At 36.3% G+C, this 144179-nt stretch overlaps 1 protein-coding gene across 1 annotated transcript; it reads right to left on the bottom strand.

Moving 5' to 3' along the window:
• Positions 1-13037: 13037 nt before the first annotated feature.
• Positions 13038-109340, bottom strand: LOC309819842 (solute carrier organic anion transporter family member 6A1-like; the record flags this gene model as incomplete). The annotated part of the gene is made up of 11 exons (XM_082650310.1): positions 13038-13183; positions 15456-15520; positions 30432-30619; positions 36804-36957; positions 50949-51144; positions 65117-65261; positions 71223-71372; positions 83506-83618; positions 93105-93290; positions 97530-97790; positions 109220-109340. 11 exons carry the CDS (start codon positions 109338-109340, stop codon positions 13038-13040), a joined length of 1725 nt encoding a protein of 574 aa, XP_082506436.1.
• Between the last annotated feature and the right edge of the window lie 34839 nt (positions 109341-144179).

Genomic DNA, 144179 nt, shown 5'->3' on the forward strand with positions numbered 1-144179 from the left:
CATGACAACCCTGAATAGGATCCTGAGTGGAAAAATTGTTGAAATCTGAATAAAGTTGTAGATTAGGTTTTTTTTTTTTTAAGTGATGAGCTGTCAATTCCGAGACTACGCTATAGACCACTGCAACTTCCATCTGGCTTGCACTTACTCTTGGGCTCTTCCTGCTTGCGGCTCTGATGAAGTGAGTTTCATGATATGAGCCACATGGAGAGGCCCACATGCCAAAAAACTTCTGTTCAAAAAGCTGGTGGAGTCACTGAGGCCCTTGGTCCAACATACCTTGAGAAGCTGAATCCTACCAACAACAGTATGATTATCATATGACTGAACTTGGAAGAAGGTTCTTCTCTATGTAAGACTTGAGATGACTGCAGCCACAGCTGACACATTGACCCAGCCCTGTGAAACCCTGAGCCACAGATCCCAGGTGAACTGCCCCCAGATTCCTGACCCACAGAAACTGGATGATAAATGTTTTAAGCCATTAAATTTTAGATTAACTTATTACACAGTAATAGATAACTAAAACCCATGGTTCTATACAATTATTATTCCTGTTTTTGCAAAAAGAAAAGTTGCTTAAAGAAGTTAGGTAACGCCCAAATTTACACAATTAAGCGACAAAACTGGAATTCAAACCCTGCTCTATCAGAGATGAAGACTATGATCTTAATCACTACATTATAATGTGCTCACAAGGTCCCTTACAGTAGCAGTTATATTTCTGTTAATGAAATTGGTCCAAAACAAAATAAAGTTTTAAAAATCATCTGAGCCTATTGCCAAATAAATTTAAGAAAAAAATAGGCTTTAACATCTAACAACGTCAAAGTAAAACAATGAGTTTTTGAGAGTGATTACTCACCATAATACAAATGGATAATATTAAGTAATCCGGGGCTTCCCTGGTGGCACAGTGGTTGAGAGTCCGCCTGCCGATGCAGGGGACACGGGTTCGTGCCCCGGTCCGGGAGGATCCCACATGCCGCAGAGCGGCTGCGTCCGTGGGCCACGGCCGCTGAGTCTGCGTCGTCCGGAGCTTGTGCTCCGCAACGGGAGAGGCCACAACGGTGAGAGGCCTGCGTAGTGCAAAAAAAAAAAAAAAAAAAATTAAGTAATCCCATTTAATTAGTGAATTCTCACAGCTACTTGGAGGTACTTTTGGCAATTAACATTTAGTGAGCCCAGCAATGATAGACAAAATCAGACATTCTGTAAGATTCTGCAGTGAGTTTGAGGGATTTCAGGGCTGAACAAGGGAAAAGATATGACCATGAAGTGGCTGTTGTACATATGAGCATTATTTCAGCAACACTTTGACAGGTTTGCATGTGGGGGAAGTCCCTCATGGCATGATAGTATTTGGAGCCTAAAGCACTATCTAGAAGGGGATGGAGGGACAAGTGAACTCCCAGGGGAGAGGGGGCTTACATGTTTAGGGGATGTCATTCAGGAGACCAGTAGGGAATCTGGTTCAGAGAGTTCCAAAGGGCAGCAGCAGCTCTGCTTTTGTAGCTATAGGGTTTATTTTATCCATGGCCAGCAGATGTTGGGCATAGCTTCACAAGATACACAAAGCAATCAGACTCAAAATGACTAAATTCTGTTTATTTGGGCTATGTTGAAAACAAAGTGTAAAAATTTTACTTTGGCACCAGTGACCTTTTGAGCTAACAGGACACAGTCTGCTGTGACGAAATAAACAGCCTAGGGGACATCTTTGGTTCATTTATAAAACAGATTTACACTAAAGTTCTTCTGTAATTAACTAGGTCAAATAGGAACAACTTGCCTTTAAAAATCTCTCAGCTAAAGTAAAACCATAACTTTTAGTTCTCAGGTAACTCTGCACTGCCACAGAAGTATTATTCAGGCGTATGAGAGGCTCAAAATTCTTTGAGAAAAATCCTGGCTCCTCTCCAGGCATTACTGTAGACTCTTGTCCCAGGCACCTCCATGAGGAGGTGGGATTACGGATTACCTCTGAGCAAAAATAAAACAACTTCTTTAATTTGTATAACTGCATCTTATTCTGCTATTGACCATAATCCGTAAGGAACATATGACTCTTTTCAATAAGGTACACAGTCTTCATTCCAGTCACTGGCCAGAGAGCACAACTTAGAATTGGAAATCTTGTGTGCTAAAAGTATAGATGAGATGTTACAGTCTAAGGGCAATGTTAGCCATGAAGTCTTCTAAATTCTGCAAGTTCTGTCTTTAAGACAGAACTCTAGAAATTAGAGAAACTTAGTTCCTGACAGAAATATTTTTACTAAGTTATATTTAGTATCTGTATTTTTTTTTTAGGATAAACCATGTCAAACAGCAGTAACAAATTACCATTCCAACTGTGGTGGCTTAAAGTAATAAAAAAAAATTTATTTCTAGCTCCACTACATGTTCAAAGAGGATTTGAGAGTGTTTCCTGCACTTTACATAGGCTTTCAGGGGCCCAGCTTGACTGAGGAGGTGCCATCTTGTAGTTGTACCATCTAAACCATATGGACATGGCAGTAGAAAAGAATCTGATCTGAAAGTGACCCATTTCACTTCTGCTTACATTTCACTGGCCAGAACAACTAACATCTAACTTTAAGGGGACTGGAAAATGTAAGTGAGGGTAGGGAATAGAATATTTGATGAATATTATCTCTGTGACAGTATCATTCCTATACATTTGTGAGGACAAGTATGATAGATACACTTGTTTGCTATAGGTGTTTTAACAAATTACCACAAACTAGTGACTTAAAACAATGAAAATGTATTACCTTAGTCTTTGAAGGTCAGAAATCCAAATGGGTCTCACTGGACTACAATCAAAGTGCTGGCATTCCTTGGCTCATGGTCCCCTTCCTTCTTCTATCTTCGAAGCAAGAAATGGACAGTTGTATTTTTCTCACATCACACCATTCTGACACTGACTCTTTTGCTTCCCTCTTCCACATTTCAGGGTTCTCATGATCACATTTAACCTGGATAATCCAGGATAATCTCTCTATTTTAAGGTCAGCTGATTAGAACTTTAATTCCATCTGCAACCTTCTCCTTTGCCACATACTCTAACATACTGACAGGCCCCAGAGACAAGACATGGACATTTTTGAGGGGCTGTCATTCTGCCTATCAAAGTAGGATATGAAAAACATATGTGCAGCTTTGGCATGCTGCTTATTATGTTAAGCAATGACTTTTATATAAAATTTACATTTAAGGCACTACCCTGGCAGTCCAGTGGTTAAGACTCCGAGCTTTCACTGCATGGGGCATGAGTTCTATCCCTGGTCGGGGAACTAGAATACTGCATGCCAGGTGGCGTGGCCAAAAAAAAAAACAATTTACATTTAAAAAACTGTAAAAACTCCCTTTCATCAATTCATAGGAACAAAGTAAAACAACATGTTTTCCTTTTAGTCTTAGAGACAAGAAGAAAAATGAATTCAGTAATATATTGCTATATGCATTTCAGTATCACTTTCTGAAGCAAGTGAATCCTGTTTTCCTAGGTAGTCTTATAATTTATTTCTCCTTAAAATAAGTGCTCCCTGTTGCTTCCAATGATTTTAGAACAAAAAGTTTTATGTACATTAATCAAAAATAGAATAATAATGTCAGTATTGCTGAATGAAAGAAAAATTATAGAATATTGGATGCAAAGTGAAAGGAAAAATACATTTTGAACATTTTCTACAGAATGAACTTGTTCTTATATTTTATTTTCAGCCATATAGAGAGCAAGGTATGCATGTACTCAGAAGAGAGAATATTCCAAAGAATGAAGAAAAATCCCTTCCCTCAAGGGGCATAACATTTATTTGGAGTGATAAAATCATACACCTAAAGGGATAACTAGTTACACCTAGCATGAAATAAGCAGAAAAGTGTCTTTAGTTAAATGCTATGAGAGTTATATTAGAAGGAAAAGAAGGAAAAATGGGTAATTATCTGGAAAAAAAGTCTGATGGGACAAGAGTAAGTTTTCTTTATCTTATAATAGACTTTATTTTTTACAGCTGTGTTTTAGGTTTATAGCAAAATACATAAATAAATAAATAACAGGATGTACAGAGATTTCCCATATAAACTCTGTCCTCTGTCCTCCACATGCAGAGGCTCCTCTGTTATCAACATTCCCCATCAGAGTTGTAGATTTGGGGTTTTGGGTTTGTTTTTGTAGGTCCTTTTCTTCTCGTGTTTCCCACTTAGAGAAGTTCCTTTAGCATTTGTTGTAGAGCTGGTTTGGTGGTGCTGAATTCTCTTAGCTTAGTCTATCCTAAGATAGATTACTTGCTAGGCTACAAAACAAGTCTCAACAAATTTAAGAGAACGGAAATATATCAAGCATTTTTTCCAACCACAATGGTATGAAACTAGAAATAAGTTACAGGAAGAAAAATGGAAACACAAACATGTGGAGGCTAAAGAGCATGCTACTATAAAGGAATAGGTCGATGAAGAAATCAAAGAGGAAATTAGAAAATACTTTGAGAAAAATAAAAATGGAAACACAGCTTTCCAAAATCTATGGTATACAGCAAAAGCAGTTCTAAGAGGGACGTTTATAGCGATACAGTCCTACCTCAAGAAACAAGAAAAATTTCAAATAAATAACCTAACCTATCATCTAAAGGAATTATAAAAAGAAGAGCAAACAAAGCCCAAAGTCAGCAGAAAGAAGGACTTAATAAAGATCAGAAAGAAAATAAGTAAAATTGAGAATAAACAATAGAAAAGATCGGTGAAACCAAGAGCCAGTTTTTGAAAAGATAAACAAAATGGATAGCCTTTCAGCTAGGTTCATTAAGAAAAAAAGAAACTGGGTCCAAATAAACAAAATAAGAAATGAAGGAAGAGAATTAACAACCAATATCACAGAGATTCAAAAAATCACAAGAGAATACTACTAGAAGTTACATGCAAATACATTGGACAACCTAGAAGACATGGAAACATTTCTAGAAATATACAAACTTCCAAGACCAAATCATGAAGAAATAGACAACCTGAACTGACCAAACATAAGTAGTGAAATTGAATTTTTAATTAAAAAAACTCCCAGTAAGCAATAGTCCAGGACTGGATGGCTTTACAGGGACATTCTACCAGACATATAAAGAAGAGCTAATATCCATCCTTCTCAAACTATTCCAAAAAATTGAAGAGGAGGGAATACTCCCAAATTCATTCTACAAGGCCATCATTACCCTGATACCAAAACCAGACAAAGACACTGGAAAAAAAAAAGAAGAAGAAGAAAATTAAAGGCCAATATCTCTGATGAATACAGATGCAAAAATCCTCAACAAAATATTAGCAAATTGGATTCAACAATATATAAACAGGATAATACACCATGATCAAGTGTGATTCATTCCAGGGATGCTAGGATAGTTCAATATCTGCAAATCAAAATTAAATAAAGGATGAAATCACATGATCATATCAATAGACACAAGATAAGCATTTGACAAAATTCAACATCCATTCATGATATAAACTCTCATAAAAGTTGGTATAGAGGGAACATATCTCAACATTATAAAGGCCATTTATGACAAACCCACTACTAACATCAGACTTACTGGAGAAAAGCAGAAAAGGAGGAAGTTTTCCTCTAAAATCAGGAATAAGACAAGGAAGCTCATTCTCACCACCTCTATTTAACATCATACTGGAAATCCTAGTCACAGCAATCAGACAAGAAAAAGAAATAAAAGGCATCCAAATTGGAAGGGAAAAAGTAAAACTGTCACTATTTGCATATGACATGATGTTATATATAGAAAACCCTAAAGTCTGCATGAGGAAACTATTAGAACTAATAAATGTATTCAGTAAAGTTGCAGGATACAAGATTAATATACAGAAATCTGTTGCTTTACTATACACTAATTATGAACTATCAGAAAGAGAAAGCAAGAAAACAATCCCACTTAAAATGGCATCAAAAAGACTAAAATGCCTAGGAATAAACTTAACCAAAGAGGTGGAAGACCCATACTCTGAAAACTATAAAACACTGATAAGGTAAATTGAAGATAATACAAAGAAATAGAAAAATATCCTGTGTTTCTGGATTGGGAGAATTAATACTGTTAAAATGCCCATACTACCCAAAGCAATCTACAAATTTAATGCAATCCCTAACAAAATATTCATCACAACTTTCACAGAACTAGAACAAATTATCCTAAAATTTATGTGGAACCACGATAGATACAGAATAGCCAAAACAATTTTGAAAAAAAATAACAAAGCTGGAGGTATCATGCTCCCTGACTTCAGGTTAAACCACAGAGATACAGTAGCCAAAACCCCATGGTACTGGTACAAAACAGACACACAGAACAATGGAACAGAATACAGAGCCCAGAAATAAACCCAAACACTTATGATCAATTAATCTATTACAAAGGAGGCATGTATATACAATGGATAAAAGATAGTCTCTTCAATAGATGGTGCTGGGAAAACTTGACAGCTACACATAAAACAATGAAATTAGAACATTTTCTCACACCATATACAAAAGTAAATTCAAATGGGTTAAAGACCTAAAAGTAAGCCTTAAAATCTTAAAACTCCTAGAAGAAAACAGGCAGAACACTCTTTGACATAAATCGTAGCAATATTTTTTTGGATCTGTCTCCTGCGACAAAATAAACAAAAGTAAATAATAAGCTATTCGGTCTTCCCTGGTGGCGCTGTGGTTAAGAATCCACCTGCCAGTGCAGGGGACACGGGTTCTACCCCTGGTCCAGGAAGATCCCACATGCCGTGGAGCAACTAAGCCCGTGTGCCACAACTACTGAAGCCCACACGCTCTAGGGCCTTTGTGCAGCAACTACAGAAGCCTGCGTGCCTAGAGCCTATGTTCCGCAACAAGAGAAGCCACCACAATGAAAAGCCTGTGCACCACAACGAAGAGCAGCCCCCGCTCGCCACAACTAGAGAAAGCCCACGCAGCAAAGAAGACCCAATGTAGCCAAAATAAAAAATAAAAGAGATAAGCTATTCAGACCTAATTAAACATAAAAGGTTTTACACAGCAAAGAAAACCACTGACAACTTACTGAATGGGAAGAAATATTTGCAAATGATATGGCTAATAAGGGGTTAATATCCAAAATATATAATCAGTTCATACAACGCAATATCAAAAAACCAAACAACCTGATTAAAAATTGGGCAGAAGACCTGAATATACATTTTTTCTACAGAAGACATACAGATGGCCAACAGGCACATGAAAAGATGCTCAATATCACTAATCACCAGAGAAATGCAAATCAAAACCACAATGAACTATCACCTCACACCTGTCAGAATGGCTATCATCAAAAAGTCTACAAATAACAAGTATTGGTGAGGATGTGAATAAATGGGAAAACAGTATGGAGGTTTCTCAAAAAAAACTAAAAATAGAACTACCATATAATCCAGTAATTCCACTTCTTGGTATATATCCAAAGAAAACAAAAACATCTTAATAAATCTTAGCACAACTAAATCTCCATAGCATTTTCACCCAGCATCACAGTCACTCAGTCCTTTGTAGGTTTAAATGCTGGGGGGCTCACCTCCCTCCTTTGAGATGTAGTTCCTTGAGGGCATGAATTCTCAATAGAGAACAGTTTCATCAAAAATTTAAAATCTGATACTTAAAAGTGTCTTTGCAGATTCTTCATCTGCACTTGCAGCTTCACTAGATACATTAACGTAGAAAGTGTAATGATCCTTGTTAGCATTAAAACATTCAAAACTGACTCCAAAGGAAGGTATTTCAATAGGATTTTTAGCTGTTGTTTTTTTTTTTTTAAGACTTCTTAAGGTCTTCTCATTAGTAGTGAGAAAGCTTCCTCTGATTGTTTCAAAAGCTGCTAAATTGGTGTTAACCAGTGACTTTGGGTTGTATTTTCTCTATTTATCAATCCTCTATGAACTATAATAGTTTGTGACATAGAAACACATGGTCTATTGTAGCAGAAAGTTATACGCAAATTTAAGTCTTAACACTACTCTCCAAATTATTATAATCTTTATTATACCTTTGCTGGTTTGTTTTCCAAAAAAAACCAAAAAGAAGTATGTAGATATTTACACATACACAGAAATATATTATAAGCACCTTCAAATTGGATCTGAATATTATTGTTTTATCTTATTTCCTAGTTGCATAAATTTTCAAATATTTTTAGACAATAGAATATTAAGGAAGAATATAAATAACCTAAAATTATTAATCTTTAATTCTAGATAAACCTGTATTGTACATTGATGTTTAAAATCCTACATACATTAAAAACATATGAGAAATGCTTTATAAGAATGTATTTTATTATGAAAATACAAATCACCACAGATACATTTCTACTACTTTGGTAAACGTCACATGTGATTCCCCTTTTCTGAAAGTAGGACACAGCAACAGATCTTGTAGAATCTTTAAAGATTCTGTTTTCACACTCTGATCCTCAGATATTCTGCCATCCTGCTGGTTCAAACAGAGAAGAGTCAAACTGTCAAGTAGAGTTTCACATAAAGACTGGTTTATAGATTTTCATAAATGCATGTTAAAGTTAGGTAAGAAAAACATATAGTAAGATATGAATATTCCCTGCTTCTCACTTCCCTCTGCCAGCCAAGATGAATAGGGCAATGTCTGCCCTTATACATAGGGTCATTGACTAATGTGAATAACAAAGAAGAAATTTTGTCAGTTATGCATTCTCCCAAGAGAACAAAAGAAACACTGCAGAGAAGTTTTTGTTTCAGAACAATTTGATTTTAATTTCAATATTTGGAAGATTGCTATATAATTTGGATAGATGTAGAATCATGTATGAAATAATTATATCAAAATTGTTCTATAGAAACACATTTAAGCTTAAGAAAAATTCCACAAATGGTTGACACATTTTCTGCATTCGAATTTGAACATTTCTTTAAGTGAAATAATTACGATTAATCATGAAATTAAATACAAAAACACAAAAATGGATATCAACTTAGGTACCAGTAGTCTTTATCAATAAAATTCAAGTCAAGGTAAAAATAGAGAGGTATATGATCAAATTGAATTTTATGTCTACAAAAATTAAAGAAGCATGAAAATATGTATTGCAAACTGGCCAATTGACCAGAGAAATTTTCTGAGGAAACCTCTCCATTAACAGAGATAAATGTTAATTTTAAAATGTCTCCTTTTGGAGAATAAATATGACCTTCATATAAATTTTTATTATATGAACTAGACTGGCACATCTAATATTACTTTGAAAAATTATTGAGAAATAAATACCCACAGCCCAAATGAAAAGTAATAAGAATAAACTATATGAAACCTAAGTAAGCCTACATAACCAAAGACCAATAACTAATATATACAATATCATTGCAGTCAGAATTAACTTATGTGTATTTTCCCATTTCCACTTCATGCTTTTCTTTCAAAGTATTACCTTTCTATTGAAAGTATTAAATATGTATCTTATAATATCCTTTAAAAGTGCAAAACACAGAGACTATATTATTATATTTATACTCAAAATATAATAAAGCTTATAAGATCACACGAATCACATTCACTTATTAAACATATAGTTATATTAAATCATTTTAAATTTTATTAATAATATCCCATTGATAGATTGACAATGTGTAATTCTTACATAATGATGATCCAGTTCTTTCCTTTTTTTTAACTTTTAGATTCTTCACAACTGTAGGCCGGATGTCACTGTTTTCCTGTGGTAAATATTTATATAGGCCAAATGCAATAGCAGTGAAGAAGATAGTAACTACTTTGCAAATAAAACCTGAATTCGAAAAAAATACAGCCATCAGATGTGTCAATTTATTTAGAGCAAAAATGTTTGTGGAAAGAGCCATCTACCAAAGAAAAGGTAAGTATATTTCATCTATAAATGTACCAATTTTCAAATTGTAGAATGCAATTAATGTCATAAACTTATGTCAAATTACTTAAAGGAAATTTAAAAAATATGTTTACAAAATCTTTTAGCCGTCTTAAACAAATAGCCCAAGACAAATGCAAAGTGTGTTACTATTTCACAGAATGTATTAATTCTAAAACATAAAAATATATTTCTACTTTCAGAACTTAATTATCAGCAGAAACTGGAACCTTTTTAAACAACTTCATGCAGCTTTACTCCTTGAAATATTCATCATTTTCCAAAGGCCATCAGAAATATTTCAGAAAAATTAATTGACTATGTAAGTTTTTAAATTCATTTTCATTTTTCAAGTTTTGGAAAGTTAATATATTACAGGAATTATATAAAAGTACTTGAACTTTGGGTGCAAATAACCCTGGTCATTAAAGTAAAAAATATTTTACAGCAACAATATCAGTTATCTGACACTATCAATTACAGTGGTTTCAAAGATAAAATAGGAAACATTAATGAGCTATTTGTAATGATACAATACTTCAAACATTTATTTATAACAGCTGAACACTGCAAACAACCCAAATGTCCATTAATAAGAGCATGAATAAGCTATAGCATATTCATAAAGTGAAACAATACTCAGAAATTTTTTAAAAGCACAAACTACTGCTATAGAATAGCATGGATGAATCTCCCAAAAGCATAACATTAAGCAAGACAGGTGAAAAACCCCACCAGCATGTATTATATTCCATTTGCATAATTTGTAGAACAGGCAAAACCAACATATTTTAATAGAAACATGAAAGGGGTTTATCTGTGGGGGAGGGAAATTGACTAGCCAGGGGCATAGGAGAAATTTCTATAGCTTCTTTTGAGTGCTGGTTCCACAGGTGATTGATAGACTGATAAATTTTTTATTAACTTTTTTGAGTTGATAAAACTTTTGAGAATCTGGTGAATGTCACAGCCTTCCTTTATAGAAGACATACAATTGTACAAACAGAATTTTAGGATTCCAAAAGTACACTAAAATTTAATGTGGGCTCCTAGGGCTCATGCATCCCTCTTGAATAAGCCTTGCTCTAGAGTAGTGGTATGCATAGAACTTTCTGTGACAATGGCAGTGTTCTACATCTGCACTGTCCCATAGAATAGTCAAATGTGACCATTAAGCAAGTGAAATTTGGCTGTTGATACTGAAGAACTGAATGTTTAATTGCATTAAATTAAATTTAAATAGATATGTGCAGGTAATGTCTACCATATTGGACACTGCAGCTCCAGGATCTCTCACATAGCTGTCTTCAAAGTTTACTGTGATAAAAATCACCTGAGGTGCTTTATTAAAAATATACATTCCTACCACTAATTCTTGGTATTCTAAATAAAGACCTCAGAACTTACATTTTAGCAAACACTCCAAGTGATTCTGATTCAAGTGACTCATGGAATAAAATTTAAATACTGGTTTACACTAAATTGCTGCAAATGTATATTCCTATTTCAGTTTCCTGTATTTGCCCTTTCTGACTGTAATTCCCTATGTTCTGTATTATCATTATCCCTTTTAGTAGCTCCCTAGTAGGATTTCTAATAGTTCATCTATTTTCTCAATTATATGCCACGTTTGAAAATAGCTAAGCACATTACAGTTATATCTAAAATGAAAACTAAAAGGTTCAGCAGACTTTCTTAAGAATAATGCCTAGTTTTGTTGAATTACCTCTGAGAAATTAATTTTGACTTCTTAAATGCCATTTTTGACTTTTTAAAATTTTTAAAAATTTATTTAGTGTTCAGTATTGACTAATAAGCTCACTGGACAATTGACTTCTGATTTAGAAGGCATTGCTGAATACTGTTTATCAAACAGATATTTGTTACTGTTAAATATTAGAGTCTATCATTATGTGGTTCTTTGAATTACTGAACCCACTCAGTAAAATCACAAAACATATAAACACTTTTAAATGTTTAGCACACCAGAAGTATCTATACAATAAAACCACTGAAAGTTAATGCTGATTAAGGCTTCAGAAATTATGTAGTTCAACATCTTCATTTCACAAGAAGATCTAGTGAATTTCCCGAAGTAATACAAGCATATCGAGGCTTTCCCCAACAATTTGACCATATCACTATAGCATCCCAATTTTCTATATCTCTTATTTATTCAACAATACTGAATGTTTGCTATATGTCGGCCCTGTTTTATCACTGAGCAAAAGAGACGATGTGAAATTTACATTGAAGTGGGATAAGAGTATTTTGATACTTTTCAGTGGTGTAAAATTTCTTTTTTATATTATCCAATCTCTTTTACTGCGGAAATGGAAAGGGCCATAAGGTCAAGCAACTTAGTTGTATATGTATACAGGCAAAATTTTTTCCCAAATTGAAATTCTTCTAATCATCACCCTTTATTCAGGAATAACATAAAACAATTGTGTAGTTAATGCAATGTCTCAAATATTTACATCAGTTCTATAGTAATTAGTTTCTAAAATATTTTGTATATAATAATATATGCTTCTTTAATAATCAAAGTATCCATTTGTTCTTAGTTTATTATGACTATAACTTACTCTAAACCATACGTTTTTAAAAACAATTTGTACCTAGAGTCTGTCATACAGAGTGAAGTACGTCAGAAAGAGAAAAACAAACACCATATGCTAACACATATATATGGAATCTAAAATAAAAGGGTATGAAGAACCTAGGGGCAGGACTGGAATAAAGATGCAGACCTACCAGAGAATGGACTTGAGGACGGGGGAGGGGGAAGGGTAAGCTGGGACAAAGTGAGAGGGTGGCATGGACATAGATAGATACACTACCAAATGTAAAACTGATAGCTAGTGGGAAGCAGCCACACAGCACAGGGAGATCAGCTCCGTGCTTTGTGACCATCTAGAGGTGTGGGATAGGGAGGGTGGGAGGGAGGGAGACGCAAGAGGGAAGAGATATCGGGATATATGTATATGTATAGCTGATTCACTTTGTTATAAAGCAGAAACTAACGAACCATTGTAAAGCAATTATACTCCAATAAAGATGTTAAAAAAATTTTAAATAAAAACAATTTTACTTCTCAATATTCTTCAATAGATATCACTTACATACTCCTGTCAACAGGTAGGCCATTTTTGTCTTGTTATAGATCCAACAACTTCCAATGCTTCCACAGCGCTCAGTATCCCGAAGGATGCAAGAAGTTTCTCCTACTATTTTAAAAATTACTGGTCCAGGTATAGTCCCTATGAAAAAAGCAATGATTGTAAATTCACCATGAAAACACTGTAGGTTGGGATCAGAATGATTTTAATCCTAAATGTAAACTTATATATTTAGTCATCATCACTGTAAACATATCATTTAAAGTTATCTAAGAAGTTGCTTATCAATAGGATTGTTAAAAACTGAAAACGTAATTGAGTGTTTTCAAAAATCCCTATCCCTGTAGATATAAAAAAAGCTAGCAGATTTTCATCTTCTTAGAATGATATGCATGTTGTTATTTAGTTGACATCTCAACATTTTGTTAATTTCTAAATGAAAAACTTAGGAGAAAGTATTTAAAACAGAGATACTAAATATTGATTTTGTGAACTCCATATATCTCCTAAGATTTCAAATTGTGAAATTTTCAATGACTGAAATTTTAGTTTTGAAATGCAGTGTATGCCTGTTATGTATCAAGATATTGCGAAAATAACTGAAAATGTAAATGCTTTGGCATGTTTGTAGCAGCCCTAGCTTCAGAAGACCTCATATGCAGAGGAATAGTTGTGTGCTGCCTGAGGGAAATCTCTATATACTCACAGAGACACTTCCTCAGCAACAGTATTGCTTTCAGGTAAAAGTGAATGCAGTCTTAAAAATATAAATAACTAAATAAATGCCACTCCAAAGGCATTAGAACTGGGTTTTCAGAACTAACATATCTAACGATTGACCATCTTCCTTAAGAAATTATCGGAGTGCTCATGCCTCATGACTTTTTGATTCCTGTCAAAGACCACTGCCCATCACCAGATTTCCCAGTCTCAGTGAGTGCTGGTACTCTGTTTATAATTGTTCAAAGTGAAAAACCTAGGCCTACTACTCATCTTTTTCTATTTCCCACCATATTTTTTCTAATCCATGATAAACCAGTGTAACACTAACTCCAAATACACCTTGGATAAGTTGATTTCTCTTTTTCATTACAACCCCCAGAATCCAATTTAATATAACTCTGACTTAGACTTCAGCAAAAGCCTCCTTTTTCTTTTCCTCCACATTTATCTTTGATAAACATTTCTCACTCCAGCAGCAGAGTTATCTTTTAAATGTAAATCAGATAATATCTACCCTCTGCTTAAATTCTCTGATGGCAAAACCCTGAAAGATGTAGAGACAGTTGTATCTAAAATATCATCACCTTATTCCACCCTCTCCCATTCAAAACTGCCTCAGCCTCACTGGCTTCCTTTCTGAGGTAAGAAACTGTGCACTTGCTGTTTCTTATGCTCCCTCCTCCACTAAGAATCCATCCTTATCCACTGGATCACTTTTGACCGTAAAAATATGCTCTAATTTTTCTCAGTTAAAAAAGCTAATTTAAACCCTGCATATTGATCTAGCTATAGAACAATTTCTCTGATCCCCATTAGAGCCACACTTAAATTTTTCTACTTTCTTGACTCCATTTATCATATGGCTTTCAGTCTTCAATCAGTCTAATCTTGTTTCCTTACCCCACCAATAATTTTAATCAACTTCTTGAATCAGAGCTCCTAATATAGTCATAATGTGGATTTGAAAGCTATTTTTTGCATAAGAAAGCCTGAAGTACACAGTGCATCACCCTCAGCAAAACCAATTTGTTCTTTGGATATAAATCTTTTAAAACATCAGATTCAGTGTCTTTGGTAATGAGAAATTTTTAAAGCACTAGTCTAGGTTAATGACTTCTCAAACATGCAAGCAATGGAAAATATAGTTTCTATGCTTATATGTGCTTTGTTTCAGCTTACCAAACCACTTGTGCAAGCTTGAAGAATATACTTCTGATCAAAAAGATTCTCTTCTAACTGAATATAATATTAATGCATATTTTATATGACAGGATAGGCTTTACAGTATTATCTTTTTTTTTTTTTTTTTTGTGGTACGCGGGCCTGTCACTGTTGTGGCCTCGCCCGTTGCGGAGCACAGGCTCCGGACGCGCAGGCTCAGCGGCCATGGCTTACGGGCTTAGCCGCTCCGCGGCATGTGGGATCTTCCCAGACCGGGGCACGAACCCGTGTCCCCTGCATCGGCAGGCGGACTCTCAACCACTGTGCCACCAGGGAAGCCCCAAGTATTATCTTTTTTACACTAAGTATTGTCTCCTAAATTCTGTAAAGCAGCTCCCCCATTCACTTGTTTTGTGTCAGTTTATCATAATTATTCATTTGAAATTCTAAATATACATGTTGACACATGTATAAATCAAAAAAGAAACCATTCAATTCAATGTAATAATAGATTGCCAAAAGTCCATACCAAATATTCTCAAAATCACAAAGGTCACACCCATGGCCAGAGAACGTTGTTTGTCAGATACAATCCTGCAAGCAAATAGCAATGATATCATGAAAAATCATTATTATTAGCTGTAAAGAATGTTTGCTAGGCTCAGGGGTAATTTTTTTCCCTGTGCATCCATTAGACTAAGGATCTTTGGCCAGTTGACAGAGTTCAATCTGGGTGAATTAACTGCAACTCTTCCCATGTTTCCATATTCTGCCCACTGCCAACCAATTCTAAAGCTACTTGTGCTTCACTAGGAGCAAGCATTTATGGCCCAAACTCTCTGCCCCAGCCTTGGCTGAAAAAAATTTAGCACTACCTTTCATACTTCTCATTCTTCATTCTGTGGTGCACATCCATTGTTTCAGATTTCTTCCTTTTGTCCCTGTGAAACTTACTCTCTACCTTTCTCTACCTTGCTCTCCATTTAGGTAATGCACTACATCAATGGGGTTCTCTTGCCTCTGGCTACTGATTGGGTTATGCCAATAGGGTGCTCCAGAGTGAGAAAGGAAGGTGAAGTTCAGGTCTTCATTCCCAGGCTCCCTCTCTGCAGTTACCCAAGTTGACTGGGTCACTAGGCAAAGCAGTACCCTCTACAGGTCTCTCTTCTTCCTACCCTTGTTTCCCTTTGGGTGTTGGGTGGTAACAGACCTGAAGTACTGCACTATACTTTGGGATTCCTTATACCCTGCCCGCATTTTAAATAGCCACATCATTCAACCTTACTTGAATTGTCCTAATTTGAGGGTGCCATCTCTTTTCGGTTGGACCTCTGACTTTTACCCTCACTATTCAAAAGTTAAAATAAATAAGAAATAACTTTCTCAAATATGAAGAATGAAGATCTCTGTATTTTGTATTCGTCAAGTATTTGTTTTAAAAAGAAAAATAATGTATAAAAATCACATATTAGTATTTTGGAAAATAAACTAAAATACAACAAAAAATAATCAACCCTTGAACATTTTAAAAAGTAAAGAAATAAAAGCTACATTTTAAATGGATATTTTAAATAAATCCTGTGCTTACCCTTTATTTCCTTGTTCTGGAACTTGAATAATAAACAAGTATGACCAATATTGTCATCCAAAATGACTCAATTTATTAAAATGTAGCATATTCAGTACTTTATGACTATTTTGTAAAAAGTGAGATAATTCCACCTGTATCAACCTGGTAAAAATATATGTTCTTTCCTCAAATATTTACTACATATTTACCAATTCTTAAAAGATAGTGATGTTTCTAAATGAAACATAATTTAACTTTTATTATGAGCAGATTCATTAAAGACATATAAAGGAAGTAAAGTGTCACATTTTAGAACCACACTTTAGGATAAAGTTTTTGGTATAAAATAGAAATGTGGGTCATATGCCTAACTAAAATTTAGTATTCTGCTTCATTTAGCATAAGCAGTTTTTTTATATGTAGTATAATAATGGTGTTCTCTGAAGTATATAAAGAGCTAACAATAACTCATAATTATTAACAAATATTTATGTATCTTCAGTTTGATTATAACTTTATTTCTGATATACAAAAAAAGATGAAAAGATGAATGATTTCCCTAATTTTCCAAAATCAGTTAAATGAACAGCAAAACAAGAAATAATATTCATAAAACACAATTTTTTAGTGAAAAACATTACTATGTTTTAAGAATAAAGTGATTTTTTTTGGTATTTTGTCTAAGGAGTAAGGCTATGATGGTATGGTTTAAGAATTTCATGGAATAAACAAACTATTTGTTAGTACTCTTCCAAGATGTAAAAGACAGCTTCCAATTATCTCTTATGACTTCTAAATATATATTTTCAGTCCATATCTTTCTTGAGTTCTAGACTTAAGTTCCTGTCACACACAAAAGTTGCTCTTCCCCTGGTGCTTCCTGTCACAAGAAATGGAATCATCACCCATGCAGTTTTCAAGCCCAAAACCTGGAAAGAGGCATGCTTGAAGGAGTATTCTTTTCCTCATTCACCACAGACAATCAATAATAAAATACTGTGATTTTTATAAATAACTTCTTTTATATCTCTCTCTGATTTTCTTCATCTCTAATTCTACTGGCCTATTCCAAGCGTGTATTTTCTGCCTGAAGAAAATAAAACAATTTCCTAACTTATCTTCCAACAACCATTTTTATCCCTGCAGTCCACTCTCCACATAGAGCCACAAGTGATTTTTTTAAGGTAAAATTCTGATTATTTCACTAACCCACTAGGAACCTTCAATGGCTCATCAGTCTCATTGCATGCCACCTCACAACTTTTGCCTTTACCACCTTCTTTGTTTACGACATTCTGTCATACAACACTCTTATATAGCTATTTCTTGCACTCAGAGTCAGAGTCTTTGCATACATTGTTCCCACTGTGTGAAATTCTCATCCCCCATCTTTTAGGGCTTAGCTTAAATATGATTTCCTTAAGGACACCCTCTCTGAATCCCCAGAGAGGAGATTTAGTTTAGATTGTCCCATAATTCTCTCTTGGCATTCTTCTACATTTTTTTTGCAGTACGTTTTAATATTACAATTGAAAACTTATTAGTGAAACTACTTTTTTTTTTTTTTCTATTGTGCCACCCTCCAAAGTCCATCAGAGAAGCAGGAATCTGGTCACTTCTGTTCCTCTTTTATTTCACCTTTTTCCCTTAAAGTGCTCATCCACCTTCTTGTTTAAATCCATGGTAACTATCACAGGTGAGAATACATACACATATTAAAATAATGATGGATGGGGACTTCCCTGGTGGCGCAGTGGTTAAGAATCTGCCTGCCAATGCAGGGGGCACTGTTTGATCCCTGGTCCGGGAGAATCCCACATGCTGCAGAGCGGCTGGGCCTGTGCGCCACAACTACTGAGCCTGCACTCTAGAGCCCATGTGCCACAAGAAATAAAATAATAATAATAATAATAATTAATTAATTAAATAATGAGGGATGGAAGGGAAAGAAATGAAGAACTAATTTTTCTTAATGATCACCTTGATGGGGTGAGAACTGACAAATCATGATATTGATACTTTTCTGTTTAGACTTAAGCCTCACACAGCTTCGGATTTCATCATAATTCTCCAGAGGAAAAAGAATGGTGTCATTCCTGGCCCCATTTGGTCACCAGAAACTATGTCAGTTTGCTTGCCCCCTAGTGCGACACTCTACCTAGACCTAGTCCATGTTGTCAGCATCTACCCCTCATCAAGAATTGACAAGAATGTCAGGGACAGCTTTAGATCCCTATTTCATCTCTAAAAGCTTCTGCTCTCTCTGGAATTTTAATCCCTCTAGTCCTCTGCCACTTTGTGCCTTTAAATATATGATTGTTAATTTAACCCAGCTTTTCTAGTTATCCTTTGTAGGAGCATTGGCCTGCAATGCTATTCCATCCCACACCACTTCCATGACATTAGCACTTGATAATGATTTTACAATTGATGTATTTGGTTTTGATTTTTATTGTACTTTTTAAAAAATTAAACTCTGTTGAATTTGAAGTTTGCTTATATTTTGGAAAGCTATACAAACAGCACATGCTGGAGAGACATGCTTACTTATACCCCTGCTCTCATCTACTCTCATTTCTATCCCATCCCTTTAGGTTATCATTTTCATCACTTTCTTGTTTATACCTTCACAGTATTTCTTTATGAAAATACAAATGATTATAAATGCATACCTCTATACTCTCATTTCTTCAGAGGAAGTAGCAAACTATTGGGTTGGCCAGAAAGTTTGTTCAGGTTTTCTGTAACATCTCATGGAAAAACCTGAATGAACTTTTTGGTGAACCCCATATATTGACTGTTCTGTACCTGATTTTTTCATGTTACAATACATTCTTAAGATCTCCTCCTATATGAACATAGAGCCCCTCCCTATTTGTTTTCACTTTCATTATATTACATTGTGCAAAAATGAAATCATCTACTCAACCTGTCTGTTGCTCTTTCACACTTAGTTTTTTTCCAGTGTTTGTTGTTTCATGTATATAGTACATACACAATATGTGGTTCTATGTAATATAGATAGCCTTATGGATGTAAATCTATTTTTTTGCAGGATATCTGCAAAAAGGATTTCAAGTACAAGTGCTAGCATAAAGGGTAAACATATCTGCAATTTTTTGAAGTATTAAAGATACTCTTTTCATCAGAGTTGCACCATTTTGTGCTCTTTCAAGCAATATATGAAAGTACTTTTTTCTATACAGCCACATAAACAGATCTATTATCAATGTTTTATTCCTGTCAACTAGGTACATAAGAAATACTATCACATAAAATTTTTAAATTCTATGACCTTTACTGTAGATATGGCTGAACATTCTTTCATATTTGTATTTGTATTTTGTTTTCTTTGATGCTTTTCCACTTTTCTATTGGGATGTTAATCTTAGGAGAGCTTTACTTATTAGAGGAATTAATCTTTTATAGAATATGAGTTGCATAAATTCATTGTTCCTTGGCTTTTGACTTTGCTTATTATTTTTAATTTTATGGACTAAAATTTATCAGTCTTTCCCTTATGACTTCCAGATTTTTAGTCATAGTAACAAATACCTTCACCTTTTAAAAATAATAATGAGGGCTTCCCTGGTGGTGCAGTAGTTGAGAATCTGCCTGCTAATGCAGGGGACATGGGTTCGAGCCCTGGTCTGGGAGGATCCCACATGCCACGGAGCAACTAGGCCCATGAGCCACAACTACTGAGCCTGCACATCTGGAGCCTGTGTTCCGCAACAAGAGAGGCCGCAATAGTCAGAGGCCCATGCACCACGATGAAGAGTGGCCCCTGCTTGCCACAACTAGAGAAAACCCTCGCACAGAAACGAAGACCCAACACAGCAAAAATAAATAAATAAATTACTAAACTCCTACCCCCAACATCTAAAATAATAATAATAATGAAATTAGCTGATTTTTTTACCACTTGTATTATTTAATTTTTTTTACATTTAAATCTTTGTCCCATTTGAGTTTTTCTTGTTGTATCATATGGGCTCTGGATATAATTTTTTCCCCAAAGTCTATCCCCATTATACCCAAACCACTTTCTTAAAAGTCCATTTTTGATGCACTTATTTAGAATTTTACTTTCATTATATTAAATTCCTATATGAGTTGAGATCTATTTCTAGACTTAATGTCAGTCTATTCATAAGTCAATATTATATTGCTTCAGTGTTGAGACTTTATGGTGCATTTTAGCTTATGAGGCTAAGCCTCTGTTACTGTGCTTCTTTGTTTCAGATTCCCAAGCTACTCTTGCTTATTTTTCCATAAAAACTTTAGAATCAGGTTTTATAGTTCAATAATTCCACTAGTATTTTCATTATCACATTAAAATTATGAATTAACTTAAGGAGAACTGATCCATTGGTGGTGTTAGGTCTTCCTATTCAATAATATGAGATATATCTTTTCAAATTGTTCAAGTCAGTTTTTGTGACATTCAAGTGTGTTTCATTTTATTTTGAAACTATTTTTATTTTGAAATTATTATTTATTTTGAAACTCACAGGTAGTTGTAGAAATAGTACAAAGCATCATGGGTACCCTCACCCAGCATCCCTAAATGGTGAAATCTTATAGAACTGTAATATAATATTAAAACAAGGAAACTGACATTGGCTTGCTGCTGTTAACCAGACTACAGACCTTATTTTGTTTTCATTTTTCAGTTAATATACGTTAAATTTTTTTAACTGAATTTGTTTGTGTGTGAGTGTGTGTGTGTATAGCTCAATATATCTGCTATTTTTTATATGCTGTTACCTTACCAAATAGTTAGCTAAATGTACTGGCTATTAGTTCTTTTTTTATAAATTTATTTATTTTTGGCTGCATTTGGTCTTCGTTGCTGTGTGTGGGCTTTCTCTAGCTGCAGAGAGTGGGGGCTACTCTTTGTTGCAGTGCACGGGCTTCTCATTGTGGTGGCTTCTCTTGTTGCGAAACACGGGTTCTAGGCATATGGGCTTCAGTAGTTGTGGCACGGGGCCTCAGTAGTTGTGGCTCATGGGCTTAGTTGCTCTGCGGCATGCGGGATCTTCCCAGATCAGGGCTCAAACCCGTGTCCCCTGCATTGGCAGGCGGACTCTTAACCACTCCACCACCAGGGAAGTCCTATTATTTCTAATGCAATGTAAAAAGAACTGATAATATTGCTCTAGGAAGTTTTACTGTGACTGGGTAGACAAATACTGGAGTTCAAATGTCACCAAAAGTGAAGGATCCTATGTTCAACATACCTTTCAATCAGGACCTCTTGAAAGATGATACTCTAGGATAAAGGACAATCTGAAAATTGATAAGGTCTTTAAAAAACTTAAACCTATCCTTAAATCAGCTAAATTCCTGCTTGGTTTACAGAGAACTGTTCCTATTCTACTTTCCTTAATAAAGCTATTGTAAAATATTTTTGGAGTTATTAATGTTCAGAGTCTCTATTATTTTTGGTACACAAAATCTCACATGATTAAAAATAATTATAGGAGTTATAAGAGACAGAGTCAAGAGAAAAAAATGAAATTTAAATAGTACTACAGAATATTCAGATACTAGATATCTGACAGACATTTTAAATTTAGAGGATTAATATGTCCAAGAAAACAGATGACAAGAAAGAGAATATTATCAGAGAACTAGAATCTATTAAAAAGAAATAAAATTCTATAACAGAAAAGTAGACTAATTATAATGAACTCATAGGTGAATTTAACAACTAATTAGACACAGGGGATGGTAGAATTAGTAAACTAGAGTACAGATAACTGGAAAAGCAGGTGGAAATATTATTAATACATTAGAGATCAGTGAAAAAACTTTAGTCTGAAGCACAGAGCATAAAAACAAATGAAAACAGAAAGTAAAAAAGAATAAAAGATACATGGATATAGTGAAAGGTTTACAATATGTGTAACTGATATCCAAAAGGTGAGTAGATAAGGAATAGAGCAGAAGCAATATTTGAAGAAAGAATAGTTAAATATTTTCCAAAACCAATGAAAGATACTGTGATAGATAATCACTCAACATGGCTATCATTGATTCCTCTTTTCCCCCAATACATGCTTGTTGCTCCTGACATCAAGAGATGGAATCTAATCACCCTCTTTTGAAACATGACTTTTTTGACAAATAGAATGCAGAAGAGTGACATTCTTGGACTTTCAGCCTAGGTCTAATGAAGCCTTGCAGTTTATGCCTTGTACCTTATGCCTGGGTCTCTTAGAACACTAAAACCTGGGATGTTCCCTTTTGGAATTCTTGCACTTTGTTAGCAGACGTTTAAGTTACACAAAGAAGCCTCTATGACCAATCAACAGCTCCACCTAAGCTCCTAGGAAAATTTAGCCTAAATTGTCAGCCATCTAGGAAATCTAACCCAGTCATGCTATCAGGTAACTCAAATGTTATGTGCCATCTGACCACAAGCTCAAGAGAAACCTTAAGCAAGAACTACCGTGTTGAGCCCAGTCAACTCGCAGAACCATGAAAGATAAGGATAAATTGTTGTTGTTAAGTGATTAAACCTGGGATGGTTTGTTACTGTTATGGACTGATTTCTGTTCCCTCCAAAATTAATATGCCAAAAATCCTAACTCCCAGTACTTTGGAATGCCATCATATTGGATACAGGGTTTTACAGAGGTAATTAAGTTAAAATGAGGTCAGTTGGGTAGGCCCTAATCCAATATAACTGGTGTCATTATAAGAAGAGAAAATATGGACATAGACATTCACAGAGTGAAGATAATGTGAAGACTCAGGAAAAGATAGCCATCTACAAGCCATGGATATCTGGAACAGACCCTGCCTTCATAGCCATCAGAAGGAACCAACCTTGCACCAACTGTACACTTCTAAATAACACATGGTTTAAATGAAAAATACATTGAAAGGCATATTTGAATTGAAAGTATGAGTAAAAATATATATCAAGACTTCTGGGATGCAGCTAAATTTATACTTGGATAGAAAAGGCATATATACCAATAGACAGAAGATATAGGTGAATAAAATAAAAATACTAAAAACATAGAAGTAAAATGATAGAAATTATAAAGATAAAAAGCAGAAAGATTTGTTAGTCACACACACACACACACACACACAGACATTCAATTTTTAATTTAAAACATTCTCACAAAGAAATTCTAGGCCAGGTACATGACAACTGAGTTCTTCCAAAGATTTAATTAAAAAATAATACCAGGGCTTCCCTGGTGGCACAGTGGCTGAGGGTCCGCCTGCCGATGCAGGGGACGTGGGTTCGTGCCCTGGTCCGGGAAGATCCCACATGCCGCGGAGCGGCTAGGCCCGTGAGCCATGGCCACTGAGCCTGTGCGTCTGGAGCCTGTACTCCACAACGGGAGAGGCCACAACAGTGAGAGGCCCGCGTACTGCAAAAAAAAAAGAGAACATATTGCTAAGAGAGCTCTTTAAAATGGAGTTGGAAGGCCATTAAGGAAGCAGGGCTTACGCACATCCTCACCAGCTGGAACCATGAACTTTTGAATTGGGCCAAACCACAAATATTCCAAGGACTCTACAAGAAAACCTGCAACCTGTCACAGTAATGAACTTTTCCCTCCCTCTAGTGGTAGCCTTTTGCTACCAATCACATAAAGATAAGAATAGCTTTGGCTTGCCAGTACCAATTATAATTCTTTTGAAACAACTTTTGCAACCTTGTTGGGTTTTTTGCCTTTATAAACCCCTGTCTTTTATCTCCTCCTTGGAACACATTTTCAACTCTTGCTCAGATCAGTGTCTCCTGAATTGGAATTCTCAGACGCCAAATAAAGCCTTTATTTCTTTGCAGCTTTGATGTGGTGAATTTTGTTCATTATTACATAGAAAATCTGAAGTAATCTACCAACTAACTATTAGAAATTAATATGAACACAGTCACAAAATACAAGGTCAAAGCAATAAGAATGAATTGCATTTCCTTCATACCAGTAATAAACAACTATTTTATACTATGCTATACTAAATATCAAAAACATCAGTTACCTAGGAATGAATCTAATGAAGGAGGTTTAAGACCTCAACTCTGAAAAAGAAAATTATGAAACGTTATTGGAGAAATAAATGAAGATTTAAATAACTGAAGGAATCATACTTCATTGATTGATCAAGAGACTCAGTGTGGTAAGTATAGCAATGCTCCCAAATTGATTCAAAGACATTCCAATCCAAATCTCAGCATGTTTTTTATGGACATTAACTAGGTGATTTTAATCACCTAGAAATACAAAGCGCCGAGAATTGCCAAGATAATCTCAAAGATGGACTTACAACAAAGACTGATGTAAATATTCACAAAAAATACACAGCAATTAAGACAGTGTAATGTTGGTACCGGGATGCTCAAATACACCAATGGAACAGAACAGAGTGCAGAAATAGAACCACATATATAGAGTCTGCTGGTGCATGTCTGTGGGGAAAAGACAGCCTTTGAATAAACGGTGGTGAGTCAATTAGTATCCATCCAAAAATGATGAACCTGGGTCCCAACTTTATACAAAAAATATCATTCCCAGTTGAATTACTGATTTTATAATCTCTTATTAAAATAACATAAGAAATGTCCACATGACTTTGATCAGGCAAAGATTTCTTAAACAGGACATTAAAATTAAAAATTTATTTCACTCAAAAGATGCCATTATCAGAGTGAAAAGGCAAGTCATAGAGTTGAAGATATTTGTCATGAATATATATGTCAAATGACTCCCACATTTGGAGTATATAAAGAAATTCTGCAAATCAATAATAAAAAAGACAGACAACCCAATGTAAAAATAGACAAAAGAACAGAAAAGACATTTGACAAAATTGCACATTCCTATGGCTAATGAATAAAGGAAAACATGCTCAATAATATTAATCCTCTGAATAGGGAAATTAAAATTACAATGAAATATCAACACTTATACACCTATCAAAATTGCTTGAGTTTAAGAACAATTAACAATAGACTGCTAGAAGAATGAACTAGTGCAAATACTTTAAAAATTTATTAAAAAGCTTAACATACATATGACTCAGCAATTCTGCTGTTTATATGTGTACTCAATAGAAATATATTCATATGTTTTCCAAAAAACAAGTAAAAGAATGTTCATAGAAACAGCATATTAGCCCTAAAGTGTAAACAACATTAACTACAGAATGAATATATTTTAGTATATTCACACAATGGACTACTATAAAACTATGTTGTACAATATGGTTAACTATTACCCATGTGTGCTTACTTAAATTTATGTCAATTAAAATTAAATAAAATTAAGAGTTCAGTGCCTCATTCCACTGACCACATTTCAAATGCACAATAGGCACATGTGGCTAGAGGCTATATTGGATATCAGAGATACAGAACATTTCCATCATTTTACAAAATCTGATTGGATAGTACTGCTATAGAGCAATGAAAATGAATTTCTGTTATATACAACCATATGAATGACTCTTAAAAGCACGTTGTTGAGTAACGAAATGCAGACACAAATGACTATGTGCTGTATTCTCCTGTGTATGCATAAAGTTCAAACACAGAACAAATTAGCCTATTCACTGCAGAAGTCAGGAGAGTGGTAATCTTTAGGCATTAAGGGTTTAGACAAGAAGGGAGGTGGAGGAGGGGCTTTTGGAATACTTGTATTATCCGTTTCTTGGGCTGGACTCTGGTTACATAGGTGTCTTTGCTGTGTTAAAATCCATCAATTTACATTTGCAATTTGTGCACTCTTCTGAAAACATATTATGCTTCAATAAAATGTCTATAAAAATAATATCCCTTGACTCTCCATTTATTATCTATTAGGCAGCCATCAAGCTTATCCTTCTTTTGATCTCTACCCTGTTTACTTCTCCCATTTTTCTTAGTTGTACAATTTCTACTTTATCAAAGCATATTACATTTCATTCTATTTTGCCACCCTTATGCTTAGCTTAGTATTTGCCTCAGTTCTAGCATAAATTAATTGCACTTAGTTAAATATATTAGCTAAATATAGGTAGTTAAATCTAAGTAGTTTAACATACTTGATGCTTGCCACCCGACCTTCTTTTTTGAAAATATTTAGTTATTTATTTATTTGGCTGCGTTGGGTCTTCGTTGCAGCACGCGGGGTCTTAGTTGCAGCACACGGGATCTTCGTTGAGGCACACAGGATCTTTTGTTGTGGCTTGTGGGCTCTTCGTTGCGGTGTGCAGGCTTCTCTCTATGTGGCGCACAGGCTCGGTAGTTGCGGCACGTGGGATTAGTTGCTCCATGGCATGTGGGATCTTAGTTCCCCAACCAGGGATCAAACCCACGTCCCCTGCATTGCAAGGCAGATTCTTAACCACTGTACCACCAGGGAAGTCCCTCGCCAGACCTTTTATCAAAATTTCCCCAGTCATATCTTGGTTGGTTACAACTTGCCTTGTTGTCAGTTCTTAAGGAGTATCTGATATCAACATATCCCGGGTACTTCCATATCCAAACTGTTTATAACTGTAGGGCAGTTTGTTGATGACGAAATAATGAGCTCATGTTTTCCTTCCTTGAGGATCTTTTAAGTGTTTCTCCAGTCTTCTGGAGGTGAATGCTGCTGTTTAGAAACCTGATGCCAAACTTTTGTTTTTCCTTTTTTCTTTTAGATGACAAAAGGATTATTTCTGCATCTTTACATCCAATAATTTTACCACAGTACATCTCAGTGTTGATTGCTCTGGATCAATTTCCCTAGACACTTGATGTGCCATTACAATATGTAGGTTCAAATATTATTTTATTTAATTATTCATTATTTATCATTATTTATTATTTCAGTAAACTTTACCTACAGATTTAAATATTTATTTTTTTGGTTTTCTTCTTTGGGGACTGCAGTTATGTGCATTTTGGATCTCCTTTTCCTATCTTCTATATTTGCCTATTTTCTCTAATACTTTTTCTTACTTTTATTTTATATTCTCCATTCTCCCTCTTCTATGCCACATACATGCTTTCTATGTTGTCTTTTCTTCCTTGTGTGCTTTATAATTTAGTCTTCATCTATAAATTTTTTCCCATTTCTTTCTTTCCTGAGTTCTGTCAGTTTTCATTCCATAGCCTCCTCCATCTAGCTATTTTTCTCTTGTTTTGTGGCCAAGATTGTTTAATTTTTTTAACTTAAACTTACATATAGTTACATTTATATTTTTATCTGATTCATGGTAACATTGTTCTAGTGAGTTTTCACTGTCCTTTGTAAAGTAATGCTTAATAATTGTCATTTCTCTCACTATAATTATTTGGTATGTAGGCAGAAGCTTTTCCTTTTCTACTTAATCATTTTGAATGAGATGGGTTTTCTTAAACTAGAGGCAGAAAGTTATGGGAATCGAATATGCACCAGCTTTCCAAGCTTCAAAACTGAAGAGTTATCTTCTCTGTTTATATAGAGGAGTTAAATATAGTCCCTATGTGTGGTTATACCTTCTCTGCTTCTGCAAACCTGGCCTGCTTCAAAAGAACTTGTACTGCCAGATCTGGGCTTTCGAGATCTCTTCATATTTATTGTTTTCCAAAGTTATGTATTCACTTGTAGATGGTATTTTGCTGGCACTTTTTTAGATCTGCTATGTCTGGACCCCCTTGGCATTTTGCAAAACTTTTTTCCCATTCTTTCCAAAAATACTCTGCTTTGACTTATCTACCTCGGTCCTACTCCCAGAACTTCCATCTTAAGGTACCATCCTCTCTTCCTGAGCAGAAATATATGCTGGAGATATTTGAGATCTGTCAATCCTGAGACCCTCTCCACATTCCCTGTTATTCTTTGTAACATCTTTATGAATCTACAAGCTGGTTCCTTGTTCTACTTCAATTTTGGCAATATTTATATGCAATTACAACTCTGTCATTTTTTGTTGATCTCATAATTGTACTGAAACAGTATATGTGTGCATGTGTGTTTATGTGTGTGTGCATGCATGTTATATTTTATTCTACTTATTGCTCTCTACAGTTACCAGGAGACATGAGAAGATTCAGAACTAGACTTCTGGAGTATTACTATCATCTTTCTCATCTCACTGCTGAGAATATTTGCTCAGAAGTTTCATACAATGTTAAGGCATGCTCAACATTGTACTGATTATGTTCAATCTGAGCTTTCTCTTCTCTTTGAATTTATCTCAGTTAATACATTATAATTCATTTAGTTCCCCAGACTGGACAACTGGACATAATTCTAGATTTTTCCACATTTTATACCAGGAGCATCAAATTAATAACCTTGCCCTTTTATCCAAACTAAATATTTCTCTATTATGTTCTATTCACTCTATCTCTAAATAGAGATAAATTCTAAACTGGTCTCCTAAGTACCTTCCTTTGTTTCTTGTTTTCTTCTATCAGCTTCATCATCCACACTATCTTCAAACTAATCTATCTAAAACACATATTTGATAACTTTTACTTCTGAGGTTTACTCTTTTCAATGGCTTCTAGATGCATATAGGATAACATCATTCACGTTAACATGGCAAAGAAAGCCTCCCATGACCAGGCCCTTACCAAGCTCAAATCTTCCTGTCCAATTTACAATCATGCTACTCTTGTCATAACAAACTCCTTGCCAAGATATTTCACACATTTTTGCCTCTACTTTTCCTACTAATTTTTCCTGTTAAGAACTTGCCCCCAGTTTGCTTGCATTGTGAGAAATCACTTATCTTCACAACTCAAGTTCAAGTGCCACACTGTCTATAAGCATTTCCAAATCATCCTAGATAAAAATGACCATTTTCTCCACTTTGTTCCCAGGTCAATCTGTACAAGTCTTAATCATGGCATTTCTAAGAACTCCCTGCACTCTTTTTTTTTTTTTTTTACGCTGGCCTCTCACTGTTGTGGCCTCTCCCGTTGCGGAGCACAGGCTCCGGACGCGCAGGCTCAGTGGCCATGGCTCACGGGCCTAGCCGCTCCACGGCATGTGGGATTTTCCCGGACCGGGGCACGAACCCGTGTCCCCTGCATCGGCAGGCGGACTCTCCAACCACTGCGCCACAAGGGAAGCCCTCCCTGCACTCCTTTTTATGTGTTTTTCTCCCCCTAGTAAACTCTAAGCAGCTTAGGCAAGGTCCATATTTTATTAGTTTTTGTAGTTTCAGTGCCAGATCTAGGTGAATAAGTAAAAACCTGCTTCACTGTATTGATATGTTAAAGTTTTGTCTCCCATCTAAACTGCAAGTTCATTGAAGTCAGAGACCATGTGTGCCCAACTCAGATTTCTTTTGCATATATTTATTCATGTTTTTTAGTCTGTTTTCCTAGGGTACAACAAATTGCTCCTCATGACCTAAAGGTTTATGTTAGTCTTTTGAAAAAAATAATCTGAAAATAATGACCAATTATTCTGCTACTATGGTAAAAACAAATATTAAATATATTTCATATATTCAGGAAGAACAAATGAATAACAAATGTTGGTTTAATTTAGAATAATAATAAACTTATGTATTGAAATTCCAAAATTCTAGAAGTTATTATGTTCCTTTGTTGATGACACATGTCTTCTCATAGTCAAACTGGCTAATATAGAAGTAAATAGTCAATAAATATCTATAACCAATGAATCAACATTGTAATCACATGTGTTATAATTAAGATTTTTCCTATATTTATGAATTTTCCAGGTATGTTAAATTAAGTAAATAAATTTAGTTTTAAGTTAAACTAAATGTGTTATCTATATACATACTTTATGCAAATAAATTAGTTAAAATAGAGAATTAAGCATATACATGAATTTTGAAAATATAACAATTTTCCCCTCTAGCAGTTGCTACCTTGAAACAAAAGCATAAATCATTTACTACAATATTCTAAAACCTTCCTAAACTTGTCTTTCATATGTATTAAATGAATAATGATTATGAATAACATATACACACCGAAGGATGGTCAGGATGTTTGGTACACCAGCAAAAGCAGAAAATACAATTGTAGAAAAGATAAAAGCAATGAACAAAGGTAATTTATAGCACTTTGGATCACATGTCCCATGTCTAGCGTCAATAAAGTCACCTTGATTATCTGAGGTTGTTAATCCTTCTTTAATGCAAGAACAATTGTAATATGTCTATGAAAATGAAGACAGGAAACAATCTTTTAGAAATATAGTCACAAGACAAAAACTCTTATAATTGTAAAATAAAAATTAAATCAATAACTACAGGGAGACTAGGCAGTTTTATTAGTAAATATCCTTATATTAAATCTGCCATTCATAACTTACAAATGAACCACTAATGATAAATAAGATCAAGGTATTTTACCTAACAAAGAATTGTGTACATGTATATATAATTATAGTTACTTAGGAAAAATTCTATTAATTTAAGAAATTTCACTAAAAATATTTACATTTAATTGTACAAATAATTGTTGGAGAGAGATATAGATTAAGGACAAATAAGGAAAATGTAATGAATAAAGTGGAATTTTAGCTGGAATTTGAAATATGGAGAGTTACCCAATCGTAGACAGTTTTAGAACTATGCTGCAAAGGCAAGACTTTATTTTGTATGTGATGATGACAGGGCTGTTATCTATTAGGCAGAGTAGGCACAGTGTACCTAGGACCCACAATACTTTCAGAACCAAAAAAAAAAGGTTTTAATTTTAGTGTCTTTTAAAATCAGAGAAAAAATAAATATCATAATAATGAATATATTATAATGCATCCAGCCTGGATCATATTTGTCTTTATGCCAAAGTAGTTGTACATTAAATCTCTCTCTCTCTCTCTCTCTCTTTCTTTCTTTTTTTAAGTGAAGGAAGGGGTTTAAAAAGGCAAAAGTGCCTAAAGCCAACATAAGTCATAATGTAGTCCCTAATGGGAACGAAGGAAAACTTGGGGCTGTTATATTATTATTGATAACTCAAGGAAGATGAATAGGTGGTATTTTCTAAGAAGAGATAAACAGAGTTGGAGATACAGAGACCAGTTAGCAATTTGTTAATCTGTTGAAAAGATTCTAAATTAAATAATAATAATAATTTTTAAAATTCAGTAGAAATATTAAACTAAGTTACCAGTGAAGGAATAAGAGGAAATAAAGATGGCTTGAACCTGTGTGATTCAGAAAATGATGGTACAAAAACCATGTCCGTTGTTTAGAGAAGCTGCTAAGTGGTTACTGGATATATTAAAGAAAAATAGAAATATCTAAATAGCAAATCATTCATTCTACCATATTTTTTTTATAATGCCTATGTGCCAAACATCATTCTAGGTATTGTGAAAACATAGTAAACAATACAATAGAAATCCCTGCCCTCATGTAGGAAATTTTTTACTAGCATGAGATAGGCAATTTTTAAAAAAAAAGAACCTTTAATGGAGCACATGGTGACGAATACTATGGAGGAAAAAATAAAGTAAGGAAAAAAAACAGGGATTATAGGGGTGAGTTTAACATGAACAGGTAATGCTACAATGATACAGTGATATTTGAGCAGAGATTTGAAGAAGGTAAGGGAGTGAGCCATGTGGTTACCTGAAAGAAGTATATTCCAGGTGGGAAAAACAAAACAGAAATTGAAAAGCCTTGGGACTGGAGCTTGCTTGAAAAATTCAAAGAAAAGCAAGGAGAAAAATTTGTTTGAATCAGAGTGAACATGAGGGAAACTAAGAGAAAATGAAATTGGAGTAATGAGGGAAGGATTTATATAGAAACTGGTAGGTAATTGCAAGAGCAATTTAAGAACTTCAGTCTTTATTCTTAGTAATGTGAAACCATTAGAGGGATAGATGTATAAATGACATTTTTTAAAAGATCACTCTAGCTGATATATTGAGGCTACTGAACTGTGAAAGCAAGGGTAAAAGCAGAGAAAACAGTTAAAAAGCTCTTAAAGTAAGATGCAAGTCATTGGTGACTGGGGCCCGGGTATCAGAGAAAATGATGAAGATAGTCAGATCTAGCATGTATTTTGAAAGTAGATTTGAAGGGTCCTAGGGTAAGAATGGTTACCAGAAAGAGAAGGTCATATGGAGAAGGCCTCCCTGAAAGAAGTTAAGACTTGCAGGCAAGGGAGGCAGTCAGTCCATGGCTCAGAGAGGGAACCAAGAAAATAAACACAACGACTTCACTTTTCCCCCCCATCTTTCTGACTTTCTATCAAGACTCCTTATTATCATAGTCTATATGATAATAGATTATATATGATAATAGAACTCTCATCCTATAGTTTGGTCTCTTGGAACAGTGAGAGGGTAGAGAAGGTGAAAAGTGGATCTGGAGGTCAGAAAAAAGATATCTAGTACAACAAATAATTGCAGACCATAGAACCTAAGATGACTAAGGGGAAAAGTGAAAATGTGAAGAAACTTTAGTGAACAGATGGTAGAATCAAAAGATATTAGGCTCTGGAAGGGCTGAAGAGCTGTAGAGTTATATCCAAAGAGATATAACCAAAATAGGAAAAATTATATTAAAATGAAATAGTAAAATATATTCAATTCAAATAATAAAAGAAGAAGATAGATCTAAGTCTACCATATCAATAATTATAATAAATGTCAGTTGTCTAAAAACTCCAATTGAAAGACAGACATTAACAGAATTGAGGAAAAAGCAAAAGCATATTATACCTTGGCTACAGGAGACATTTTAAACATAAAGACATGAACAGCTGGAAAATAAAATGATAGAAGTAAGATAAACCATGAAAACAGCAAGTAAGCTTACAGTGACTGTTTAATATATAAAACAAACTTCAAGACAAAGAGTATTACCCGAGATAGAAAGGGACATTTTGTAAAGATAAAAGGATCAAGAAGCTGTGACAATTATTAATGTGTATGCACACAATTAGAGGGTCTAAAATACATGAAGTCAAAATAAAGAGAGAAATAGACAACTGTATAATTATATTAAGATACATTTTTCATATATAATGTTCAGAATTTCATATATTATTACAAGGTATGCAAAATGACAAGAATAATTGGCTTAAAATTAGGACAAATATAAGTAGACTACTACAGATAGTAGACTAAATAGCAAGAACTTTAAATAGTTATGATTAATATTTTCCAGAAAATAGAGGGTAAATGGATAAAATATCTTAAATGATGTGGAATTTCACCAGGGACTTGGATTCTACAGAAACATAAATGTTAGAATGGAACAGATAAAAGGAGATGGAAAATAGAGAAAAGAGCAAAAGAGTATGGGATACAGTAGAAAGGTCTATTTGTAGTCTGCTGTTAGGCAGAATACTAAGATGGCACCTAAGATTCCCATCCTGTTATTTTATAAACCTGCATAATCCCTAGATTGATGTGAATTGGTGGATTTTAATCCCTTTACTAAGTTATGTTACATGGCATAGCTTACTTTAAGAGACAGAGGTAAACTTCACCTAATTAGATAATATATAAAAGGAACTGAGCTTTTCCTGAAGTCAGAGATTCAAAACATGTGTCACAAGGGAGATTCTGTTGCTGGCTTTGAAAATGGAAGGAGTCATGTGGCAAAGAATGGGGGTGGCCTCTAAGAGCTAAAATTGGCCCTCAGCAGACAGCTACCAAGGAAATAGGGACTTCATTTTTTACAGCCCAATGGAACTGAATTTGGCCCAAAATCTGAATGACCTTGGAAGTAGATTTTTTCCCAGAGCCTCCAGAAAGTAATGTATTTCAGCCAACACCCTGATTTCAGTTTGTGAGACTCTGAGCAGAGGAACCAGCAATGCCATATCTGGACTTATGACCTGTGAGATAATAAATGGGTATTATTTAAAGACACTAAGGCTGTAGTAATTTGTTATGCAGCAATATTAAATTAATATATGGTGCCTCCTCCACAACCAATAAAAGAGGAGAAAGTGAGGGAGAAATAATAGCTGAGAATTTTCCAACTGATAGACATAAATCCACGGACTAAAGATATTCTGTGAAACCCTAGCAAAATAAATATAATGAAAACCACATCCAGGCATATCAAAGTAAAATTGCTAAAAGTCAAAAACAAAGAGAAAATCTTAAAAGCAGCTAAGCAGCCAGAGACATAAAGACAATATAATGACATCTTTCAAACGCCGGGCCACAGTCAGGGGGTGGGGTGGCAGGTGGGCATCACTGCCAATACAGAATTCCATACCAAGTGAAGACAGTTTTTCTTTTCAGAAATGGGAGTGAAATATGGTTCTTAAGGAAAAAAAAAAAATCTCATATGAAAACATGGAAATGCAAGGAAGTGGGTAAATATAAGTGCATACTGACTGTACAAAAAAATAACAGTATGTGTCCTTTAAAATATATGGAGAAATAAAATATATGACAAAAATAGCACAAAGGTGGGAAATCAGTAAATGAAGTTAAAATATTCTAGGGATGTTTCAACTGGAAGAGATCCTGAAGACTGGCTTCTTGTAATCCTTAATGCTTTGGACGAGACTGACTTCCCTTCTCTATAGATATGTAGAATGAGGCTCCTGTTGGACTACAGCAGTCTCTGGAAGAAGATCCCTGATACTGCTATTTTATACTGAAAGCCATAACAGCTGCTGAAAAGAGCTAGTCCCAGTGAGAAGATCAGGAAGGAAATCCCAAGATTTCTTTCGTATCTATATAAGGAAATTTGAAGATCTTGATAGCATGGATAAGAATATGTGGGTCTCAATGAGGCAAAACACTTGGAATATTATCAACATGAAGAGCAGATATCTATTTTCAGTTTTGGTAAAGCTGTGATTTTCTATAGAAACTTAGAAATCTTCAAAGGTGTAGTATTTCCTACCACTCCTCTTGTAAACTTTTGCATAAGTGTAATTGAAGAGCACTCAATTCTAATACATTTGACCCTTATATTTTGAATACGAACATTTAATCAGAATTATTTCAAAGTTGACATAGTTTCACTGAAAAAAATTTTCCAGAGGGAATTCCATTAACACAATTTAGACACAATAATTTTTTGTATATGGTATTTCTCTAATTTTCATTTTGTTAAAATTATTTTTACTGGCATCAGTTCTTTCCCATTTGAAATTAATGTATATTTTATCTGTTAATTGGTTTCATCTGTATCAAATTGTACTAATCATAACTTCTGCTATTGTGAGTTTTCCTTCAGAGCCATTATTTCTTTCAAGGCTAATTGTCCTGGGTAATTCGTAACAGATCTAATTTTTCTTAAATATATTTTATTCTTTCAATTTTTATTCAGCATCAAATGTTATCACACAGTTTGAGTCACTATTTTGTGAATTATTTCATTATTCATTATTAATTATTCCTTAGAGAAATGAAAGGAAATTATAAAGATTTTTATGAAATAGAAACAAATCCCTAAAAGGGATTCCCCAGTAAAAGAAAGATGGGTGGAAGCTATATAGTGGCTGGCATTTTTAGCTCTTGAATATCCCACGGATCAAAACACCAAGGTCAAGCAGTTCTGCTTTATTCTGTGGTGACAACATGAGATTTAAAAAATCATTTACTTGTCAAAATAAAATGGAGGAGAGGAAGTAAACAGGAGTGTAAATTAAGATTTTCCATAAGTTAATAAATTGTTGAGGATGGGTAACTAACATATGGGAGTTCATTTTGGTTTTCTATTACATTTAAAGCTTCCCACAGTAATATATTTTAAAGATTTTAAATATCATTTTAAATATATTTTAAAATATATAAATCATTTAAAACGTAATAGTTTTTAAAATACATAATACATATAAATAACCATTTTAAATTTAAAAATTTTAAAGACTCATTTTAAACATTTAAGAAGAAAGAATTTTTAAAGGGTATATAATCTTTTTAATATTCAATTAAAAACTGAAGATATATTGTTAAATAGTAGGCCAGTGAAAATATGACAACGAGGAACTAAAGTTGGTCAGGCATGCTAATATACTGTGATAAAATGATCTGTGTAACAGGAAAAAGAATATTGTTATGTACATATTAATAAATAAAGTACTAATAAAGTACTTTATTGCCTGCTAAGGAAGATGATATAATGCCCATGGGTCAGGAAATATCCTCTTTGTTGCTCTCTTCCCGTCACACAGACTAGACAAAGAGAGGGGAGAGAGAAACGCAGAATTTTTAAAACCTGGGTCCCTACTTCACTCCCAATTCTCACAAGTCCTATGTATTGTTATCACATGAAGCCATAATTTAAGAAAAATTTAAGAAACGGAAAATAAGAGGGGGAAAGGATTTTATAGACAGCAGGAGTAAAATATAAACATCATCTATAAGTTGCACTTCTTAATGGAGAGGACGAAGCAGAGAAAAAGATAATTACCTTGTGATTCTTTAATGTTTTAGAATATGTACAACCTGCAAAGCAAGGAGAAAAATATCGAATATCATTTCTTCCACATGTAGCAGAATAAAATGAAGATGAGCATTTACAATGAGAATTGCAAGGAGCTGTCAGGTTTCCCAACTGCCCTGTTCTGTAAAAGAAGAGATTGAATGTAATTATAATACAACTATTATCCTTATTAATGTATACACAAAGATATCAATGAGATCAATGAAATATGATTATTTAAATAATTTTAACAGATTTAGGTACAACAGATATACAATAAACTGTACATTTTTAAAGCATACAATCTGCATACACTTGTGAAACCATCACTGCAATCATGTTAACAAACATAATCATCACCCCCAATAGTTCCCTCATGCTCCTTCGTAATTCCTCCACCCCCTGGCATCTGCTGATCTACTTTCTGAAACTGTTCATTAGTTGGAATTTCATAGTGCACTAGGTGCACTTTCTTTGTCTGGCTTCTTTCATGCAGCTGGTCTTTACATGGTCTTTGTATGGTCATATGCTTCCATGTCTCTTGGATAAATATTAAGGAGTAGAATGTTTGGATCATATGGTAGGTGTTCATTTAACTTTTTAAGAAACTGTCAAACAGTTTTCCAAAGTGATTGTGCTATTTTGCATTCTCACAAGCAGTGTGTAAGATTTCAATTGCTTCCTATATTCCTTGTCAACACTGGGAATAGTCAGTCTTTTTAATTTTAGACATTCTAACAAGGATACAGTAACTTCATATTGTGGTTTTTAATACGTATTTCCCTAATGACTGATGCTGGACATCTTTCCATGTGCTTATTTTCCATCTGTTTCTATTATTTGGTTAAGTATCTGTTTAAATCTTTTGCCCATTTTTGTGGATATTACTAAGCATTCAAAGTTCTTTATATGTTCTAGAAACCAAGTTCTTTGTTAGAGATATGATTTTCAAATATCTTCTCAGTCTATGGCTTGTTTCTGCATTACCTTAATTGGATCTTTCAAAGAGCAGATGCTTTTTATTTTAATGAAGACCAATTTATCAATATATTTCTTTATGTATCACATATTTGGTGTCATAACCAAGAAATCTTTGCTGAACCCAAGTTCACATAAATTTTCCTCATATTCCTGGAATTTTATATTTCACAATTACATCTACAATCCATTTTGAATTAATTATTTACATGGTATAAGATATGGATCAAAGTTTGTTTAAATACAGATATCTAATTGTTCCAGCATCATTTGTTAAAATGACTGTATGTTCTCTGCTAAATTGCATATGCACCCTAACAAAAATTAATTATCTATATATGTGTGTGCTTACTTTTGGACTCTCCATTCTGTTCCACTGACTTATTGGTCTATATTTACACCAGTACTACTTTCTTGATTATTGTAGCTTTATAATAAGTCTTGAAATCAAATAGCATTAGTCCTCCACCTTTGTTCTTTAGAATTGTTTGTGGTTTTTCTACATCCTTTGCATAACTATATGAATTTAAAAGTCATTTTTCCAATATCTAAAAAAGAAAGCTTGCTGGGATTTTGATTGTGATTACATCAAATACATACATCAATTTGGGGAGGATTAACATTCTAAAGATCCTGAGTTTTGTAACCCACAAATATGGGATATCTCTTCATTTAAAAATGTAGGTTTTAATTACTGTCAGCAATGTTTTACAGTAATCAGTGCAAAGGGATTTTACATCTTTATCATATTTACCCTTAAGAATTTTTTTTCTTGATACTATTGTTAATAGTATTGTTGTTTAATATCAATTTCAACTTGTTTGTAGGTAGTATATAAAATGCCATAGAATCTTATATATTAATCTTTTCTTCTACAGTATTTCTTTTTGTTTGATAGTATTGTTAACATTATTTTTTAAAGTTTTTTCCAGAATTTATTGAGATATAATTGACACAGCACTGTATAAGTTTAAGATGTACAGTATAATTATTAGACTTACATACATCATGAAATGATTATCACAATAAGTTTAGTGAACATCCATCATCTCACATCAATACAAAACTAAAGAGAAAAAAATTTTCCCTTGTAATGAAACTCTTAGAGTTTACCCTCTTAACAACTTTCATATATGACATACAGCAGTATTAATTATATTTGTCATGTTGTGCATCACTTCCCTAGTACTTATTTACTTTATAACTGGTAGTTTGTGCATTTCAACTGCCTTCATTTAATTCCCGATCCCTTAACCCTTTGCCTTTGTTAACCATAAATCTGATCTCTTTCTCTATGAGTTAGTTAGTTGGTTGGTTGGTTGGTTTTAACATCTTTACTGGTGTATAATTGCTTTACAATGGTGTGTTAGTTTCTGCTTTATAACAAAGTCAACCAGCTATACATATACATATAACCCCATATCTCCTCACTTTTGTGTCTCCCTCCCAACCTCCCTATCCCACCCCTCTTGGTGGTCACAAAGCACTGAGATAATCTCCCTGTGCTATGTGCCTGCTTCCCATTAGCTATCTGTTTTACATTTGGTAGTGTATATATGTCCATGCCACTCTCTCACTTCATCCCAGTTTACCCTTCTCCCTCCCCATGTCCTAAAGTCCACTCTCTACGTCTGTGTCTTTATTCCTGTCCTTCCCCTAGGTTTGTCAGAACCATTTTTATTTTTTAGACTCCATATATATGTGTTAGCATACAGTATTTGTTTTTCTCTTTCTGACTTACTTCACTGTGCATGACAGATTCTAGGTCCATCCACGTCACGACAAATAACTCAGTTTCATTTCTTTTTATGGCTGAGTAATAATCCATTGCTTATATGTGCCACATCTTCTTTATCCATTCATCTGTCAATGGACACTTAGGTTGCTTCCATGTCCTGGCTATTGTAAATAGTGCTGCAGTGAACATTGCGGTGCATAACTTTTTGAATTATGGATTTCTCAGGGTATATGTCCGAAGTGGGATTGCTGGGTCGTATGGTAGTTCTGTATTTAGTTTTTTAAGGAACCTCCATACTGTTCTCCATAGTGGCTGAACCAATTCACATTCCCACCAGCAGTGCAAGAGTGTTCCCTTTTCTCCACACCCTCTCCAGCATTTATTGTTTGTAGATTTTTTGATGATGGCCATTCTGACTGGTGTGAGATGATATCTCATTGTAGTTTTGATTTGCATTTCTCTAATGATTAGTGATGTTGAGCATCCTTTCATGTGTTTGTTGGCGATCTGTATGTCTTCTTTGGAGAAATGTCTATTTAGGTCTTTTGCCCATTTTTGGATTGGGTTGTTTGCTTTTCTGATATTGAGCTTCATGAGCTGCTTGTAAATTTTGGAGATTAATCCTTTGTCAGTTGCTTCATTTGCATATATTTACTCCCATTCTGAGGGTTGTCTTTTTGTCTTGTTTATGATTTCCTTTGCTGTGCAAAAGCTTTTAAGTTTCATTATGTCCCATTTGTTTTTGTTTTTATTTCCATTTCTCTAGGAGGTGGATCAAAAAGGATCTTGCTGTGATTTATGTCATAGAGTGTTCTGCCTATGTTTTCCTCTAAGAGTTTGATAGTTTCCGGACTTACCTTTAGGTCTTTAATCTATTTTGATTTTATTTTTGTGTATGGTGTTAGGGAGTGTTCTAATTTCATTCTTTTACATGTAGTATCCAGTTTTCCCAGAATTACTTACTGAAGAGGCTGTCTTTCCTCCATTGTATATTCTCGCCTCCTTCATCAAAGATAAGGTGACCATACGTGTGTGGGTTTAACTCTGGGCTTTCTATCCTATTCCATTGATCTATATTTCTGTTTTTGTGCCAGTACCATACTGTCTTGATTACTGTAGCTTTGTAGTATAGTCTGAAGTCAGGGAACCTGATTCCTCCACCTCTGTTTTTCCTTCTCAAGATTGCTTTGGCTATTCGGGGTCTTTTGTGTTTCTATACAAATTGTGAAATGTTTTGTTCTCGTTCTGTGAAAAATGCCAGTGGTAGCTTGATAGGGATTGCATTGAATCTGTAGATTGCTTTGGGTAGTAGAGTCATTTTCACAATGTTGATTCTTCCAATCCAAGAACATGGTATATCTCTCCATCTATTTGTATCACCTTTAATTTCTTTCATCAGAGTCTTATAATTTTCTGCATACAGGTCTATTGTCTCCTTAGGTAGGTTAACCCCTAGATATTTTATTCTATTAATTGCAATGGTAAATGCGAGAGTTTTTTTTATTTCACTTTCAAATTTTTCATCATTAGTGTATAGGAATGCCAGAGATTTCTGTGCATTAATTTTGTACCCTGCAACTTTACCAAATTCACTTGATTAGCTCGAGTAGTTCTCTGGTAGCATCTTTAGGATTCTCTATGTACAGGATCATGTCATCTGCAAACAGTGACAGCTTTACTTCTTCTTTTCCGATTTGGATTCCTTTTATTTCCTTTTTTTCTCCAATTGCTGTGGCTAAAACTTCCAAAACTATGTTGAATAAGAGTGGTGAGAGTGGGCAACCTTGTCTTGTTCCAGATCTTAGTGGAAATGCTTTCAGTTTTTCACCATTGAGGACGATGTTGGCTGTGGGTTTGTCATATATGGCCTTTATTATGTTGAGGAAAGTTCCCTCTATGCCTACTTTCTGGAGGGTTTTTTATCATAAACGGCTGTTGAATTTTGTCGAAAGATTTCTCTGCACCTATTGAGATGATCATATGGGTTTTCTCCTTTAATTTGTTAATATGGTGTATCACGTTGATTGATTTCCGTATATTGAAGAATCCTTGCATTCCTGGAATAAACCCCACTTGATCATGGTGTATGATCCTTTTAATGTGCTGTTGGATTCTGTTTGCTAGTATTTTGTTGAGGATTTTTGCATCTATGTTCATCAGTGATATTGGCCTGTAGTTTTCTTTCTTTGTGACATCCTTGTCTGGTTTTGGTATCAGGGTGATGGTGGCCTCATAGAATGAGTTTGGGAGTGTTCCTCCCTGTGCTGTATTTTGGAAGAGTTTGAGAAGGATAGGTGTTAGCTCTTCTCTAAATGTTTGATAGAATTCGCCTGTGAAGCCATTTGGTGCTGAGCTTTTGTTTGTTGGAAGATTTTAAATCACAGTTTCAATATCAGTGCTTGTGATTGGTCTGTTCATATTTTCTATTTCTTCCTGATTCAGTCTTGCCAGGTTTTGCATTTCTAAGAATTTGTCCATTTCTTCTAGGTTGTCCAATTATTGGCATAGAGTTCCTTGTAGTAATCTCTCATGATCTTTTTTATGTCTGCAGTATCAGTTGTTACTTCTCCTTTTTCTTTTCTAATTCTATTGAGTCTTCTCCCTTTTTTTCTTGATGAGTCTGGCTAATGGTTTATCAATTTTGTTTATCTTTTCAAAGAACCAGCTTTTAGTTTTATTGATCTTTGCCATCGTTTCCTTCATTTCTTTTTCATTTATTTCTGATCTGATTTTTATGATTTCTTTCCTTCTGCTAACTTTGGGGTTTCTTTGTTCTTCTTTCTCTAATTGCTTTAGGTGCAAGGTTAGGTTGTTTATTCGAGATGTTTCCTGTTTCTTAAGGTAGGATTGTATTGCTATAAACTTCCCTCTTAGAACTGCTTTTGCTGCATCACATGGGTTTTCAGTCATCGTCTTTTCATTGTCATTTGTTTCTAGGTATTTTTTGATTTCCTCTTTGATTTCTTCAGTGGTCTCTTGGTTATTAATAGTGTATTGTTTAGCCTCCAGGTGTTCGTATTTTTTTACAGATTTTTTTCCTGTAATTTATATCTAGTCTCACAGCGCTGTGGTCAGAAAAGACACTTGATACAATTTCAATTTTCTTAAATTTACCAAGGCTTGATTTGTGACCCAAGTATTGATCTCTCCTGGAGAATGTTCCATGAGCACTTGAGAAGAAAGTGTATTCTGTTGTTTTTGGATAGAATGTCCTATAAATATCACTTCAGTCCATTTTATTTAATGTATCATTTAAAGCTTGTGTTTCCTTATTCATTTTCATTTTGGATGATCTGTCCATTGGTGAAAGTGGGGTGTTAAAGTCCCCTATGATTGTGTTACTGTCGATTTCTCCTTTCATGGCTGTTAGAATCTGCCTTATGTATTGAGGTGCTCCTATGTTGGGTGCATAAATGTTTACAGTTGCTCTATCTTCTTCTTGGATTGATCCCTTGATCATTATGTAGTGTCCTTCTTTGTCTCTTGTAATAGTCTTTGTTTTAAACTCCATTTTGTGTGACATGAGAATTGCTACTCCAGCTTTCTTTTGATTTCCATTTGTATGGAATATCTTTTTTCATCCCCTCACTTTCAGTCTGTATGTGTCCCTAGGTCTGAAGTGAGTCTCTTGTAGACAGCATATATACGGGTCTTGTTTTTGTATCCATTCAGCCAGTCTATGTCTTTTGCTTGGAGCATTTCATCCATTTACATTTAAGGTAATTATCGATATGTATGTTCCTATTACCATTTTCTTAATTGTTTTGGGTTTGTTATTGTAGGTCTTTTCCTTCTCTTGTGTTTCCTACCTAGAGTAGTTCCTTTACATGTGTTGTAAAGCTGGTGTGGTTGTGCTGAATTCCCTTAGTCTTGTTTGTCTGTAAAAGTTTTAACTTCTCCATTGAATCTTAATGAGATCCCTGCTGGGTAATGTTGGTTGTAGATTTTTCTCCTTCACCACTTTAAATATGTCCTGCCACTCCCTTCTGGCTTGCAGAGTTTCTGCTGAAAGATCAGCTGTTAACCTTATGGGGATTCCCTTGTATGTTATTCGTTGTTTTTCCCTTGCTGCTTTTAATATTTTCTCTTTGTATTTAACTTCTGATAGCTTGATTAGTATGTGTCTTGGTGTGTTTCTCCTTGGATTTATCCTGTATGGGACTCTCTGTGATTCCTGAACTTAACTATTTCCTTTCCCATATTAGGGAAGTTTTCAACTATAATCTCTTCAAATATTTTCACAGTCCCTTTCTTTTTCTCTTCCTCTGGGACCCCTATAATTCGAATGTTGGTGCATTTAATATTGTCCCCAAGGTCTCTGAGACTGTCCTCAATTCTTTTCATTCTTTTTTCTTTATTCTGCTCTGCAGTATTTATTTCCACTATTTTATCTTCCATGTCACTTATGCATTCTTTTGCCTCAGTTATTCTGCTGTTGATTCCTTCTAGAGAATTTTTAATATAATTTATTGTGTTGTTCATGATTGTTTGCTCTTTAGTTCTTCTAAGTCCTTGTTAAACGTTTCTTGTGTTTTCTCTATTCTATTTCCAGAATTGTGAATCATCTTTACTATCATTATTCTGAATCCATTGTTTTTTGTGGCTTTCCCCAGTGGCTAAGGTTGGTTCAGTGGGTTGTGTAGGCTTCCTCGTTGACAGGACTAGTGTGTGTGTTCTGGTGGATGAGGCTAGATCTTGTCTTTCTTGTGGGTAGGTCCACGTTTGGTGGTGTGTTTTGGGGTATCTGTGACCTTATTATGATTTCAGGCAGCCTCTGTGCTAATGGATGGGGTTGTGTTCCTCTCTTGCTAGTTGTTTGACATAGGGTGTCCAGCAGTGAAGCTTGCTGGTCATTGATTAGAGCTGGGCCTTGGCGTTGAGATGGAGATATCTTGGAGATTTTCGCCGTTTGATATTATGTGGAGCTGGGAGGTCTCAGGTCAACCAATGTTTGAACTTGGGTCTCCCACCTCAGAGGCAAAGCCCTGACACCTGGCTGGAGCACCAAGAGTGTGTCATCCACACAGCTCAGAATAAAAAGGAGAAGAAAAAGAAAGGAAGAAGATTAAAAAAAATTTTTAAGTTATTAAAATAGAAAACAAAAAATAATTATTAAAAAATTTTTAAGTAAAGTTAAAAAAAGGAAAGAAAGAACATCCAAACCAAAACACAAATCCACCAATGATAACAAGCACTGAAAGCTATACTAAAAAAAATAAAATAAAAGGACAGACAGAACCCTAGGACAAATGGTAAAAGCAAAGCTATACAGGCAAAATCTCACACAGAAGCATATGCATACACCCTCACGAAAAGAGAACAAGGGAAAAAAATCTATCTATCTATCTATCTATCTATATATCGTTGCTCCCAAAGTCCGCCTCCTCAATTTGGGATGATTCGTTGTCTATTCAGGTATTCCACAGATGCAGGGTAAATCAAGTTGACTGTGGAGATTTAATCCGCTGCTCCCGAGGCTGCTGGGAGAGATTTCCCTTTCTCTTCTTTGTTCGCATAGCTCCTAGGATTCAGCTTTGGGTTTGGCCCTGCCTCTGCGTGTAGGTCGCCTGAAGGTATCTGTTCTTTGCTCAGACAGGACAGGGTTAAAGGAGAAGCTGATTAGGGGACTCTGGCTCACTCAGGCTGGGGTGAGGGATGTGTAGGGAATGCAGGGCGAGCCTGCGGTGGCAGAGGCCAGCATGACCTTGCACCAGCCTGAGGCGCGCCGTCTGTTCACCCGGGGAAGTTGTCCCTGGAGCACAGGACCCTGGCAGTGGCAGGCTGCACAGACTCCCAGGATGGGAGGTGTGGATAGTGACCTGTGCTTGCACACAGGCTTCTTGGTGGCTGCAGCAGCAGCCTTAGTGTCTCATGCCCGTCTCTGGGGTCCGTGCTGATACCCACAGCTCACGCCCGTCTCTGGAGCTCCTTTTATCAGCACTCTTAATGTCCTCTCCTCACACACCAGGAAACAAAGAGGCAAGAAAAAGTCTCTTGCCTCTTCGCCAGTTCCAGACCTTTTCCTGGACTCCCTCCCGGGTAGCTGGGGTGCACTAGCCCCCTTCAGGCCGTGCTCACGCAGCCAACCCCAATCCTCTCCCTGCGATCCGACTGAAGCCCGAGCCTCAGCTCCCAGTCCCGGCCCGCACCAGCGGGTGAGCAGACAAACCTCTCAGGCTGGTGAATGCTGGTTGGCACTGATCCTCTGTGCTGGAATCTCTCTGCTTTGCCCTCTGCACCCCTGCTGCTGCTCTCTCCTCTGCGGCTCTGAAGCTTCCCCCCTCCACCAACCGCAGTCTCCGCCCGTGAAGGGGCTTCCTAGTGTGTGGAAACCTTTCCTCCTTCACAGCTCCCTTCCACTGGTGCAGGTCCCGTCCGTATTCTTTTGTCTCTGTTTTTTCTTTTTTCTTTTGTCCTACCCAGGTACATGGGGAGTTTCTTGCCTTTTGGGAGGTCTGAGATCTTCTCCCAGCATTCAGTAGGTGTTCTGTAGGAGTTGTTCCACATGTAGATGTATTTCTGATGTTTTTGTGGGGAGGAAGGTGATCTCCACGTCTTCTTCTTCTGCCATCTTGAAGCTCCTCCCTGGGGGTTGTTTTTATAGGTGTTTTCTTTTTCCTTTCTCTTCCTTTGTTCTCTTCCCTTATGATTTGATGACTATCTTTAATGTTATGTCTCGATTCCTTTTTTTACTCAGTGTGTAACAGATTTTTTATTTGTAGTTACCGTGATGTAGGTACACACACACACACACACATCATTTTAAGTTAGTTATCTAAGTTCAAACACATTTTAACAATCCTGCATTTTTGCTCCACCCACGTCTCCTGTTTTTGACCTAGTTTACATCTTTTTGTGTGTCCTTTAACTACTTATTGTAGATAGATATAATTTTACTACTTCTGTCTTTTAGTCCTCATACTAACTTTATATGTGGTTGATTTACTGTCTTTCCTTCATATTGCTGTTACCAATGAGCTTTTTCCTTCTATAATTTTCATGTTTGTAGTAATGGCCTTTTCTTTTTCAGTCAGAGAAGTCCTTTTAATATTTCTTGTAAAGCTGGTTTGGTTGTGCTGAAGAATTTTAGCTTTTGCTTATCTTTTTTTGCGGTATGCGGGCCTCTCACTGTTGTGGCCTCTCTCGTTGCAGAGCACAGGCTCCGGACGTGCAGGTTCAGCAGCCATGGCTCACGGGCCCAGCCACTCCGCGGCATGTGGGATCTTTCCCGGACTGGGGCACGAACCCGCGTCCCCTGCATTGGCAGGCGGACTCTCAACCACTGCGCCACCAGGGAAGCCCTTATCTAACTTTTTATCTCTCCATCAAATCTGAATAAAAGGCTTGCTTGGTAGAGTATTCTTGTTTATAAGTTTTTTCCCTTTCATCACTTTAAATACATTATGACACTCCCTTCTGGACTACAGAGTTTCTGCTGAAAAGTCAGTTGATAGCCTTATGGGAATTAACAATATTATTTTTAATATTGATTTCTGCATTTGTAGTTAGCATATAGAAATACCATAGATTATTGTAGGTTGATTTGATCTTACAAACTTGCTAAACTCATTTTATTAGTTAGAGTGTTTTTTGGATTTTCTATATAGACAATGGTGTTTACTTCAAATAAACACAGTTTTGCTTCTACTTTTGCTATTGTAATGTCTTTTGTTTATTTTTCTTACATTATTGGATGGCTAGAACCTTTAGAACAATGTTAATATAGAAATATTAAAAACAGATATCCTTGTATTCCTGGTTAGTCAATGTTTCATCGTCTTAGTCTGCTCAAGCCACTATAATAAAATATCATAGATTGTGTGGCTTAAACAACAGACATTTATCTCTCACTGTTCTGGAAGCTATGTCCAGGTCAAGGTGCAGGCAGCTTTGGTGTCTGGTGTGGGCTGTCTTCCTGGATTGCAGAACATCACCTTCCTCATTGTTATCCTCACACAGTCAATAGAGGGAAAGCTTTGGCCTCTTCCTCTTCTTAGAAGGACATTAATCCCATCATGGGGTGTCCACCCTCATGATCTTACCTAACCCTAATTATCTCTTAAAGGTTCCATCTCATAATACTATCATATTGGGGATTAGGGCTTCAACATATGAATCTGGAAGGAGGGGGAAACACAAACATTCAGTCTATAATCATCACTAAGTATGATGTTAGCTGTACATTTTCATAGAATCCCTTCCATTATTAGTTTTGTACTTGATCAGGAATAGATGTTGCACTTTATCAAGCATTTTTGACATCTATTGAGATTATAAATTTTTTTCATTTTTAGTTTATTTATATGGTAGATTATGTATCAATTGATTTTTAAACTATTAAACTATCCTTGCATCTCTATATGAATCTTGTTTGATCATAATTTAGTTTCCTTTTAATATACTATTTGATTCCATTTATTAAAGTTCTGTTAAGAATTTTTGCATCTATACTCATGAGTGATATAGGTCTATAGTTTTCCTTTCTTACAATGTCTTGGTCTGGTTTTGAGATCAGGACAATGCAGGTCTCACAGAATGAGTTAGGGAGTATCCATTCCTTTTCAATTTTCTAGAAGAATTTGTATAAGAACAGATTTTTAAATGTTTGGTAGAATTCCCCAATGAAAACATTTGGGCCTGGAGTTTTCTTTGTGGGAAAGTGTTTAACTACAAATTTGATTTATTTGCTAGATACAAAAATTAGCTATTTCTTCTTAAGTGAGTTTTTGTCTTTCAAAGGTTTTACCCATTTCATGGTAGTTGTTAAATTTATGGGCATAAAAGTTGTTCATAATATTAACCTATTACCTTTTTATATGAGTAGAACCTATACTAAAAACAGATCTCTAACTTCTGATTTTGGTAATTTTCTCTCTGTAGTGGTTTAGCAATTTCATCAATTTTCTCAAAATAACACCTGCGATTTTACTGATTTTCTCCATTGTTTTTCTCATTTCTACTCCACTGATTTCTGTTCTGATCTCAACTGCATGCTTTGTTCTACTTAATTTACAATCAGTCTGCTTTGATGTTTATAGTTTTTTAAGGTAGAAACAAATGTCACTGGTTTGAGACGTTTTTCTTTTCTAATACAGACTTTTAATGCTATACATTTTGCCCTACATACTGCTTTAACAGCCTCCCACAAATTTTTTAATGTGTGTTTACATTTTCGTTCACTTGAAAATATTTTACAATTTCCCTTTAGGAGAAATTATTTGACCCAAAGTTTATATAGAAGGTTTTTTCAGTTTCCAGATATCTGGGGCTTTTTCAGAAATCTTTTTTTATTATTTCTAATTTAATCCCATCATGGTCAGAAATTGTACTTCCATTTTATTATTTGATCCTTTAAATTTACTGAGTTTTGTTTCATAGAATATGGTCTATTTTGGTAAGTATTTTATGCATTCTTTTTTTTGTTTGTCTCTTTGCCGTACACAGGCCTCCCACTGTTGTGGTCTCTCCTGTTGCGGAGCACAGGCTCTGGACACACAGGCTCAGCGGCCATGACTCACGGGCCCAGCCGCTCTGTGGCATGTGGGATCTTCCCGGACTGGGGCACGAACCCGTGTCCCCTGCATTGGCAGGCGGACTCTCAACCACTGCGCCACCAGGGAAGCCCCTATTTTAGGCACTCTTGAAAAGAAAGCATATTTTGCTTTGTTACATGACATGTTCTACAAATGTCAATTAGGTCAAGTTGGTTGACAGTGTTATTCAAATCTTTTTTATCATCACTGTTTTTTTTTTTTCCCTACTTCTACTAAGAGAGGAATACTGAAATAGCTGACTACACTTGTGAATTTCTACATTTCTCCTTGCAGTGTATAAGTTTTTGCTCCACATATTTTAAAGCTCTTTCATTAGGTTCAGAATCATTTAGGATTGTTATTAATTTTTGATGAATTGGCCAATTTATAGTACATAATGACATTATTTTTTCCTGCTAATATTGTTTGCTCTCAAATCTGCTTGGTCACTGATATGAGCTTTCTTTTGACTACTGTTAACATGTTATATCTTTTCCCATCCTTTTACACATAATCTACTTGTGTCTGTATTTGAAGTGTATTTCTTTCATGCAGCATATAGTCTTGCTTTTTTGAAATTAAACTGAAGATTATCTTCCTTTTAACTGAGATACTACAACCATTTGCATTTAATGTGATTACTAATGTGGTCAGGTTTGAATATATCCTCTTTCTATTTGTTTTCTATTTATTCTATCTCTTCTTTGTTCTCTTTTTCTACTTTTCTGCCTACTTTGAGATCAAACAGTTTTGGAAAATTCTATTTTAACTCCTGTGTTGGCTTATTAGCTATATTTATTGTTTTTTAGTGGTTGCTTCAGGGTTTACACTATACATTTTGACTTAATACAGGCTACCAACATATGACAGCACTTCATGTAAACCCATATTGCATGTTAATCTGTTTTAAACAATTGTTTTTAAAGAGATTTAAATAAGAAAAAATGATTTACCTAGTTACAATTTCCTTTGCTCTTCTTTGTGTAGTTTATATTTTCATCTGGTATTCTTTTTAATGTCCTAATTTTTGTCTCTTTAGGCTCAAAGGTCAGTCAAAAATCTGTGCCAGTTTTTTTGTCATCTTATTAGATGCGTTTTGCCCACTTTGCTGGAAGTGCCAGCTTCTTGCCAATGTCCAGAAATAGTAAATATACTCAGGGTAAAATGCAACTGCAGAAGATTGCTTCTCCTCACAAGGTTTGCCTTTCTCCAGGATTTTGGTCTTTAAATTCCTAGTTGCCTAAACAACTGTCTGATGCCTTTAAACACATTTTTAAAATGTTATTCAGCTTTTCTAGGTGTTTTCAGTGGGAGCATTTGTCTGCCATAAGCCACTTCATTGTAGCTCAAGTGTAAGTCTTGTTTTCTATACTTATTTTACTTGCTTAGTCCTTTGGTTTCCAATTCCAGTTCCGTTTCTCTTCTTTAACATCAATCTCTGCCCAGTTCTTTGAATTTTTGCATGTTTAACCTAAAGGAGACATTACTCATGCATACTTTCAGATGTCTTCAGTTCCATTCTTTGATAAGAAGGCAGACACACCAATTCAAAAACAAAGGTAAGACTGGCTTTGTACAGACAGTATGGTCTCCTAGTTGCTACTCACTTTAATACAGATTTCTACTTCTGGGTGCTGATTAATTTCAATATGTTTTTTTTTCTTTAGAATGAATGCATAAGCAGTCATACTACAAGCTATCATTATGATATTTCTGCCTTTAAAGTGAAAGGTGAAACTATGCCTTATGTTTCTTTTACATGTTCAATAATGCCAAGAATGATATGAGCATATTAGGCTTACTGGATAAATAATTATTAATCGACAAACAAATATATTGTTGGGATTAGATGTAAAAATCTCATATACATAAAATTATATTTACCCGCCATAATCTTCAGTGATCCCAGCAAATGGTATTGAATCACAGTGTACAAAAATTACAAATGCAAGGAGTACAAGTGTTACAGCAGATGTAACCATTACAAATCTCATAAGGCCTTTACAAGACATTTGTAACTTGGAAATAATGATACCTCCCAGAATCTGGCCAAGAGCACTTCCTGGAATTAAAACAAGTCCTAAAAGAAAGGAGGAAGAGAAAACACAGTTAAAAATAGCTAAAGATAGTACAGAAATTCATACTTTGAGGTAATCCCCTCTGCTCTAAACATAGAGCAAACATAGATTTAACTAAGAGACCGAGACAAAACTTAAAGGCATGATATTAATAAATACCTGAACAAACCCTGATCCCTAAGAGAAATACAAATTTGTGAGTGGGGCTGAAGCTATAGGCCTAAAGGACCTAGAATAAGAGGCTCCACAAAATGTTTTACAGCAGTTGTGAGAAGAAATACAATAAAAGGCATACCAGAGGAACAACATTTGAAAATTTGTAGCTAAGAATGAGAAATTTCAATAATTAAAGAAATATGGGCTTCCCTGGTGGCGCAGTGGTTGAGAGTCTGCCTGCCGATGCAGCGGACACGGGTTCGTGCCCCGGTCTGGGAAGATCCCACATGCCACGGAGCGGCTGGGCCCGTGAGCCATGGCTGCTGGGCCTGTGCATCCGGAGCCTGTGCTCCACAATGGGAGAGGCCACAACAGTGAGAGGCAAGCGTACCGCAAAAAAAAAAAAAAAAAAGAAAAAAAAAGAAAGAAATATTAGTCCTGGGAATAAAAGTACACTCCAATTACTGAGAAAGAGTAAAAATAAATAAATATTAAATCACATAAGGTAAGGAAACTTCATAACATCAAGATTAAAGTGTAAATTGTAAAAGCTGCCAGAGAGCCTGTAACTTGCAAAAGAATTATAATTATAGCTAATTTTTTAAAAAGATAAAATTAATAACCTAGACCAAACACACATACACAATCCTGAGGAGTGGGGTTAGTAAACTGAAAGTGAGTAGTGAAAATTTCCTAAACCAACCGAGGGGGATAAAATGAATAAAAAATGAGTCCATTGAGAGAGGACAGAATAGTGGGGGGGAAAAAGAAGCAAAAGAGAAGTGTAATAAACAAAATGTACAATTAAAAAGTTAAAAATTACTTAAATATGTCAGAATTTACAATAATGATAAATGGACAAAACAACTATTAAAAAGATAGAGTATCAAATTTGATATTTTTAAAAAAGGAAAGCTTGAAAATAAAGCAGTGAAAATATATGTACCATGAAAATGTAGATCATGAACATGTATATACCTAATGACAATGCATAAAACAAATTATGTAAACACTGCCTAGATTTCAAGAAAATTAAAAATCTATAAACAAAGTGTTCTAACTCAGCTTTCTCAGAGACAGAGACTTAGCTTACAACACTATTAAAGATATGGAAAGTATTAATTGATTTGAACAAGCAGTTATTTCAAAAGAGAAGAGCCTATTTCTACAAACTAAAAATCTCTTTTCAATAATTCATGGCTTAAGTAAAAATACGCTGATGAGAATTAAAAATGCTTAGAACTGAACAATAATACAAATTAAATACATCTAAATGTATGAGATGCTACTAAAAATCTATAACTAACGATACCTCCATTATAACTTGTTAGGAGAACTAAATGAGTTAATATTTAAGTGCTTAGAACAGTGTATAATCACATAGTAAACATTATATGAGTATTTGTTAAAAGGTAGAATTTACAGACAAATTCATTTATTAGAAAGCAAAGAAGTACAAATAGTGTAGTGGTAATGTTTATTAAGAAAATTATGGGAATTGGAAGAGAATCAGAGGGTGAGCAACAAGGCTGCAGTTAAGAAGTCAAGAAGAAGTAAACCACATTTTACCTCATAATCTCAGAAATTAAGGGCAGTAGGTATAACTGAAAGCAAGAGTGAGGTAGACTTAAAAAACAAGAGGATTGGATGGCCGTCTATATAAAATGTTTGATCCCCAATTCCTATCCCTACCCACAATGCCAGAGAACCCTAGGTTTATTCAGTTTGAACCCAACAACTATAGAGTTAAGAAAACCAATTACATCTGTGAGCAGAAAACTGAGAACACAACTCAGCTGAGAAAGTATTGGCTGTCAGGCTTATTGCCTTAGGCAATAAGAAAATACTGGACACTGGGAGTTCAAAAATTAAATAGCTGGGTCCATGAAAGACTACCCTGAAAGGACATAAAACAGTTGAAAATTCAACTGCAAAGCACAGAACTTCCAATAAACTTCTTATGTAAATACTTTATTGGTGTACAGAAAAATATACAAATCAATATTACACATTTGATGAATTTTCAAAGTGAACATAACTACGTAACCACACCCAGGTAAAAAAATCAAACATTACCAGAAGGCCAGAGGCTCTTTCGTGCACCTATAGGATTTTATAAAATATGAATCATAAAGTATGCATATATTATGACTTCTTTTATTGGACATGATGTTTGAAAAATCCACCCATGTTTTTGTATGTAACAATAGTTCATGCCTTCTCATTGCTGAATAGCATTCTAGTATATGCATACAATACAACTTATTTATTCACTGTGATGTTGCAAATTGTGCTGCTACTTTAAAAATTCATGTATATGTCATTTTGTAAATGTTTGCATTCTGTTGGGTATACTCTTAAGAGAAGAACTTATGTTGGGTATATAACTAGGAGTTGAATTCCTGGGTGAGGGAATATGTATAGGTTCAGATTTTTATGATACTGCCAAACAGATTTATAAAATGATAAACCAATTTACATTCTCACCAGTAGTGGATAAAATGTCAATTGCTCCACATCCATGCCAACATATATCTTTCTTTTTCATTTTAGCAATTCTGGTGAATGGGTAATAGTATTGCATTGTGATTTTAATATGCATTTCCCTGAAAAACCACTGAAGGTGAGCACATTTTCACATGAATATTGGCCAATTGATATCATCTTTTATATAATGTCTGTTCAAGTCTTTTGTCCATCTTTATTGGATTATCTGCCTTTTTATTATTGTCAGATTTTTTACATATTCTGGACACAAACACTTTGTAGAATATTTCTATTGAAAAGGTTGTTTTGCATGCATTTTCACTCTTCATGCTGACATTTGATGAACAGAAGTTCTTAATTTTAATGTAACAGCACATTTTTTTTCTTTATGACTATGTAATTTGTGTCCTGTTTAATAAATCTTTGTCCTCTCCAAGCCACGAAGATATTTTCCTATGCCTTATTCTAAAAAGTTTTATTGTTTTACCATACACATTGAGATCTGCAATCCATCTAGAATTCGTATCTATGTATGTAGTGAGGTAGAGGTCAAGATTTGTCTTTATTTAAATGTACTATAACTACTACTCTATTTATTGGGCAACAATTCTCCACTACCCTCTGATGCTGTATATCCTACAAGTAGAAGTACTGACTGCTTTTTGTTTCATATTTTCTAGGGTATTTCTATAGTGAACATGCTTGGATAAACCAGATAGATCCCCTTTTAGAGCACTTTTGTTGTGGCTTCACTATACTAATGCTGTGGCTCCAATTTCAAAATATAAAATAGGTAATTATTTTTTACCTATTTTAGGCTTGTACTGTATATGCTCTAAACTCCAAAAGTGATACTGGAACACATAAATTGTTACCCTTGCTCCTCAAGTATGGTCCAACAGGAACAACATAGAATCTCAGGAGGACAAAGTAAAGACCCAACTCTCATTATGGACTCACATGAAGCAGAAGTAGTAAGAATTGCAGTATCTCAATTCAACAGACCTTATGTTCAGTGAAAAAAATTACCAGGGGCTTGAGGTTTACAGTGGATTAACCACCAATTGAATTCCATTGTTCCTATAGCCCTGGACGTTCCATACACTGTGATGTAACTAAATTTTTGGCACAGACCGATGGCACTGGATACACTGTCCGGGACATTGCCAAAGTCTTCTTTTGCATCCCTCTAGCACCCAAAGAAAAAGACTAATTCTCATTCATGCTACCAGGCCACAAATATACATTTGCAGTATTCCCTCAGGAGTACCTAAATTCCTCTTCCATTTACTACAAGGGGGCAGGTCAGAATTTATTGTGACTACCACTACACTATGATGCCCAAAGCTTTCAGTGACAGACGTTATTCAGTTGGCTGTAGGGTCAGAAGCCTGACTCAATGGCTCTGACTCTGGTATTAGCACACCATCACCAGCAAGGGTGACTGATCAAGCCTAACAAAATCCAGAAGTCTGCTCGTCGAGTTTTGGGGGGATTCTGCAGACAAAATCACAATGCTCTATCACTCTGGAGGTTAAGGAAAAATTGTCTCCCTTCCCCCAACCAAAAGCCAGCCTAGCATCACTTTGGATTCTTGAGTATTAGAGACAGTAGCCAATTCACTTGGGCATTCTCTTTGGTCTTGTATAACAGCTAACCCACAGGCCTACACTGGATGCTAATCCGCAAGCTGTGGTATGCTCCCTACTTTGAGGTACCACAAACCTAATAACCTATTTGAGCTACAAGGCTCCATGACTGATGATTTTGTTTGCTGGAGCCTATAGAGAAGGGAGGAAGTCCCCACTCAGAAGCATCGTTGGTTGTATAGGACTCACCGACTCCCTGAAACAGGTACATTTAAAAGCAACTCAGCTTACTACTGACCCCTTGTCACAACCAAAGCTCTGACCCACAGAGACTTTGTGATTCTGTGGACTGATATTCTCATTTTGAGATGAACCAAAACAGACTCACCACTAACCATTTGACAAGCCTTACTTGTCAACTGGAATTGGTGTGTTCAAGCCATGGGGGTGGGTCACAAGAGATCTTCACATGATTAAAGAAACACCACCAGTATCACAGAGCCCTCAGAAGACAGTGGAAATCTCTTAAATGTACTTACTTTTGGTTACTCAGGGAAGATTTCCAGAGGGACTACTGATACATTATTTATGTGTACCTTGAGGGCAGTTATCTTTATTACTCTAAGAGTAATCCAACTAGAAAAGGTGGTACAAAATTTGTCCCTAATTTTAGTTGAAATAATCAATGACACCTCATCCCCAGAAAGCACTCTGGTCAGCCTCAGTCACTGATCATCATTGTTATGGATGACAGAATTGACCAAAACTTCATCCTTGCAGGCCAGGGTAGAATATATGCAATTGCTAATGCATTCTTCTATGCCTGGATTAATACCTCAGGCTAAGTGGAAAGGTCAATATGGAAACTTTAGGAGAAAGCCATCTTGCTTTCTAAGGTAGACCCTGAGGGTCAAGAAATTTGTTCAGCTGGCTTGGTCCAGGAATTTGCCAGCATGATTGAGGCCAATACTGCAAGTGGCCTTATCCTGTTCTTTGGAGTCCTGTTGATATGAGCCTTAATTAAATACTCTATGAAACAAATTGAATGGGTTTAGTCCCTATCTCTATTAATTAATCAGAGTGTCAAACAATGTGGTATACCTGTGGAAAAATCTGTCATGGCCCCTGAAACTGTGTCATGTTTGGCTTTTGGACTATGTGCAGTCTGACAGTGGCATGCCCTTTATCACAAAATCTACTCAATAATAGGCTGATAGTCAATGTTTTTGCACACCTTAACATTTGTTTTTTATTTGGCCCACATGTTTTATGTTCCTTCTTTTTTTCCTTTCTTATTTTTTTAAATTATTAGTAAAAATTTTCAAATAAATATACTCATTTACTATTCTTCTTACTATCCTTTTACTGGTTACCTGCAAGTTACAGTATGCATCTCTGACTTTTTATAGCATAAAATAAATGATCACATTTACCATCTTTCCATTAATGCTGGAACTGTAAAACATTTAATTCCATCTGCAACCTCTTTTGGACAGCCAATTCTCAATATCTAGTAAAACTGATGTACACAATAGCAATGCCTCTTGAACGTCTAAATATAGATCAACTTTTACAAATGTGCACAAGGAGACATGTACAAGTCTATTTGTTACTGCACTGTTTGGAAAAGTGAAACAGTTGGGGGCAACTTCATATCCTTTTATATGATATGGATAAATAAACAGTATTCATAAAATAGAATCCCACAGCACTGTTAAAATGCACTAAATAGAGATCAACATGAATCGAGGAACATAATTTCAGATGAAAGTAACAGAAGAGTACATACAAAATGATATATGAATTTTAGAAACAGATTGTATGCACATAGGTACATAAGAGGTAAAAATATTTAAATGTGAGAGAAGGATGAATTCTAACTTTAGAAGAGTTGTTACCTATGGCGGGGGGGAGGGAGAGAAATGGGATAAAGAAGAGGTACAGAAGTCTTACAAAGTTTTATGTGTGGGGGGACCTTGAAGATGGCGGAAGAGTAAGACGCGGAGATCACCTTCCTCCCCACAGATACACCAGAAATACATCTACACGTGGAACAACTCCTACAGAACACCTACTGAACGCTTGCAGAAGACCTCAGACCTCCCAAAAGGCAAGAAGCTCCCCACGTACCTGGGTAGGGAAAAGAAAAAAGAAAAAACAGAGACAAAAGAATAGGGACGGCACCTGCACCAGTGGGAGGGAGCTGTGAAGGAGGAAAAGTCCACACACTAGGAAGCCCCTTCGCGGGCGGAGACTGCAGGGGGCGGAGGGGGGAGCTTCGCAGCCGCGGAGAAGTGCACAGCAACGGGTGCGGAGGGCAAAGCGGGGAGATTCCCGCACAGAGGATCGGTGCCGACCGGCACTCACCAGCCCGAGAGGCTTGTCAGCTCACCCGCCGGGGCGGGCGGGGCTGCGAGCTGAGGCCGGAGCGCAGGGAGGGGACGGGGGTTGGCGGCTTGAACATAGCCTGAAGGGGTTAGTGCACCACGGCTAGCTGGGAGGGAGTCCGGGGAAAAGTCTGCACCTGCCGAAGAGGCAAGAGACTTTTTCTTCCCTCTTTGTTTCCTGGTGCGTGAGGAGAGGGGTTTAAGAGCACTGCTTAAAGGAGCTCCAGAGACGGGCGCGAGCTGCGGCTAAAAGCGCGAACCCCAGAGACGGGCGCGAGCCGCGGCTGAAAGCGCGGACCCCAGAGACGGGCGGGAGACGATAAGGCTGCTGCTGCCGCCACCGAGGGGCCTGTGTGCGAGCACAGGTCACTCTCCACACCCCTCTTCCGCGGAGCCTGTGCAGCCCGCCACTGCCAGGTTCCCGGGATCCAGGGACAACTTCCCCGGGAGAACGCACAGCGGGCCTCAGGCTTGTGCAAAGTCACACCAGCCTTTGCCGCCGCAGGCCCGCCCCGCACGCCGTGCCCCTCCCGCCCCGCCGGCCTGAGTGCGCCAGAGACCCCGAATCAGCGGCTCCTTTAACCCCGCCCTGTCTGAGCAAAAAACAGACGCCCTCCAGCGACCTACACGCAGTGGCAGGGCCAAATCCAAAGCTGAGCCCCTGGAAGCTGTGAGAACAAAGAAGAGAAAGGGAAATCTCTCCCAGCAGCCTCAGAAGCAGCGGATTAAAGCTCCACAATCAACTTGATATACCCTGCATCTGTGGAATACCTGAATAGACAACCAATCATCCCAAATTAAGGAAGTGGACTTTAGGAGCAAGATCTATGATTTTTTTCCCTTTTCCTCTTTTTGTGAATGTATATGTGTATACTTCTGTGTGAGATCTTGTCTGTTTAGTCTTGCTTCCACCATTTGTCCTAGGGTTCTATCCGTCCATGTTTTTTTTAAAAAAATTTTTTTCTTAATAATCAATTTTAATTTTAATAACGTTATTATACTTTACCTTCTTTCTTTCTTTCTTTCTTTCTTTCTTTCTTTCTTTCTTTCTTTCTTTCTTTCTTTCTTTCCTTCCTTCCTTCCCTCCTTTAGACAACGAATCATCCCAAATTGAGGAGGTGGTCTCTGACAGCAAGATTTATGATTTTTCCCCCTTTACCTCTTTTAGTGAGGGTGTATGTGTATGCTTCTGTGTAAGATTTTGTCTGTATAGCTTTGCTTCCAACATTTGTCCTAAGGTTCTATCCGTCCCTTTTTTTTTTCCTAAATAAGAATTTTTTAATTCAATAACTTTATTATACTTTATTTTATTTTTACTGTATCTTCTCTTTCTGTCTTTTTTCCTTCTTTCCCTCCTTCCTTCCTTCCTCCCTCCCTCCCTCCTTCCTTTCCTTCTTTGCTTCTTTCTTTCTTCCTTCCTTCCTTCCCTCCTTTCCTTCTTTCTTTCCTCATACTTCTACTAATTCCCTCTACTTTTTCTCCCTTTTATTCTGAGCCGTGTGGATGAAAAACTCTTGGTGCTCCAGCCAGGAGTCAGGGCTCTGCCTCTGAGGTAGGAGAGCCAACTTCAGGACACTGGTCAACAAGAGACCTCCCAGCTCCACATAATATCAAACGGCGAAAATCTCCCAGAGACCTCCATCTTAACACCAGCACCCAGCTTCACTCAACGACCAGCAAGCCACAGTGCTGGACAACCTATGCCAAACAACTAGCAAGAGAGGAACACAACCCCACCCATTAGCAGAGAGGCTGCCTAAAATAATAATAAGGCCACAGACACCCCAAACACACCACCAGACGTGAACCTGCCCACTAGAGACACAAGATCCAGCCTCATCCACCACAACACAGGCACTAGTCCCCTCCACCAGGAAACCTACACAACCCACTGAACCAACCTTAGCCACTGGGGACAGACATCAAAAACAGCGGGAACTACGAACCTGCACCCTGCAAAAAGGAGACCCCAAACACAGTAAGATAAGCAAAATGAGAAGACAGAAAAACACACAGCAGATAAAGGAGCAAGATAAAAATGCACCAGACCTAACAAATGAAGAGGAAATAGGCAGCTTACCTGAAAAAGAATTCAGAATAATGATAGTAAGGATGATCCGAAATCTTGGAGATAGAATGGACAACAGAATGGACAAAATGCAAGAATCAGTTAACAAGGACCTAGAAGAACTAAAGATGAAACAAGCAACGATGAACAACACAATAAATGAAATTAAAAGTACTCTAGATGGGATCAATAGCAGAATAACTGAGGCAGAAGAACGGATAAGTGACCTGGAAGATAAAATAGTGGAAATAACTACTGCAGAGCAGAATAAAGAAAAAAGAATGAAAAGAACTGAGGACAGTCTCAGAGACCTCTGGGACAACATTAAACGCACCAACATTCGAATTATAGGGGTTCCAGAAGAAGAAGAGAAAAAGAAAGGGACTGAGAAGATATTTGAAGAGATTATAGTTGAAAACTTCCCTAATATGGGAAAGGAAATAGTTAATCAAGTCCAGGAAGCACAGAGAGTCCCATACAGGATAAATCCAAGGAGAAATACGCCAAGACACATATTAATCAAACTGTCAAAAATTAAATACAAAGAAAGCATATTAAAAGCAGCAAGGGAAAAACAACAAATAACACATAAGGGAATCCCCATAAGGTTAACAGCTGATCTCTCAGCAGAAACCCTACAAGACAGAAGGGAGTGGCAGGACATACTGAAAGTGATGAAGGAGAAAAACCTGCAGCCAAGACTACTCTACCCAGCAAGGATCTCATTCAGATTTGATGAAGAAATTAAAACCTTTACAGACAAGCAAAAGCTGAGAGAGTTCAGCACCACCAAACCAGCTTTACAACAAATGCTAAAGGATCTTCTCTAGGCAAGAAACACAAGAGAAGGAAAAGACCTATAATAATGAACCCAAAACAGTTTAGAAAATGGGAATAGGAACATACATATCGATAATTACCTTAAATGTAAATGGACTAAATGCTCCCACCAAAAGACACAGATTAGCTGAATGGATACAAAAACAAGACCCATATATATGCTGTCTACAAGAGACCCACTTCAGACCTAGAGACACATACAGACTGAAAGTAAGGGGATGGAAAAAGATATTCCATGCAAATGGAAACCAAAAGAAAGCTGGAGTAGCAATTCTCATATCAGACAAAATAGACTTTAAAATAAGGACTATTAAAAGAGACAAAGAAGGACAGTACATAATGATCAAGGGATCGATCCAAGAAGAAGATATAACAATTATAAATATTTATGCACCCAACATAGGAGCACCTCAATACGTAAGGCAAATACTAACAGCCATAAAAGGGGAAATCGACAGTAACACATTCATAGTAGGGGACTTAAACACTCCACTTTCAGCTATGGACAGATCATCCAAAATGAAAATAAATAAGGAAACACAAGCTTTAAATGATACATTAAACAAGATGGACTTAATTGATATTTATAGGACACTCCATCCAAAAACAACAGAATACACATTCTTCTCAAGTGCTCATGGAACATTCTCCAGGATAGATCATCTCTTGGGTCACAAATCAAGCCTTGGTAAATTTAAGAAAATTGAAATTGTATCAAGTATCTTTTCTGACCACAATGCCATGAGACTAGATATCAATAACAGGAAAAGATCTGTAAAAAATACAAACACATGGAGGCTAAACAATACACTACTTAATAATGAAGTGATCACTGAAGAAATCAAAGAGGACATCAAAAAATACCTAGAAACAAATGACAATGGAGACACAACGACCCAAAACTTGTGGGATGCAGCAAAAGCAGTTCTAAGGGGGAAGTTTATAGCAATACAAGCCCACCTTAAGAAGCAGGAAACATCTCGAATAAACAACCTAACCTTGCACCTCAAGCAATTAGAGAAAGAAGAACAAAAAAACCCCAAAGCTAGCAGAAGGAAAGAAATCATAAAAATCAGATCAGAAATAAATGAAAAAGAAATGAAGGAAACAATAGCAAAGATCAATAAAACTAAAAGCTGGTTCTTTGAGAAGATAAACAAAATAGATAAACCGCTAGCCAGACTCATCAAGAAAAAAAGGGAGAACACTCAAATCAATAGAATTAGAAATGAAAAAGGAGAGGTAACAACTGACACTGCAGAAATAAAAGAGATCATGAGAGATTACTACAAGCAACTCTATGCCAATAAAATGGACAATCTGGAAGAAATGGACAAATTCTTAGAAATGCACAACCTGCCAAGACTGAATCAGGAAGAAATAGAAAATATGAACAGACCAATCACAAGCACTGAAATTGAAACTGTGATTAAAAATCTTCCAACAAAGAAAAGCCCAGGACCAGATGGCTTCACAGGCGAATTCTATCAAACATTTAGAGAAGAGCTAACACCTATCCTTCTCAAACTCTTCCAAAATATAGCAGAGGGAGGAACACTCCCAAACTCCTTCTACGAGGCCACCATCACCTTGATACCAAAACCAGACAAGGATGTCACAAAGAAAGAAAACTACAGGCCAATATCACTGATGAACATAGATGCAAAAATCCTCAACAAAATACTAGCAAACAGAATCCAACAGCACATTAAAAGGATCATACACCATGATCAAGTGGGGTTTATTCCAGGAATGCAAGGATTCTTCAATATACGCAAATCTATCAATGTGATAAACCATATTAACAAATTGAAGAAGAAAAACCACATGATCATCTCAATAGATGCAGAGAAAGCTTTTGACAAAATTCAACACCCATTTATGATAAAAACCCTGCAGAAAGTAGGCATAGAGGGAACTTTCCTCAACATAATAAAGGCCATATATGACAAGCCCATAGCAAACATCATCCTCAATGGTGAAAAACTGAAAGCATTTCCACTAAGATCAGGAACAAGACAAGGTTGCCCACTCTCACCACTCTTATTCAACATAGTTTTGGAAGTTTTAGCCACAGCAATCAGAGAAGAAAAGGAAATAAAAGGAATCCAAATCGGAAAAGAAGAAGTAAAGCTGTCACTGTTTGCAGATGACATGATCCTATACATAGAGAATCCTAAAGATGCTACCAGAAAACTACTAGAGCTAATCAATGAATTTGGTAAAGTGGCAGGATACAAAATTAATGCACAGAAATCTCTCGCATTCCTATATACTAATGATGAAAAATCTGAAAGCGAAATCAAGAAAACACTCCCATTTACCATTGCAACAAAAAGAATAAAATATCTAGGAATAAACCTACCTAAGGAGACAAAAGACCTGTATGCAGAAAATTATAAGACACTGATGAAAGAAATTAAAGGTGATATAAATAGATGGAGAGATATACCATGTTCTTGGATTGGAAGAATCAACATTGTGAAAATGACTCTGCTACCCAAAGCAATCTACAGATTCAATGCAATCCCTATCAAACTACCACTGGCATTTTTCACAGAACTAGAACAAAAAATTTCACAATTTGTATGGAAACACAAAAGACCCCGAATAGCCAAAGCAATCTTGAGAACGAAAAAAGGAACTGGAGGAATCAGGCTCCCTGACTTCAGACTATACTACAAAGCTACAGTTATCAAGACGGTATGGTACTGGCACAAAAACAGAAAGATAGATCAATGGAACAGGATAGAAAGCCCAGAGATAAACCCATGCACATATGGACACCTTATCTTTGATAAAGGTGGCAGGAATGTACAGTGGAGAAAGGACAGCCTCTTCAATAAGTGGTGCTGGGAAAACTGGACAGGTACATGTAAAAGTATGAGATTAGATCACTCCCTAACACCATACACAAAAATAAGCTCAAAATGGATTAAAGACCTAAATATAAGGCCAGAAACTATCAAACTCTTAGAGGAAAACATAGGCAGAACACTCTATGACATAAATCACAGCAAGATCCTTTCTGACCCACCTCCTAGAGTAATGGAAATAAAAACAAAAATAAACAAATGGGACCTAATGAAACTTCAAAGCTTTTGCACAGCAAAGGAAACCATAAACAAGACCAAAAGACAACCCTCAGAATGGGAGGAAATATTTGCAAATGAAGTAGCCGACAAAAGATTAATCTCCAAAATTTACAAGCAGCTCATGCAGCTCAATATCAAAAAAACTAATAACCCAATCCAAAAATGGGCAGAAGACCTAAATAGACATTTCTCCAAAGAAGATATACAGACTGCCAACAAACACATGAAAGAATGCTCAACATCATTAATCATTAGAGAAATGCAAATCAAAACTACAATGAGATATCATCTCACACCAGTCAGAATGGCCATCATCAAAAAATCTACAAACAATAAATGCTGGAGAGGGTGTGGAGAAAAGGGAACACTCTTGCACTGCTGGTGGGAATGTGAATTGGTTCAGCCACTATGGAGAACAGTATGGAGGTTCCTTAAAAAGCTACAAATAGAACTACCATATGACCCAGCAATCCCACTACTTGGCATATACCCTGAGAAAACCGAAATTCAAAAAGAGTCATGTACCAAAATGTTCATTGCAGCTCTATTTACAATAGCCCGGAGATGGAAACAACCTAAGTGCCCATCATCGGATGAATGGATAAAGAAGATGTGGCACATATATACAATGGAATATTACTCAGCCATAAAAAGAAACGAAATTGAGCTCTTTGTAATGAGGTGGATAGACCTAGAGTCTGTCATACAGAGTGAAGTAAGTCAGAAAGAAAAAGACAAATACCGTATGCTAACACATATATATGGAATTTAAGAAAAAAAAATGTCATGAAGAACCTAGGGGTAAGGCAGGAATAAAGACACAGACCTCCTAGAGAACGGACTTGAGGTTATGGGGAGGGGGAAGGGTGAGCTGTGACAGGGCGAGAGAAAGTCATGGACATATACACACTAACAAACGTAGTAAGGTAGATAGCTAGTTGGAAGCAGCTGCATGGCACAGGGATATTGGCTTGGTGCTTTGTGACAGCCTGGAGGGGTGGGATAGGGAGGGTGGGAGGGAGGGAGACGCAAGAGGGAAGAGATATGGGAACATATGTATATGTATAACTGATTCACTTTGTTATAAAGCAGAAACTAACATACCATTGTAAAGCAATTATACCCCAATAAAGATGTTAAAAAAAAAAAAAGTTTTATGTGTTAAAAACTAATGATGCAACGATGGCAAAGTGCTCATATTTTAAAAATTTCAGCAAGCAGACCTTAGATATTTAAAGTTTAAGCAAATGCTACTACTCCTTCTACTTTCTGCTTATTTGAAATAGTTCATAAATGCATATAAGAAAACTTTACATAAAAATTTCATAATGAGTACAAATGGAAATGTCTACCTGCAAGTGCAGTTGCTTCACTGGGTGTTAATATAAACTGATTTTCTACGTATAGAGGCAAAAATTCAGATGCTCCAATGATAATTAAATATTCTGAAGCTCTGGACAGGGATAGGTACACAAACACTGGATTCTTGATCAGAATCTGAAATAGAAATAAGTTACATGTGAATTATTTTATTTTGTTAGGTAAAGAGGAATAGATATACCCACTCGTATGTTAATGACCAATCCACAAAAAGTTTAGCTTTCTCAACCTTAACTGAAAATACATATATATGTATATAAAACTTGAAATATAAATTTAAAATTCACCAATATACACATACCATAAAAGACATGTAGTGTTTTAACCATTTTTATTTGTTATTTGATCTCCATACCACCTATAATTTTTATTTGGGGATCTGGCAGTTTGCTAGAACTGCTAGAACTAAAACATTAACCTTCAAACTAATTTCTGTATTTCCTAGATATGTATATATCTTTGAAACTATTTAGTGGTGTTTTGTATTTGTATATATTTTTTAACAAACTTAAAATTTCTTTTTCTAGCCCTAAACACAATTTCTAAAATCTAATCATTTTCTGCATATTCATTGAATTCATCTTCTGAGTGCTATTTAACATTACATAGTGTAATTCCACAATATTTATCCACTCCCATAGGGTTAAATGCTTAGGCTGACTTCAACTTCCTACTGGCACAAACAAGGCTACATTAAACATCCCTGTGCAACCCTTAAGGAAATAGGATAGAGTGTCTTTGGAAGTATATATCCTAGAAGGGGATTGCTAGGGCATTGGAATTTGGTATACTTCATTCCATTATTTCTCCAAATCTTTTCTCCAGAATTATCAGTTTATAGTCCCACCATAATACAAGATAGTTCCATTTTCTTCATGTAGCAACTCATACTTTCTAATATTCATCAGATCAATATTTCTGACTTCACATCCCCTTCCAGAACTTTGCTATTCTCCAAGAAAGAGGCACTGAACTTCGAAAGGGCTTTACGACTGCCTCAGCAAAGCAAGTAATGCTGCAAGACTTCTGAGGTTGGGTCATAAAAGGATAATATGACTTCTGCTGGGAACGCTCACTCTCTCAGGACTCTGGCCTTGGAACTTGGTTACCATGTTATGAGAAAGCCCAGGCCAGATGGAGAGGCGATGTGTGGGCATTTCAGCAAACAGCCAGGATCAAAAGCTAATATCTGAGTGAACAAGTCTTCAGATGACTCCATCCCCCAGACTTAGTTCACTACAACTGACCACAAGTAGAGCTGAGAAGAGTAAGCTCTGCACAAATCACAGAATCATGGGCAATACCGATGCTCTAGTATTTTAAGCCACTAAGTTTGGGGGAGGTTTGTCATGTAGCAATAGATAACTGGCACACCCCCACATAATCACAAACAGTTTAATATTGGCTGGCTTTCAAAATTTTTCCATGCTGATGAATGTACATTATTACAATGCTATATTTTGTATTTCTCTAATTTCAAATATAACTGAGCATTTCTTGATATAATTCTTAGCTATTTAGGACTGTTTTGTGTGTATGAACTGGCTATTTGTATGTTTACTAGGCTTCCTGAAATTCTTGTGTAGATTTTCCAAGAATTCCTTGTTTATTCTAAATATTAATCTCTTGTTGGATTTAGATATCTGTCGCCCACCTTTTAGCACTGTCTATAGCTTCCTTCATTGAACAGAAATCTTTGACTTAATGCAATCTAATTCATAAATTATAAGCCAATATTTGACGCTATTGGGAATCTTGTCTAACCTTTTCCTACCTCTGTGTCACAAGGTATTTCTTTCATTTTAAACATTAACTTTTTTCTAGTCACATTCCATTAACCTAGAAATCACCTTTTTGCATAATGTGAAGTAGAGAGCCAACTTCATTTTACCAAATAGAGAACGAAGTTAGTCATCACACCTATTGAACAATTATCCTTGAAGTGCCTCTTCCATCATATGACAAGTTCTTAGATACATTAATCTGTAGCTGTGTTCTTTATTCTGTTCCACTGGCCTATTTATCTGTACTGAGAAAATGCTACCTTTTTTTTTTTTTTTCCACTACTAAGGCTTTATATCCTGCCTTAATGTGTACTAGGATCAACACTCTTTGTTTTACCTATTCATGCCCTTATTCTGCCATAATAATTTTAGAATCAATTTGTCATTTACTAAAAAAATAAAATTCTTGCCATAGTACTGATTACATCACATTGAATTCATAGATTATTTGAGAAAGAAATCACATATATGAAAGTTGTCATTTTATTCATTAAATTGTATATCTCTCAACTTATCCTAGTCTCCTCTAATACTGTCACATAGAGTTTTAAATTTTTTCATGAAGTTCTTGAGTAGTTCTGAATTATTTATAGTTTTGTGATTACTTTTTACTTTATTACCTAATTTTAAAAATAGATACTTATGAAGTCTAATTTGAATATTTTATTTTTTTAATTTTACATTTCTTATGTTGCACATTCAGATACTGCTCAGTTAGTGGATTACACCTCTTTTAGAGGTCCTTCTAGTTCACAAATGTTGATTTATTCATAATAATTATTGAGAATTGAATATTAAGCACAGTCCTTATTCTAATGAAAGTTATAGCAATATTCCATGATGTTGTATGAAATGGAAGTCTGTATTAGATATAACAAGCAAAACAAGAAACAGAAAATCTGGTTTTTTGTCTTGGCTCTGCAACTGATTTTTGGAGCAACAATAAGCAAATCACAATCTCTACATATCTCATTTTCAGCAAGTATTATGTAATAGTAGAAAGAGCAATGGCCTGAGAGTAAAATACATGAGGTATTCTTATATTCTTAACCTCAATTCGGCCAGCTGTATATGTGTATGTGTGTGTGTGTGTGTGTGTGTGTATGTAAGTGTGTGTCCAAAGATATACATGTCTTTGGAAAAGTTACTCATCCTCTTTAAATTACTGGTTCATCATCTGTAAAGTAGAATGATAATATCTATATTTATGGTGATTATGAGAATTGCATATATGCAATAATTTATATAATTTCTGGCACACAGTAGGTGCCCAGTAAAGAATATGCATCAGTTTGATAATTTATAAGAGTAATCACATGAGATTACTAAATTTGTTGTTTGTAAACTTTAGTTAGCCTTAAATCATTTGGAGGGCGGTTATAAAACATGTATTGCAAGGTCCTACTTCCAGAGTTTCTGATTCAGTAGGTCTGGAATGGGGCCTAAGAATTTACATTTTTAACAAATTCCCAAATGATGATGATGATGTTAATCTGAGAACCAATGCATGAGATAATTTTTGTGTTTATGCTGTTTAGGATTAAAATGAACAGACTCAGTGGCTAATTCAGTTGATGCAACTTATCATAATGTTACACAGAAAGTAAGAAAGCCCAAACACTCTCTCAGTAGCTAAACAATTCAGATCTCGTAAAGAAATAGAACCATCATTCAGAATAAGATGGCAGCCTATCTTGTCTGCTCAGTAGTGGGAGTTCCATTGCTTTATCTTGATTGCTTCAAAGGCCCAAATATTGTTTCTTTCTATCAGCTTATTGTATCTATGTCTGCTTCTATTTTGGCTACTATTCTCTCTCCATTTTCTTCTTTATCTCAATGGCCTTTGCTCATTCATTTTCTCTATGTAAATTTACCAAAGCTATGTTGCTTGAGTTCCTTCTCCTATGTATATCCTCCCCAAGAGAGAGGAACTGACTAGATTAGTTAGTTTACAGCAAGGTGTCTCTGTTGGTCATTGTTCTCAAGATATGATATTTAATAGGTTTTGGGGAAATCTAAAGATTACTGTCTTGGACTCAAGTGCTGATCCCAGATCTACTTTTGACTAGGACATTTGGAATATATCATACAGAGCAAGGCAACTAATGCACAAGGAAACACTTCTGGGCACTTTATTCAGAAAGGGACTGTGAGCATAGCAAATACTCAGAATACCATGGATTCTCTTCCAGGTGTTCCTGCTTAAAAAAAATCAACCCATTTCTTTTCTTAGATATAAAATACAGGAGGCAAAGAAGGCGGCCAGATATACAAATCGGTATCCAAGTGGTTTCATGTAGCAAAATTAGGCTTAATTCTGGTAGTTGTTGATACACAAAGGGAGAAACTGAATTAGTTCCGCACAGTAGGAGACAGTTGTGTGATCTTGCAGTACTGTGGATCTTAGCCCTAGTCCATCACGGAGTTTGTCAACAACTAGGGTCTTTACTACACCAGAGGAGGTTCATGCTGGTCTGGAACTTCAAACTAGGTTAGGTACTCCGATATGTGCTTACTTAGTTGGAGTCTGAAACAAGAGCAGGACCAACAAAATATAAAGTATTAGGTATAGAGGCCTCAGAAAAGTAGGCTGAGGTTCAGGAGAGGGATCAAGTAGCAGTGGGATACAAATGTTAATGAAGAAATCACTGTAGAGGAATGTTGCAAAGAGGAAACAGTTCCTGAAGATGGGTCATATGATGTTGCAATTAATTCTGGAAGTTTTTTCTTTCATGTGGTAGAAGCATTAATCTACTTCCTACCCTAATCCAGGTTGCATGATGGGAGACACTGATCCTGCCAGTAAAAAGGCCTTGGTGTCTATGGACAAATAGAAGGAAAACGTAAGTTGAGGAGGACACTAATAAATTTTTAACTTCTCAAGTGTCTTACCTGATTATTTAACTTCTCACCTGCTCTGGTCTTGATTCTTTATGGTACACGGCTATAATTTGCCATAGAAAATAAGTAATGGTTATCTTTTTGCTTATAGCATGTTTAAAAATGTTTCAGCTTCCCATGCTGGAATCTTACCTACTCTGCTTCTATGAACACCAATTTATTTTAAGTAAAACCTAGCAGACAACTCAGAGATTAAAACCAGTATATAATGTCCTGACATAAATACAAGTGATATATTTGATTACGTCTTCTACAATAGTAATTAATTTGCCTTCAAAGGAAAGTCAATATTTTGACTACCAATATTTGACTACCAAAATATCTAAATAATTTGGACATTATCTTCTTTGATATATTCTGTCATCTATCAGCAGTCACACAAGCAATGAAGAATAGCTCATATTCATTTGGTCCTTTATAGTCACAAAGTTCTTCCATATTATAATACTCATTGACACTTCTCTGTTCATTGGAGTCCTAGTATGTAAAAGTCTTCCTGGGTAATAAGGGATGAGACAAGCATGAGATGAAGAAAAGGACGGTGAAAGTGTTGATCTCTCTGCTCCACACATTTAAAAGGAGCTTTTCCCTTATGAAATCTTATTCCTTACATGCTTGCAGCCAGTGTTAATTTCATTATTTTTTTCTTTTCCATGATTTATTTCCCTCACTTCCAAGTATTATGTTTTTGTTGTTTTAAAATATGTTTCTAGTCCATTATATTTTTATAGCTATAGCTAAATAGATATTAAATTTATTCACTGTTCTACTTTCTTTTCTTCAAGCTTAATCCCATTTACTTTTACAGTTACAACTTTTCACCTCATGTACATTATAACTTTATAAAAATGTTAAATATTTTGTCTCTTTTCTAGCTTTTTATCTTTTATTTTACTTATGTCTATTTTATGTATTTTAAAAGTATAAAAACTGGGGAAGAGATCAAGATAGCAGAGCAGGAGGACACTGGGTTCACATCCCCCCCACAAACACATCAAAAAATACATCTACATGTGGAACACTTCTCACTGAAAACAACTGGAGACTGGCAGAAAGACTCTTCTACAACCAAGGCTGGAAAGAACTATCCACACACAATCAAGTAGGAAGGGAGGAGAATGATCAGGTCGGGACTTACACTCCTAGGAGGGGACAGAGAAGAGGAGAGAGATTATTACGGGCTCAGACAGCCTCCCTGGAGAGTGAGGAATTTGAACCAAATATTGAGTATCCCAGCCCTGGTATTTGATAGTGGGAAGACAAGTCCCCATAGCTGGTTAGAAAACCAGTGGAACTTACATGAGAGCTGTAAGAAACTGAGACTCTACTCGTAAAGAGTGTGCACATGCTTGTTCACTCCCCAGAAAAGATGGTGGAAGCAGATTGAAACTACCTGGGGCTCTGGCTGGTTTCCTGTCACCACCCCAGTGAGTACCCCAGCCCATTTAGCTCCAGCGCAGTTCCCCACTAGGGTGAAGGTTGCCACTGTCTTGGACAGTGCACACTTGGTGAGGACATAGCCGACTTGGACCTGGCACTGCATCTGAACGGGGTGAGGGTAGCCATGACTGATACTCATGAAAGTTGGTAGATCGGGAGCTGTCTGGAACACTGACTGATGTGCAGAGACCACCTTAGCACATGCCCTGTCCCACAATGGGCACCTTCTCTGGCCCCTCTTGCTTCAGTACTGCCCTCTAGGGTGAAGGTGCCATTGCAGGGAAGGGGGAGAGCACACACCTGCAGGGAACAGAACCAGCTCAGACCCAATTCTCAGGGCTTCTCCTCCAGCACCTCAGGACCCAACCTCACCCCAGATAGGGTGAGGATGGCCACTGAGCATAGGAGAAGCCCTGGCTCACCCATGACTGGCTCTAGCCATGCTATCTCCAGCCCCACCTCCCACCAAGGTGATGCACCCTGGCGGAATACATGACCCATGCACACTTTAGATCCAGCTCTCCCACCAAAGGCACTGGGAACACACAGACTGAACAGGGATGCTCCCACACAAGGACACCCTTTCAAGACTGGGAGAGTTAAGTGTTTTACCTAATTTCATAGACATTTAAGAGAAAGTTAAACAAAATGAGAAGACAAAAGAATTTGTTTCAAATGAAATAACAAGAAAAAACTCTGAAAAAATAATTAATGAAACAGAAAGAAATAATTTACCAGATAAAGATTTCAAAGCATTAGTAATAAGAATGCTAACTGAATTTGAGAAAAGAACAGATGAACACAGTGAGAATTTTGACAAGGAAATTGAAAGTATAAAAAGAATCAGTCAGAGCTGAATATGAGAACTGAAATGAAAAACACACTACAAGGAGTTAACAGCAGACTAGGGGATACAAAAGAATGCATAAATGATCTACAAGATAGAATGATGGAAATCACCCATTCAGAACAGTAAAAAGAAAAACAAATTTTAAACATGAGGACAGTTTAAGGGACCTCTGAGATTTCATCAAGCATACTATCATTTGCATTATAGGAGTCCTAGAAGGAAAAGAGAGAGAGAAAGGGGTTGAAAATGTATTTGATGAAATTATGGCTGGAAACATCCTGAACCTGAAGAAGGAAACAGATATCCAGGTACAGGAAACACAGAGAGCCTCAAAAGAGATGAACCCAAAGATATCTACACCAAGACACACAATAATTAAAATGGCAAAAGTTAAAGATAAAGAGAGAATTCTAAAGACCAGCAAGAGAAAACTAAAGAGTCACGTACAAGGAAACCCCCATAGATCTATCAGTGATTTTTCTGCAGAAACTTTGCAGGCCATAAGGGAGTGGCATGATATATTTAAACTTCTAAAAGGGAAAATCCTACAACCTAGGATACTCTACCCAGCAGGGTTATCATTCAGATTTGGGGAGAGTTAAAGAACTTTTTAGACAGAAAAAAACAAAAAGAAATCATTAATACTAAACTGACCCTAAACAAAGTGTTAAAGGGTATTCTCTAAGTGGAAAAGAAAAGATTATAACAATAAGTGAGAATTTATGAAAAAGGAAAAATCCCACTAGGAAAGGCAAATATATAGTAAAGGCTATGGATCAACCATTTAAATAAGCTAGTATAAAGATTAAAAGGCAAAAATTGTAAAATCAACTATAATATAATAAAGAGTTATGGGATAAATATGGAAATGTAAATATGGCATCAACAACACAAAACATGTATGGGGGAGTAAAAATGTAGATCTTTTAGAATGTGTTTGAATGTAAATGGAGAACAGCTTAATACAAGTAGATAGTGTTATAGGTCAACACATATGAAGCCTGTGGTAACCACAAATCAAAAACCTACAACAGATGCACAAAAACTAGAGGGGAAGAAATACAAGTATACTGCTAAAGAAAATCATAAAACCACAAGGGAGAAAACTAAGATAAGAAGAACAGAGAAGAATTATAAAAACAACCAGAACAAGTAATGAAATGGCAATGAGTATATACCTATCAATAATCACTTTAAATGTCATTGGGAAAATGCTCCAATCAAAAGATAAAGGTTACCTGATTGGATAGAAAAAAACAAGATCCATCTATATACTGCTTAGAAGAAACTCACTTCAGACCTAAATACACACATGGACTGAAAGTGAGGGGATGGAAAAAGATAGTTCATGCAAATGGAAATGAAAAGAAAGCTGGGGTTACAATACTCATATCAGACAAAATAGATGTTAAAACAAAGTCCAGGGCTTCCCTGGTGGCGCAGTGGTTGAGAGTCCGCCTGCCGATGCAGGGGACACGGGTTCGTGCCCTGGTCCGGGAAGATCCCACATGCCGTGGAGTGGCTGGGCCCGTGAGCCATGGCCGCTGAGCCTGTGCATCCAGAGCCTGTGCTCCACAATGGGAGAGGCCACAACAGTGAGAGGCCCGCGTACCGCAAAAAAAAAAAAAGTCCATAATAAAAGACAAAGAAGGTCATTGTATAATGACAAAGGGATCAATATAAGAAGAGGATGTAACATTCATTAACATATATGTACGTAATAGACGAGCACCTAAAAATACAAAGCAAACACTAACAGATGTAAAGGGAGAAATTAAAAATAACACAATAATAGTAGGGGATGTTAATACTCCACTTACATCAATGGACACATCATCCACACACAAAATCAATATGGAAATGGTGGTCTTACATGACACATTAGTCCAGTTGGCTTAATAGACATCCATAGGACATTCCATCCCAAAACAGCAGATACACATTCTTTTCAAGTGCAAATGGAGTGTTCTCCAGGTCAGATCAGATGTACACTACAAAGCAAGTCTCAACAAGTTTAAGAGGACAGAAATTATATTGAGTATTTTTTCTAACCACAGTGGTATGAAACTAGAAAACAATTACAGGAAAAAACATAAACTTGTGCAGACAACAAAATACTACTACAAAACCAATGGGCCAATGAAGAAATCCAAGAGGAAATCAGAAAATACCTTGAGAAAAATGAAAATAAAAAGACAAATTTCCAAAATCTGTGGGATGTGACAAAAGCAGTTCTAAGAGAGAAGTTTATAGCAATACAGTCCTACCTGAAGAAACAAGAAAAATCTCGATAACAAACAACCTAAACTACCACCTAAAGGAATTAGAAGAGCAAACAAAGCCTAAAGTCAGCAGAAGGAAGGAAATAATAATGACCAGAGAGGAAATAAATAAAATAGAAACCAAAAAATAATAGAAAAGATCAACAAAACCAAGAGCTGTTTTGTTTTTTTGAAAAGATAAACAAAATTGATAAGCCTTAAGCCAGGCTCATTAAGGAAAAAAGAGAGAGGATCTAAATAAACAAAATAAGATATGAAAGAGGAAAAATTATAACCAATATCACAGAGATACAAAAAATCATAAGGGAATACAACAAATTTGACAGCCTAGAAGAAATGGATAAATTTACAGAAACATACAATTTTCAAAACTGAATCAAAAAGAAACAGACAATCTGAACAGACTGATTCCTAGTAGTGACATTGAATTTGTAAGAAAAAAAAACTCCCAGCAAACAAGTCTAGGACCAGACGGCTTCACAGGGGAATTCTACCGAACATATAAAGAAGATATAATACTTATCCTTCTCAGACTATTTCAAAAAATTTAAGAGGAGAGAACACTCCCAAATTCATTCTACAAGGCCACCACTACCCTCATACAAAAACCAGATAAAGACACACAAAAAAAGAAAATTACAGGCCAAAATATCTGATGAATACAGATGCAAAAATCCTCAACAAAATATTAGCAAATTGAATTCAACACTATATAAAAAGGATCATACACCATGATCAAGTGAGATTTATTCTAGGGATGCAAGAATGGTTCAATGTCCACTAATCAATCAATGTGATATATCACATTAGCAAAACAGCATAAAAATTGTGTGATCATTTCAATAGATGCAGAAAAATCATTTAACAAAATTCAACACCCATTCATGAGAAAGTTTCATCAAGGTGGGTATAGAGGGAACATATCTCAACATAATAAAGGCCACTTAGGACAAACCCACAGCTAACATCATACTCAATAATGAAAAGCTGAAAGCTTTTCTTCCAAAGTCAGGAAAAAGACAAGGATATTCACTCTCTCCACTTCCATTTATCACAGAATTGGAAATCCGAGCCACAGCAGTCAGACAAGAAAAAGAAATAAAAGGCATCCAAATCAGAAGGGAAGAAATAAAACTGTCCCTATTTTCAGATGACATGATGCTACATATATAAAACCCTAAAGTCTTCATCACAAAACTGTTAGTTCTAATAAATGCATTCAGTAAAGTTACAGGATATAAGATTAATTGATGAAGAAAATTGAAAATGATGCAAAAAAATGGAAAGATATCCTATGTTCATGGATTGGAAGAATTGATATTGTTAAAATGTCCATACTACCCAAAGCAATCTACAGAATTTAATGCAATCCCTACAAAAATACCCAGGACATTTTTCATAGAACTAGAACAAATAATCCTAAAATTTATATAAAACCACAAAAGACCCTGAATAGCTAAAGCAATCATGAGAAAAAACACTCTGACATAAATTACAGTAATATTTTTTTGATCTGCCTCCTAAGGCAAAGGAAACAAAAGCAAAAATAAACAAATGGTATCTAATTAAATTTAAAAGTTTTTGCACAGAAAAGAAAACCATGGACAAAATGAAGAGACAACCTACTGAATGGGAGAAAATATCTGCAAATGATCTGGATGATAAGGGGTTAATATCCAAGCTATATAAATACCTCAGAAAACTCAATATTAAAAAAACCCCAAATAACCCAATTAAAAATTGGGCAGAAGACCTGAATAAACATTTCTCCAAAGAAGACACACAGATGGCCAATTGGCAAATGAAAAGATGCTCAACATTGCTAATCATCAGTGAAATGCAAATCAAAACCACACCACAGAAAGGCTATTAACAAAAAGACCACAAATAATAAATGTTGGCGAGGATGGGTAGAAAAGGGAACCTTAGTACACTGTTATTAGGAATGTAAATTGGTGCAGGCACTATGGAAAACAGTATGGAGGTTCCTCAAAAAACTAAAAATAGAACTACCATATGATCCAGCAATTCCACTCCTGGGTATATATCCAAAAAAATCCAAAAACACTAATTCAGAATGATAATGCACCTCAATGTTCATCACAGCATTATTTACAGTAGCCAAGACATGGAGGCAACCTAAGTGTCCATCAACAGGTGAATGGATAAAGAAGATGTGGTGTATATATATATATATATATATATATATATATATATATATATATACTTAGAATGGAATATTACTCAGCCATAAATTGAACAAAGTTTTGCCTTCTGCAACAACATGGATGGGCCTGGGGGATATTATGCTTAGTAAAATAAGTCAGACAGAAAAGGACAAACACTGTATGGTATCACTTACATATGCAATATAAAAACTAAAACAAACAAATGAATATAACATAACAGAAACAGGCTTACAGATAGAACAAATTAGTGATTACCAGTGGGGAGGAGAAAGGGGGACGTGCAAGAGGGGGTAGCAAATAAAGAGGTACAAATTACTATGTATATAATAAGTTACAAGAATATATTATATAGCACAGGAAATATAGCCAATATTTTATAACTTCAAATAGCATATAATCTATAAAGGTATTAGATCACTATGTTGTACACTTGAAACCATACAATATTGTAAATCAACTACATTTCAATAAAAATAATAAGCTATAAAAATTATCTTTACTGACATTTTAATAAAACTCTTTTCTTTCCTTACTTGAATTTTCTAAAATATATCACACCAAGCAAGAAATACAGTAATAGTAGGGAGCCATTTAAAAATACCCATTTCTCTGGCTCCCTTTATTAAAAACTCATGACAAGAAGATCTTAAAAAAAAAAAACTGTAGAAAATCAGGAAGTGTGTATTTCAACCAACTTTAGTAAGTCTTATAATGACGGTGATACATTTTACTGGCTGGAATGATCTGTTTGCTGGAATGATTTTCCATTAGTCCTTATATCAGGAGCCTCTAGTCACTGAACTTCAGGCAAACAATACCAACTAAGTGTCATGAACCAGGAGGTACTGAACTACAGGATTAATAGAGGAGAAAGACAATAGGCCTTTAGTAAATGAAGTTCCTCACAGCAGTCTTTTTAATCTTCTTATTTTATAGTTGATAACCCACACTTATCAAGATAAAGGAAAATCTTGTCCTGACATTTTCCCCTAATTTTTTTGTGCATTTTCCTTCCTTAATCTAAAATCAGAAATATCTCAATATCTCAATTCATATTATTTATGCATTTATTGAGTTTTTACTATGGGCTATGCACTGATCTGTACACTTTACATTCCTATGAGGAAGGTACCATTATTGTACCAATTTCTTGGCTGAAGAAAGTGAGGCTCAGAAAGGTTGAAATACCATATTTCATTGAATCTAAAATGCCAACACCATCTACTGTAAGAGACACCATTATTTTATGTACTTCTAAGTAAAAAAAATCACTACCACTCACATTATGGTACAATTCCTTACGGAAAGTCCTACGTTACTCAGATTTCAGTCTCACCAGCTTTTGAAATACATTATATCTATTAAGAAGATAAAATGTCAACTTTTCTGAGTTTTCTGAGGTATTTATATATTTTAGATATTAACCCATTATCATCCAGGTCATTTGCAGATAATGCCAAGTTTTCCTGGCTCAGCTACACAACTTGGCATGTGGGAGGCAATCCTTTTGCAGATTATTTCAATAAAAGAACAATAAAGCTATCTCTACTTGTGGGAATTCTTTACTTTAGTCCCATAAAACACTTGACTATTTCTTTGCAAGAAAATGTGAACTAGTGATCATTCCTACAACAGCAAGTATTTGCTTTACTAGTATCAAAAATTATATCCTGTTGCTGTTTCTGTCTTTCTACATATATATTAACTTTACAATTCAATGCTTAAATATTGCATTAGCTTTTTGAAGAGTTAAAGAGCAGTTTCTTTCAATATGGACAGCACCACTAATGTATATAACTCAAAGTAATAATAATATGAATAGTCATGACCAAGTTTGCTATATCAGGCAATATCTACTATGTCACAATTACATTCTGACTTACAGCTATTTCAAGATTCCATCAGTTTAAGATCTTACCCAATTTCAAAGATGTTAAAATGTCAAGAGGAAAAAGTGTATCTCAGAATCAAAGAAGTACTTGTATCAATATAAGGTCTCAACAGCAGTAAATGCTATATACTGTTTCCACTGAGTGGTCGCACTAGTAGGTAGGCCTGCTAACAGATCAGAACCTATGGATAAGGGGAGACCTGATTCACCATTAGCCTTGTTAACTCTTGAATATATATGTGGGACACAAAGAGAAGGCTATAGCTGGCTCTCTCTTAAGGCTTTTCACCAAAGAAAATAGGATGCTACTCTCTGGTGGTCAGTCTCTAGTGTGCAACCTGACTTTTGGGCTTAGGTGAAAATAACAGACCCTAACAAGGAAAATCTCTCTGCCTATTAGATCTACCACAGAGAAGCATAAACTCACAGTTAGTTGTACCTTCTACTCGTTACCAGAAAGTCATAGAATCTCTAGCCCTTACCTGAGGAGAGATTATAACCATTACCCACTGCACAAATCTGCTCTTGCTTACTTGAATTCCTTTATAATCTTCATTGCTTGACTGACTCACAAGTAAACACCAACCCACCAGAGAACACTGGCTAACCCTTTATCATCAGGGAAGACATGCTTTACTTTAATTTTACCAACATGGCTTAAAAGATATGCCCTACTAAGAAACTCATCTTTGGCAGGTGCTAAACTATGAAAGAAAGCAAACACTGCAAATTTTTAAAATCTTGTAGGCCCGTTATCTCTCTGTTTTCTTTCTGAAACTCAAGCCTGCTATATAATGTTAAAGGCAAGAGCCTAGATGTATGGGCTTTTCTATTGAATCTTAACATTACATGTCTATAAGGTACCTGGATTTTAGAACATTTGCTTCCCCATATTTTAGGCTTTTTATTTTTCTTTCTTTGTAATGGCTCCAGAAGCTCAGATCATGTTGCTTCCTAGAACGTCTACTTTTTTCTTCCTACATAAATTATTATCAGTAGCCCTGAACTTTATGAAGGCCAAGTGATTCTTTAATTGGCTCCTGAAATTGAGTCCTCATATGCTACAACTGAATAAAAAATTCAACTTTTTATGGCACATACGGAAAACTTCCTGAAACAACACTCAAATTGTACTGATTTTTCAATTCTTAATCCACTCTATTCCATTTTTTACACAAAGTTTAAAAGTTCCTAAAACAAAATTTATATTATGTTCATATTATTCCCCTACTTAAAATAAACTAGTGACTTCCTACTGCATTAAAAATAAAATCTAAATTTTTTACCCTGTCCCACAAAGACATGAGTCTGAATGTCTCCCCAACCTATCATTCTATCACTCTCCCCACCAAGTAACTATGCTCCAACACAGAGGTCTTCTCTAAACTGAACATACCCAAATCTTTGCTTCCTCAAGGTCTTTCCACATGTGTACCTTGTGCTTGGAATTTTCTTAACGACCATTCTTCACATGGTTAACTCCTTCTCATGCTTTAGGTTCCTCCATTTAAATGCTCCCTGTTCAGTGAAGCCTTCTTTACCCCTCATCTAAAACAGGTTTCACACAATTTTCTCTACTCAGTTGTTAATCAGTTGTTTTTAATCTGTGGGGTTTTTTTTTTTGTTTGTTTGTTTTTTTAATCTGAGACCCGGGCTTCCCTGGTGGCGCAGTGGTTGAGAGTCCCCCTGCCGATGCAGGGGACACGGGTTCGTGCCCCGGTCCGGGAGGATCCCACATGCCACAGAGCGGCTGGGCCCATGAGCCTGCGCGTCCGGGAGAGCCCACAGCAGTGAGAGGCCCGCGTACCACAAAAAAAAAAAAAAAAAAATCTGAGACCCGTAAGTTCCATAAAGACATGGGTATTAGTTACTAGTTTACCTTTAATACTGTTGGGCTGCACCCCACAAGCCTATAAGGCCAGTGCCTGCCCAGCTTTAAGACTGAAGAAAGAGCCTGGAGTCAGTGACAGAGACATCAATGGTTTAATGGATGGGGGAGCTTACATGTCTGAGGCAAGGTCCTGGAGCGACATCTCATCGTGTGCAGCAGTCCAGCAGACAAGACATGGCAGCAGGCTTTGCTGGGGGTGCGGGGGTGGGGAGGAGGGGCAGGGACTGCCAGTTATAGGGGGAGTCAGGTTGGCTCACCAGGTTACCATGGAAACTAGCAGAGCGGCACACCTCTCACTGCCCCTTTGATAAGAATAATCACTAGCTGGGCCTGGGGCAAGTGTGTAGAAAGGTCAGTCAGGTGAGTAGGGTTTAGGTGAAGCAGGCACTGGTGGAGCAGAGGAATGTACAGAGAGCCAGAGAACAGCCACCTTAAGTGGCCTGACCATACAAATACCAAACACAGTGACACTACACAATTAAAAAGAGATGAATAAGAAAAACTAAAATAACAATCCGTTATATTGTACTACTATGCGCCAGGCACTGTTCTAAGCACCTTACATCTATTAATACGTTTAATTCTAAGTATGTATACAAGATATGCACTACTATTACCATTATTTTATAGAAGAGAAACTAAGGCACATAAACGTCCCCAAAACTATTTAAGAATCATTTTAAATGGTGGGCTTCAACAACAGTTAACTTGTAATCATTTAAAAATTAAATGGGTATGGTTCTATCAGGTTGTAACAAAAAAAATAGTTTAACTTTTTAAAAGAGTAACAAGTTATTCCATTTAAATTACACACCAATTTGTACTTGATAAATGAAAATGAGAATTTCTCAAATTATTGTTTATATGAAGTCCAGGTGGGCTCAAAGCAAGGAAACTTCATTTTGACTACTGTTTTGCTCTTGGCCACTTTGTGGCAGTGTGTTAGGAATATCACAAGGTGCTTTTCGGTTTTTGTAACCTTCCTTCTTCCTAGAACAGGCACCTATCAGAAACTAAGTTTACAAGCCAACGACATGTGCAGAACCTGCTCTGTAACTGTGCTTTCAGAATTAGGGTAAGTAGAAAAATCTTTGATAAATCAGTGATTTTCAAAGTGTAATCCTAATTTCCAGAGTTTTGAAATGGTTGTTGACAATTTTGCCAGTTTCAATCACTGCTTTTTGGAGCTTAAGAATTTCTAAGCTCCTCACTCTGACATTCTGGAAATCCTTTCTAATAAACTTTTAAAAAGATTAAGATATCTTCTAGTTACCCACCCAGACAGGTGTTAGAAGTCTAAGACTGTTAACTGGACATTATATTATTTTGTATCCTAACACTAGCAATCAAAGCACTCTATTTCCAAGAAAGAAATATTGGAATTGGCTTGTTTTTGTTTCTTGCCTGGCAATAATTTTTAAAAAAAAAATCATGTTTAAATTTTCTGAAAAGTATATTTTAACAACTGTATTTTAATTTTTAACAATGTGAAAAAGTTATACCCAACTTATTTCAGTACTGTTAAAATATACACATGAAATATTTTGTAAAAATTAAAATTAAATAAAAATCTGAATGAAATATAATCCATTACTGGGAAGAGTTCATGATTTGATAAAAAATAAACACTTTTGTGTTTGAATGAAAACAAGTAAACAAAATTTCTGATTTTATACAACAAATCTATTCATTTTAAGAAGAATTAAACTATTATAATAAAAAGTACTATCTGTACACATCCAATATATACATTTATATATGATATTTTGAACAAACATCTATGAAAGCATTAAGGAGAGAGGAACTCATTTTGCCTAGGAATGTAAGGTAAGATTTGACAAAGAGCTTTTCTCAAATGGAGAAGAGAGAGAAGAACATTTGAAGTAGAGAGATTTACATCTACAAAGGTAGAGAATTATAAAAGTACCCAATATATCCAGGAAAGAGCAAGTGGGGGAGATAGGGATAAATTTCTGAGATGAGGTAGGAAAATTCAGTTGATGGTATTGTGAAGGGTCTTCAAAGTCCCAGTGAAAGAGTGTGAAATTCACCTGCCAAGTACTGTGGAAAATGACTTGATAAAACCTACATGTGAGAAACACAGTTCTTCAGACAACATAAAGGATGAAGTTATGAATAGGAAAAGAAAAACCAAATTGAATAAAGAATCACTAGAAGTTGCTTTTTTTTAACCCCACTATGTCTGTACTGTAGGCTGTGTTTCTCACCCAGAAAACGAAGAGTTCTTCTCCATTTGATACTCAGATGAGATTATTTTCTATAAAATAAGATGTTCATTAGTTTTGCTGCTTTGACTGGTGGGTCCATAGAAGCAAAACTCAGTCATAACCTGTGAGAAGGGCTGACAGGACCTTTATCTGGGTAAGGTCCTTCCTATACGTCATTCTGAAATAAAGATAAACATTTCTAAATGAAAAAAAAAAAGATGTTTGTGAGAAGATTTGTTAACTTCTAAAGTTCTTTTCTAAGTTATTTAAATATAGTAAAAAGATAACGTTAATACCTCTGTCGTTTTTTAAAAATTTATTTATTTAATTTATTTATTTTTGGCTGTGTTGGGTCTTCATTGCGGTGCGCAGGCTTCTCATTGCAGTGGCTTCTCTTGTTGCAGAGCACAGGCTCTAAGCCCAAGGGCTTCAGTAGTTGTGGCTCGCGGGCTCTAAAGTGCAGGCTCAGTAGTTGTGGTGCATGGGCTTAGTTGCCCCACGGCATGTAGGATCTTCCCAGACCAGGGATCGAACCCATGTCCTCTGCATTGGCAGGGGGATTCTTAACCACTGCACCACCAGGGAAGCCCCCTTTGTCATCTTATTAAATGGCTTATTTATTTATGCAGGGAGAAAATAAACTCAATATAATATAAAAGTCAAATTAAAAGCAATAGAAGAAAGAAAAATACTTGGTACCAGTCTTTGACACTAATCAAGTTCTTGGTGATGCCACTTAGGTGAAATGGGTTCTATTTTCCATTACCTATAAAATGAGTAGGTTAAGACTTCAAAAGTTCCACTCAGATTTAAGCTGAATACTTTATAGTTATTTTCTTAAATCCACTACAAAAGAATTGTACATGTCAATTTAATTTGCTTGTTTATGTAAAATTTTACTTTACCCCAAAAGTAGCAAATAAATCCTTGATACTAGCTCCAAACTCCTGATCTTTTGTTTGCTCTCTGTCCAACAAATGAGGCTGTTTACGTTCTCCGGCTTTTATCCTCACTGTGCCTATATGTTAACAAGTAAAAGAATCTTATGACATGTTCAAATAACTAAAACACATATTATAAACATACATACACATCCCAATACACCCAGTTTGTCTTGAAATGGCAAGTGAGCTGTTTTTGAACATGCTAAAGTCAATCTAACTAAAAGGCACATTCTTCTAAAACAGTGCTGTACTAAAGAAAATTCTATGATAAGGAAAATTTCCCATATCTGTACTCTTCTGTACTCTCCAGTACTGTAGCCATTAGCTGTACTGTGGTTGTTAAATACTTGAAATGTAGCTCCTACTACTGAGTAAATGGATTTTTAATTTAATTTAAAACTTAAATAGCCACATATGGTGACTACAGTATTTGACAGCATAGACCTAAAATATAAAAGCACAAACTTTGATATTACTAAAAATATTTTGTGCCAATGAAATGTACTACCATTAGGAGAGTATTCAATTTCTCTAACGTTACATGTATATTTTAGTGTTTCCAGAAGAATTTTAATAGTTATTACTCTATCTTACAACAATTCTATGGGGTAATACATGCCTTAAATCATGATAGGTAAATAGGTTTAAATATGCTTCTTTCTTTAAGAAAACTTCTGAATTTTAGATATAAAGCATTTTTAAAGAGGAATGACAAGAAGCAAGAACATGTACTAATGAAAGCCTGGTACATAAATAATACTTGGCTACATGCGGCTTTATTTGTTCAAATAATACTAGCACATGTCACTGTATGTCCATGACAGAACGAAATGTACACAGAAAGAAATGCAGTTCAGCCACATTCTGAGAATTGGTAGGGATGAAGAATATACTGTCCTTTAATTTAATGAATTATATTTTTATAGTCACCTCGAATACCATGTGGAAAGCATGAAAATGGTATTAATGTAGACCATGCAATAACTGCAATAATAACAAAATGAATCCACCAACTCTGCTGCCAGCGTTCATTATCATCACTGTCTTCAACACTTTAATAGAGAAAATGAAAATTTTCAACTTTGTATATTTTAATACAAACAAAGTCATGATTAAACAGAGCAAGAAAGAGCATTTTCTGTTAATTTGTTATTGTTTTGCTGAAATTGAGTGGTTGTGAGTTCTCCAATTATGTGGTTCTCTTTTGTCCTGCAGGATACTAAATTTTTTCCTTTCCCCACTTTTCCCCTGTCCATACACGTGGCGAAGAGTAATTCTCTGTTCCTTTTAAACTTGTTTCTCCAACAGAAGCTATGAATTTAGAAGACATCACTCTAAATCTCATCTCTTTTTTGAAATCATTCCTACCCCTTTAAATCATGTGCCCAATTCTTTAGGGTAAGCCTGGCCCTTTAAGTTGCACAACTAACACTGTATCTGGGTACGTGACCCTTTAAATCACATATACTTGGTAATCTTTTTCTTATAGTCCCTTCTCTGAACTCTCATATTGAGTGTGTATTACCCTTCTAGTGATCATACCTAATCATGCTTTGATAGAACTTTGTCTTCTTTCTTCCTTGTGGTTTTTCTTGGTTGGCCTTTGCAAACTACAAAGCCTTGCAGTGGGCAGGGTGAGATGGAAATGTGAAGGATCCTCTGCTGGGATTTGTTGATTTTTCCCTTTTTACAGTTTCAACATCCTTTGTCTCCAGTAATGCTCAGGCCATAATTTTGTGGGGGATTTTCTCAGCTGTGACATTATTTTGTATCAATGTAATGGTATTAGGAAGTGGGGCCTTTAGGAGGTGATTAGGTCATGAGGGTAGAGTCTGCATGAATGTGATTAATGACCCCAGATAGACTTCTTGCCCCTTCATCCATGTAAGGACACAGGGAGAAGCAAGGACACCAGGAAGCAAGATCTCACCAGACACTGAATTTGCCAGCACCTTGATCTTGGACTTCCCAGCATACAGAACTGCAAGAAGTAAATTTCTGTTTTTGTAAGCCCAGTGTATAATATTTCTGTTACAGCTGCCCAAATGGACTAAGACAGTACAGAAGAAAAATTCCTGCCTAGAATAAGTATCTTTCCCTATAAAGACAAATCTCTATGTTAAAAGAGGGCCAACCTAAGAACAAAGTAATCAACCTGATGACAGCTTGTCTCCCAATGAATGTGTCATATCGGGAACTCAGGGTTGACCTCTACTACTGATGAATTGGATACTCAGCAGTAGGAATACTCATATCCTAGTAAATATTCTTGTTGAGAGATTGTCCTTAGTGTGAAGAAGTCCATGTTACTGCACTCATGCAAACTCACCATTACTGTCACCATGGCCACTTTTCACATGAGCTTATTGAGGAAGAATTAGGGTGGTTAGAAAAAAAAGAGAGAGGCTGGCTAACATTAACAGGATGGGATATCTTGTCCAGCTGATTAAAGAGCCTCTTCCAAAGTACATACCCTTTTCATGTGCCAGTTCTAAGAGTTTCATCCACATATCCTCCTGGTTACCTTTTTTTTTAAATCTTTTTCTAAGTCCTTGGCTACCCAACCATAAATTAGTATAAACTTATACCTCAGGCCATCCCTCCTTCTATGCTAAGTGGACAACCAGCCTGAAGTTCTACTCACTAGAATGATCTCCTGATTTCAAGGCCACTGTTGAGTGGAGTTGTAATATAGTGGCCATCCCCTTTCTCATCTCAATGAGAGAACTTAATATTCACACAATTAAATGTTTCCTTTTCCCTGCGAATATTTTCTAGTATTGTTAAAAGAAGCCGTATGACCCAGAACTCTTAAAATAACTTCTGTCCCTCCAGTGATTAAATGATACAACTATTTAACTTCCTAGTCTTGCCCTCCCTGAACTTAATCCCATCCTACAACCTATGATCATTTTAGTAATTATCTTCAATTTACTCCCAGCAAGGAGGTTATCTGTGCATACAAATATGCAACCTAGTTCTGGAATCCTAAAGCTACTTCTGATACTATTTTTAGTATCAGTCAGGATACTGATAGGAAACAGATGGTGTACTCATCTGAGATAATTTGAAGAGAGAGGGACAAGAAGACCATTTCCAGTGATGTGGGCAGAGTTTAGGGAAATGAACAGGGTACAGCACAAAATTATGGAGTCAGCAGTACAGTAGCAAACTGTTATGACAAGCCTTAATGTCAAGTGGAACACTGCTTAATAAATGGAAAAGGAAGCCTCAAAGGAGGCGTCATCTTTAGAATAGGAATACAGTCAATCTGGATACAACTCCTGCAGAAACTGGAAGGATAATACCCTAGCCTTAATTTGCTCCTGCCCTCTCATTTGCCAGTGCCTCTCATTGGCCAAATCCAACTGAAATCCAGAGTTCAAGGGATTATGTTGAGGCTCTCAATATAGCCTCCTGGGGAAGAAAAGAGACTAGAGAAGGTTTTAGAAAGGTGGAAGTGAATTTAGAGAGTCAAAAAAAATACATCCAACACATATTCTCTGGTACTTTATCTGCCCACCTACCCTGCCCCTTCCAGCTACCAAAACTTCACTATGGCTAGGTAAGAACCCAGATGAGCTGGCAGGGGAGCTAGGAGGAGAGCTTCCACATACTATCTGTAGCAATAAATAACTATGGAAATAGTTGGCAAGTTGGCAATAAATAAGAGGAGCTAGTTGGCTTCTGTACCTCAGTTTTAATTAGTTCTATGTTTATATAAAACCAGAGTTTCAGAAATGGAGGGCGGACCTTTCTGTTTTCTTGTAGTGGTAGATTTTTATCTCCTTCATTAACTCCGTCATCTTAATGAGAGAAATAAAAAAGGCAATAAGTCACTTATAGTACCACTTCCCAATACATAATTAAATATAACTTTAAAAATACATATTTAGGGACTTCCCTGGTAGCACAGTGATTAAGAATCCACCCGCCAATGCAGGGGATACAGGTTCAAGCCCTGGTCCGGGAACATCCCACATGCCTTGGTGCAACTAAGCCCGTGCGCCACAACTACTGACCCTGCGCTCTAGAGCTCGTGAGCCACAACTACCTAGAGCCTGTGCTCCGCAACAAGAGAAGCCAGTGCAATGAGAAGCTTGCGCACCACAACAAAGAGTAGCCCCCGCTCGCTGCAACTAGAGAAAGCCTGCGTGCAGCAACGAAGACCCAATGCAGCCAAAAATAAATTATTAATTAATTAATTTTTTAAAATACATATTTATATAGCAAAAAGAAGGAAATAGTAAAGACTAGAGAAGAAATAAATGAAACATAGAATGGAAAAACAATAGGGAAAATCAATTAAGTTAAGAGTTGATTTTTTTTTTAAAATCAACAAAATTGACAAACCTTTAGACCAAGAAAAAGACTCAAATAACAAAAATCAGAAATGAAAGAGAAGATATTACAACTGATGTTACAGAAATAAGAAAGGATCATAAGAAAATACTATGAACAATTTTATGCCAACAAGTTGGATAACCTAGAATAAATGGAAAAATTTCTAGAGACATATAACCTATGAAGACTGAATCATGAAAAAATAAAATATCTAAACAGACACAGAACCAATAAGGAGAGCAAAACAGTAATCAAAAACCTCCCAACAGGGCTTCCCTGGTGGCGCAGTGGTTGAGAGTCCGCCTGCCGATGCAGGGAACACGAGTTCGTGCCCTGGTCTGGGAAGATCCCATATGCCACAGAGCAGCTGGGCCTGTGAGCCATGGCCGCTGAGCCTGCGCGTCCGGAGCCTGTGCTCCGCAATGGGAGAGGCCACAACAGTGAGAGGCCCGCGTACCGCAAAAAAAAAAAAAAAACAAACAAAAAAAAAAACAACCTCCCAACAAAGAAAATCCCAGGACCAAATGGCTTCACTGGAGAGTACCACCAAACACTTAAAGAAGAATTAATACCAATCCTTCTCAAACTTTCCCAAAAAAATTAAGAGGTAAGAATACTTCCAAACTCATTCCATGAGGTCAGCATTACCCTGAAAACAAAATCAGACAAAGATACTACAAGAAAACTACACACTAATATCCCTGATGAATAATGATGCAAAATTCATCAACAAAATACTAGCAAACCAAATTCAACAACATATTAAGAGAATCACACATCATAACCAAGTGAGATTTATTCTGGAATACAAGAATGGTTCAACATATGAAAATCAGTTAATGTGATTTACCCCATTAACAGAATGAAGGACAAAAGCACATGATCATCTCGATGCAGAAAAAGCATTCAACAAAATTTAGCACCCTTTCATTGTAAAAACTCTCAACAAACTGATAATAGAAGGAAATTACCCAACATAATAACAGCCATATATGAAAAGCCCACTGCTAACACTGCACTCAATGGTGAAAAACTGAAAGCTCTCCCTCTAATATCTGGAACAAGGCAAAGACACCTACCTATTTTTAACACTTCTATTCAACATAGTACTGGATATTCTAGCCAGAACAATCAGGCAAGAGAAAGAAATAAAAGGCATCCATATTGGAAAGGAAGAGGTAAAATTACCTCTGTTTGCAGATGACATGATCTTCTATTTAGAAAATGCTAAAGACTCCAAACAAAAAAACTGTTAGAACTAATAAATGAATTCAGCAAAGTTGCAGGATACAAAGTCAACACAAAAATCAAGTGTGTTTCTATACACTAACAATGAGCAGCATGCAAGGCAAAGACTTGTACACTGAAAACTTCAAAACATTGCTGAAGGAATTAAGGAAGACACAAATAAATGGAAAGACATACATGCTCATGGATTTGAAGACTCAATATTGTTAAAATGCCCTTAATACCCAAAGTGGTCTACAGATTCAATGCAATCCCTATCAAAACCTCAACAGAATTTTTTGCAGAAATAGAAAAAAAAATCCTAAAATTTCATATGGAATTTCAAAAGATCCCAAATAGTCAAAACAATCCCAAGAAAGAAAAATAAAGACAAAGGCTTCACACTTCCTGGTTTCAAAATATATTACAAAGCTATAGTGATCAGAACAGTATGGTACTGATATAAAGACAGATATATAGAACAGTGGAAGAGAATAAAGATCCCAGAAATATATTCTCGTAAATATGGACAAATAATCTTTTACAAGGATGAAAAGAATACACAACAGGGAAAGGATAATGTTTTCAATAAATGGTGCTGGAAAAACTGGATATTCATGTGCAAAAGAATGAAGTTGGGCCCTTTCCTTATAATATATACAAAAATAACTCAAAATGGATTAAAGATCTAAACATAAAACCTGCAACAATAAAGCTCCCAGAAAACAACATACAAAGAAAGCTCCATGACATTGGATTTGGCAATTATTTTTTGATATGACATCAAAAGCACAGGCAACAAAAAAAATTAGAGAAATGGGACTACGTCAAACTTAAAAACTGCACAGCAAATGAAACAATCAACAGAGTGAACAGAAAAACTATAGACTGGGAGAAAATATTGGCAAACCATGTATCTGGAGTAGGGCTAATATCCAGAATATAGAAAGAACTGCCTCAACTCAACAAAAATAAAAATCTGATTTTAAAAATATGCAATGGACTTGAATAGATATTTCTTCAAAGAAGATATATGAATGGCCCACAAGTATGTGATAGGATGCTCAACATCACTAATCATCAGGGAAATGAAAATCAAAACCACAATGAGATATCACCTCATACATACCTATTAGGATGGCTGTTAAAAAAAAACCAATATGGAAGTTCCTCAAAAAAATTAAAAACAGAAATACCATACCATCTAACAATTCTGGGTATATATCCCAAAAATATTGAAAATAGAGTCTCAAAGAGATATTTGCACACCTATGTTAATTGTAGCATTATTCACAATAGCCAAGAGGAGGTTGAAGTAACCTAAAGGTCAACTGACAGATGAATAGATAAAGAAAATGTGGTTTATACATACAATGAAATATTACTTAGCCTTAAAACAGAAGGAAATACTGTTATATGTTACAACATGGATGAGCGTTGAAGACATTATGTTAAGTGAAATAAGCCAGTCATAAAAAGACAATTACTTCATGATTCCACTTATATGAGGTGTCTAAAATAGTCAAACTCTTAGAAACAAAAAGTAGAAGAATCACTGCCAGGGCTTGGGGGTAAGGGGGAAATGGCAAGTTGTTGTATAATGGATATAGAGTTTCAGTTTTGCAAGACGAAAAAATTCTAGAGATACGTTACATAACAATATGCATATAGTTAACATTACTATATTATACACTTAAAAATGGTTAGGATGGTAAATTTTACACTATGTGTTTTATACCTCAATTAAAAAAAAAACTATATGTGGAAATAGTAGTATGGTTGTCATTATAAGTTGTTTTTTGAATTATATTTCAAACAGCAAAGATAAAATGTGTATTTTAGATATATTTATATGTATACATATGTGCATATCAGTCACATTTACATATTTTTAAAATAGTAATTACAAATTATATATTTATAAGCTACAGTATCTATCCAATAAATATTTTATACAATGTAAAACAGAAAAAAAAGAGAAAAAAAAACCCAGCCTACCTTGTCTCAAAAGTACTGTTCACAGAGGCCTTAATTAAGGGTGCTCCTATTGCATATCCCAAAGCATATCCGAGTATTCCTGCAGCTTCCACAAGGCCTATAAAATGGATACTGAACATCAAACTACATAACCCAACTTTGTTGTAAAATGATAAAAATGATCTTACTGCAATGAATTATTTCTGAAAGCTTCATGGAATATTCTATTAGTCTCCAAAGAAACAGAACCAATAGGATATTGAGAGAGAAACAGAGAGACAGAAACAGAGAGAGACAGAGAGTCAGAGAGCGAGGCAGAGACTTTAAGGAAGTGGTTCATGAAATTGTAGGGCTGGCAAATCCAAATTTGTAGGGCAGGCTGGCAGGCTGGAAATCCAGGTAAGAGCTAATGTTATAGTCTTGAGTCCATAATTAAGTCTTAAATCTACAGGGCACGCCAGCAGCATGGGAAAACTCAGGCAGAGTTTCTACACTGTAGTCTGGAGACAGAATTGCTTCTTTGGGAAACCTCAGTCTGTTCTGAAAGGCTTTAACTGATTAGAAGAGGCTCACGCATATTATGAAGGGTAATCTGCTTGACTCAAAGTCTACTGATTGTAAATATTAGTCACATCTAAAAATTATCACAGAAACATCTAGACTGGTGTTTGACCAAACAACTGGTTGCCATAACCTAGCCAAGGTGACACATAAAATTTATCATCATACATATTATTCAATGCACATATTAGAAAAACTCAGATAATTTTGTAATTCACTGTACCTTATTTAATCTATATATTAATGTAATATAAATAAATACACATATATTTAATACAAATTCAACGGGTCTTATTTCAATTTAATTTGTGGTACTAAAGCAAGATAATACTTTAACATAAACATCACCTTTGCATCCTTCACTTTAGCTGCCAGGGTGGCAGGAGGTAGCAATAAAGTAAGCTACTCTCTGTAGTGTATACATGTGTTTTAACTGCTATTCAATAGAATCAAAAGTAAAACAAACAGATTTGTTGCCACCATCAGCCAACGGTAATGAATGGCTACAATTTTTTTTCTAAAAACAAACATAAATATGAATATTATCTATTTTAGTTCATTGATATGACTTTCCTTACCTCTGGTGGAAAAATTATTATTTTGGTGAAAAATGTTATTTTCTGTTAAGTCACCTTCACAATAAGTACGTAAAAACAACTTTAAATTTTTTTCCAAAAATGATAGTTAGATAACCCTGTATAAGTAGATGATCTACCAGGACCAGAAGCTATTACAATATAAAGAGGTACAGATTACTGTACCCCAGGGCTACTTATTGTGCAATACACTAGCATGAAATATTATAAATAGAGGATACTACACTGTAGCTAATTAAATAGCACATCACTCCTCTCCTTGATAGGATGAATGAGATTATGTTTTCATTAACTTCAAAATATCAAAGCTGGGCTTCCCTGGTGGCACAGTGGTTGAGAGTCCGCCTGCCGATGCAGTGGACACGGGTTCGTGTGCCGGTCCAGGAGGATCCCACATGCTGCTGAGCGGCTGGGCCCGTGAGCCATGGCCGCTGAGCCTGCGCGTCCAGAGCCTGTGCTCCGCAACGGGAGAGGCCACAGCAGTGAGAGGCCCGCATACCACAAAAAAAAAAAAAAAAAAAAAATCAAAGCTCCCCAAAACGATTGTGTTAATGTACGTAAAGAGCTTAGTAATGATTATTTCAGCACCACACTGAATCTTGCTCTAAGCAAGCATAAACAATATTTCTACTCCCTTATGGATATTATGGCAGCAACATCCCACTATATCCTTGATATTAGCCAAAAGGCCGAGAAGTGATACCCCACTGTATCCTTAAAGTTAAAACATACAACTACTCAAGCAATTTAATCTGGTAATTTGAGATTTTTTTTCCCAGCGAAATGAACTGCAGCCTAAATAGGTTGATAGGATGAAAATATATAAAAATCATATTAGAAGGGGAAATAACTTGCCTAGATAAATACCAGCTGAGTGTGTGGCAACGCTGTTATAAATAAAGGTTACTCCAAGGACATAAAGAGGTATAGCTGCTATTCCCTGCACACTCTGCCCAAGGATGAAGAACGTCATATATTTTGATTGGAATGATAATGAAGCTTTCTTGCAAGCCTTGACCATCTTCATTTCTTGGCAAGTATCTTTTGAAAAGATAATTATATTTTTGTTAAATGAGTCAAAAGTTAAACATACAACAAATACGCAGTATCTTCTATGAAATGTTTTACCTTTTATAAGCTATTTCCACCATTATGCTTTTATTTTAGTTAACACTCATGTATATTGAATGTAGTAGTTCTATAATCAATCATCATGTTCTCAGAAAAAAAGCAACGATAAAAGAAAATTTGTGGGAATACTGGAAAATATGCACATATTATAAACCAAATATAAATGTGTATGCATAATTATATGTATATATATACTTATGTGTGCATAAGTATATACATACATATATGTATATACACACACATACACACATATTCCTCTTAAATTTGGCATCTGGTACCCCTGAGTTTTGACCCCAGGGTAAAAGTATTTCTAACATCCTAAATTATCTGAATTACTAAAGATTACCTTCTGAGTTTAGTTCTAGATCCACTTCTTCAGCAATCTTCAAATTAACTTCGTGTTACTAAATAGTTTCCCATTTCAGACCCACTAACTTCTAGAATACAGGTGCATAAAGACAAGGCATTATACAATAAAATTTTCTCTCTGTTGGTCATTATATGGTAATGTACTAGATTTTAAACTCCTTTAGGTGACAGTGTATTTCTTATGCTTTTTCAAATTCACATGGTTGTAAATCAATAGTAAATAAATGTTTGTTGGAATTACATTTGTCATTAGATTGGTAGATCCAGGTAATGCTAATTAGATCATTCTGACTGTGTCTATTTTGATTGGAATTTAACAAATGCTCTTAAAATATTAGTGGAAAACTGGTAATAGTATAGACTGCAAAATAGTATACAAATGGAAATTTTCAGGTGGTTCAGTATCCACAGAGAATGAAACTTGATCCCACGTCAAATGCGAGGAGGTCTCTAGAATTGTGATCCAAAATACTGATTCAATTTTATATAGACATGTTAACTTGTGGTGATATCAGTATCAATCTGATATTTCCAACATCCTAGCTTCTTAGTTCCTTGAACTCCTCTCCGTTCATGTACTTGTATTCCACTTACCCTAGCTACTCATTTTAAACTTTCAGAAACAATAACTACAAGCCTTCCTTAATTGTAAGCATCCTACACTCAAACTCTATTTTTCCAGATCACTCCTTCTAGCAACCCAGCTGCTACAATCCTTAAAACTCACCAAGACCTATAATCAGTCCATTGATCCTGCTCCTTTTCACGATCTCAATGTCCCCTTTATCTCCTTACTTCTCTCATTATCATCTTAACACTTTTAAATCCTTTGTTCTCTTTCATATCATGCAATCCCTTAGTAAAACTTCAGCCCTGGTCAAATTAAACTCTTCTCCCTACTCTACACCTACGTTTTCAAAGTTGAATGAGGCTGGAGGGAAACACACAACAATGCAAATCTCACTTTGAATGCATGATTATTAAACTCAGGTAGGTCCTTCACCCTCCTGATAATCAAGTATGTCCCTAATCTACTACTCTTGTCTCCTTCTAGAAAAAAAAACATTCAACTTGTTTCCCTTCTCCTAAGGATCATGGTCCTGAGATTCCTGCTGCCCAACATTTGAAAACAAATGTCTTCTACCAGTAGGATAAAACTAATCTTTTAGTGCCCTTCTTGAAATTATAGTCCAAACAAGGGATTTTTTAAAGTGAAGAAGGGCACTTGGATCTTGGACTCTCAGCCTTCAGAGCGGTGAGAAATAAATTTCTGTTTTTTAAACCAACCAGTCTATGATATTTTTGTTATAGCAGCCCACACTAACTAAGACACGAGGAAAATCAAAAATCTTTGTTGTGAATTATAGAAGGGAACTGAAAAAAAAATCAGGGGAATGGATCCATTTGAAAGTATAATTGAGGTTGAAAGTAACAAATTCATTGTGGGACTAAGCTGTCCTCTTGTGTGATTTTTCTCTAAAACACTCATCAGCAGCCCAGATATAGATATAAAAGAAAGGTATATGGTTGGATCAAAAGTTTTCCAGACGAGGAACAAGAAAGGACAATGGGACAGAGAGCTTAGTATAATGATTAGAGTATGTCTGAAATATTCTAACATGTCATATTAAGGAACATAAAATAAGCTACAAATGAAAGAAAGTAACAACAAGGAGAATCTGATAAAGGGAGAAAGTAGATGTCAATACACTAAAGGTTCTAATGAAAGGAAAGAACTGATGTTTCTGTTATATGAGTGAGTTAGAAGAATTAGTGGATATAATCAGACAGTGAGATAACAGATATTTAGTAAGTTCTTAGTAATGTGACAGTGCACTGCAACCATGGATATGTTGGGTGTTCAATTATATGCAGAGATCTAGAAACTAAAGATCAGAGTGTGATACAACTGTTTGCATGAACTAGAGGAGAAAATTAGTTTTAACTTCTCAAGGATTTGGTTTACTATGATTTCTACATGTTAGTTGACACATAGGGACTGAAGACCAATTTGTCATTAGTACAGAAAACTGAGATGGGGTAGAGGGGGGCAGAGAAAGGGAGTGTAAGGTGGTGATAAATGGACTGCTCCAAGGTTCAGGCCAGTCATACAGGAAGATGGGTATGGCAGGTAACTGGGGAAAATAGAGAATAGAATAGGAGGGATATTCAGAAAAGAATAAGAGAAGGACCCCCCCCCAAAAAAAGGATGAAAGAAGAAAATACAGAAATTAAATATATATACATACATAAACTGAAGTATGTACATAGAGTAGAAAATTAGTTATGTAAGAACTAAACTTTTCAACAAAATGAGTGAAATATCTGCATAGATGTGTGTATGAAATAAGCACTTCTACCTGCAAAGACCATTTATTTACTCTATTTCTGCTTCTCTAACAAGCAGAGGGTTACCCAGTAAATACACTGAATGGTTGTTGTTAGATAAATTACACGTTCTTAATCACAAGCAGAAAATAAAATATCTAGAATCTAGATACTATAAAGAAAACACAAAGGAAGAAAGACTGTACTATTTCTACTGTCATTACTCCTGAGTACTCATCAAGCAGCATTTTTAATGTCTCAAGCAGTGCTTCCTAACTTTTCACCTTTTCTCACCAGAAAAGGATTAAGGGAAGGATAGGAGTAAAGTGTTATCCATTCCCTTCTTCCCATAAGTCATCTTCTAATTCAATTAGCTGTCCATTATACAAATATAATAAATATATTACAAATATATTCTATAAATTAATAAATGTATTTATTCTACATATAGTCTACAAATATAATAAACATAAATATATGTGAATATTAGATTTCATAAATTATATGATATATATCATATACATATCAGTATATTATTTATAATATGAATTATATAGTATATATAGCTAAATATCTTATATAAATTATATTTAATATGAACTATTTTTATTTCCATTGTAAACACACAGCATAAACACACATCACAAACATACTTTTAAACATCATAAAAATGTATATACACACATACACACATATAGAGACATCCTCATGCCTTTTCCATCATTTCTTGCTAAAGCCCAGTTTAAAGTTTCCAAAACTGGTAAATGCATTCCAACACTTTTATAAGCCTATGCATAACAAGAAAGTCCCTGACACAAAAGTGTCAGAAATAGTGCTACGGACTTCAAATAGCCTTTTTATCTACTGGGAGTAGCAAAAAATTGTGGAATAAATCAAAAAAACAATGAAGAAAGCAAAGAAGCCTCCAATCTTTCCAGATTCGAAGTCCTGTGTCAAAGGGCAGCACCCATTTTGAAATGGCAGAAGTAGCTAGAAAAGTTCTGACTTTTTGTGTGTGTCTGTGTAAGTTTGGTTATCTTTGCCTTTGTACTTGTGTATATGTGTGCTGAGGTCAAAATAAAGGGATCAATTTAAGTATACTGTGGAAGATATAAATCAAAAGATTTATAATATATATGAAAATTGATAAAAGAAAACCAATTTCACAAAATAATTATCCCAAATATTATCCCAAATATCATCCAAAATATTCTTTCATGTTACTAGGCCCATCTCTTAGATGAAAGGGTATATGATCATGAGAAGATGGGAGAATGACATACATGTTACCAGGGAGCTACCATTAATTAGCTTAATAAACTTGATCATATAAGTAGATACAGATGAATGAATGTACAGACACATAAATATCACAGTCTATTTTAAGTTCCTAGAGCCAATGGCTTAAATGAATAATGATTTGATGTATGATAGTATCTTTTAAAATCTTACCTTCAGTTTCTACCGTCATTTTATAATTTCCACCACTAAAGTATGGAAAAGCAAATAAAAGTGATCCAGATCCTACTAAAAAGGAGGAAACTGTAATCCATCCTAGTATGTTTCCTTTCCCTCCATAATATGCTATGAACACTACTACCAGGCAAAATGAAATATCATAGGTCAATGACAGCACTAAATTCTCAGTGGTTTTCAGATGATTCTCCTTCTGAAAATTGCCAGTGCTCAGATCTACAAGACCAAACACAATACCTAAAATGTAAAAAGAAAAAAAGAAAGCAATAATATGCATTAAATTATCTTTATAAAGACAAAATAGATCATCATTATAATCACTGAAAAACAAAACAATTTGCAATGACTTAAGTTTATTTTACATTACTCTGAATGTTTAAGATCTATAAATACATAATAGTTCCTTTTCTAAAACACTAATATGTCTTAACCTCTATGAAATATTTGCTAATTGAATTTTTGTAACTATTTTTAAACTATATTTATGAGTAATATACTGAAGAATATGCTCTTTTTAATCATCTCAGTACTGATCTTTATTTTAATGTATTATGTTTCAATTATTAAAAAATGAATAAATAACAATCTAATGAATATTTGCTTATCTCCCATCTAGAATAGGAAATAAAACGTTAACAAAATAGTTGAAACCCAACATGCACTCCCTAAACACATTCTTCTCTCTCACTCTATAACCCATATCCAATATTTGGAGTTTACCATTTCTGAGCCGTTTTAACACTTTTTTGACAATGTATATATACATCCTTTAACAATATAGAGTATCATTTGTCATGTTCTTGAACAGTAAGTAAATGGTATCATATATGTGTATTTCTATAACTCAGCATCCAACTGGGAAAAATAAACATACTAAGTATTTGAAACAGAAAGAAATTGATATCGGTGTTGGTTACAAAAGTAATACATTTGTTGGAGTGAAAAGAAAAAATAGTTACTAATCAAAACTCATGATAGGGCTTCCCTGGTGGCGCAGTGGGTGAGGGTCCGCCTGCCGATGCAGGGGACGCGGGTTCGTGCCCCAGTCCGGGAGGATCCCACATGCCGCGGAGTGGCTGGGCCCGTGAGCCATGGCCGCTGAGTCTGCGCGTCCGGAGCCTGTCCTCCGCAGCGGGAGAGGCCACAGCGGTGAGAGGCCCGCGTACCGAAAAAAAAAAAAAACAAAAAAACCCAAAACTCATGATATAAATGCCACTAAAGTTGCTGGAGTAGTGACAGCTACTGCTGCTGCTACTGCTGTTGGAACTGCAATCACTACCTCTTTGTAGGAAGCCAGGACCCACACACCTATTAATGCTATGAAATTTAGCTACCTCATAGTCACCTGCTGTTTCTGCTGCTCTTGCAGTTGCTTGAGCCAGTGCCCATGAACACTGTACTGCTGCATCATCCACTGTTGTTGCTGATGGAGTTTTATTTATTCCTGACTATAAATCCAGGAGCCTTCGCTTACCCAGTATTGCTGCTGCTGCCAAAATCATCACCAGCGTAGAGATAGAAAAGAGAGGCTTCCCATTGCCCCTTTTTCAAATGTACTGCCACAGCCTCTTACTGGCAACACCTAAGTGGAAGCCAGCTGGCAAGGAAGTCTGGTAACTGTAGTTTACAGGCTGCCAGTCCCCTTGGAAATAGGGGTGAGTCCAGAATGGCAACAATGGAGTGCATGGCCAACAAATAACTTGAAGAGTTCACCCTCTGGACTACTTAGGACACATTTTCACCCTTCTTCCCATATTTAAACTTCCATACCAAATTAATAGCAACATAATCATGCTTCTGCCAAACATGTTGCGATTATCATTCTTACAAACAAAGATGTTCTCACTTTTTCCCCCAAAATGGAGACACATAGTCCAATCAGTCACCATATCCATTTCAAGGTAATTTTAACCCTTCTTCTAGTTGAATCACAAACCTGAATGGGTTTTCTTTAACATAAAAATTAAATTGTAAGATATAAATGGTATAAGTAAATAAATAATTAAGCAAAGATGTAGGCCTAACTAAATCTGTGAGGGAACTGTATTGCAGAAGAAACCATAATCAGACCCAGAACCACAGCAGTTTAACAGACCAAAACCAGCAAGAAACAAGATACAGAAACTTTGCTGCACCTAAAAGCATTTTCTTCAACTCTCATTTTTTTTTTTAACATCTTTGTTGGAGTATAATTGCTTTACAATGGTGTGTTAGTTTCCGCTTTATAACAAAGTGAATCACTTACACATATACATATGTTCCCATATCTCTTCCCTCTTGCGTCTCCCTCCCTACCACCCTCCCTATCCCACCCCTCTAGGTGGTCACAAAGCAGCAAGCTGATCTCCCTGTGCTATGCGGCTGCTTCCCACTAGCTATCTATTTTACATTTGGTAGTATATATATATGTCCATGCCACTCTCTCACTTTGTCAACTCTCATTTTAAATGTGGCAAAGGAGGATACTGGCCAAGGCAAAGAATGTCCTGTCAGTAACTGTGTCCGTCTCTGGGTTGGGGTATTAATTCCTCTTCCAATTTAGGAATATTCTGTAGAGACAAATTTGTAAAGTTATCTTCCACAATACTCTTCTATAAAATAGTAAGGGAAAGAGGAAGAGAAAAAAATTAAAAATTGAAATACATACACACACAAATGTATATATGTTTGTGTGTGCGTACATTTAAAACAAGAGAAAAATGCATAGTTGCTACAGTGTTTATGTCTCTAAATGGTTATTAGACTACAGTTGATATTTATAACTTCCTCCTTCCAAATTTCACCCTCTCTTCTTCCTCTTGATTTCAGATAACATATATAGATTACTAACATAAAGCATATGCCTCACTCTACAGGACAGTACCCAAACTTTTGATTCCTGTCTCCTAGCTGATGCCTTATCTGAGTCTTCAATAGGACATTAAAATTATCTATAACGCCAAGAGTTTCTGGTTATTGAACTCTGTAGTAAGACCAGTGAATTCCATGAACATGAACTTCCTGATGTACTTCTTTTGCTGTAAAACGAGTTCCTTCCTTAAAAGTAATGTGATACTACATAAGATGATTATGATGGTGTATGAGGCATTCATTAAGTCCAATTATAGTTGTTCTGGCAGAACTGTGGTGATGAAAGAAGAACCCAGATCTAAAATAAATATCTGTTTCAGTGATGAGAAGTTATTGCCCACTCTATAATAGAAGCAGATAACATAATCAACCTGTTTCCAGATAGCTGGTTGGTTTCACTAGGGAATGGAGTTATTTCCTGGATTGTGTTGAATTTTCCTGGTGGCAATTCAGGCACTCCGAAATGCAATAGCCAGATCAGCTCTGGTGAAGATAAAGCCTTGCATTCAGCTCTCATATAAACTCTTATCTTTGATATGATTGTCACTATAAATATGAGCCCACTGAACAAGACATACAATGGCAGAGGAAAGAGGCTGATTAATATTCACAGGATAGCTGTCTATCTACTTCATTACTGAGAGCTTCCTCTGCAATGGATTTCTTTTGGTGAACATTCACATAGGATAACTTTGCCCATTCAGAGACATATCACTTACACAACCCTTTCCTAATCACCAAATGGTCAAACCATTAGTCAAAGGCAGCCTGGTATCTAGGCAATACAGACAATCAGTTGTACTCTCCAATGTTTTGCCCACTGGAAGGACTTCCTTTTTTCTCTGTTTTTCAGGGCTATGATGCTTCCTATAGCATTAGACTACAGCAGACTTTCGTCTTCAGAAAACCACAGGTTCACCAAAGGTTATGTTTTTTCTTAGTAGTGGGTGGTAGAAATGAAAAACTTGTCCTTCGTTTGAGAAGAGGTAGCCCTGCACACTCCATACCAATTGGTCCCTAGAGACATCACTGAAGTGGCAGGCAAATTTTGGGTATATAAGATATTATCTCCCAGGACAGAGTTTATGTTAGTCATTCTGGGAAGGCTGGAATCTGATTCTAGCTATGAGTCTAGTAGCAATAAGGGATGGTAGGGTGGGTCATGAGGGCAATCAGCATTCCCTTAACTCAGGTGAAGTAAATTCAGGGTCTCCAAGCAAGGAATTGTTTCTTTTTGAGACATAGCAGGAATAGTTGGTCCTACTGGGAAAGGAGGTTCAGGATTTCAGAGTTTACAGTTGTCGGATTCACAGAATTCCACCCAAATACCTTTGTCCCAATTCTCGGGGTTCCACTCTTCTCCAATCAATGCCCCAATTCTCACATAAGTGATCTCATAAATTTATGAATTCAACTTATGTTGTAATTCTGAAAGTGTGAATACGGGTTGGGACTGTTCCAAATATGCAGTATGTGCCTAAAAGTGATAAGATTCTCACAGAAAATTCACCATCAGAAAAGCTCACGCATTTCTAATCATGCCCTAAACTTCTCATTTTCTTTCTGTGAATTTTTCAGTGCAGTGAGAAGCAATCAACCCCAAAATCTCTGTAGTCAAAACTTCCACCATAGGACTCAATTGCAGAAGCTCTTAGTCTCTCAAAGTCTTGCCTCTAGTAAGAACTTTATCCCAGGCAACATTTTAAATAACTCTTTTAAGTCACTACATGCCACTGACTTCCAGTGTACCATTTTCCACAGGCACAAATATTGCTTTTTTCATTGCTTTCAAGCCCAATCAGGTGAGATAACCAATTCCAGATTCCCATCTTTAAGGGTTGTTTTGTTTGTATTTTTCCTGGTTCAATGCCTGGTATGGAGTACTACATAAAAATCACATAATTTTTGTAATTTATAAACCAACTAGTTTTATTACATTAGTGAAGGTAAAAATTTGGTCAAAAACTTTTTAAATATCTTTATACTATGTATCATGATATTTACAAAATAAAGGAATATTATTCTCGTTACACACTCAGATACTTTAACCAATTTCTTAGCCATACTTACCTCTAATAAAATGTTAATTCATATTTTTTCTGAAGAATATATTTTAATATGATCTTATCTCTAATTGTTCTTATAAAATTAATTGTAGGGGCTTCCTTGGTGGCGCAGTGGTTGGGAGTCCGCCTGCCGATGGAGGGGACACGGGTTCATGCCCCAGTCTGGGAGGATCCCACATGCCACAGAGTGGCTGGGCCCGTGAGCCATGGCCGCTGAGCCTGCGCGTCCAGAGCCTGTGCTCCGCAATGGGAGAGGCCACAAAAGTGAGAGGCCCGTGTACCGCAAAAAAAAAAAAAAATTAATTGTAATTCAGAATTGCTTTTTATAGTTTTGCAGTAAAGAGTTAACTCAAGCCTGGGTTGCTCAAAAAGAGGCCTGTCTTCAAGACTGGTCTTTGGTTGGCTCCTGGGAGATGACTCTGAGCCCTTGGAATATTCTACCATATAAGCGTGCTTTTATATGCTGGAGGCCTTGAGCCACACAGTTCCATTTTGGTCAGACAGTTTATGTTAACAACATGCTTTATGGTGAATACCTTTTTTGTTGGGTGTGAGCGATGGAGTAATAGAATCTGAGTAGCTGAGGTCAGTCACACAGATGCTGCATGCCTAGAGGACTGACATCCCCTCAAAAACAAAAACAAAAGCAAAAACCCTGGACACCAAGGCTCACATGCTCTTCCTTGGCTGGCAACTCTTTGCATATGTGTTATCACACGTTGTTGCTGAGAGTATAAAGCATATCCCTACTATTAATTCCACTGGAAAAGGACACATGGAAGCCTAGCCTGGTTTTTTCTGGACTTTGTCTCATGTGCCTTTTCCCTTTGTTAATTTCAATCTGTATCCTTTCACTATAATAAATCATAACCATGAGTATAACATCTTTCTCTGAGTCCTTCTAGTGAATCATTTAGCCTGACTGAGGTCTTAGACATCTCCAATATAATAGTTAATAAATTTGAAGTTGATAAAGCCTCCAAATGACTCTTTACTACAGATCATAATATTTTCATTGAAAAAGCACTCTTTATAAGTGTGCAAGTATCCCATAAGCTCAAAGAAAACACTACTAAATAATGTCTTCAGTTATATTTTTGTACTGAAATATTTCAGACAAAATACTCAATTCAGAGAATCTTTCTTTGACAAATACTTTACAAGACAAACCTCTTTAAATAGGTTGTCTCTATGATTATTTTGAATGTTTCACCAAATTTAAGTGCCCAAAGCCACAGGCCTCCTTAATTTCAATTCAATATATGAAAATGAATCATTGTAATTCACTAAATTAATATAATAAAAAATAAAAGCTACATGAACATCAAAATGCAGAAAAAGCATTTGACAAAATCTAACCCCCTTTCATAATAAAAACACTCAATGAACTAGGAATAAAAGGCAACTTCTTCAAATCGTTGAAGTACATACATGGAAAACATAGAGCACACTTAAAAATTAAACTGTAGAGGCATCGTATGACTGAGCAATTTCACTCCTAGGTATAAATCCAGAGAAATGAAAATATATGTCCACACAAATACTTACACACAGTTCAGTTCCACATGTAAAGAGCTTAGAAGTTACCACTATGTCCTAGTAAGTAACAAACTGAACAGACTGAAAAATTAACACTCTTCTTGAATACATAAGAGAGGGGAAGACACAGGGCAAATTTGACAAGATTTTGAATTCAACTGTCATTATAATTCATCAATCCATACATTTACATTTTGCGTTTGATTTCCAGAAACATCTGTTCTGTGGTTAAAAGAAATGAGAGCTTACTTCAGGGCTTTGATGGGAGCCCTTGAATTCTCAGACTATAACATGAGCTGAGAGTTAACAAACCTAAGTTTGTCATTTTCTCTTCATAAGTGCTTAAGGGCATTCAAAAGATTCCATCCATCACCAGAGTCCTTATAGTCATCATTACTACCATAAGGTAAATTAAGCATCCACTCAGCTTTCAAGGTACATGCTTCATTTGGCATTTCATCCCAATCAAGCCTAGGTGATAGCTTGATTAGTTATGATACCACTACATGCCAAGAACTACTACCCGTCTTCCACTGGCAAAGAGCTCAGCACTTCACTCAAGATTAAAGGCATAACAAAACCAATCCTAAAATTACAACTTTATGAGTATATCTTCTGGGACTACTCCTGATACCAATTCCATAACAGTCTGAATCCAATCAGAAGAGAGAAACCACACAGTAATTTGAACAAGAAAAGTTTAGTATAAAGAATTATTAACTATAACAGGAGATTCGTGTAACAAGGCATTAGCTAGTTAGATGTAAAGAGAATGCTAAAGAATATAGAAATAGCCCATATAAGGAACAACCACTCCCCCAGGGCTGAAAGGGAGCACTGAAGGGCTAAAATTCACACCTTGCTGAAGAGAGCATAGCCATGGCTTATTGAACGACCAAGAAGTCACTGTGGTGCCATGCTAACAAAACTGGCAGGAAATCTATACTCTAAAACTTTGTGGTAGTTCTCCTTCTATGTGCTGGGGAAAGCTCAGGAATGCCAAAGGAAGCTGCCAGCCACTGAGTGCTTCTGGACACCATGCACTACAGCAGAGTGATACTGGAGAAGATGCAAGCACTGCAACAGCTTGATGATAGAGAAATCTGTATACACTGCAGGAGCTTGTCAAGCAAACACACTGGAACCAAGAAGTAAAATTTCCTGTGTAATGGCTCTCCAGTACCTTCTACTGATAAAATTTAACATTGTGACAGCTCACAAAGAAAAATATTTAAAGGGCCCAGGTCTATTTTCACAGAGCAGGCAAAAAGGATGAGTTTGGAGCTGAGAGGCAAAAAGCTGATACTAATATTGATATAGAGAGGCAATAAATCGACAAACTAATTCTGAAAGAGTTTGTGTAGGCACCCAATCATACATAAACTCTTTCAGAAAAAAGAAGAGAAAGGAATGCATCCAAATTAATTTAATAAGGCCAGTATAACCTGATACTAAAGACAGACAAAAACATTCCAAGAAAACTACAAACCAATACTCTCATTAAAAAAAATTCTTAGCAAAATTTTGGCAAATTGAATCCAGCAATCTATAAAAAAAGATAATAGGCCAGCAATAAGGGTTTATCCCAGGAATGCAAGGTTGGTTAAAAATCCAAAAATCAAAAAACACAATATATAATGTTAATAGAATAAATAAGAAAAACCATATCATGGTCTCAGTAGATACAGGAAAAGAAACACTTGATAAAATTCAACACCATTGATGACAAAAATTCCCAACCAACTAAGAATAAAAGGGAACATCTACAAACTGGTGAAGAGTATCCACAAAAACCCTGCAGTTAACATACTTAATTGTGAAAGGCTAAATGATTTCTACCTAAAATCAGGAAAAATAAATGAATATCTCTTTGCAGAACTTCTATTCAACATTGTACTGGAGGTCCTAGTCAGTACAAGAAAGCAAAAAAAAGAAATAAAAAGCATACAGACTGGGAAGAAAGAAGTAAAACCATCCTGATTCACAGCTGACATGATCACGTAGTTAAAAATCCTAAGGAATCTGCCAAAAGCCTCCTAAAACTAATAAATTAATACAGCAAACTTGCAGGAGAGAAGACCTAAACAGATACACCATGGTCAGGCATCAGAACACTCAGTATTGTTAAGATGTCAATTTTCTGTAGAGGATCGACTTGAGGACACAGGGAGGGGGAAGGGTAAGCTGGGACGAAGTGAGAGAGTGGCATGGACATATACACACTCCCAAATGTAAAACAGATAGTTAGGGGGAAGCAGCCGCACAGCACAGGGAGATCAGCTCGGTGCTTTGTGACCACCTAGAGGGGTGGGATAGGGAGGGTGGGAGGGAGATGCAAGAGGGAGGAGATATGGGGTTATATGTATACATACAGCTGATTCACTTTGTTATACAGCAGAAACTAACACAACATTGTAAAGCAATTATACTCCAATAAAGATGTTAAAAAATATATATATAGGCTTAAGCTGATTGCAAAATGAATCTTTCATTGGGGTCTGGAAAATCTACTCTCCTAGCAACTATCTTTCAAAAAAAGAAAATTTTATATATATATATATATATATATATATATATATATATATATATATATATAATTCTAATTTGCTATTTGAGGTTTCCCGTAGAATGACTGTTTTGAGCAATAGTAATTTCTGTATTCTTTCTTATAATAAATCAAAAGAAAAAAAGATGTGAATTTTCTCCAAACCTATACAATCAAAGCATACCCAACTAAAATCCCAGTAAGTTTTTTTACAGAATTAAACAAACTGATTCTACAATTAATGTGGAGAGGCAAAGTAACTAGGATAGCCAAAACAACTTTTAAAAAGAACAAAGTCATAAAAATACCTGATTTCAAAACATATAAGAAAACCAGAGTAAACAATGCAATACAGCATTTGCATAAGTTAGACATATTAGTTCAATAAAACAGAATAGAGAGGCTAGAAAAAGACTCTAGAGATTAGAATTTCAACAACAGTGTCAAGGTAATGCAATGGGTCAAAAGACAGTCTGTTTAATAAATCATGCTGGAATAAAGTATCCATATGGAGAAAAATTATTTTTGACTCTTTCCATACACACACAAAAAAATCATTCAAAATGGATCAGAGATCTAAACATAAGGGCTAAACCATAAAAATTCTAGAAAACAACAAAGCAGAAAATCTTCATGACATTGAGTTAGGCAATACATTCTTAGATAGAAACCAAAAAGAATGAACCATAAAAAATTAAGAAACTGGACTTCAACAAAAGTGAACACCTTTTTCATCAAAAAGGCACAAGAAAATGAAAAGGCAAATCACAGATTTGCGGGAAGAGAGGGAGAGGGTGGCAGGCAGGCAGGTATGGCCTGAGTCTGGTCATAAGGAATGATCAAAAAAAACCATGTCAAAGTTCAACATAGAGAATGAAAGACCCATATACTTTAAGACTGGCATGGACATAAGAAACAGGGAAAGAATGAGGAACTGTTGAAGACTAAAGAGGAAGTCTAAAGTATGACAACTAAATGCAACATGTGTTCCTGGATAGAATTTTGGACCAAAAAGGGAAAGGAGAAAATATTGAGACAGTTGGCAATATGTAAGTGGGGGTACGAATTCATAACATGATGGTGGTGTCACACTGATATTCCTGACTGGGAGGGGTGTAAGGTGGTTATGCAGCAGCATGTCCTCACTTTCGGAAGATGCACACTGGAGTATTTAGCAGTGATGGGGCACCATGTCTGAAAAAGTCTATAAGTATAGGAAAGAAAAGGTGAAGGAACAAATGTGGTAAAATGTAAACAACTGGAGAATCTAGGTGAAGGGGAGGTAGGAATGCTTTGTATTGCCTTTGCACCCTTTCTGTATGTTTGAAATTGTTTAAAATGTAACAGTAAATAAATGAATTGATAAATGGAAAATGAAGAATTCATTTAAATAAATTCATAAATTCATTTATGAATGAAAGACTCAGTATTTATACCCAAACTGTGCTAATGATCCGTATGAAGTCAGTTAATAAGCAGTAGAGCTAAAAACCATTCACTGCAACCACTTGTTAAAAACGTTCACTGGCTCCACATTACCCACCGAATAGGGAGATTATATTGAGATGATGCTTGTAAAGTACCTGACTTATTAACCCAGTACATTAATGGGAAGTAATCAACTTTTAGTATCCTTTCAGAATTCTCAGTCTGATATTTAAAGACCTTCATAATGTGGCCACAATTTGTCTTTTTCTTCTTTTTTAATTTACTTATGTATTCAATACATATTTATTGTCTTTTCTGCCTCAGTCACTATATTAGGTCCTGGGGAGACACGATGAATAAAATAAATATAATTACCGGTTTGGGTGGTTAGGTGAAACCATCATCCAGCCAAACTTGTCACTCACCATTCTAAAACAAGGCTTTCCTGTAACTGAGTGTTTACTTACCAAAACACTCTTTCATTCATTTCCTTATTCAATAAATATTCTACATCCCCAGCTATCACTATACCTATTTGTCAAGGCATAATTCAAATGCTTCTTTCTCAAAGAAACTTCTTTAATGATTTCTCAAGACAAACTGATGACTATTTATTTGTTCCTCTCATATGGTACTTATCACATATAGTCTTTTTATTGAAGTTATTTAGTCACAGCATTTTAGAGCAAAAACAGATCATGTTTGGCAAACTCCAATATCATCAGTGTAAACAGGATAGTAAAGAATCTAGGTGTAATGGGAGCGGTGAGGGCTGTGGCCAAGTAGAAAATATATGCCTTCTCTAAAGGCATTCAAATTCACACTCTTCTTCAAACTGTGTGGGCAAAGATAAACACCTTTGAGTTTGGTTTCTCTGATATAGTTTGAGGTCCCACTCCACCTCTTCAATCCACACATAAGGAAACAAGATCCAGGAGACAAGTGGCTTGGCCAATGTGTCTCAAAATCGTGGGTAGAAGCAGAAACAACCTGGTGATCACAGATACTGTTTTCGACTTTATTTTAATCTCCCAAGTGATTCAGCCCTGAATGACAGAGCTTCTCAGGGCTGGTGACCAAACAACGGTTCAACGACTCAACGCCACCCTCCCTCCATCAGGCTCTCTGGAGGCCAGGCCCCCTTCACACACGGAGGGGGGATTATGTCCATCAGGCGCCTGATGAGGTGAAGTAAACCAGGCAGTGGCCCGTTTAACCAGCTTTGATTCCAGACGTACCTTGAGGACGCTGGAGAGTCCCGCCACACGAAGCGGGGCCACCACACCACACGTAGCTCTCCCCACGCACCTCGTCCCTCTTCCGCCTCCCCAACGTAGGCAACCCTCTGACGCCCCGCATTGGCCCGCACCAGAACCACCTCTCCTCTACCCAGCCCCCCCGTCAGGCTTACATTGAGAGATGACCAGGATGCAGAAGAAAATCAGGAAGCAACGGATGTTGTTAAAACGCTGACAGCGGGGAAAAGTCATACAGCCCAAGCCGCAGGGCCCCTCCAAACTCTCTTTCTGTTTTTCCCGTACCTTCTTGATACTGGAAGGCGTGGACCCAGCCTGGTCTCTTTCTCTGAACCTTCCGAACTTGATTAGGTTAGCTGGAAAGATCCTGAAGAGCGGGTTTTTTCCCCTGGCTTTCCCGGCCTCGGCCTCCGAGGGCACAGTGTTCTCGGCAGGTTGGGCCAGCGCAGCCCGGGGCTCCACTTCCACTAGGGCTTCTTGCATGGCTCCGCCGCGGCCCGCTGAGGCAGGGGTCGTGGCTGACGCTGGGCGGCGCAGGCGGAGCGGGCCGTGGGCTGCGGTTCCCACAGGCTCGGTGCGGCCTGCTCTCCTTGCTTCAGCGGAAAAGCCTGCTGGGCCCGGACGTCGGGGAACTGGTGGCCACCCAAACCTCCAGAGGGAACGTTTCTCCTTGGGCAGGAGGCAAACGTCCCGCGGGGAGGCTGACAGTTGCCCTGGGAGAGCTTACAGGGCTGTTTCCTTCTTTGCTTCCACGTGGGGAGGGGGAGGGGGGTGGAGCGAAAGCTAGTACGACTAGATTTTGATAACTGCTCACACAGACAGGGGCCGCCAGAGGAACTCTAATGCAAAGGATCCATTAGATATTTTGATCCACTAGCATCAAAGGATGCTACTACTTATTTAATACTTTCTCATTAGGAAGCAAGGAAAGAGAAATGTTCAATAATGGGACAGTAGAACTGTCTCCCAGTTTACCCAGACTTATTTTATCGTGGTGTTTTTTGAACTGGATGATCTCGCTAGAAACAACCTGAAAATTGTTAAATGACCAGGAGAAATCAGAAGACATGAAAAAGAAACTTCCTTTCCATTAGAGTAGGGTTGTTTTTGTACCTGGGAAAGTAAATCATTTTCCCATTCCCCTATTTAGGGAGGAAAATAATAATCCTTTCTGTTTTTAACTAGGGATAGAGTTTCCAGGACAATAATTTCTATGTGTAAAACACTTCACTTAGCAGCAAATGGATGAAAACCAGCAAGATGAAAAAACAATGTACTTTCCCAGGCACAAAAATCCTTCTGAAAAGAAAGAATGTAAGAGAATATTACCAGGATATGAAACGTGTGTTTTTATGTAAAAATGCAATTTATTATCGGTTTTCTTTTCTTAGGCAGAAATACAAGTTATTCAGGACATATGTATGGGGAGGATGACTTTCCAGGAGAAATGAAACTATCTTTCCTCCCCTGGATTAGACGTTGTGTTATCAAAAACAATCCAGCTCTTCAACAAGTTTTTGTGCTGCTAAAATGGTACTGGGGCTGGTAGACCAGGGGAAAAAAAATCACCGAGAAGAACTGGGAAGGAGGGTACCAGAGACACCACCATTGACCTGAGGCTGGGCTTTCTTCAGCAGAGCTATATGCCCATTGGTGAATGGAAATGTTATTTTGCCTATACTAAGAAACTTAATTTGTCAAATATACGTAAATACATATACAATGATCACCCTCTCAGTCTGAAGTCTTGGTAGTCATCTGTAATTTATTTTTCTTCCTAACTCTTGGGAACTCTTCAGACCCAGCGTTAGAAGAGGATTTCCAGTACTGCAATCTATTTACCTGTCTTACCCTCTGAGACTCCATGTAATATTTTATTTGAATAAAGGATTCCATAGTTCAAAAACTATTTGGAAACCTGTGATTTTTCAGGATGAAATTTGCAAGGCTCTTCATGCTTTGACTACTGCCTTCTGACTGACTTTATTATGACTTTGGTCTTCATGTTCCAGTTCTACTCAGTTCATTGTGACTTCCCAAAGACTTCATGCTACAATTTCACTTTGACCATATAAATCTCCATTAAAACAAGCATCTCATGTTATTTGTATATATATTTCTCCACCAAACTGAACACATCTTGAGGGAACAGTGCTTAGCACTTTAAAGAATTTTATTAAGATTTGATTAGTAATTAATTAACTAATTAAAAATTGGCTGCTACAGGAAGACAATGACTACAACCAATGGAAACTATTAGTAATACTTAGGGAAATCTTTAAAGGAGCATGGAGCATATTACTAGGGTAAAGATAAAACCAGAGAAATATTGTCCTTGGATTGATTTACCCTGGGAAACCTATGCAGAAAACAAAGAACATTCATTCCATGAACAGAAGATTTTATAAGAAGCATTTTTAGCTAGAAGTATTAAACTTCCAGCTATGATTCTATAAATAACATTTTACCCTTTAATATCTGCATATTTCTAGATTCTCAACTGCATTACTTACTTGGGTAGCACTAGTACCTTATCAAGGAAACTGACAGAGATGATCTCCCCTCCCGATTCTGATTTATTGATCTTTGACTTGCTTCCAAGGTCATCTGAGTAATCCTTTATGCAAGGATACAACTGTATGATCGTGTAGCCATATTTTAAATACCCACTGATGTTTAAAGTATCCATGGAGAAAAAAAAAGATTTAGCCCCTTACGAATGTTAAGTCTGGAAATCACTACTGAAAGCAGTAGGTGACAGTCATAAAGTGATATGTCCTTTCACTGTACGAGACAGCATATGTTAGAAGGTCATTGCAATGACACCTTATTAGCACAACTGCATCCTGAGGGATAGATGAAGTCCTCGGGGAAGTTCTGCCCGTGGCTTTTTTGTGGTTGTTATTCTGATCACAATTTTTTTTTTAAGTCCAAAGGAGCATCAAAAAGAAGTAATAAATGATTCCTTACTAACTTCTTTTTACTTTTGGCCAGAACTGAGACCTTTGAAGTTTCCAAGTCTCTAAGAAATAAAAGTTTTAGAGCAGTGCTGTCCAATAGATATAAAATGTCAGCACATGTGTAATTAAAATTTTTCTAGTGCCCACCATAAAAAATAAAAACAGGTCAAATTAATTTGAATTATATATTTTCTTTAACCAAATATGTTCAAAATATTGTCATTTCAGCATGTAATCAATATTTTAAAACCATTAACTATAATAAGATATTTTATATTCTTTCATTCCTACTAAATCTTCAGTATTTAGTGTGTATTTTACACTGAGAGCATATCTCAGTTTGTACTGGCCACATTTCAAGTGCTCAATAAGCTACATGCGGCTGATAACTACTGTAATGGAGAGTGCAATGACAGAGGTTCCTTTTAGTTTTAAAAAGTTAAGTCTGTAAGTAATTTTAGGACTAGAATTTATTTAAATCACAGAATTAACAATAATTCTTTTAGTTATTAATTATTTAACTGATGCTTTGGCATTCTATATCTGTTATATTTTACTATAAAATGAGGCTTTTTCCATTTGTATAAATAAATTTGTTTTTTAAAGCCAAGCTAAATTATTTAGTTGTGTCTTTTTTAATCGTAGTGCTTATTCAAGTGGAGAAGTGTCTAATCACAAGGTTTTTATTACCTAATGGGGCACTGCCATTCAGTTACAAGAATTGTAGCCTAAGTTTTTAAGAAGAAATAGTAGCTCTTTCTTGCCTTGCACATTTAACCTCAGTAAACATCACACTCAACAATCCACGTTGATTCTCTTTATATGGTGGTACAATGTCTACATAGAATTCCATCGTATGAATTTAATATAATTTATTTAAGCACTCCCATATTGATGAAATTGGCTTGTTTCCAATTTTTGCTCTGACAATTCTGAAATGAACATCTTCATATGTAGACTATTTTCCTAAAAGACAGATCACTGATTTAAAACAGCTCTTTATAGAAAATGTAAATAAGACTTATAAAACATATCCCAATTTTGGAAATACTAAATGTGAGAAAACTGTCTTTGAATCTATAAAAGTATGGATATTAAAATCCTTTTGCATATTTTCTAGAAGTTAACAAGTGACTATTGCATAAAATTTCAATATAGGCGTTGAAATATAGATGTCAAGTAAAGCAGTCCCTGATAAATTCAGCAATCCAACAGCTTAAGATATTTCGAGACCAGCTTGAATTAAACAATGAATGTTTATGAGGTGCTGCTAAATATACACCATATAATATTTATTTCAGCTAAAACCTCTAAACTTGTATATAGGAAGAACTACTCACTAAAGTAACCTGTTAAGAGTAATTCATAAAACTCTTTTTGCCAAATGAGTCAATAAAGCAGATATACATGATGGTACAAATTACTGTAAAGTGGTTTAATACAGAAATGACCTTAGTTATTAAGGGATATAGAACTGTTTGCTCCTTCAGTAAATTGCCGTCATTTGCTTAGGTTAGCCTTGGTAAATGATTCTTGCTTCCTCTCTGCTTAAGAGTAGTGACTTTTTGCTACAGTTTCTAATATGTTGCCTCCCATAATTATGTAATCAAACTTATTACATATTCTACACAAAATTTAAGATCTGCAGTTTCTGCACTGAAAATAAATGCAACGTACCACTAAAAATATTAAAAATGTAGGTGCTGGGCTTCCCTGGTGGCGCAGTGGTTGAGAGTCCGCCTGCCGATGCAGGGGACACGGGTTCGTGCCCCGGTCCTGGAAGATCCCACATGCCGCGGAGTGGCTGGGCCCGTGAGCCACGGCCGCTGGGCCTGCGCGTCCAGAGCTTGTGCTCCGCAGCGGGAGAGGCCACAACAGTCAGAGTCCCACATACCACAAAAAAACAAAACAAACAAACAAAAAAATGTAGGTGCTATAAGTACTGCTTTTCTCAATGATTACAGGTTTTTAAATTTTACTGTTTTTTTTGGCTTCCCATGAATCTCTTTAGTTTTCTGAGATTAGAAGTCTGACTGTGACTGCTGGATAAATGAAGCACTAAATAATTTTTTAAACCCAAAGGAAAACAATGGTAGGTGGCATGAAAGAAGCATTATGTATAGTGAATGAAACATAGACTTTGGATCTAGCTCTTCTGCTTAGTTATTACGTATGGGGTAAGTCTTTTAAACATTCTGACCCTTAGTTCCTCAATTGTAAAGGAAGGATAGTATACTATTTAATATATTATTGTGAATATTAAAAGCAACATACTAAAAGTGTTTAGCACAGTTCTTGGCATATTGTAGATATTCAAACAAATATAATTACTTATCAAGTTACTAGAATCATGAACATTTATATTAAAAAGTACCTACTATGTGTAGCCCTCTGTAAGTTAGACCTCAATCAATGGATAGAAGTTGACTTAATTGAGGGGGGAATCTATGAGCAGATGTTCTCACAAAAGGCTACAGTGAGAGGGCAACACTTGAGCTTATCCTTAAAGAAGTGGCAGAATAAGTAATAATGTTCTCAAGAAGCAGAATAGCCTAAACTGACGTTTTCTGTGAGAGACATTACAGATGAGGTTTAAGACATTTAGAAAGAAACTTAAAAGTTGTAACAGTGAGGGCTTCCCTGGTGGCGCAGTGGTTGAGAGTCCGCCTGCCGATGCAGGGGACACGGGTTCGTGCCCCGGTCCAGGAAGATCCCACATGCCGCGGAGCGGCTGGGCCCATGAGCCATGGCCACTGAGCCTGCACGTCTGGAGCCTGTGCTCTGTAACGGGAGAGGCCACGGCAGTGAGAGACCCATGTACCGAAAAAAAAAAAAGTTGTAACAATGAGTTTTAAGGTTTCCTGAAGCAGATTTTTTTTTTTAAACACAGACTGGATGACTTTTATTTATTATTTTTACTTTTAAAAATTTTATTTATTTATTTTTGGCTGTGTTGGGTCTTTGTTGCTATGCACCGGCTTTCTCTAGTTGCGGCGAGTGGGGGTCTACTCTCTTTGTTGCGGTGCGCGGGCTACTCATTGTGGTGGCTTCTACTGTTGAGGAGCATGGGCTCTAGACGTGTGGGCTTCAGTAGTTGTGGCATGTGGGCTCAGTAGCTGTGGCTCATGGGCTCTAGAGCGCAGGTTCAGTAGTTGTGGTGCATGGGCTTAGTTGCTCTGCAGCATGTGGGATCTTCCCGGACCAGGGATCGAACCCACATCCCCTGCATTGGCAGGCAGATTCTTAACCACTGTGCCACCAGGGAAGTCCCCTGAAGCAGCTTTAAGAACAGCAAACTACTCTGACAGGGAAGGACCTGGAAAAAAAGAATATGTAGATACCTGGGAATGACTCCCTGACTGACACTTTTGTGGAAATAGAGGTGCTCAGAAGTATCTGGGAGAGCGGAGACCCTTCGATTAAGAATGTGTTATGTTAAAGTGAATATAATTTTTTATTAATTAGCTAGTGAAGCCTAGGAATTCAAGATGATTGAGTGGATTGGAGTTGAAGATACTAGAAGATCATTTAAGAGGTCAATGAGTGAAGTAATATACAGCTGAATGAGAAGAGAGATGGTGAAGAAAAAGAAATGTATGCCTGTTAGAAATAAAGCACTTTAAAAATAACTTAGGTTTAAAGCCATTCAGAATAATTGCTAGATTGCAATTTTTGAAAACAAGTAAAACATTAAAAAATTAAAATGTACTATTAAATTATTGTCACAATTGTTAAAATAGTAAGGAAGACTATTCAAGACTACTGTAATAGGGGTAAGAAATTGAGCTCAACTCCAAATACGACAAAGACAAATGGGAATTTATATCCAAAGAGTAGATTAAGGGTTTCAGTGGTTGGAAAATTACCAAGGAGGCATCAAGGGTATCTTGTTAACAAGATTCTTGCTGAAGGAAGGCCAAGGATTTATACATCAAAGGTGCAGATGAGGAACTTGATGAGATACCAAAAGTGATCAAATATCAAGGGTGGAGGATGATGACTTAGCAGATTCTTTACTAAGAGTGGCTTAGACTAGTTGAAAAGAGTGCTACAAAGGAACTTGTGTAAAGTTTGGTCAAGGAGAGAGTCTTCGTCAGAATGTATATTTAATGGTTTGCTTCTTCCCTATTGACAACATTTGACTTACATTACTGAAATAAATCTATTTCAATATTATAGCAACTTTGAAAATAATTCCTTAGTAAGTTTGATAATAGCATGTCTCATTGATACATGAGCTTTAAGCTCATCAGCCAGTATGACCAGGAACACCTCTATAAGTCTAACTGAAGCAAGAGGGAATGAATACCAAAAGGAGGGAGGTAGGGAAGTGTACAGAAAGGGTTTGGGGTGCAAGAGTTAGTCATGGGTGATCTTGGCAAACATTATGTAGAATCTGTAAATTGGGCCAGTCTCTGTCACAGTCAATGACTGTATTTTCAGAACTCAGAAGACTGTGGGGAGTTGGATCAGTTTTTTCTGTGCTATTTTCTTAGAACATATGTGTTCAAAGGAATTGGGGTTAAAAAGATTTAACCTTAGGAGACCAATATAGATAGTCTGTAATCACAATTTGGTTGATAGAATTTATCTGACTTGCCAGTGCATTTTACAAGTCATGGTTTCTGTCTAAATTCCTACTTCTTCCCTAACAACTTGACTGCCAGCAGGGACTTCCTTTCCCCTCTACTTTAACAGAAGTGCCGTTTTAAAAGATTTAATTTGCCGCCATCTAGTGGGCAGATACTTTCATTTTTATATTAAGTTTAAAAGAAAGTATTTAGACATTTAAAATAGACTTCAACATGCTGTTACATTTTTTACTTACCTTTCTTTCAGGAAAATATTTTCAACCACAAAATGATTTAATGTTCCTAATTATGTCTCCAGTACTCTGTGAGAGCTGAATTGGACTTACTGATTATACTCAGGGTACAACAGTATATTTTTGTTTATACCATGCTAACTTTTATAACAGTGCATAATATATTCGTAAAACTTGAGTTTTAAAGCAAAACATTTTTAAAGAAAAAATTTTAATCGGTATTTTAAAATTCTTTTAATCAGGAATACCTGATGTGCACAATTTTAAGGCAGGGATTGATTACATACAAATTGGTAACCAATGGGGCTAAACTGGCCCACAATTAGCTTTTAACTGATTGACTGACATTTTATGTAGGTGGTAATTTGACTGGGGGAAACATCTATTACTCTTCTTCTTTCATTTCTACAAAAAGAGAAGTCTCCTATATTCCTCAGAAAGAAACATTGAAGATTACTTCTGGTCACTCCCATCACCACATTATTTGATTATCCCCCAAGAAGGAGGATTAATTTATCAAACTGGTGAAAATAGGGGAAGGACACTGAACCTGCAGGACACTGGGCTGCAGTTATCTGTTCTCTCTACCTATGATGACATGGTAAGCTCAATTCAGTGGAAAGAACAAGTATATTTCACTTTCAAGTTCCAATTATGCTCTTCAATATAGCTTTTCCAGTAGTACAGCTGGTATTTTACTTTGTGTTGCACTTCTGTATCTTTTTTAATGTATTCAGAACTCAAAGGCAAAGGGGGGTGGAATTAGTACCACCACAAAGCCCAGTGTTTTCTGTATGTATGTGTGAACAGGACAACAATTGAATTAGAGGAAGAGGAATCAATGGTAAAAGTTCTCTTTTTCTTGGGGATGAGTCATAAATAGAGAAAGAAGATCTTTGGGAGGCCAAGCAAGAGAGAGAGTTACTGAAAAAGTATTGAAGTAAATGCAGGATCTGAGAGAGTGACCATTTATTTAGCTTAACCAAGCTGACTGTCCTCAAATACAGATATTTTCAAGAAATTCAGCGCAGGACAGACCTTTGTACTCTTAGAAAGTTTTTGACCTGATTCAAGATCCTGGAATATGTTATAAAAGCACTTTTCTTTACAGCTTCTAGTAGTGAGATAAAGAACCTAAAGGCCAATGAAACAAAATTGGAAGGAACAGAAATATAACATTTGTTGGCCTATTATGTGTCCGACCACACAATGCACTGGTATTGGCCCATTTCCTCTCTCCTTCTTCCTCTGCCTGCTATTCTCTTCTCGCAAGGGCGCTGGCCCTGCAGGCTACAAGTCTCAGGCTTTGTAATCCACTGCTCCCCGTTAGGTTTGGCCAGTGGGAAGGTGGGAGGAAGGAAGAAACCACGATATTTTTCTCCTTCTCTCTCTGCCTTGGCAGTTCTCTGGCAACAGCTGCATCTTCCCCATCGATCCAGTTTCTGCCATTTAACTCCAGCCCCTGGGCTTCAGGAACACTGCCTTCTCCTTGTCTCCCTCCAGGGGTGGAGCAGCTTCCTTCTGTTGCTAATTTCTGAAGTGCCTCACTGTCCCCTGTTTGGTTTCCATAACCTATTTGACCAATTCCTGGTATTAACTTCTTTAAAAAAAACTGTAGAGTGGTCTCTGGGTTATGTTTTCCTCTTATGACCCTGACAACATATACAATATACGCATACACATATAGGTGGGTGTATATAGTTTGCTTCTGATTCTGATTCCATCGCCAACTTCCTACTAGGAAAGCATCTTTGGTGAGATTGAGGAAAGTAACAGAGACTCTTTGGGGATCATAATGTGGTATAAATAAGCATTAAGAAGAGGTCCATCTTGGTAAGAGAAAGGTTTGACTGGAAGATATTTTGATTTGAATGTTCTGAAGAATCTGCACCATCCCTCACCCCACCATATTAAATAGAATCCACTGACTAAGAGGAGGGACTCTGCAGGTAGGGGAGATGGAAGAAGGCTGGGGGGACTGACAGTGAAGATGGAGGGACAGAAGGCTTCTTCACTGTAGGAACACCCCATCTCTTCATCATATTCATTGTCTCCCCAACCCTGGGAGGCAGAAAGGATGTAGTAAACCCAGACTTTTACAGGTTCACTCCCTCCAAGAATTTCTAGGATTTTTTTTTTTTTTTTTTTTTTTTTTAGCGGTACGTGGGCCTCTCACTGTTGGGGCCTCTCCCATTCCCGTTGCGGAGCACAGGCTCCGGACGCGCAGGCTCAGCGGCCATGGCTCACGGGCCCAGTCACTCCGCAGCACGTGGGATCTTCCCGGACCGGGGCATGAACCCGTGTCCCCTGCATCGGCAGGCGGACTCTCAACCATTGTGCCACAAGGGAAGCCCCATCTAGGATATTTTTTTTAAAAAAGATTTTTTTTTGATGTGGACCATTTTTAAAGCCTTTATTGAATTTGTTACAATATTGCTTTTGTTTTATGTTTTTTGGTTTTTTGCCTGCAAGGCATGTGGGATCTTAGCTCTCCAAGCAGGGATCGAACCCACACCCCCTGCATTGAAAGGTGAAGTCTTAACCACTGGACAGCCAAGGAAGTCCCTTCTAGGATATTTTTAAGGAATATTAACACATTCTACAAATCTCTAATATCCAAATATGATTTTCAAAAAAATAAAAGCATCACTCACCCAAATAAAGTCAAGTATTTTTTACCTCATTAATGAGGGAACCGGCAAGATGGTGAGGCTGGTTGAAAAAGAATTGGAAAAAATCAGAGTATTTATAGTGGTTTATAGAAAAGATAGTAAAATAAGAACGCTAATTTAAATACAAAACTGGTTAATATCCTACAGGGCAATAAAAGTACAACTTCTGAGGTTCATCTTTTTTACAAGCCAGAAATCATTTCATCCCTTAAACAAAATTCATTTGTATTGCTATCAGAAAATAATCATGTGCGTCAGCTTCTACAAGTTAATACTTTCTACAGAGATATAAAATATCCTAATCAATATTAAAATAGCAAGAAAGACAAAGTTATTCACTCCTAGAGACTCAGATAATACCTCTGTGGAACAGCTAGACAATAATTAGCATGACACTGAAAAGATACCTAGTAATCTCTTTTACCTAGTTCTAAGATTTGGATACTTTTTCTTAACGTTTACTAGATACCTAAATTGCTGCCTGATTCAAGCAAAGAAGATATGGCATACCTTTTTGAAGGTTACCACTAACTGACCTGTAACCAGCTTTCTCTAAGCTATTACCCTTCACTCCCAACAAGTAATTTCAAGTGCAGACTCCAGCTAGAGGGACCAACCATCCTTATTTGCCTGGATCTGAGGAGTTTCCTGGGACATGGGACTTCAGTATTAAACCAGAAAATCCTGGGGAAATCAGGACAAGCTGTTTATCCTAACACAAACCCATCCCCTTAATTCTACAAAGGAAAAAAAAAACAATATAATGTAACATAAACCAAAATTTTACTGAAGTTTTGGGATATCAGAAGACAGAATTATCAAAGAACACAAAACCAGACATTACATATAACTACTACTTAGAATCCCCTGGTCAAACCATTCCAATGCAAGTGCTTATGGACATCTCTCTTTTAGTCCCCAGCCCCCTGCCACATTAGATTTAGCTCTTGACCTATGTGTCCTTCAGCATGACCCTCCTGCCCAGAATTTAAGACTAGGACTCCCCAAGGACTACAGAAAAGGAGAAAACAGGGAGTTTTTCATTCTGAAAGGACTTCAGAGATGTGACTCCATTTTTAAGTAAAAAAAAAAGAAACTTTTATTTATAATGCAGAGCAATTTCACTGCTCACTGTATTATATCTCTTCGCTTCAAAATGGGATATTGGATTCCCATAGGAAAAGCCCTATTAAACTGTTTAGATTTCTTGTCTAAAATAAAGGTTGCTGACTTCAAAGGTAAATTCAAACTTCTCCATTTACAGAAAAAAAAAAAAACTGCTTGCAACTTTAAAATTGTAGAATTTCCCCCTTCATAATATGAGGTATTTTTCAATGATGATTGCAAAAATACATCCAACCCAACAAGCTCCATCACAATGTGATATTCACAGCTCTCCACCAAGAGTTGGAATCTATGTATCTTCCCCTTGAATATGGGTGGGCTATGACTACAATAGAGGGACGCCGTCTGCCTTCTGAGGCTAGGTCATAAAGCAATTTGATACCTACCATACCCAATTCAATAGATACATATTCGTGTGTGTGTACACAAATAATATGTTTATTTATTTAAAATAATTTTTAAAATTGTGACCAACGACACATAAGCTAAGAAACTTGTTCACAGACGGAGGTAGATAGGAATGGAAGAATCCTCTGTTCTTATTATCCTTAATTATTTCTAACGATCTATCGGCTGAAAACTCTATTAGGTCTTCCTTCAGTTTTGTTGAAGACAGAGAACTGGAAATCACCAGACTTTCAAAAAAACATAATTTTACTCATTGGTGCCACTCACTATCTGAACTAACACTATTTCATGTAGTCACTTTATTTAGAACTGGAGGATTTATACTTTAAGTGAAAGCAGCACAGTAAGACTCTGGAAGGGTAAGAAATGTACTTATTTCGGAATGTGGTAAAGAAGAGTTGTGAAAAAAGAGAAGAAAACAGGCATGATGCTCTAACATGACCACTTTTCCAGCCACAAGTTCTCAGGCACAACCCTGTTGAGTTCAGGATCTGGAAAGTGATTCCTGTAAAACTGCCCACAATCTCTGAAGTGTTCATGCACCTGGTTTAGGCCACCATATTAACTTATTTTTTCCTTAGAACAACACCATGAAGTAGCTGCTGTTATGAATCCAGTTTACTCATGAGACCATTTGGACAAAAAAATGTAGCATCACTTGTCCAAGGTCACAAACTTACCAAATGGCACAGCCAGGATTCACATCCAAGTTGTCTCTAAAGCCCACATTCTTAGGCACTATCTTGAATACCTCTTACACATATCACAAATACAAATAAATACATATATACAACATCTTGTTTTAAAGCCACATAGAAAAAATTAGTAAGGAAAAATTAATGTTAAGTCAGAGTAAAGGAAATTTTTAATGATCTCAAAGATTATTTGTTCTAAATATCTAATACTATGTATTTAATATTTATTTAATTCATAGAAACTTGTAACCAGGAGTATTATGTCATTTGGTTTACTTTTCTCTGTTTTTCTAGTACTACCCTTTGGTAATAATTTTTAGAGCCTACAGTTTTTCTATTTGCTAAAATACATCTTTTACACTTCCTCCCTGTTGGCACCAGGAAAAGCTGTCAGGAAGGAAAACACAAACACAAATCAGCATCTCTCTTTTCCAGTTCTTGTTTCACATTTGTTCCACTGTCTCAAGAGCAAAAATAAAGAAAAGGTGCAATTAGTGTCTTTGGGAGATATGAATCCCTGAATCGATATTATTGCAATTCTTGGAAGATTTTTTTTTCTTTTACTCACAAGAAAAGAAGTAGATCAGCTCCTTGCTATTTTTCCTTCTCAAATAAGAAATGACCATTTTACTTACATTTGTATCATATCTAATTTATTGATTTTTCTTAATAATCTCCCAACAAATTTTTTATGAACTACTTTAGAAAGAATCCATTTAAAGAGTCATTAATCCTTAGAATTGAATACTTGAGCAGTAAATTAAACTAAATTCCCACTGAGAGTAATTTATTTTTTTCTGAATGACAAGAAAAGACAAGCTGGCTTTTGGAATTGTGATCTTTAGGTTCATGTTTCCATTAATTTCTGAATTTGTGTTTTGATTCATAAAGTTATAAGAGGGTGTCTGTAGAAAGAATTCAAAACCTAGATTGGAACTGTGCCAGAAATCTAGTGTATTCCATAGAAAAACACCATCTCTGGGAAAATCATCTTACTGCAAGTAATATTAACCTTATGAGCTTTAGGAAACTCCATTTCCCACAGTCTCAAAGACAGTAGATTTAGCCACAGTCTGTTGCATTTCAATAGTAATTCAACAGGCTACTGTACATTTTTTGGTAGAAATCAGCTCTCATTTAGAGTTCCAGTAAAGACTCACTTGTCAGAGATAATGAAAAAAAGAAAAAGGACAGTAACGGTATGAGCCACATACTGGTAAGTACTGCTTATACATTCTGTCTGCCCTTGTCATGGCATTTCAGGCCATGACCATGCCCATGCTTGGGGACAGAGAGAGGGAATAAACACAACATTTTGAGCCTGAAGTGGAGAAACTGTGTCATTAAAAGTTTAGCATGTTATATACAGAGAGAATCAAGCTCATTCTTCTATTACTTTCAGATTTGAGATAGTATTGATCACTAGTGTGTCCAATAGGGCAATAAATCCCTTTGACTATAAACAATGTAAGTAGAGACTTCTATGGCCCATTAAATTTCCTTTTTGAGGGGGAGGGGGTAGTCTTTTCATGTTTATAACTTTGTCCTAGATTGTCAGAGCATTAATCTTGTCAGTCAAAATTCCCACTTTGCCACTGTAAGTATTTTACATCTCTGAACTTGTTTCCTTATCTGTAAAATGTGGAGAATAATGCCTGGCTGACTTTGTACTGGGTAAGAATTAAAACTAAGTGTAATAAAACCTACTACAGGGCTTCCCTGGTGGCGCAGTGGTTGAGAGTCCACCTGCCGATGCAGGGGACACGGGTTCGTGCCCTGGTCCGGGAAGATCCCACATGCCGCGGAGCGGCTAGGCCCGTGAGCCATGGCTGCTGAGCCTGCGCATCCGGAGCCTGTGCTCCGCAACAGGAGAAGCCACAACAGTGAGAGGCCCACGTACCGCAAAAAAAAAACCTACTACAGTGTAAACACACTGTAGGTACTCAGTAAATGACGACAATGGTGGACATTACTCGGATCAACTAGAAATCCATAGGCAAAGTACCTGGTGCAGTACATGACACAAAAAGTTGGAACTCAATGTACATAAGGTGCTGTTATTATTCTAGAGACAGGGAACTTCTTGTTCAAGTTATTTAAGTTGGACACACAGGGTCTGTCACACATGAACCCATATATTAGTAATCCTTGTTCTTTTGTGAAGGGAAAAACGGTAGCCCAGCTCTTCCACCTTGTCATTTTTCTACTGTGCACATTCTTGTTCATGTGCAGATCACTAGAACCAGGGCTACCTATCTTACTATATAGTGATGACAGTATGACTAAGGCAAGGTTTAGGAACAGTCCAGTAGATAAAATGCAGGAAAGGAAGGCAGTGGGAAGAATTGTGACAGAGTTTTACAAGAGCTGAGAGCAAAGGAAACTTGGTCAGCAGTTCAGGAGAGGCACATAAATAATATTAATAGTTCAGGTCTGAGGAGTTGCTTCAGCATTAAAATCCTAACATTAAAAATGCCATTTGAGATTAGTGATATACTTTCTTGCTGTTAGGTTGTAGGTACAGGCTCTGCTGAGTTTGGGAGATTCACCGAATGGTAACACTGTGAGTCCAGGGGGCAAGGGGCAGCAGTGGGGAGGTAATATGAGCTCAGGTTGGAGAACGGCTTTAAGATTCCCATCAAGTGTCAGTGCTCTTAAGATCAGGTCTTCTAAAAGTCTGTGTGGGTCTGTCTGTATTAGTTTTCTAGGGCTTCTGCAATGAAGCACCATAAACTAGGTGACTTAAGCAACAGAAATGTACTTTCTCACAGTTCTGGAGACTAGAAATCTGAGATCAAGGTGTCAGCAGAGTAGGCTTCTTCTGAGGCTGTGAGAAGATCTATTCCATGGCTCTCCATTAGCATCTAATTGTTCATAATCTTTGGCATTTGTTGGCTTGTAAAAGCCTCACCCCAATCTCTGCCTTCATTTTCACATGATGTTCTCTCTTTGTGCATGTCTGTGTCCAAATTACCCATGCTTATAAGGGCTCCAGTCACACTGGATTAGGGGTTTACCCTATTGCAGTATGACCTCATCTTAATTAATTACATCTGCAATGACTCTATTTCCAAATAAGGTAATATTCTGAGGTACTGCGGGTTAGGACTTCAACATATGAATTTGCTGACAGGTGAGATAAAATTCAACCCTTAACAGGATCCTTGGAATTGTCACAAACCCATGATGCTATAGGGAAAGGAGTGTGAGTGCACTGAAACAGGAATATATGTGTGAGTATAGTGCAGACAACCAGTACTAGTATATCTTTGCAGTGGGGTGAATTAGCCAAATAATGAGGGATTCATTGGAGAACTTAGTGGAAAAAAGAGCCCTGAGTGTTGGGCGACAATTTTCCATGGGTCTCTCTCATATCTGCTTATCTTATGTGAAGTGAACAGATTGAGGAGACCTTAAATGTTGAGTTTCAACAAGTTAAGCGTTTAGAACCATGATTCTAAGGACTTGATATTAAGTATTTGATGAAGATGATGAAAAAAGCACCTAAGTAAAATTATTCTTCTTTAATTACTTATTTGCAATTTATCTCAAAAAATATAATATGAAGAGTCAGAAATAGACAGTGATTTATTTAAAGAATAAAGAAAAAGCAATGAAGTTCTTGGTAGTGAATAATACATTTGAAATGACAGTGAAAGATTCATAAGGTAATTGGCAAAGTTCAGATAAAAATAGGAATATCCAGCATTAACTATGAAGAGCCAACAAATCAAGATGAATAATGATCTTTTAAATGAGATTACATTTGGAATTTCATAAAGATAATTGTTAAATGAACACAGGAAAAAGTTATCCTGGATATGGTATATGCTGACAATTCTGCTATTTGGAGTCTAAACCTTATTGACTTTTGGACAAAAATCCTGCTCCTACAGAGGCTTGCTTTTAAGGGTGATATGGGTTTGGTTTTGTTTTTTGCATGAACCCATCATCTCTTTTTTACTTCCATTCTTTACAATCTTTTTTTTTTTTAACATCTTTACTGGAGTATAATTGCTTTACAATGGTGTGTTAGGTTCTGCTTTAGACTCCTTATAATCTTAATTATTATCCAATCCATTTCAAGTGTTTGCTTTGAAAGTTAGTGTTATTTGGCAAAAGTAACCACATGCCAGTTTTCAGACAGCTGTGTGTCACACCTCACTACACACAGTTGAATTTCCAGCCAAAGCAGACACAGATTCAGCAGCACTGTCAGAAGATCTTATTCCTAAAATGTCAGAGAACAAACATTAAGTGACATTTTGTGCAAGAAAAAATAAATGCATGTAGGTTACCATGAATTTGTTGCCTCAAGGAAAAAATTAAATATTAAATGTATATATTGAATTCATAGGACATACTGGAAAGGTGATTGTGTGTATACGTGTGTGTGTGTGTGTGTGTTTAAATCAAATGCTATGACTCTAATAGATGGAAATTTTTTTCCAGAAACATATATCTTGCTCTACAAAACTATCCTCATGTTACTCTGAAGGCTTTGACCAAAGACATTACATCAATGAAATGTGAAAGTGTTGCCTACTCCGTCTTCTTTTTGAGTGAAACCATTTTGATTTCTTTGTTTTTAAATTGGAGTATAGCTGCTTTACAATATTGTGTTAGTTTATACTGTACAGCAAAGTGAATCAGCTATACGTATACATATATCCTCACTTTTTTGGATTTCCTTCCTCATTTAGGTCACCATAGAGCACTGAGTAGAGTTCCCTGTGCTATACAGTAGGTTCTCATTAGTTATCTACTTTATACATAGTATCAATAGTGTATATACGTCATTCCCAATCTCCCAATTCATCCCACTCCCCCTTTCCCCCTTGGTATCTGTAGGTTTGTTTTCTAAGTCTGTGTCTCTATTTCTGCTTTGTAAATAAGATCGTCTATACAAATGTTTTCAGATTCCACACATATGTGTTAATATACAATATTTGTTTTTCTCTGACTTACTTCACTCTGTATGACAGTCTCTAGGTCCATCCATGTCTCTAAAAATGACACAATTTCGTTCCTTTTATGGTTGAGTAATATTCCATTGTATATATGTACCACATCTTTATCCATTCCTCTGTTAATGGACATTTAGGTTGTTTCCAAGTCCTGGCTATTGTAAATAGTGCTACAGTGAACACTGGGGTGCATGTGTCTTTTTGAATTATGGTTTTCTCTGTTGATTTCTTTTTAATTTTAACTCTTTTTTTCCAGTCAGTCATGGCATAGTATTCAGGCTGGTTCTCAATAATCATTTATCCATTCATTCAATAAGCATCATTAAATAAGAGTTAATATAATATAATGATTAAAAACATAGTTTGGACATTAATCAGCCTGAATCTTGACTACGTCATATACCAGCTCCATGTAATGTTTCAGTGCCTTGGTTTCCTCAAATGTAATTTAAGGATAACATTCATGCCTCTCTCACAGAGAGGTTGCCATATTAATTGAGACACACATCCTTCCTAGTCTAAAAAGCTATTTTGGAGCGGTGGGGGAGGGAATAGGAATAGGAGTTAGGTCAGTGCAAGGCTCTAAGGGCTGTGGACTGGGTAGATTTCCTTAGATCAAGAGTGTGTGTGGCAGACAAAGATTGATATGGCAGGAAGAGAGAGCAACACACAAAAGCATGCTAATGTATAAAAGGTGGAACACATTTGGGGAATTTCCAATACTCTTCTATGACTAGAATAAAGTGAGTCTAAAGCAACAGTAAAAAATGGGACTAGAGAAGAAGAGGTGAGTTCACACATATCATTAGGCATGTTTTATATACAGGATTATATGTGCTGCAAAGAGTTATTATAGTATTTTAATTTTAAATTAAATGGCGTACTTTCATAGATCACCACAAGCAATTTAGGATCCATCATAAATAATAAAAAACATGTTATTCTGACCCTTTAATGGAGATGGTAAATAAGGAACATCATAAATAATAAAAAACATGTTATTCTGACCCTTTAATGGAGATGGTAAATAAGGTAAATAAGGAATCTCTATGATTCATCCTAAGTATCTTGCTCTCTGGGGAAATAAGAACACAGGGCCAGCCATGTCTATTATAATTGCCATTGTCATGAAGTATCAGAAGGGACCTGAAGATTTTGTAATCTCAAGCAGCCATGACTTACCAGTGACACAGATTGCTTTTCCTTTTCTGGTAACCGAATCCTCTTTTTCTTTTGGGAATTGCTTTTCACCTATTTGATGTGATTCTAACAATGTATCAGTCCCAACCAGCCCAGGTTGGCCACATGCCTCTGGAATTAATGACTAGTCCAGTAGCAGACACTTGACCCAAGCAGGGCTAATCAGTTCTTTTCTGACAATAAATATAAACTCTAGATGAAAGGAGCTCTCCTTCTGATATCGGGAGCTCTAAAGATTATTAACTCTGGTGTTTCCAGGGTCAATATTGATGCCACATACAGAAAGCCTGACTGAAGCCAATATAGAGGAAAGCAGAGCCAAAAGATGGAAAGAGAAAAAGAAAAAATGTCCTGGATAGAGTCAGTCTTAAACCAGCACTATCCATTAAGATTGTCAGTTATATTTGCCAGTAAATTTCATTCTCTTGTTAAACCAATTTAGTTGAACTTCTGCCTCTAGCAACCAAAATATAATACAGATGATCTAGAACACGAAAATTATGATCAAGACAACTGAATAGACAAAATAACACAAGCATCTCTGAACATTTTATCTGTAGTAGTCATTTCATATATCTTGTTAAACATTTCAATAGAAAGTTCTATATATACTTACTTAATAGGGTCTTGGGAGAAGCAAAAATTCCTGTCCCTAATTAGCATTACCTGTGCTTGGTAAACTCATTATAAATTCTAATTTTTTTCTTTTAGGAATCATGTGAGGAAATACGCAAGGTGATTAGGTGATAGATTTCAGAGCCATATCACAAGGATTTGAACAAGGTTTTGCCACTTACCAGCTATGTGACCTTGAGCAAGTCACCTAACCTCTTTATGCCTCAGTTTCCTCTTCTATAAAATGGGTATAGTAACTGCTCTTATCTTGTAAGGGTATTATGAAGGTTAAATGTGTTAGTATATGTAAGAAGCTTAGAGCAGTGCTGGGAGTATAATAAACACTATACAAATGTTTAAGAGAGAATATGATGCTATTTTTAAGCTGTGGTATAGAGCAACAGTATACTTTTCATTAAATAAACAAATGCAAAGAATAATCTTTATAAAGTTATTGTGGTCACTAACAACATTTCTGTTAAATGGTAAATTTTGGATTAATGAAGTTTATATAACTCTGTCGCTGATTCTTTGAATTATAAGCTATTTTTATATACTTTTTTCAGTTACTTAGGTATTTTTATTTATTTATTTTTTTTGCGTTACACAGGCCTTTCACTGTTGTGGCCTCTTCCATTGCAGAGCACAGGCTCCGGACACACAGTCTCAGCGGCCGTGGCTCACGGGCCCAGCCACTTTGCGGCATGTGGGATCCTCCCGGACCGGGGCACGAACCCACGTCCCCTGCATCGGCAGGCGGACTCTCAACCACTGCGCCACGAGGGAAGCCCCTACTTAGGTATTTTTTAAAATAACATCTAAATGTGAACACTTAGGGACTTCCCTGGTGGCGCAGTGGTTAAGAATCCGCCTGCCAATGCAGGGGACATGAGTTTCGAGCCCTGGTCCAGGAAGATCCCACATGCCTCGGAGTAACTAAGCCCGTGTGCCGCAACTACTGAGCCTGCGCTCTAAAGCCCACGAGCCACAACTACTGAGCCCTCGTGCCACAACTACTGAAGCCCACGTGCCTAGAGCCCGTGCTCCACAACAAGAGAAGCCACTGCAATGAGAAGCCCATGCATTGCAACGAAGAGTAAGCTGGTGCGCAGCAAGAAAGACCCAACGCAGCCAAAAATAAAAATATGAATAAATAAATAAATTTATATTAAAAAATATGAACACTTAATCTGAATCATTTGACAACTAAATTGCTTACTAAGAACTTTATTTAAGGACGACTACAGGAATCAGTAATTTACTTAAGAGCTAGAAGTCAGTGGAAAAAATTAAACTGGCCCTTTCACAGTGAACTCTGACATGGGAAAATGACATGGCAAAGCCTTGCCCAGTTTTCAACGGTAAAATCAATGATAGGAAATGAGCTACTTACCAAGTTCAGTAAGTAAACAGATATTAGTCCACTGCAATTAAGCCTTGACCCATAAATTGTATTTGTAAGTAAATTATAATTTGCAAACTGAAGACCAACTTAGCTGTTTCAATATTTGCTAAAAATTAATGAAAGAAATTAAACACTTAGAAGTAGAGGCAGAAAACTAGCATCGTCCCTTAGCAGGTAAGAGATGTTAGTTAAAACATATAATTTCTCTGTGTATCAAGGTCCTTACTCATGAAATAAATACAATGTTTGCCCTATTTAATGTAAAGATTGCTGTATGGTTTAACAGAAATAATTTTGATCTGTCTTTTTTAAAGTTATGTGATGTGATTGCAAAACACCTCTTCTATATGCCTTAGTATCTTCCAGGCAATTTGCACCAAACACTTTTCCTATAGTAGTGCTAATTATCAGAGCCTTGCTATGAAGCACGTACTTTTTTCATTTTGCAAGGAGTATACTGAAACATAGTAATGATAAATAACTGGTTCAGAATGACTCACAGAGCAAGTGATGGAGTCCAGATTCAAATCCAGGTTGGTCTGTCACAAAAATGTTTCAGTTTGCCTTAACTCAGATGCCCAACCTCACTTTCCTTAGGCCTTACCTCTGAGTCCATGCTTGGCACTAGCGATCAGCGAAGGGCTTGCTTTGACTCACTTGGTACTGACAGTGTCTTGTGTCAAGTTGACAGCCCCAGGCCTTTCCAATTCTGTGCCCTGAAAGTTCTGCAGGATCCCATCACACACAAACACACACACACACACACATACACACACATATACACACACACACACACACACACACACACACACACAAGGGCAACTAGGGAGTAATAACACGGGGTAAGCCTCACTCAATGCGGGACGAGAGCTAACGGCAAGTGCTTCCTCAGGCACACCCTCAGGACAGCTCAGAGGTATTCTATACCCTCCTCAGAACGATGGAGCCCTGTTACCTACAACACTGACCATCTCAGTAACTTACCTTCATCTTGGTTTCTCCTGCCTCCTTGTCTGACCTTCGTCTCAAGTCTGCCTTCTAAATAACCACGGCACACAAACCCTTTTTTTCTGGCTCTGCTTTCTAGAATGTCTCAGATGAAGATATGGACTAACTGAAGAATTATATGAGATCAAATTTCAACTAAATTAAGAAGCTTTAATATCAAGTACTAGCACTAGTAAAGAAAAGAGACTCATTATTTAGGTGTTGTGGATAAAACAAAAAGATAGAAATGGCAGAAAGTATTCACGGTTGTAGTCACAGGAGAATGAATTTCACCATCTGGATATTCTTCCTCAGGATAGATGGGATAGTGATGAGTACTATGTTTATGAGCCTCTTAGGCAAAAACCAGTCTACACTGGACTTCCATAGTAATGATTTATCTTGTTTTTACAGAGAATAATCTACTAGCATAAAAGTAGGGCCTCAAAGCATAATTAGATCAAGTAAAATATTCTCCATACCACCCCACTTCTAGACACATGTTGTGCTTCCCCTGCACATACTGTCTCCTAGCTCCTATTACTTAAAATAAGCCTGCTTGTGATGGATATTCTCTTTTAAGGCAGACAAAGTAGAAAGAGAAAAAAGGAGCCAGAGCACAAAGGGACTGTTATTTCTCTTTGCTCATTTAAGATACAGTTAAAAGAGCAAGCAGGGTCTTCCCTGGTGGCGCAGTGGTTGAGAGTCTGCCTGCCGATGCAGGGGACACGGGTTCGTGCCCTGGTCCAGGAGGATCCCACGTGCCGCGGAGCGGCTAGGCCCGTGAGCCATGGCCGCTGAGCCTGCGCGTCCGGAGCCTGTGCTCCGCAACGGGAGAGGCCACAACAGTGAGAGGCCCGCGTACCGCAAAAAAAAAAAAAAAAAAAAAAAAGAGCAAGCAGGTCTAATTATTATTGGTCCGTTTGAACTACTTTTCTTAGGAAAAAAGAATACTAAAATTAGAAATCAAACTATTTCTCTGATTAGGTCATTCTGGCCAGTACAGGGTTTCCTGGGTCTATTGTATATATGGTGCCCCTTTTCTGAATTCTAAACATTTCCACATCCCTTTCTCTTCTGTTTCCCAAAGGGGGAAAAAATAACACCTAATGGTACTCATAGAGATATTCCCATACTTGCTGGACTTTTCTTGTCCTGGGTTCCAAGTTTAAATATCACAAAGAGAACTACAAAAAGAAAAAATAATAATCCACAACATACAATGACCACAATATACAATGACCGTTTTCTACTATTTAAATTAATATAAGAGCAAGGGGTTTGGGGGACTCATTATTAAGGTGGTTGCTAAATAAATGTGCTCACTGGAATAAAATTAGTATAAATTGTTAAACTTCCTTGCCATCAGAGTTCCCATTTGTAAAGCTGGGATAATAAGATCTTCACACAAAGAGGATGAAATGAGAAATCTATACAAGCCTTCTGGCCCAAAGTTGGATATATTCTAGCTACTCAAAATATGTAATAAATACCCATTCCTTTTTTGATATATAGAAATGAGAACCTTACTTACTCCTGATTATCCCAATGTGCATAATATTATTAAAATTAAATAATAGCTATTACTTAGTGCTTACTATTTATCAGGCACCGTGCAAAGCACTTCTCATGTGCTTTGTCATTTAATCCTATAATCTATGAATAAGTCACGCATATTATCCTGATTTCACAGATATAAAGGAAAGGAGGTGTTGACCTAAAACAAATAAGCTGCCAGATATTTCTCCAGCAAAGATGGGTTTATTCAGTAGCAGCAGAGAATTACCACTTAGGGTCTACAACCATGGCAAGCCGCATACAAGTCCCCACATGCACTAGGGAAAAAAGGAAGTTGGGAGGGCTATAGCAAACAAAAAATCTATGGCTTTTCGTTGGCTGAGTCCTTGCCAGGAAAGAAGAGGAGTCTTTCTTCTTTCTTTTGGGCTCTGCTATCACAGAGGGCATGAGCGCTCCCCCTTCTGGTCTCCCAGCTCTATTTAATTGAGGTTTCTATTTGTTAATTTTTTTACATGGGCAAAAGAAGTACCTAAACAAGTCCAACACAAAAGCCCAAGCTTAACCAAATGGATACTTATAAATATCATTAAATTATTAATTGATTAAAGACAACACAAGTTCTAATGAAAAATAACCCAGTGATAATTACTAGAAGTGCATTCTAATATTACAAGCTGAAAATCCTGTCAAATTAATAAAAAATTCTGTTCTTTAACAATACTGATTATTCAATATGCTTAATCAATGTAGATGTTTCATGAGTCAGAAATATCACAAAACTTGAAGCTCAAAATTACCTATTTCTGGCAGAAAAACAAGGGCAAATGTAGAACTGGCAAGGCATTAAATGTAATATTGACTACTAAGATGGTTTCAAATGTGTTAGTGTAACCTTTACCACCACCACACAGAAACAGCCTCTTTAACAAAAAAGTCTAAGACATGATATTTACCTATTTCTTTGGTTGGGGGGTTGTTTGTTTTACACATTCTGGAATACTATATTGTTTTTCTAAGTGACATACTACTGCAGGCAACTCAGTTTATTCCTGAAGGAGTGGTTCTCAGTTATGACCAGTGTAATCATCTAGAGAGCTTTAAAAAAATACAGATGCATGGATTGCATCTTCAGAGATTCTGATTTAATAGGTGTGGGGTGTAATCTGGGCATCAGGGATTTTAAAAGCTCCCCAGATATTTCTAATGTGCAGCCAGGGCTAAGAACCACTGTCCTAAAACCTGAACTATACATTTCACATAGCTTTGTATTGCTTCTCTATAAAAAATAACGTTCTGTGTGACTCATCTAGACACACATGAAAAGATGCTCAACATCACAGTTATTAGAGAAATGCAAATCAAAACCACAATGAGGTATCACCTCACACAGGTCGGAATGGCCATCATCAAAAAGTCTACAAATAATAAATGCTGGAGAGGGTGTGGTAGGACGCTGTTGGTAGGAATATAAATTGGTAAAGCCACTATGGAGAACAGTATGGAAGTTCCTTAAAAAACTAAAAATTGAGCTACCCTATGATTCAGCAATCCCATTCCTGTGGGTATATATCCACAGAAAACCATAGTTCAAAAAGATACATGCACCCCAATGTTCGTTGCAGTGCTGTTTACAATAGCCAAGACATGGAAGCAACCTTAAGGTCCATCAGCAGATGAATGGATAAAGATGTGGTACATATATACAATGGAATATTGCTCAGCCATTAAAAATAATTAAATAATGCTATTTGCAGCAACATGGATGGACCTGGAGACTATCATACTAAGTGAAGTCAGAGAAAGACAAATATCATGTGATATCGCTTATATGTGGAATCTAAAAAACAAAATACAAATGAACTTATTTACCAAACAGAAACAGACTTACAGACTTAGAAAACAAACTTATGGTTACCAAAGGGGAAAGGTACCAGGGCATGGTAAACTGGGAGTTTGGAATTGACATATACATACTACTATATTTAAAATAGATAACCAACGAGGACCTACTGTATAGCACAGGGAACTCTACTCAATATCCTGTAATAACCTAAACGGGAAAAGAATTTGAAAAAGAATAGATATATGTATACGTGTAACTGAATCACTTTGCTGTACACCTGAAACTAACACAACATTTGTAAACCAACTATACTCCAATATAAAATAAAATTTTTTTAAAAAGTAACCAGTTGCTATCTTACTGTTTGCTTACTGTTTGCTTTGTAGCCTCTGCTACAATTTCTTCAACATTAAGTTTTGTCCACGTTTCTGTATCTGGGACAAATACTGGATTCTTAAAAACTTCCTTCTTCCACTTAGACCCTTTCAAGTATAATTTCCAGTACTTTATCTTGATCTTCTCATCTCCATGGAATCCTTAAACCAAGTTTGAAAGAACCATCACACTAAGGAAAAAAGGGGAACAGGGAATCAGTGACTCTTGGTCACTGGCAGGGGAGGATTTAAACTCCCTAAAGCCCAATCTGAGGAAGGATCAAAAGAGGGTTCCTAGTTTGTTGCCCCTCATGTGTTCCCAAGTAGAAACAAATGTTTGCAGCCAGAATGACACACTGGAGCCTCCCAACCTGATTGTAGTTGGTATGCCTTACTGCATTGGTAAGTGCTGTGGAGAGATGTGAATTATCTCCCAGAAGAAAGGACAAAGGGCTGAACAAACCTCCTGATTAGCTGCCCTGAGTCTGCCAGGCTATACCTCCTGGGCAAGGAAAACAACAGGCCAACAGGGGCTGCGCAACTCTTATTTTCAAAACAAGCTCATTAAAAATGTTTACTGAGTGGCCACTCTGTGATATTTTAGATAGTCTATATATCATACCCTAAACCAAATAATATTGTGCCTTTTAACAAATTATTTGGGCAAACTGTGGAACTTAAAGATTAGCACATTTCCTCTTTAACCTGACGTAAGGATGCTGATAGAAGCAAAGTGAATTTATGGAACGGTTACTGTTCCTCACTAGGACTGAGAAGAGCATTATATGAGATTTTACCAAGTCTTCTTGCATTTCATAATTTTTATCATCTTGCAAATAGAGTTTCAAGGAAATAAATTTTGAAATTTTGATATAGGTTATTTTTACTTATGTCTTACTGTTTTGTTTTGTTTTTTGCAAAGCAAAAGACTGTAGCACAGGAGCTAAGAAGACTTGTAAGAAATTACAATAAGATATACAGACTATATCTTATGAATTTAATGACACGTTCAATTTGGCCTGACTTATTGGGATAAAAATAAGAGATAAAGCTAAAATAGGTATCATGGATCATGAACTAGAAAGAAAAAGAGAAAAACCTGTCCAGAATATCACACAAGAAACAAAAATAAAACCACAACAAATGTATACTTTTAATATTCCTTAAATTAAAATATACTTTGGAGAATTTTACCCAGATGTTTCTGAAATTATAGTATAACTTTCATATCTTCTGTTTGTCACTGTATTTAGTATGGCATTTACCACCTAGAACCTGAGTTCTCTACACAGGTACATGGTCTGTAAACTTAGATAACAGTTGCTAAGCCATTGAAAAACTAAAATCCACAGACCATGTAGGAAAGAAAAGCAACAGCTGATCGAGAGAACATAAAGGAAAAGAGAAAACTATCAATGCCTCTACGTGCCTGGTTCAACTGAGAATAAGAGTTCTGACAACTGAGGTTGTGCTTACACATAAGGCCCAATTTAGTTACTTACCTAAAAATAACCCGTCAATTCAGTCAGCCAAATAATTCATTTTTAAAAGAAAGAGAGAGACTTCCTGATTGTAAGGTTGAACTAATCGATTGTTTGCACTGATTGACTATTTTGGTTAAAAATAATCACATCAGAAGTACGTGTATCTGGAGAAATTTATTCAAATTGCTTAATAATCTTAGCACTTCACCCCTGCTCTCAGGACAATGGCTTAAATGAGTTGGTGCCCCATAAATGTTTGTTGAATTTTGGCACAAAGACTTCATGTTATAACAAACAGTACCTGGTCAGTACCAAGATCCATTCTGAATAAGAGCTAGGAAAAAAATCAAGTGTTTTAAGTTTTGGAATATAAAAGACCAAAAATAATCCCAGTGTCATATTTACAATATTTAAATAGTTTTAAAATAGTAATTACTCAGTTGTTCATTATAATCAAATCTTTAAAAATGAGAGAAAAATTAATGAAGGGAACTTTCAGTAACTAGGACAAGAGCCCCTATAAAATGACTCCCTAAGTGTTAATTCTAAAAGGAATTGCTCATGAAATGATTCCTTTCATGATGAGATAGATTACTGCAAGCTGGTGCTTGGGAAAATGCTGTACAGCCTTTATTGCCTAGTCTACCTGGTTTAAACTAAGTAAGTTATGTTTTCTAGTACTTTCATGCATGACTTTTGGAAACAACAACAAAGGACTGATATTTGTAACAAGAAAACAATATCATAAATTTGTTTATTAAAGCACCCCAATGCTTTAATAAACTTGAAGTAAATTACAGCAGTATAATTTATAGTTTGGTATTAATTTTCAAAGTTTCCTTCCTAGAAAAAAGCCTCAGTCAATAAAGGCCAGAAAATTGACCTATACCTTATCTATACCTTATCTTGGTATAGATTTAGATTCTTTTATCCTCTGATTCTATTCTTGGAAGTTGGTGCCCTTTTCTGGAGAACCACAACTGGATCATACTTGGCTGAGTCATTTTCTTCCTATCAACACAGAGAATTTCCAGTTTCTCTGTCAGCTACCAATCAGAATTTGGGTTACGTGCTTCAACCACAAAGAGTTTACCAACTGTTCATGAACTTCTTTATCTGTTCCTGTCACTATTGCACAAATCTGTGCAATTAAGAACTCTTCTTCAGATAAAATTATCCTACTCAACCCATTTAGGATGATGTCCTTCCTCTGTTACTAGCAGGAAAAAGCAGATGATAATTTTGATGACAAAGCAGACACAAATAAAAGGAAAAGTCATATTTAGCAAGACAAATTTAAACATACAGCTTTAGTAAAATGCTGATTATCTCCAAAACACTGCACTATAAAACAGGTGCAGAAAACTCAATCTCTTCATCAGCATCATCTTTATTGCACATTGACTTGTAGAATTTAAGTAATCAGAAACTCTGGGGCTAAGAAAGCGAAATAAGAGATTGCTATGGATCTATAACGTGTGAAGAACATGGTTTAAGTGAGTGGAAAAGAAATGCAGGAAGAGAGTCAGACCTGCACCTCTGGGTGACTTCTGTTAAACCACTTAACTTCAACATACATCAGTTTCCTCATTTGTAAGTTGTGAAAAGCAAGTATTGACTCTTTCATCACCAGAATGTTGAAAGCATGTTGTAATGAAACGTACATTGACTTCCTTTGAAGGAAGAAAGTTGTAAAACATAAATTCATTAGGTTACAAACTCCTTTCCATTAGAAGAGTTGGAACAGGATATAGTCCTCATTAAGTTGTACTTCTTAAGAGCAGAGATCACCAATGTAGCCACACAGGAAGTATAAGTCTGTAGCCTATGAGAAATCATTTATAGCTTTTACACAGAAATTTTACCACAAAAAGGACACAAATTATTATATACAACAGGGTAAAGGTTTATGGTTAAAAACTCCCACAATTCATAACTAACCATGCTTGATGCACACAGAGTTTCTCCTATTAATAGGTTATAGAAATCATTCTCCAAAAAGCCTGGAATTGCATCTTTTTAATTAGCTATTTTAAGAGTTGAAACAAAATGGCACTGAGTGGTTTATTATATAAATTGACATGCCATAGAAAAGAAGTATTCTGTAAATTAATAAACAAGTTAAAATGTTAATATGCTCTACATACTTGATATAGTTATGTAAAATTAAACCTAGGCAATATATTCCATAGTTCTAAACAATATATATATATTTTAACATCTTTATTGGAGTATAATTGCTTTACAATGGTGTGTTAGTTTCTGCTTTATAACAAAGTCAATCAGCTATACATATACATATATCTCCATATCTCCTCCCTCTTGCGTCTCCCTCCCACTCTCCTTATCCCACCCATCTCGGTGGTCACAAAGCACTGAGCTAATCTCCCTGTGCTATGCGGCTGCTTCCCACTAGCTATGTATTTTACATTTGGTAGTGTATATATGTCCATGCCACTCTCTCACTTCATCCCAGCTTACCCTTCCCGCTCCCGCATCCTCAAGTCCATTCTCTACGTCTGTGTCTTTATTCCTGTCCTGCCCCTAGGTTCTTCAGAACCATTTTTTTTTAGATTCCATATATATCTATTAGCATAGGGTATTTATTTTTCCCTTTTTGACTTACTTCACTCTGTATGACAGACTGTAGGTCCATCCACCTCACTACAAATAACTCAATTTCATTTCTTTTTATGGCTGAGTAATATTCCATTGTACTCAGTAATACATTGTACTCATTCCATCTTCTTTATCCATTCATCTGTCGATGGACACTTAAGTTGCTTCCATTTCCTGGCTATTGTAAATAGAGCTACAATGAACATTGTGGTATGTGACTCTTTTTGAATTATGGTTTTCTCTGGGTATATGCCCAGTAGTGGGATTGCTGGGTCATATGGTAGTTCTATTTTTAGTTTAAGGAAGCTTCACACTGTTCTCCATAGTGGCTGTTATCAATTTACATTCCCACCAACAACACAAGAGGGTTCCCTTTTCTCCACACCCTCTCCAGCATTTATTGTTTGTAGATTTTTTGATGATGGCCATTCTGACCGGTGTGAGGTGATACCTCATTGTAGTTGTGATTTGCATTTCTCTAATGATTAGTGATGTTGAGCATCCATTCATCTGTTTGTTGGTGATCTCTATATCTTCTATGGAGAAATGTCTATTTAGGTCTTCTGCCCATTTTTGGATTGCGTTGTTTGTTTTTTTTGATATTGAGCTGCATGAGCTGCTTGTAAATTTTGGAGATTAATCCTTTCTCAATTGCTTCATTTGTAAACATTTTCTCCCATTCTGAGGGTTGTCTTTTCATCTTGTTTATGGTTTCCTTTGCTGTGCAAAAGTTTCATTAGGTCCCATTTATTTATTTTTGTTTGACCACGGGGCCAGGGGGAGGAGGGAGTAGGGAGTTAATATTTAATGGGTACAGGTTTCAATTGATGATGAAAAGTTCTGGAGATGGATAGTGATGATGGTTGCACATCAATATGAAGGTACTTAGTGCCACTAAACTGTACACTTAAAAATGGCTAAAATGGTGAATTTTATATTTTACTACAATAAAAATATATGTGTATAATTTTTTAAAAAGAAAATATTTTATTTTATTCACTTGATTATCTTTGGGATTTTCTTACCTTGAGCTCATAAACTACCACATAGAAATGATTCAGAATTAAATAAGAATGTCTAAATAGGGACTTCCCTGGTGGTGCACTGGTTAAGAATCCACCTGCCAATGCAAGGGACACGGGTTCGAGCTCTGGTCCAGAAAGATCTCACATGCCGTGGAGCAACTAAGCCCATGATCCACAACTACTGAGCCCACGTGCCACAACTACTGAAGCCCACGCACCTAGAGCCCATGCTCCACTACAAGAGAAGCCACCACAATGAGAAGCTCACGCACCGCAATGAAGAGTAGCCCCCGCTCGCCGCAACTAGAGAAAAGCTCTCCCGAAGCAAAGAAGACCCAATGCAGCCAAAAAATTAATTAATTAATTTTTAAAAAAAGAATGTCTAAATAAAAAAACAGAATAAAATTGATATGCTGCAATTCTTCTAAATCAAATGTAAATTTAGATTTTATAAGCATTTATTTCCACTAGGTGGAGCCATTTGCTTAAACTAGTTGTAGGAAAATTGACTGGAATAGTGTATGTTTAATTTTATAAGAAACTGCAAAAGTGTTTTCCAAAGTAGCTATACCATTATGCATTCCCTCCAGCAACATATGAAAGTTCCAGTTGCTCCAAAGTCTTATTAGCACTTGGCCACTCCTTTGCAGGACATTGGTCCTGGATATTTTGGACAGGACCAAAGGTCTACTAACCCTATATGATTCCATTCATATGACATTCTTGAAATGGAAAAACTCCAGAAACAGAAATTGAATTAGTAGTTGTCAGGGACTGGGAGTGGGGAGAGGGGACTGAATGCAAGGGACACTGGTAAACCATTAAAAGAGATTAAATTATGCTATACCTTGCTTGTATTAGCGGTTATATGATTATGGACATTTGTAAAAAGTCATTGAATATACACCTAAAAATGGTGACTTTTACTGTTCAAAAATGGTGACTTTTACTTTTACTGACTTTTGTCCAATTATTATTGGGTTTTGTTTTCTTAATATTGAATATTTTAATACTTGATTAATGGGACATACAAAAAAATTGCTTATGAAAAAGCAATTAAGATTAAAAACACGCTGAAGAATTCTGGCAGGTTTTATAAAAGTCTCTGTTAACATAAAAATCTTAACTTTTTTTCTCTGTCCTACCATAGTTTAAGGATGTGCATTGATGCCTTCTAATAAAAATGTATTTGTTTAAGAGACTCAAAGACACTAAAGTGATAACGATTATGTTTGTTTTATAATGAAAATTCCAAACTGGGAAATAACAACATCTTGGTTATCTATATAAATCAAGTATCACCACATATTGTTCTTTTATAATTGGATACTGTCTTTCATATATATGTGAAAAGAATCTTACTCTTAAGGATGAGAAATCAAATAAGTATTTTAGATAGAAGAGCATTCTGAGATATATACCTACCTATAAACATATATAAGTTATATATTTCTCTTGTCATATAAAAGTATCATCATCAACTTGGAAGTTACATAATAAATATATTTAGTTCTAGCTTTACCATTATAACCTAATATTTATAGAGTAAATCTCATCTTTAAATATATTTTTTAGAAATCTCCATCTGTATTTCATTTGGAGTAATGGGACTTGGGTTTCCTAGAGGGAAGACATCCAGTACATCTGAAAAAAATCATGCTTTGTTGGCACATTTTAAAATATATTCAGTGAAATCACATATTTAATTCATGTGTGAGAAAACTCAAAATTTTGTAGCCTATGAGGTGGCCAAGAAAAGAGGTTGGCAGGAAAGCTTCAACAGTGTGACAGCATATGAAAATATTTTTGAACGAATTGGGCCTTGGGAATTGTAATAGAATTGTAGTCTTTAGCGCCATAGAGGAATGAAACTGGATTATAAACAGCTACAAAGTAACAGAAAACTAGCCTGTCTATGAGTTCTTCTGGTCATTTTCTAATAAGAGTGCTTTGTCTTCTTGGCTCTATACCTTTCAAAGAATACCTAGAGCATCAAAGATATCAGACTTCACATAAAAGACTTCAAAGCAGCCATTAGAAATATGATCACAGAACTAATGGGAAGCTTGATTAAAGAAGTAAAGGAAGGCATGATGACAACGTTCAATCAAATAGAGAATATAAATAAGGAGGTAAAAATGATAATAAAAAAGAACAAAATGGAAATTTGGGGACTGAAAAGTATATATGAAATCTGATATTTGGTCAGTCTCAAACTCTGGGTACTGATTACCCCCATTCCGGGGCTTGTTACTGTCATTTGGTTTTTTAAATTTGTTTAGTAACTGGTTAGATTATTTTAATATAGTCTAGTCCCCATGCATACCCCACCACCACCACCACCACCATACACATACACATACTCAATGTTAAAATTCTGTTGCTGCTTTTTAGGAAGGCACAGCTTTAGGTATGCCCACAGTCACTCTGCGATAACAGTATTTGTATGGCTTTCTTCCTCTCTTTCACTGACCACACCCAGCTGTTAAATGCCATTAATTGCCAGCTGATTACTCTATTGTTCTACAAACTAATCCAATTAAATGGTGCTTCCTTTAAAGAGATAGAGTCTGTGGTCAGTATCTGATGTTTGTTCTAACCCCAGAAGGCTTCTCCCAGCTATCTTATTCTCTAGTTCTCTCCTGCAAACTTTTCAGCCAACAGTCTAGGCTTTATCGTCATTAAATCCAAGAGTCACCTCCCAATTGCCTTTCACCAAGATCTCTACTGTTCTTTACAGTGCTTCTAGGCTTGAACTTTTCCATGCTGTTGCAAATGAGGTCAGTTCCTTTGGGAAGAGATTAGGAGCTAAATGTTTTGTGGATTGATTCTCCCCCAGGCAAACTCTCTTAGCCAGGGCTCTGGAGCTAGGGGTGGTAACAATGACAAGCTTCTCTCTGCACGACCACCCCACTCTAAAAGCTGAGTACTCAGTATGGGGGTGAAGGGTGGGCAGCAGCCAAGGTTCTCTCAGCTTGCGTCTCCTTGCATGGAACCACTACCTTATGAGTTGGGGCAAGTACAATCAGAATCCCAGTATTTTCAGCACTCTGTACTCAAAGTAGTACCTCCATTCCATAAGTGGGCGAGGGTTGGAAGATGGGAGTCCCACCTCTCATTAGCAATCACCTAGAGCTTAGCCTCAGCAACAGGTAGCCAGGGGCAGAATAAGAAGCACCGAATTCATGCTCCTCCAGGGTAAAAAAGCCCTCTGACTAGAAGCTGGGGCAAGAATTCGTCCTCTGTTCTTGGGTGCAGCAGTCTAGAGTGGAATCTTCACCTTGCTGAGCAGAGAGGGAGGAAAAGAGGGAGGAGTCTTGGTTCAAATATCACAAACTCTCACTTTTTTTTTACAGAATGTTGATAGATGTTGAATAGATGTTTCCTCATTTGTTATTTGTCCTTAGGACCATATCCAGAAGGTTTAAATGGTTGGTTTTTCTTTTTTTTAATTTTTTGTTTTTTGCGGTACGTGGGCCTCTCACTGTTGTGGCCTCTCCTGTTGCGGAGCACAGGCTCTGGACGCGCAGGCTCAGTGGCCATGGCTCACGGGCCTAGTCACTCCACGGCATGTGGGATCTTCCCAGACAGGGGCACGAACCCGTGTCCCCTGCATCGGCAGGCAGACTCTCAACCACTGCGCCACCAGGGAAACCCTCTTTTTATTAATTTTTATGAATTTCACTGAGGAAGGGGTAAGCAGAGCTTTGGACACTGTCATCTCAGAGGTTGATCCAAACTTTCATTCATTTTCTATATCTGATTCAATCAACATTGACATTGAGCATATTCTATGTGCCATGAATGCAAAAATGAAAAGGATAAGATTTCTGCTCTTGAAGAGCAAATAATCTAGTGGAAGGTATAAAGAAATAATTGCAACTCTAAGTGATAAGAGCTACAACAGAAAAGTATATTAAGTACAGTAGAAGCACAGAGGAGCAGGTGACAGCGTTGGGATGGAAGTGAAAACAATATGGAAGATCTCATGAAGGTAATTAAAACCAAAGGGTAACTTTGGGAAACTTTAGCTCTGCTAGATCCACTATCCCTGAAAATCATTCCAAATAAAAACAATGATTATAATTTTTATATTAATATTATTTGATATAAACAGTTGACATTTTCTTAACCTTAAACATAAAAGTATCTAAGAATTTTTGCTACATTTGTCTGTAACATAAAATATAAGTAAATCACAGTGAGCAAGTACAACTTCA

The sequence above is a fragment of the Grampus griseus genome (assembly GCF_964374135.1).
Source record: "Grampus griseus genome assembly, chromosome: 3".
Classification (NCBI taxonomy): Eukaryota; Metazoa; Chordata; class Mammalia; order Artiodactyla; family Delphinidae; genus Grampus; species Grampus griseus.